At 42.8% G+C, this 121,896-nt stretch overlaps 4 protein-coding genes across 4 annotated transcripts; 2 read left to right on the forward strand and 2 right to left on the reverse strand.

Moving 5' to 3' along the window:
• The first annotated feature begins 10,186 nt into the window (after positions 1-10,186).
• LOC306960865 (aspartate aminotransferase, cytoplasmic-like) lies at positions 10,187-16,939 on the forward strand. The gene is made up of 9 exons (XM_079553463.1): positions 10,187-10,448; positions 12,531-12,712; positions 14,053-14,176; positions 14,256-14,368; positions 14,739-14,843; positions 15,065-15,215; positions 15,407-15,572; positions 16,418-16,560; positions 16,709-16,939. The coding sequence occupies exons 1-9, from the start codon at positions 10,340-10,342 to the stop codon at positions 16,846-16,848; spliced, it is 1,233 nt and encodes a 410-aa protein (XP_079409589.1). The 5' UTR covers positions 10,187-10,339; the 3' UTR covers positions 16,849-16,939.
• Positions 16,940-20,571: 3,632 nt separating this feature from the next.
• Positions 20,572-28,693, reverse strand: arhgap19 (Rho GTPase activating protein 19). The gene is made up of 12 exons (XM_079553417.1): positions 28,628-28,693; positions 27,400-27,665; positions 26,671-26,751; positions 26,214-26,423; positions 25,915-26,141; positions 24,630-24,716; positions 24,471-24,536; positions 24,147-24,353; positions 23,296-23,394; positions 23,076-23,189; positions 21,254-21,343; positions 20,572-20,777 (listed from the first exon to the last, which is right to left on the reverse strand). Exons 1-12 carry the CDS (start codon positions 28,675-28,677, stop codon positions 20,724-20,726), a joined length of 1,551 nt encoding a protein of 516 aa, XP_079409543.1. The 5' UTR covers positions 28,678-28,693; the 3' UTR covers positions 20,572-20,723.
• A 1,605-nt stretch (positions 28,694-30,298) lies between these two features.
• Positions 30,299-40,765, reverse strand: LOC306960230 (metal transporter CNNM1-like). Its single transcript, XM_079552598.1, has 10 exons — positions 39,173-40,765; positions 38,116-38,259; positions 37,769-37,906; positions 36,646-36,815; positions 36,487-36,577; positions 34,912-35,057; positions 34,070-34,445; positions 32,892-32,996; positions 32,546-32,653; positions 30,299-31,610 (listed from the first exon to the last, which is right to left on the reverse strand). The coding sequence occupies exons 1-10, from the start codon at positions 40,530-40,532 to the stop codon at positions 31,531-31,533; spliced, it is 2,718 nt and encodes a 905-aa protein (XP_079408724.1). The 5' UTR covers positions 40,533-40,765; the 3' UTR covers positions 30,299-31,530.
• Positions 40,766-43,200: 2,435 nt separating this feature from the next.
• LOC306960751 (slit homolog 1 protein-like) lies at positions 43,201-121,571 on the forward strand. Its single transcript, XM_079553247.1, has 38 exons — positions 43,201-43,756; positions 65,902-65,973; positions 69,895-69,966; positions 70,047-70,118; positions 78,187-78,258; positions 78,366-78,437; positions 78,519-78,590; positions 78,665-78,828; positions 79,614-79,761; positions 79,849-79,920; positions 80,007-80,078; positions 80,250-80,321; positions 80,447-80,590; positions 81,847-82,010; positions 82,531-82,554; positions 82,629-82,773; positions 83,582-83,656; positions 83,737-83,880; positions 84,872-85,015; positions 85,175-85,341; positions 86,799-86,934; positions 87,045-87,113; positions 88,168-88,239; positions 89,288-89,359; positions 89,907-89,978; positions 95,641-95,804; positions 103,042-103,166; positions 103,938-104,032; positions 106,812-106,951; positions 110,416-110,509; positions 112,173-112,310; positions 112,458-112,686; positions 114,432-114,562; positions 114,703-114,857; positions 116,182-116,393; positions 116,488-116,612; positions 117,965-118,173; positions 121,048-121,571. The coding sequence occupies exons 1-38, from the start codon at positions 43,566-43,568 to the stop codon at positions 121,311-121,313; spliced, it is 4,662 nt and encodes a 1,553-aa protein (XP_079409373.1). The 5' UTR covers positions 43,201-43,565; the 3' UTR covers positions 121,314-121,571.
• Positions 121,572-121,896: the final 325 nt, after the last annotated feature.

The following is a 121,896-nucleotide window of genomic DNA, read 5'->3' on the forward strand; positions in this document are numbered from 1 at the left end:
TGTCCACCTGGCTATTAGGGCCGCACAGTTTTAGAAAAAATAAAAGTATTGTACACCTCAAACGTGTCTGAGAGCATAAGTATTTGAGACTGAAATATGAACTGCAAAACGAATACAAGGATCGCGTTTGTAGAGGTTTAAACAATAGTCTAGGCCACTGTGGTCAGCCAGGCTAATCTTTGCAAAGACGTGTTGTCTGGGACCCTTGGTGAGTTGTGATTGACATGGTTGACATTCAAACAGTCCGTCCAACGAGACATGAAAAATAACGAATAAAAGTTACAGCAACGGCTTAAAGTTAGTGAAAAATTAAACTCTGCTAATTAGAGAAGTTAAAAAGCTTGCTCTGAATGATACAGGACTCGAGAGAGTTTTCTGCATTTCAGTGATGTGTTACAAACTTGCATCTGTGATGGGACAGATACATTTTATTGTTTTGAGATTGGCTATGGGCATTTTCCCAGGAGTGGCTGGTACTAAACAAACGGGTTAGCATAAAAATCATTATGGATACAAATTTCTTGAAGTCAATAATTGCAGTCTTCATGATCACCAAATGCAACCACTAAATTTGTGATTTTGTCTTAAATGTGATTAATTGAGCTATCATACTGGCTACCTCACCAATTTAGAAATAAATCCCATATCTTCTGGTGCTCACTAAATATAAAAAGGACACTGCTAAAGCCATTAATGTTTCCTCAAGGAACCAGTTTAACAGGAGACATGCTACAATGGGATTTTTCTGATATAATAAATGATCTTGGCATGTCATGTTCTGTATAGGCTAACAAGGCTACATAATGTTTTGCAGCACTTTTACTTTAATCATTGAGGACAAGCGTATGTTGGGAAAACAAACGCGAGTTAAAGGCACAGTGCGGAACATCCAGGTTATAATGTTGCTACGTTAACAAAGAAGCTGTAGTAAAACAGCAAAGACGCTACAATCCCAAGCTTGAAGGTCATTAAACACTGAAATAAGAATAGAGTAAGTGAAAGTGTTTGGATATTTTCTGGTTTCATGTGGACCTTTTACATTATTGTTTACATCATATCCATTCTTTAGGTTCGTAGAAGGGCTACAACGTACAGGTGAATAAACAGCCTACAAAATATTTTAAAAAAAGACTTCAGTGAGGTGCTCTGAGGTGAAATAACATTATACCAAGGTAAACAGCTCCATTAAGTCCAAGTGATCTTTGGTGGTGTGTGCGGCCCGTATCTTCCGCTGTCCCTGAAGTCTTCAAACATGAGGCCTCTGCTCTTCCTGTCCCTCTCAGACCGAACCATCAACAGTGTAGGATTTCAAAGGCTAATGCTAACCTCGCTAACAGAGCTGCTGGGGGGCGAGTGAGGCAATTTGTCGACATGATGGACATTTAGTGGCCCCTGAGCAGACACCGCCACACGCTTTCACTGAGCTTTTAGGGCAGAGACGAGAATGAGAGGTGAGAGCCATGGCCCTGTGCAAAGGAACAAGCCCGAACGTAGCCAAAAGTTTATTGATGGGTCTAATATGTGAAGGTGATGAGGGGTTCATGGCCAAACCTTTGAAATCAACTCTAAGATTGAGACTTGCATTGGGACTTGTAATTACCTTTTGAACTCTGTACAGTATATGCCATAGATCTATTATGCATATAATACTATGTGCCACAATTAAAAAACAAAACAGGCCATAACAGCTTTTTTAAATAATGCTTTGTGTAAAAAGCACTGTTATGTGGTTCTTGCGTGTGTTATGCTACATCTGCAAACACTAAACCAAACAGTGAGAAAAGATGTGTCTCTTTTCACAGATGTGATCCAGTTTTCATATGAAATAGCTATACAAAAGAGCTGATTCATTCAGATCACTGCCTGAAGGAGTAATGTGAGTATCAAAATTCAAGGCCTGTCGCAGGATATTTCTGCTTGTCATTGTGACTCCGTTACTCTATTTTCTGAACCCACACTGCCATCTAGAGTCTAAACATTTAATTTCAGCATTTTTGCACTGGTATGACAATGCACTTTGATGATGCTTTACACTACAATGGACAAGTGAAGCAAGCAAGAATTTCACAAGTTACACGGATGTCGGTTACTTACACTCTTCCCCAAAACATACATACATACATACATACATACATACATACATACATACATACATACATACATACATACATACATACATTTTCTTCCGTTTTATCCGGGGCCGGGTCGTGGGGGCAGCAGTCTCAGCAGAGATGCCCAGACTTCCCGATCCACGCACACCTCCTCCAGCTGTTCTGGGGGGACCCTGAGGCGACACCAGGCCAGCTCGGAGACATAGTCCCACCACCGTGTCCTGGGTCTTCCACGAGGCCTTGTCCCACTAGGACATGCCTGGAACACCTCCCACGGGAGGCGACCAGGAGGCATCCGGAACAGATGCCCCAGCCACCTCAGCTGGCTCCTTTCGACATGAAGGAACAGCAACTCTACTCTGAGCTCCTCCAGGGTAACTGAGCACCTCACCCGATCTCGAAGGGTGCGCCCAGCCACCCTGTGAAGGAAACTCGTTTTGGCCACTTGTATCCACGATCTTCTCCTTTCAGTCATTACCCAAATCTCATGACCATAGGTGAGGGTGGGAACGTAAATTGAGAGCTTTTCCCCGACTCAGCTCCCTCTTCACCACAACAGTCCGATACTGCAAACGCATCACTGCTGACTCCGCACCGATCCGTCTGTCGATCTCATGCTCCATCTGTCCCTTTTTATCTATAAGCAGATAAAAAGGGGTACTATATTGTGAGGCGTAATGATACGAGGAGCAAAACGTCCGCGCAGTAACTCCTAAAGACTTCCCCCGCTCACTTCTGTCAATAACCTTTAGGAGTTACTGCGCGGACGTTGTGCTACTCGTATCATTACGCCTCACAATCTGTTTTATCTGCTTATAAAATCGACATGTTACATTTCTGTGTAAATATACTTTGCATGAAAACACTTCACGTAACTTTATTTAAATGGGGAACACGTGGAAGAGCTTGGTAGCTTCTATCGTGAGCTTTTTTGGAGCTATATGACACGCGGGAGAGGCTGCGTATGTGCTCCGTTTGCGTGACAGAGCGCACGGACAAAGACCAGACGGGGATATATATTAACTCGTCTAAGGTTAGGTAAGAACATATCTCAGTATGTAAAAACGGTGGCCTATTCCTTTAAGTCTTTGGGATATTATTTTTAACTGGTAGCCCTTTTGAAGTAGTCCTCTACTCTAAAAAGGTTGAAGATCCCTGGCCAGGGTTGGACTGGCAGAAAAAATTGGCCCGGGACTTTTGATCACATGAGTGTGATGTCCGAGAGGCCCATTGCTCATTATAGGAGATTAACTGGCAACAATAACTCAAGAAAGCGCCACCAGCAGGGTATAAAATGCCTCACATCCCTCTATTGGAGGAATTGTGTAATTGCATCCATGTAATAATAGAGATTCTAATGGCTTTTCCCTCTTATTGTGGGCCGGTGTAAAGTATTACGGGCCTTATCTCGATCTGACTGGCCCAACCGGCCCAAAAGTAGCCTTCGTCGGCCCACCGGGAAAACTCCCGATTCTCCCAATGGCCAGTGCAGCCCTGCCCCTCGCCCTGACCCATGTTAGAAATATTTTTATTGAATCAGTCTCGTGTTATTGTGACCCTGCCGGGCTCGAACCCGTGACCTTGAAGTCGGCGTGTTTCCTAAAAATCTTTAACCACAAGGGGTATTCGAAGCAGAGACCCTCTTCCCCCCAAGGGAACACCGGTTCGTGTGAGCGCGCACCCGAAACCGGAGTGCCGGCTTCCCTTGAAGTATGCAGGGCTCCACCCGGGCGGACGGTTCGCATGTGGTGTCGGAGCGCGCTCTCCGCTTGGCCTCGCCCTGCCGAGAGAATCTAGGACCACGAGTCCTTTTATCATTAACGCATCAAAACACTACGGTGCCCATGGAAACCTCAGAGTTCTAAGTGATGACGTGATTGTGATTATTTAAATGATCACACAATATTCAACACATTATACTCAGTGGTGTAGTCTTCAATTTTCTAGTGGGTATACTGTATTTTTTAGCAGGCGTGGGGGATAGCCAATTATATGCACTGAAAAAAATAGCCCGTCACATACTATTACTAATATTAAATGTATCAGAGAATTAAATAGATTATAAACCAAACTGTGAATATAAATGTTATTGAAATAACAAGCAATAGACCTATAGGAATGTTCTAGAAATTCAAAGGCTGTAGCTAGACTATAAGGCTGTGGGACTGAAGCCAAAATGAAAACTTCAATGAATAAATCCCAGTCTGCTTTCACCAACCCCTCCACCAGTCAACCACCGGGCTCTCGCACCTGCAAACTCCCCCACACACAAAACCATGCGCGCTGCTTCTGGAGAACAACTCTTTTAGGACATTTTTTTTATGAACAGTGTAACAATATGTAATATTGTATGTTGATGCATGTTACACCCGCCACTAGGGGGCGAACAAGGGCTACTCTGGGTAGTGAGCCACAGAGCAAGGCAATGACCTGACGTTGAGCAGTTCAATAAATGCCGACCCCGTTGGGCCAGGCAAAGAATATGAACTCCTGTTTTATATGAAAACCCACACTTTAACATGGTGGCAGCGGCAACGGATTTTTGCCCAAGTTTTGTGAGTCGTTGCGGAGGCGCCGGAGTCCGAAGACGGTAAAGTGCTAAGTGTAGCGTGGATTAGCATCGAAGTGAACAAGCTAACGCTAACGGCATGGACGGACTTAGACCTCCACAGACGTTGTGTCTGGACTCCAGTAACCTGTCGAAAACGTGGAAGTCTTGGAGGGACGAGTTTGAACTGTACATTGGATTAACTGTTGCCGAGGATGACGAGAAGAAAAAGGTCAGGCTCTTCAGTTATCTGGTCGGTGAGAGCGGCAGAGAGCTACTGGATACGTTAATGGGAGACACAGCGAAATCGGACTGGAAGATAAAAGACATTTTTGAAAAGTTCGATAACTACTGCAGTCCGACTGTGAACGAGACAGTGGAGCGGTACAAATTCTTCACCAGAAATCAGGGTGCCAGTGAATCCATAGATGGCTATGCTACTGAACTGAAGTTGCTCGCAAAAACATGCAACTTTGGGACGTTGAGAGACTCGCTCATTCGTGACAGGGTCGTATGTGGGATTAACAGCAGTAACATGCGAGAGAGACTGCTACGGGAGAAGGCCATGTCTTTGGACACTTGCATTCAACTTTGCAGAGCTGCTGAGTTATCGCGGGAAAACTGCAGGGCCATAGCGGGGCACGCAGTGGAAGAAGTTCACGCAGTGCAAGGAGCTTCGCGCTTCCAGCAGAAGGAAAGCACCGTGGATTGCAAGTTTTGCGGCAGGACGCATGAGAGAAGCAAACAGAAATGTCCAGCATTTGGAAAGACATGCAAAAAGTGTGGTAAGGAAAACCACTTTGCGGCTAAGTGTAGAGCCCGCATTGACCCAAGGAAGAAGAAATCTGTGCACAATGTTACTGAATGTGAAAGTGAATATGAGGACATACTGTGTGTTAGAGATGTAGCAGACAGTGAAAATGTAAACGCTGTTGACTCTAACAAAGGTAAAGACACCCAGTTGTTTGCAGGCATGCTCCTAGGGAAAGATATTGTAAAATTTCAGATTGATTGTGGAGCTACATGTAATGTTTTGCCTATCAACATGCTCAACACAGATGCTAAGCTTGAAGATACAAAGTCTGTGTTAGTGATGTACAATGGCAGCAAAGTGAAGCCACTGGGTAAATGTAAAGTGAAATTAAGAAACCCTAGAAACCAAAAACTGTACCAGCTAGAGTTTCAGGTTGTTGACAAAGGTTGTACGGTACCACTGATTGGTAAGAGAGCCAGTGAGGCTATGAAACTCATAAAAGTACACTATGAAAACATTATGGCTATTGACAGTATTGTGACAACGGAGAGAGACACAAAAGGACAATGGACACTGGAACAAATAAAGACAGACTTTACAGATGTGTTCACAGGAGACGGTTGTCTGGAAGGAGAATACAAAATGGAGGTGGATGAGAGTGTGAAACCTGTGCAACTCCCAAAGCGACGTGTTCCGGTCGCCATGATGAAGCCACTGAAAGAGGAGCTTCAGGACCTTGAGCACAGAGGTATTATCACGCCAGTGGATTGTAGCACTGACTGGATCAGTAGCATGGTGGTTGTGCAAAAGCAAAACGGTAAACCAAGAGTGTGCATTGATCCAAAGCCCCTCAACAAGGCACTCAAGCGCAGTCACTTTCCACTACAAACCATTGAGGACGTACTCCCAGATATGTCTAAAGCTAAAGTGTTCACAGTGTGTGACGTCAAAAGCGGGTTTTGGCATGTCAAGCTAGAAGAGAATTCCAGCTATCTGACTACGTTCTCCACTCCATTTGGTCGCTTCAGATGGCTAAGGATGCCCATGGGAATAAGTCCGGCACCGGAAGTTTTCCAGCGGAAACTGACCCAAGCACTGGACGGGTTACCTGGTCTGTACATTATTGCGGATGATGTGCTCATTACAGGTCAGGGTGAGACTCAGGAAGCGGCAGAACGAGACCATGATGTGAAGTTGAAACTGTTCCTGGAGCGGTGCAGACAAAAGAACATTAAACTGAACCCAGACAAGTTCAAACTGCGGAAGAGTGAGTGTACATACATCGGGCACCGACTAACAGCAAACGGACTAAAAGTGGATCCGGACAAGGTTCGTGCTATTGAACACATGCCGAGACCCACAGATGTGAAGGCGGTACAGAGACTGTTAGGTATGGTAAACTACTTGGCTAAGTTTTGCCCGCACCTTTCAGACCAATGTGAAGTTTTGCGACAGTTGACACATAAGGACACAGACTGGGACTGGACGGAGCAGCATGAGAATGCTTTTGTGAAACTAAAAATGACTATTGCAGATGCTCCTGTTCTGAAGTACTACTGCCCAGAGGAGGACCTGGTAGTACAATGTGATGCATCGGACACAGGTTTGGGAGCTGCACTCATGCAAAAGGGTAAGCCCATCGCTTATGCAAGCAGAGCACTCACACAAACTGAGCGGGGTTATGCCCAGATTGAGAAAGAGTTTCTAGCTATGGTGTTCAGTGTTGAGAAGTTTCACCAGTACACGTATGGTCGCAAAGTTACTGTACAGTCTGACCATAAGCCATTAGAGACCATAGTTAGGAAACCTCTTTTGAGTGCACCCAAGAGACTTCAAAGAATGATGCTACGCATTCAGAAATACGACCTGACTGTAGTGTATGTTCCTGGCAAAGACATGTTACTAGCTGACACTTTAAGCAGAGCATATCTCTCAGAATGCCCATCTTTAAGCTCTGTAGAAGCTGAAATAGAGACTGTTAATATGGTGCAACACCTACCCATTTCAGGTGACAGTCTAAGCCAAATCAGAACAGCTACAAAAGATGACAAAACTTTACAAACGTTAATCAGACTGATGAAGCAGGGATGGCCATCAGACAAAAGGGCCATACCACTGGAAATCAAACCCTACTTCTCATTCCAGGAAGAATTGAGTCATCAGGATGGCATTGTGTTTCGAGGTGAACGTGCGGTTATTCCATCATCACTGCAGAAGGACATCACCCGCCGCCTGCACTCCTCACATATCGGTGCAGAAGGATGTCTTCGACGAGCCAGAGAATGCGTCTACTGGATTGGCATGAACGACCACATAAAGACACACATAGCTCACTGTGGTATCTGCAGGACAGTGGACGACAAACAGCACAGAGAAACGCTTAACCCACATGATGTGCCAAGCAGGCCATGGGCCAAAGTAGGCGTTGACCTATTTCACTTCGACAACAAGAACTACCATGTAACAGTTGACTACTATTCCAACTTTTGGGAAATAGACTTTTTGCCAGACACAAAATCTACTACAGTGATAAAGAAGCTAAAGTCACATTTTGCTAGATACGGCATTCCCAACACAGTAGTCTCAGACAATGGACCTCAATATTCATCTCAAGAGTTCCAAAGATTCAGCCAACTGTGGGAGTTTGACCACAAAACCTCATCGCCAGGTTACCCACAGAGTAACGGCAAGGCAGAGTCTGCCGTTAAAACTGTAAAGAGACTGTTGCACAAAGCCAAAGATTCTGGGCAAGACCCCTATCTCGCACTCTTGGACCATCGCAACACACCTTCACAAGGACTGGAGAGCAGCCCAGCTCAAAGACTGCTGAGCCGTCGTACAAGGACTCTGCTACCTGCGAGAAGCAGCCTTCTCCAGCCTAAAGTGGTTCAAGCTGAACAGGCACTATTGGACAACCAACAGCGTCAATGTGCATACTACAACCGATCAGCCAGGGATCTAGACGCCTTACGACCAGGTGACACTGTAAGGGTACAGCCTTTTGAGCCTCACACCAAATGGAAGCTGGGCAAGGTGAAAATACCGGTTGACGCTAGATCCTATGAGATTGAAATGGATTCGGGTGCAGTTCTCAGGAGGAACCGTAGACACCTCAGACGCGCTCATGTTGTTCCTCAAACAGAGGCTGTTGACATAGAGACTGTTCACACCCCAGATACCCAAACAGACACTGTAATAGTCCAGCTGAACCCTCAAACTCAGAGCGAGATGCCAAAGACAACCAGATGTGGTAGAGTTGTTCGTCAGCCGCAGCGCTACAAGGACTTTACTAATTAAATGGGCGTTTCGGGGTTTAAAAAAAAAAAAAAAAAAAAAAAAAGACAGTGTTTTGAGAAGTTGAAGCCATTGTTTTATTTTGGTAATGTTTAAGAGAAATGTGTTGCTGAAAGACAGAAAGAAAAAAGGAACTTTCTAAAAGAGAAAGGATGTAACAATATGTAATATTGTATGTTGATGCATGTTACACCCGCCACTAGGGGGCGAACAAGGGCTACTCTGGGTAGTGAGCCACAGAGCAAGGCAATGACCTGACGTTGAGCAGTTCAATAAATGCCGACCCCGTTGGGCCAGGCAAAGAATATGAACTCCTGTTTTATATGAAAACCCACACTTTAACAAACAGGAGCGCGCGTGGCTCGGTCAGCGCTGTGGGCGGGGCACATCCACTTTTCAGTCTCTGTCAAGGGACAGCTTCAGTGTCTGAGAGTAAAACGCACACTTCGAACAGTCTACGCGGTCTTTCCCGTGGACTTCAGCGCTTTGTAATACAGATTGTTACCCGCCTGCACCAGTCACTGCCTTTGCCCAAAACCGCTCTCACGCGCTGCTACAGGGGAGAGAGAGAAGCGTTCGGCATTGTGGACTCCCAGAGCGGGGATGAACAGGGAAAGTGTCTATTAGCTGAGACGTACGCGACTCCTCCAGCCTCTATCATTATGAGCTATTCTTTTGTGCTCATGTACACCGGAGCTGTGCGCAATTGCGCACGAGCACAGCTGAGAGGGAACAGTCGGTCTGTCGGTAGGGACAGAGAAAAAGAGAGAGAGGGATGAGTCTGTTATCTCTTGTTTTCAGGGGAGAAAATAGTTTTTGGTGGAGTTTGTGCTGGTCTCCAAACGGACAGAAAACGCAAAAATAACGCTGCGCAAATGAGTGATACGTATCTTTTCCCACTTTGTAGTGGTACTACGGGAATTCTGCAGGCCTTCTAGTGGTTATACGGCGTATACCTGCGTATCACGTAGACTACACCACTGAATTATACTACCAACTTTTCACTGAAAATAATGAAGGATGATGTTTAGTCCCAGGTTTAATAACAGAACGGGTGACAAAGGGCAGCCCTGGCGAAGACCAACACGCACTGGGAACAGGTCTTCCCCAAAACATGCAGGGGAAAAAACGGCATTACATGTCAGTATTGATGGCTAACCAACACCCATTTCGATCAGGACACACGTGTACGGTAGGCTATTTAAAAGAACATTAAAGCCATTTGTGTAAATGTAAAAGGTTAATTGCCATTTTTGATGATAGGCATTACACAAAATATATTAGAAAGAAAGTCTTATGTTTAGCAGCCATTCAAACACAATGAGAAGACACTGAGGAAAGAGTTGCATGCCATCGGATATTTCATAGAACTTGTGTAGCCAAATCACTCCCATACGTTTACTTGCGATTACCACATCCTGATTGGCTCCTCGTCAGCTACGTCTGCTGTACGTGCTCTCCTATTGGCTCCCTGCGTCACGCCCGCTTGTGTCTGTCCTGCACCGGCTGAAGGTTGAACTCGGGCCCCCGCGTCTCTGCTCTCTCCTCCGGCCACTGCACTCAACCCTACCTCGGTGACTTCTCAACTCCATCCAAGTTTCTCTTTTACCGTGAGCCTTCTCCTGCAGAGCCATGTCGACGTTCACAGACGTGCCCCAAGCCCCGCCGGTGGCTGTCTTCAAACTCACGGCCGATTTCAGAGACGATCAGCATCCACAGAAGGTGAACCTCGGAGTTGGAGGTAAGGGATGCTAATGCTAAGCTAAAGGGAGCTCAATAAAGTCTAGGCATTTCGTCCGAGTGGGTTTTGTATATGTTGATTTGTCAATAAACCCAGCTTTATATTGAGTTAAAGTGATGATACGTCATTGATTTAGAGTTTCACTCATAGTAAGCGAGACAATATTGTATAGAGTAGGGGTAAAAATATAGATTACCTCATTCCCCAGTTTATACAGAATTTGGCAATAACAACACTATCCCAAACGTTCTTTAACACCAAAGTAAACGAGCAATATTCTAAGCTATTGATCTAAAACTTAATATGCGATATTTTAGTTATCGTTTTTAATTGTTTCATGTCAACAACAGTGCAAAATAAGAGGGATATTAAAGCCCTGCGTGCCGAGCGAAACGCCTTTTACGTTTATTGAGCTCCACAGCGAATGCTAGGCTAATGCTAAGTAGCCGTCACTGTGAGAATGAATGGACGAACTGCTTCCCACGTCTTTGCATTTGGATCTCAATTATTATGTCAACGTACTCTATTCACATAAACTTGTAATAATGGCTGTACGCATGTTTACGAACAGGAGAAATAGTTTGACCTTCGCAACATGCTAACATTGAAGCTAGCAACAAATTAGCTCACAGCTGCTGAATTGTTGATGTTGTGAATGGGATTTGAAAAAGCGTGACCTCGCCTTGTGACTGCTCAGATCAGTGGTTGGACCTTTTACAAGCTCTATTTTAAACCTTGTCGCTTAAAAGCCAAAGCTAAAACACCTGATTATTTATGTTACAACAATGAATGATGAGGCAACTCAAATTTGCCTCAGAATCCACTCACCTTTTATGAAGATTTTTTGTTATCAGCTTTGTAATTATGTTTGTATGCGCTCTAAAGTCATTTGTATCTGATACTGTATTCAGTGAGCAGATGTTTGGTTCTAGTACAACTCTTTATACATTACTATGTGCTTTTTGTTACTGTTCGTTTACATTTTATATTTACTTTCGTTCCTCCTGTAATACATTGAATATTTAATAATACGCCTATTACTACTTAGCCCCAATTTAGACTTAGTTTAGTTCCTGGTTAATTCAGATTTAGTCCTGGTTTGTTGTCATGAAACGTATCTTTCCAATTTGGTGCAGTCGTAGTCTGACCTTGTGATGCCCCTCGTCCCTGACGTAGCAGACTTCAAAGTGTGATACGTGATACAGGCTTCATGGAGTTCTTAGGGAGTCAAATGAGGAGCTGTGCTTAAACACAAACCCACTGTGGTGAGGTTATGTAACACTGAAGCAAAGTAAAACTGCATAAGAGATCTCTATTGCGTAGCGGCTGTTACAAATCGGAAGTGTTTCTGTTTAATGTATGCATCATGGTATCCATAATAATAAATAATGATTTGTTATTTGCACTCGTAGCTAGCTTAAGCATCCATTTAATTTTTATTTTGTCGCTAAAAGGTGCTGTGTCTCTTGGCAGCAATCGCTCCGACTTGCAGCAACACGACACAGAGCTCAATAATTAAAATGCGGAATGGATCAGTGGGTCGTGAAGAAGCTTACGACCTCATTGAGTTAACCCCAGAGAGATTTCTGTGTCAAAGTTTAATACTCGCCTTTGTGTGTTGCCTTATACTTATCCACATGCAAGCTTATACAGGCTTAATAATGCATGCTTACCACTCGTACACAAGGACAGCATGCACGCTCTCCACTCAGAGACCTCCTTACTGAGATGCAGGAGACAAGTAACTTTAAAGTGCCTTTTCTGTTATTTAAAAAAAAAACATCACTTGGGTATAAGGCTGCATGGTTATGAAAAAAAAAAATCTAGCAATATTATTTAGACATTTATTAAACTATTTCAATATTGTCAAATACTACAAACTACAAAAATACACAAAAACAAGTCAAAAATAGAACTGATTCAGGAAAACTATGACCACAACTGAACTTTTAGAGATTCAATTTACCATGCAACTGCTATGCTGGGGTAAAAACGTGTAAATACTGTAAAGCCACTTGTATTCCTGTTTCTATTCCCATATAAATACAAAGATGAACTTTTTGCGCTGTTTGCCACTTGCAGCGTACCGTACGGATGACTGCCTTCCCTGGGTGTTGCCGGTGGTGAAGAAAGTGGAGCGTCTGATCGTGGAGGACGAGAGCTTGAACCACGAGTACCTGCCCATCCTGGGACTGCCCGAGTTCAGGTCCGCCGCGTCTAAAGTAGCTCTTGGAGACGACAGCCCCGCCATCAAAGACAACCGGGTGAGGAGGAGGAGGGAACACTAAATCAGTTCTGCAAAATTAATTCAAAAAAGATTACTGCAGTACTTTGGGTAGGGCTGCATAATTCAAGTTTTTGCTGAAAGGTTTATCTAGTTTTCAGCAAAATCATCACGTTTTTTGTGATGCTTCTTGTTTCACTTCCTCATTGGACATCGCATATAAAACCTGTTGTGTACCCCTCTACCTCAACTGCCTGGATTAGTTTAGTGTCTCTCAAATGTCATTGCCCCAGGATGTGCCTCTCTCCCAAGTATTATGGATGTACATTTTAGGATGTAAGATTTGAAAGGTCGAGGAGGCAGAAAATCAGACAAATAACAATATGGCTGTGGAAATTTCAATGACCAACAAATGATAATCTGGTGAATATCTGTGTAACAAATAACATCTGAATAAAAAGGTTTGTCAGAAAAAAAAGCAACTAAACCTAAACTAAAAGCCTCAAGAAGTGATTCTGACCCAGAATAACCTCTTGAAGTCTGAGTTTTGCGATCAACATAAAGTATATGCTCCGATTCTAAAAGAGCAAAGATGTTATGAAACAAAACACGCAGAGAGAAAGATGAGGGAAGGTTAAATAAGGGTGCAGCGGGCACTTTTCATGGGTTTCAGTCACATATCTTTGTATTTTGCAATTACAGCCCTAATTTGATAACTTGAGATTGTTCTGACAAGTATTTGCAATAAGGGTGACCTTTTGGTTGTCCTGCTTAGCCATTTAGATGTTTGGGCCATCTGCATTTGTAGACAATGTTCAACTATTTGCCCAGGCGATGGGCAGCTAAAATGTAGATTTTCTTAATTTGTTGAAATACTAACACTTAATTACTTTTATAAATTAAACGGACTCTGACACTGTCTTTTTATGTGAATGATTGAATGAATGAAAATGACTAAAACTAGACTAAACCTAAAGTTTTGAGATTCCTTTGATTAAAATCTAAATCACATTTAGAAATGACTAAAATGTGACCAAGACTAAAACACATTTTTTCCAAAAGACTAGAGAGTAAAACTATGAGGGCTGCCGAAAACTGAGACATAAACATTTTTGAGAGACTGAAATACCAACTTCTCTTCTCATAGAAAAATCACATGTTTCTCAGAACATGTTTGCAGAGCCCTAAACTACAGCCTTAACAGGTTCTCATAGAGTTCGGTTAGTTGGTTATTTTGTGTCGCCTAAATAATTGTAGCCTTTGTTGTTTGTTAACAGCGACCATTGGATTGTGATTAATTGTACTCAAATACTTGCGACTCTGGGGATTTTAAAGCAAAGCTTTACATCTTATTACATGTGCACTAATGTCTGACTGCAGGTGGGCGCGGTGCAGTGCCTGGGCGGGACTGGAGCGCTGAGGATTGGGGCAGACTTCCTCCGGCGCTGGTACAACGGCACCAACAACACGTCCACCCCAATCTACGTCTCTGCGCCCACATGGGGTCAGTAACGCAAAAACTTAACGGTCGATTTACAGTGTTTCATCTGTTTTTAATAAGTGAATGTCCCTTTCACTCCCAGAGAACCACAACGGTGTCTTCGCTGATGCCGGCTTCAAAGACATCCGTCCATATCACTATTGGGACGGCAACAAACGGGGACTGGACCTGGATGGACTCGTTGATGATTTGGAGGTGAATCTTTTTAAATGCACATTGGACAGTAATATATTTCCCATCACAACAAAAAGGTCATCTTTGAGTTTCATCATTAAAGGCGCTAGATGCAAGTTGGCCATTTTATACTCAATACTGCCACCTCAGGTCATACGTGTAACTGCACCTTCTATATTAAGCTCGTGCATGACGCCAATTCGGACCCGAAGTAGCAAGGTTTTGATTGACTGTGCAGGATTTTAGAGGCAGTTGTGGTGAACAGGTCTGGGCTCATTCTACACCTCAGGACATGGCTGGAACATGTAGGGGGAAGAAAATGCATACTTTTAACATTTTTACTCTGTATAGTCCCTTTAATGAAAATGTTTATTGTTTATGCCTGTGACAGAAAGCTCCAGAGAAATCCGTCTTTGTGCTTCACGCCTGCGCTCACAACCCGACGGGCACCGACCCCACGCAGGACGAGTGGATGAAGATCGCAGAAATCATGAAGGTATAAGAATTGAAAACTGTTTGATTAAAGGTACTGGCTGTAGAGTGAGCGGTTGGTGGTTTAACAAAGGCACTACAGCTGAACTTAGGTTGCCTTTACTTGGGAATCCAGTGGGAAAAACATGGACCAGATGAATGAAACACCTACATGGCACAATATAGTCTATTTAATATAATCTTTCATTAGCGCTGTATTAATGTCATCTTCCTTTTTTCTTTCAGAGGAGGAACCTGTTTGTGTATTTTGACTCCGCCTACCAGGGTTTTGCGTCCGGGAGTCTGGAGAAAGATGCCTGGGCCATTCGTTACTTTGTGTCTCAGGGATTTGAACTGTTTGTGGCTCAGTCCTTCTCCAAGAACTTTGGCCTTTACAGTGAGTCCGCTGAACAGTGCATTACAAAATCACTAAAGTCTGACTGAGATCTGACTTATATTTACACATATAACACACGGCAGCTTAAAAATGTGGGGAAAATTACTTTGTCTCTTCTTGCAGCCCTAAAACAACCCTCTTCTTGTTCTAATTAGTAGATCTGTATTGATTGTGTTGCTGTTGTGCTGCAGATGAGAGGGTGGGTAACCTCACGGTGGTGGCCCGGGACAGTGATAACCTGACGAGGATCCTGTCCCAGATGGAGAAGATCGTGAGGACGACTTGGTCCAACCCTCCGTCTCAGGGCGCACGCATCGTCAGCAAAACCCTCAACTGTCCAGAGCTCTTCGCCGAATGGTAAAACCACACAGTGAAATTAACATTGTCAATGTATTCAATTACCTGGGGGTTCAGAGTAGCTAAACACAAAAATATGATCACTCATATAAAGCCAGTGTTTTGGGGGGTGTAAAGGATCATTTTTAAAACTAGGTCCCAGAGTGGAAAGATTTAAAGGTGCATTATGCAACTTTTTATCCTGAAAACAAAGATGTTGGTGCATATTTGACCTTTCAGTGACCCAGTGGCTGCATGAGTGCTTAGCATAGCACCTTTATTCTCCATCAGTGTCCTCTATAAGGCTCCAGAATCAATTACTTTTAGGTTTCTGGTTGGTTTTCTGTATGCGTCACCATGGAAACGGTTCCATCAGCAGAGAAAACCTACCAACAACCCTAAAAACAATTGATCCTAAGGCATCCAGGTTGAAAAGTATTGGTGCCATACTTGTCACTGAAGCCTACTTTTTTTTCTCTTTTTTTTTATACTAATAAAGCTACATAATGCACCTTTAAAATGTTGTTTACATGGATAATTTTTTGGCCTTTATGTGCATTTACTATTTCCTACATACATACAAAAATCCTACATACTTTTAAAGATAAAACTAAACTAATGGCTGAACTCCTCCTAGGTCCATTTAATGTATTTCCTGCTTGTGGTGGACGCCATTGAAAAGTTAAAAACACACACTTACCTTATTCTCAACGTGAAACTAGGCATTGCTATATGATGTGATACTGCAAACGTCTCTGACATTATGAAGTTTAGTTAGTCCTTCCTTCATTTGTGTTTTATTAGCATATAGTCGCATATGATAATGTTAGTGTATTAAACTGAACTGTATTTATTCTCCTCCGTAGGCAGGGTAATGTGAAGACGATGGCGGACCGCGTGTTGCTGATGCGGGACCAGCTCAGGTCTAAGCTCATAGCTCTCGGTACTCCCGGGACCTGGGATCACATCACCGCACAGATCGGCATGTTCAGCTTCACCGGACTCAACCGTGAGTTGCACTAAAGATTAAACCGTTTTATCCCAAGTTTGTGCCCAAGGGCTCCTCATGAGGATTTTGTCTTTGAAGTTCTTTGGTCCTAGGATATTGAAGTAATCAAATCCAAGCCTCACTCTCGTTTTCCTCCTTGTGTCCGCAGCTAAACAGGTGGAGTACATGATAAAGGAGAGGCACGTGTATCTCATGGCCAGCGGTCGCATCAACATGTGCGGCCTCACCTCCAAGAACATCGACCACGTAGCTCAGTCCATCCACGAAGCCGTCACTAAAGTCCAATAATGAACAACGCTCCTCCGCTTCCCGTCTCCCGTGCTCTCATTGGCTGTAGCTTTAACCAACCAGAGAGTTAGAATCTGTGAAGGAACAATGACAAATTAGAAAAAGCACCTTTCTTGTCCTAGCCTTTCACTCGAGGCTCGTACAGACCAGTTTTAATGAATGGCATGGATAGATAAAACCATGTCAAAATACTGTATCTTACTTTTAAGTGTAATATGGAACAAACCTTGAACCGTGTAAATAAATACATCCACATATACAGTATATTATTGATCCTAAAGTGCAAATGTTACTGTTGATACTGTGCAATGATAGCAATTTCACTTTTTGCCCATAAAGACGTGTAATGAAGATCTAAACCAGTAAACAACAGTCTCACCATTGGTTCTCGACTTTGTTTTTGTGTCAAGCCCTTTTCTGCTGAGGGGCTGAACGAACCGAGGCGCCGACACGTTTATCAATCGCAGTAAGCAACGCCTCAGTCGAGCTGTGACCCATAAAGAAAGGTCACGTGACAATTTCATCGTGATCAGTGACTTCATTCTGAGACCGCTTTCTGTAGGCTGTCATTCATTAGTTTCTATTCTCATTATTTAGTACAGTTAGCCTCTTACACTCTGACCAGATTTTCCACATTTAAAACTGGGACACAAGGGGAATTAATGGGGAGAAGCCAAATTGTGAGGGTTATTTCCCCCCATGTTAAAACATTTCCTATGACATTGGTCCATTTAATTGATTAGACCAGTGGTTTCCTTTGAAATGGAAAAATACATTTATTTTCTAAATTTTTAACCCACAATTTAGCCTACAGTTATTAATAGATGTTGCTTTTTATGTAACGTCGGGAGTTTTAGGTTTGTTGTCCCACATGCAACTCTCAAACATACTCAACCTTTTTTTTAGCGGTACCTGGGACAGCGCTGGGACAAATCAATGGTTTTGGAGGAACACACGAGGACATGGAACAGAGGGTTCAAAACTGGGACTGTCCTGGTCACTTAAGTTTATTCTCATCCAGAAATGTGAACCAAACGAGCTGAGGCAATAATTTGAGACACTTTTTCACCCCAGGAGAGCAGGTGTAGTGCACTTTTCAAGCCAGAAGATGCCACCACAGCAGGAAAAGGCCCCTAAAGAATGAATCAAAATGTACTTGGAGGGCAATTGTGGGTCTGAGGCACCAAAGTCATGAAGTTATTGAACATCTAAAACAGTCATCAGGGCTTGTCAACCAGATGCTGTGCGAGCTGTATGTTACAATCAGAGGAAAACTGATGCACACAAGTTGACTTTATCTGCCCATCTGAAACTCTACCCTTTACGCACTGCTAATGTGTGGCTATTCTCGTTCTGTTCATGCTCCTTCAGACCGGACTAGAACTTTTCTAGGAGCAGGACGTCACCAGCTCATTTTCATAGAGATGTTGCTGCTTTGCTCTGACTACAGGCAGAAAAACATAAGCCTCAAAGCAGCTTCTCAAAGGCGCCTTCGAGATCACAAAAGCTAAAAAACGAAACAATAAAGCAGGCGGAGGCAGCGCCAAACAGGTTTAAATTGTCTGTTATTTCAACCAAATACAAAAATAAAGCATTTGGACCAGATACAACACGAGTTCATACATGTAATTGTAAACACAGGACCACAGAAAGGGATTGTACTTGAAGCCACACTGCGTAACGTTCACTCATTCAATGAAATAAAACGAGCAGGACATCACGTCTCCATGAAGATGTTTCTCCTTTGCTTATAGCCAAAAGGTAAAGAAACATATGATCCTTTTCCAAATGCATTTATGAATAAATACATAAGACTCTCACTGATCATTTGGAGCACGTTTGTTATTGCTGGCATGTAACATAACACTCTTCACAGTGTGGCTTTAAACACTGGATAATGCCACAAAAAGAAAAACAAAAAAAAGTCTACTTTGTTTCTATGTACAGACAGTAGCTCTATTATAATTAAGAAATAAATATTTACAGAATTCACTATTCACAAAATTATTTCAAACCCATTTTGCAAAACCATCATAAAAACTTCCATCACACCTTCAAACCAGGTCACACCACCAAAATGTATCAACTTATTTACAAACGAAGACATTTGGGAACCATTTGAACACACAATTCATACACACAACATCTGGAATGTAAGTGCTCATTTTAAAAAGGTATTTCAGAACCTTGACTCATCCGTGTCCCAGATATGAAGTAAACATGTTCAAATCAAATATGTCTTTCCTGTAATGTTTTACAAGTGATGCTGACGCTCTTCACATGATGCAAAAGTTGTTTACATTTTGATTTTGGTTCTTGAGCCGATTGTCCAATCTGAAAGCAGAATGAGCCTCACACTTTGAGCTGCCACATTACGCCGCAAAACAGATTCAAATAATTCTAAAAACTCTCTTGGGTCGAAATATTTGCAACAAAAATCCCAATCAAGTCCCAATTAGTGCTAGTGCCTCCATTAGAGAATCGGAATCAAAATAGTTAGTTGAGGTTGGGCGACTGATTTATGAAAGTTCAGGGCTTTAAACTTGTGTCCTCAATATGTTTATGACAACAATACAGTATAAACAGGTTCACGTGTAAAATATAAATAATGTAATTGATTAAAAGGAAGAAATCCCAATGAAGGAAACAATTGAACTCACTATGGGTTAGAGATTAAAGTTTTACACATTGCATTTTGGGCAGGAAACCGGAAGACCAAAAATAAACAAAAACAACTGGTGTCCGTTCACGTTCAGCCTTCAGACCATCATCTGGGGTTAAAATGACGTGAATATGTCAACCTTTCAGATGATTAATCTTCAGTTTTGACAAGTCATTCATCATGTACAGTACTTTAAACAGATATACATGAAGGCCTGTCAGAAATACTGAAACAACTCACTGAACAAGGCTTCAAAGTAAACACATTTTCAAACAAAACTTGTCGAAAGCTTAAGTCAGAGTTTGAACTCTAGCTACTGTAGATGCGCAACATTTAGTAACACCATAAAAGCTCCCAATACAGACCCAAAGGTTAAGACCATTTCAAAGTGCTCATTCCCTCCAAAACAACATCCCACATCCTTCTCCCAACTTTCTGTAACCAACAATTCACAGCCTTGTCCTTAAAACCTTTTAAAAGCGTAAAGTGCATATGACAGGTTTGGGACGATGTCGTTGGTAAAGCATTAATCATGGTTTTAAACCAGTGAAGTGGAAATTTCATGAAGAGGTTGGGGGAAAGAGGAAGATTTCCATCCATAAAGACAAAGCTACGACTCTAGTGTATAAGCAAAGATACTATCATAAGAAATGTCAAACCAGGGAAGACGAAATCTTCAATAAAAATAGGCAGCGTAACCTGTCATATGCACTTCAAGTAACATTTCACATTGAAGGTCAAAAATAGACTCATTCATGTAACATAAAAAACATTTTTAAAAAAACATGTCGTACCAAAACCAACGGGAGAAAAAAAAAATAGAATTCATATTAAAGAGACGTATTCTGTACAATATAGTGGTTATAAATGAATATACAGCAGCTAAACGACACAAGTAAACAAAGTAATTATGACCCAGAGAAACAAAACCACAGCCATTTCTTTGAGCAAATGATAATATTGTTTACTCACCGTACATGCATCCAAATGACACCATTTTATCGATAAATGTGATACAGGAGTAAAGGAAATCAGTTGTGATGTTAATAGCTATGAAAAAAATTAAAAATATAAATTAATCAAATTAAAATGAGTTCTTGAGCTGTGGTTTGGTTTCTCTGTTCCAGGGCGTAGTGTTTAGTCACAGTTAACAGTCTAAAAAACAGAAAGACGAAGATATAAAACAAACGACAGTCCAGAGGAGAGAGGAGGCTCAGAGAGAGACGTCCTGTGGAGAGAAGCACGACTGCGGCATCAACGGAGACGCCTGAAACACAAACAAGAAGTTATTAATGCAAGTTTGTCTATTCACAGCTGCAAAACATTCTTTTTCATTTTCGGAAGCAAGTCTGTGATGATCGCTAAGCATCATGGGATTAGCAGCAATAATAAACTAATCGAGATTTTGAAAGGTAAAAAAAATGCTGGAGTTATTGTTCACATTAAAACACTTGGACACCACAGTGAGTTAGATGTATTTACCAGTCGTGACTCAACAGCTAACGGAATTGTTCCATGGCCTTTTTCTCCACTTTTTATACTGTCTTTCGCTTATGAAAGTCTATGGAAAACAAATGCTAACAGCCACAAACATGGCGGATCTCCATGGTGACGGGATTTTCTCTATTCATCGTAGTTGAAGAGAACTCACCAGTGGAGGACATGCAAACTCCACACAGAAAGTCCTCATTTGCTTGGGAATAGTGAGCCTGAGTCCTCACATTACTGTTAGAGCCGACTTACCCTTGAAGTCTTGACAATTTTCTCCTTAAACTCTGGGTTTTTCACTATGAGTCCAGGTTTCCCCCAAACCGGGCCGTGTGGACTGTCCATCTGTGAACAACATAAAAACTGTTCATTTCAGGGCAGGCGTGTTAATATATAATATAAAACCAGATCAAACTGTTGGCCTGAGCAGCAACCAATGCATTTCAGAGTCCCAAGACAGTCTTTTGGCATGTAGTTCAATAATACTTTTTTAAATCTATCCTTTATTTTTACCATGAGATTAAAAAGTCTTTTTCAAGAGTGTCCTGGCCAAGAGGTAAGTTACGTCAACATAAACAAACTCCTTAAAATTTAGTAAGCCAAATACTGTGGCACTGTTTCCAGTAAGCTCCGCAATGTCACGATATATATTTCCTTTCCTGAGAGTTAATGGTGAACTCTCTGATCAGTGCACTGTTTCGACAGGCTCACCCCAAGGTTCTGTTCTCTCTCCCCTGTTGTTTATATTGTACACTAGCATGTGCCAGAGTGACCATGAAAACAGAATCATCTTAAAATACGCAGATGACTCAGTTATTGTAAGTCTACTTCACAAAAATGAAAGTCAGCATGGCCCAGTTGTTGAGGATTTTGTCAAATGGTGTGATGAGTCTTATCTTCTCTTGAATGTTGCAAAAACAAAAGATATGATCATCGACTTTAGGAAGAGCACTCTCCCACATGTTGTAACATATATAAAGGGACAATCAGTGGAGTGTGTGGAGTCCTACAAGTATCTTGGAACAATTATTGATTGCAAACTGAATTTTAATGAAAACTGTGCTGCTGTTTGTAAAAAGGGCCACCAACGACTGTATTGTCTTCGGAAACTGTCCTTCTTTCATGTAGATAAAACTGTGATGACACTGTTTTATCGGGCATTCATCGAAGCGACCCTAGCTTTCTGCCTGGTCGCCTGGTACGGGAGCTCCTCTGTTAGAAACAGAAACGCCTTGAATCAGCTCGTCAAGTGGTCAAGTAAAGTCATTGGCCAGCCTCAGACCAGTTTGGACTTTCTGCATGATAGACAGTTAGAGAGGATGGCACGAAGCATCGCAAAAGACTCCGAGCATCCTTTGCACTCAGAGTTTCGATTGCTTCCGTCTGGGCGTCGTTTTTTGATGCCAATGAGCCACACGAACCGTTTTAAGAAAAGCTTTGTTCCCGCTGCCCTTTCCTTTATGAACAAGTCGGGATCAAATTGCCCCTGACGCGGTTTTTTTATCTTTGTTACTGTCAAGTGGCTTAAACTTCAGTTGTTTTTTTGTACCAAAGGCACATCCTGTTAGTATGTGGAGCACTTACAAGTTTTGTATTTTATATGTGTGATGTTTTATCTTTGTAAAATGTGTTTTAATGTGTCGACTAGTTCTCAGAATTGCAAAACGAATTTACCCACGGGTACAAATAAATTAACCTAACCTAACCTAACCTAACCTTCCAGTGTCACATTAATTTTCACCGAGATCTTGTACTGACAATGGCGTCCAGTGAACACTACATCCCATAGATTCTCAATGGGGTTAAACTCCTGACTCTGTGTTGGTCAATCCAATGGACAATGACATCCCTGAACCCACAATTCAATCCTGACGTTGACATATTGGAATATAACCAATGCAATCAGGGAAGAAGAACTCCATTGATGGTTTAACCCGGTCATTCAGGATGTTCAGGTCGTCGACTAACCTCTTTCTTTAAGCACATTATGTTGCTGTAATTCTCCAATAACAATATTTTATCATTTGCAGTAAAATACAAACCAATAACATAGAAATTACATTTTACTGTCACTCACCGCCAGAAGTAACACATTTTCTTTGCCCGCTTTTCTCCCCGCTCTCACTGCTGCCTCTGGGGAAATGTGTCGAAGCCTCCTCTCTGCTGTCAGCTGGTCATTGCGATTTTTACGCTAAAATGCATTAAAAGTATATAGTTTATGTATGTTTTCAAACAGACAAAGGGCATCGGCAAAGTGCACCTCCACATGAAAACACAGACACATCGGCAGAATGTACCTTGATGAGTCCCCCAAAGGAGCGCGATCGCGGGTGCTTCTTTGGACCCGCAGGAGCCTGAGGACAGTTGGAGGTCGGGGTCCCAGTCTGTTTCACAAACTGCAAACACCACACAAACCATTTACTTTAATGCTTTTTGCTTATAATCTCAAACACATCTTTATCACCATCTTACACTTCGTTAGAAAATGCAATATTGATCTAATAATCCTACAGTTTCAATTCCTGAACTCTCCATAGGCGCCTCCCAGCCCTCTCTTGCTTCCCTTTGCTGTGCAGCTGTTTTAATAAATAGAAAAAATAAATACAAATAGACCGTTTGGAGCGAGCTTCTTGACTGGAGCGTACACCCTATAGGCCAATATAACGCCTCATTTGAAAGCAAAGACCTACAAAACTGAGCTAAGATTTTTCCTTGCGTTGTCATGGTGTTTGTCGTAATTTTGGCTCTTCTTTTTTTTAAAGCTTTTTTTGTTGTGTTTTTATAACTTTTTTTTTTTTTACTTTTTTGATGCATTTTTCTTGCTTTTTCATTACTCTTTTGTTGCATTTATTCAACTTTTTTGTTGCTTTTTTTCCCATAACATGTTTCTTGCTTATTTGTTGAATTTTAATCCCGGTTTTCCTCTGGTTTTCATCGCTAATTTGACCTTTTTCTACAAGAAGCTTTTAGATTTGGGTAATGCCAAACTGGAGGAAATGTGCTCGGTTAATGTGGGGGTTAAGACATTTAAGGCCTTCATTTTTGGCATTATGAATGTCATGAATCATAATGCTTTCAGATTCCCAGAGGAAACCCTGAAGGAGCACATTAAAGTCAAACCAATTCCAGAGTGGAATCTTTCACTGACCTGGCGCACGAGTTTCTTCTTCTTGGCAGAGTCGGGCATGTTGTTGTTGACGTGTTTGAACAGATCTTTCAGAGCGTCCTCCGTGTACTGGGAGGCGGGAGAGGAGCAGTGGTCTGTCGATAAAGGCCCAGCCGCCGCCGTCCTCTTCAGGGGCCCAGCTCTCCTCTGCCCTGGCGAGGCGTTCAGGGACAGCAGAGCCAGGTCGTCCTGAGAGAGCGAGACGACACAGTTACAGGCGAGACACAAGCAATTGTATGATAACAGTTTAGGTTAATTTATTGAGGAGCAATCTTTTTTTATTAAATTACACACACAAAACGTTACCTTGCTTTGCAGCGCGTTGCTCCCGCTGAAATGCTGCTTGGCGTAATCCCGAAGGTAACCAGGAGCCTGATCAGAAGAATAATAAAGGATGGTATAACATTAACATAAACTGGGTAATTAAAAACATAATAATGGATTCATTTAAAACCGAGGACTGACCCTGAACAGTTTCTGCGAGTGTTTGATGAGGAAGGCCATGCTGCTGTTCAGGTTCTTCAGATTGTCTTTCAGATCATTCGCGTTCATCTGCAACAAAACCATTTACCTTTAGAACGAGTAAAAGTACCGTAATCTCCTTTGTCAGTGATCGGGTCAGAGATATTTATCTTATTGCCTGAAGATCTTCTATCTCACAACAATCAAGCCTTAAATAAACATTGTGGAGGATAAGAATACAATGATTAAAGTTAGTTTTTTTTGGTGCAAGATCTCAGTTGTACAGGAAATTTCCATTAAACAAAATAACTGAAACCCTCATCTGAACTTGTTAGTTTAAGGGTGGGGGTTTTCTTCCAAAAATCCTGACTTTTTGTCAGTTTTATGTCACTAAACTACTATAGTAGCCACAGCTGCCCTGGGGTGGGCTAACAGAATCCAGTAGGGCTGAACGATATTGAAGTAGCTTGCGATATACGATACAGCTGAGCGATACTGCGATATTATTACGATATTTCACAAACACCATTTCAACACGATATGTTCCACTGTAATTAAACACAAATCTTAAGTAACTAGTTAGACTTAAAGATGCACTATGTAACTTTTTATGTGGAAAAAAATAACTTGATATTTCTGTGTTATTGGACCATTTAGTGACTCAGTGGCTTTATGGCTGCAGCTTGGCACCTTTGCTTTCCCTCTCAGTGGCCTCTATGATTTTCCGGAATCGATTGTTTTTGGGTTTCTGGTACGAACCCCTAAAAACAATTGATCCTGGAATGTCTTAAAGTGTGAGGGAAAGCAAAGGTGCCAAGCTGTGCCCATAAAGCCAAATACGCACAAATATTAAGATTTTTTTTTTCACCTAATAGTTGCACAGTGCACCTTTAATAAACACACTACATCACGGCCAAAACAAGACTAAGATTGAACGAAGTTAGTAAACTGAACAAAAAAAATGAACTTTTACACATTCATAAGTTCAATGCATTGTTTGTTTTCGGCTGAGTTTGTAAAAAAATGTGTCGTTCTTTGTTGCGATATATTCTTGTGATACGGATATTACATCACCTAATATCGCGATACAATATTTTTTCCGATATACTGTGCAGCCCGAGAATCCAGGCCGCCAACAAACATCAGCCCCTCGTCTCACACACACCACATTCATAAATAGGCAGGTGGGTGAAGTGTCGTGCTCAAAGGCGCGACAGTCTAAAGGGAGCTGGGATTCATTTAACCTCATTTTTATCAGCAGTGTTTGTAGTGGTATTAGCAGTCTCACGTGTTTGGGCCAGAGCACATGAGGGGCGAACATTAGCGCCAGGTTGAAGGTGGACATCTTGTTCTTGTCCTGCAGTTTGGCCGTGTGGTAGAGCAGGTCCAGCAGCAGCTTCAGCAGCGAGCGGTTGGTCGGGGGCAGCAGCAGAAACAGCAGCTGCAGAGACTCGATCTGACGCTCCTTATTCGGCACCGACGTCTTGTTCCCGTGTTCGTCGAAAAGGGTCATATCTGAGGGAAAGGAAGAGACGTAAAAATGCATTCTTTCGGGAGTTTTCTCATGATGCTGGATGATGCTTGTACCTGCGATCTTGAGGTGTGCGTGGAAATGTCTGTGTGTGAGCAGAGGCTCGGGCAGTTCTCCCAGAAGACTCTTGAGCAGTGACGCCACGTCGTTCGGCCGGAAATCCCCAGAGCTCCAGTCCACAGCGGTCCCAGAGCTGAGCTGCTCCCGTAGGGCCTGCTGCCGCACACTGTTCCCCGGGACTCTGAACAGGCCCTCCACATGCAGGTCTGAGGGGAAACAACAGAAGCCCTTTAACAAACAGTGAACACGGTTGGTCTGTCTAATGGAAATTCTTCTGCTCCGTGTAGTCAACGATAATGATAAACAGAGCGTAATGCCTAATGTACTTAATGTCCACATACAACAAGATAGTGAGTTTCTCTGTGCAGCTGACATCGTGTTTGGCGGCATCTTAAATAAAGTATAGTCCCACTTTAATTCCATATTGGTGAGTGTGAGTAAAACAACACTTACTCTTGCTGAGGTACTCGATGAGCTGGTAGATCTGTGCGATAGAAGTTTCATTCAACTGAGTCCCAAAAATAACACTTTTATCTGAAATACACAAGGCATAATGAATAAGTAACAACCACTGTAAAATAACATACATTTGTTTTTAATATAGCCAATGTAATTTCTATTTATTGTTTTTATTAGTCTTAACTGATGTTTATTGGTTTGGATTTAATGCCTTATATTAACGATAGTTTGTGCCATGTTCAGCACACGAAGGTTATCGAGTCATTGTTTGTACTTAGTCCACCTGTGGTCATTAGATGCTACAAATATGTATGGAAAGTTAGGAATGAGTTTGGTGCACATTCCGTTTTTGTGGCTTCCTCTTTCAGAGTTTGTTATAAAAAAAACCTGTATAGGGCCTCTAATTTGCATGTACACTAAATGCTACAATAAGCAGTAATTGCAACAAAAAAAACTGGGGAAAAAAAAATGTCTTGAAAAATCTTCATTTCAGTAATGACTACATTAATTGTTTATAATTTTTACAAGACTCCAGCAGCCATTTATGGTTGTGCAATGTGCATAGATCAATAAGCTGTATATTCTGATATTTAACTGACGTGTGGATTATGGCTTTTGGATACGTCATACAACATATGCTTAATACAGGAATCCCGACTCCTTCCCTGTCAGAGAGGGACATGAACTGAAAATAACCAACAAAATCATGAAATACCCCCCGACCTTTTCGCCGGAGGAAGTTGAAGGATCTGAAGAAGCCTCCGTTGGTGCCGGTGGGGGTCTTGGGGCTGTCGTCTCCCAGCAGCTGTGAGAATTCTGTGCCGGGCAGGTCGATGAGGCGCGTGATGTTACTCAGCACCACTTCCAGAAACACGTCTGGACTTTCGTGACGAAGCTTCTCCACATAAAAATCCGGGTTAAAGACGAGTGGCGGGCGGGCGGCAGAGGGGGAGCCTTCACAGGGCATCACCGCTGTGTTCACTGCACCTCTGAAAAAAGACACACGTGGCTTTAATGACAACACTTTAACATACTCAAAGAAGTCTGTGCATATGACAGGTGTTTATGTCTTTCAAACGATTAGCTCCTTGATGCCGTTATGAAGCAATAATCAAGTTGGGACTCGCTCAGGGCCCTTATGCACATTATAGCTGCACAGTGTTGCAGTAAAGCCGTCAAATGCACTTTGATAAAAAACATATTAACGGGAGCCAAAGTAGGCTCTTTAAATGCACAATGTTTAAAACAAAAAAATCTTCTCAAATTCAAGACATTAATGACCTTTCACATTACAAAGTGTTTGTTTCAACTAATCTTAGTTACTATTTGGTTCAGCATCAGAAATACTAGGTTGGCTATCACTTTGTAAACAGCCCAAATCATACTTCTTTCATTAAAAACAAAACAAAAACAAACATTTTTTTAACAGTTCCAGGTCAATATCTTGCAAAACAATCTTATAAATAGAAATAAATAAGTGTGTAAAGATAGAAGAGCTTATGATAAAAAGAAAAAAAGCGTGAGATTGTTATTGACAACTGACTTCATACATGTTCACTTCCTTCCTTGACAACCTTATGCGCCACTTCCAACAATGTGACAGTTTGATCATGCAAACACCAAAGCCTAAAAAATACCCCCAAACAATTACAATTACAATTAAGAGACATCCTTGATGCCTGCGTGAAATCTATATAAGAACAAGAAAAGAGTCAAATCATTAAAAAATTATCTTACTGTGGCTTTCATTCCTCTTTTGTTTTTGCAACTGGAATTCGCGTTAAATGGCTAAACAAGGGGCGGGCTGTACGCGTGTCATTACGGGTCCTACTTTAACGCCGATTTTCACTCATTTATAAGCCAAACCCAGCATCACATTTTAGCGCAGCGAGAGCTTACTTATAACTGTACATTTCGGCTGTTTTGTACGAAACATTGTGCTTAATCCTACCTTTTAATCAGCGTGTTTTCGTTGACATCTTTGCCCGCTGCCATGTTCATTTCGAATGCTCCGCTGTTGTGCTGCAGGCCCCGCCCACCGCAAACGCTCATTGGTAATTTGTCAAAAGAGGGCGGTAACTTCCGTAAATGCAGTGCTGTGATTGGTTTGTTTGAATCCGGTAGTTTCACAAAGAGGAAACCGTCTCTAAAATATGCAAGAATAAAAAGAGCTTTGTGTCTTTTTTTCAATTACATAAATTATCGCCTCATTTGCCCGAAGAGGATGCAGTCTATGGTATCAGCATTTAAGTAAGGTGCAGTTAAGTAAGGTCTTTTTCTGGTTTTGACAATTTATACTCAGGTTTGGCACAATTTACTCCAAAATTGCTCTATTTTAGACCTGGTTAAGTTCTGATATGGTCTTGATTTACCTCTGGTGGTACTGGTGTGGTTAGTTTGAGAACCACAAAGCCAATAACATAGGGGTCACCTACCAACCCTATGCCTGTAGGCACCTGGATGTTCTTTGGGGCTTCCTCAGTAACACCTGGAATTTCCTCTACACTTTACGTTATCTGCTTTTCTGAAAATCTATGGAAAATACAGATGCTCCTGCTGTTTTTATGGACTTTCTATTTGTTTAAAAGCATGGAATTAGTGCAGGATATGGTTCACATCCTAAAGTTATTGTAATTTTAAAGGTGCATTGTGCAACTTCATATGTGGGTGGAAAAAATTGATATTAGTGCGTATTTGACCTTAGTGACCCAGCAGCTGTATGAGTGGTCTGCATGACACCTTTACTTTCCATCACAGCGGTCTCCACAATGCTCCAGGACCAATTGTTTTGTAGGTGTTCTGGTGAGAGGGTCCGTCAGCAGAGAAAACCTTCCAAAAAATTGATCCCGGAGCGTCCTAGAGACCACTATGATAGAAAGTAAAGTCGCCATGCCAACCATTTATACAGTCACTACAAGGTCAAATACGCACAAATATCAACTTCATTTTTCACATAAGAAGTTAAATAATGCACCTTTAAGCTTTTCTGGTATTTACTAGAACTGGCCGCCCTTGAAGAAATTGATGCTCTTGAAGTACCCTCAGGGAGGTGACCCCTGCTATAGCATTATGAGACTGTAAATTATGTTTAGCTGTGTTTCCCTGTGATGAGTCCGGACAGATCAAGTTGGACATTTTAAGGATCAAGTTTTCCATATTAAGATGGATGAACAAATACAGAGGCGGGGAAATGAGCTTCTGGGGAACAGGATGCTTTTAGAGCAGGGGTGTCCAAATGCGGCCCTCAGTCCAATTTATGGTGGCCCTCGGCCTCTTGCTGTATCAGTACACATCACCAGAGATGGGCCTTTTTATCTGAAATGTAATAATTCTATACAATTCTAACCAAACAACTAACATTTTACTGTGAGACTGAGCTGGCATGAAGGTTTTAAGCTTAAATAGAGGTATGGGGCACAATTTAAACCTCTGCTAGTCGAAGGTTTTGCGGCACTAACTACCGATCTACGGCCCTTCACCCCGTGTACGCTTCAATATGCGGCCCCCCATGAAAAAAGTTTGGACACCCCTGTTTTAGAGGATGCCCAAAGAGCAGATATATGGATATTGTGAAAGAGGACAAGAAGTTGTGTGTTATTGACAACAGACACAATCAGGGAGAATATATTTTTAATACGTTTTTATATAAAATTACTTACTGATAGTCTGTAAATCTCTTACATTCATGGTCATTCCTACATTCAGGCATCAAAAGTGGAAGAGTAGATGCATATTTTAGATAAACCCCCAAACCAGCGACAGTACAGTCAGTTCAGCCATTTATGCAGAAGGAATTAGTCAAGTCTTAGCCAGTTCAGGTTACATTTTTAGTCAAAGACACATAGAGGCGCGTCCCAAGCACCACCCTTGCCTTCTCAAAGTCTCACGTCTTCAGTTGCCAAAGGGGCACTACAGCAGGAGTCTAAGGAAGCCAAGCATGTTTCGGCCTGTTAGTATCAGGATGGGAGACCCTGTGGGAATCCCAGTTGCTTGGAGTGACAATGGCTCAGTGTTTAGCGCGGTCGCCCACGGATCCAAAAGATTGGCCGTTCAAATCAAGCTCAGACTGCTGCATACTGTCACTGTGTCCTTGGGTATAGACCTCATGAATGTTCACTTGATTCCCCAGCCAAGTCAATGTGAATTTGGAAGAGCCAATTTCAATTTATGCCTCTCCCTCAACTGCTTCAACCACCACAGATTACTAACCTGCACACTACATTTACACAGACAAAAGCGAAGTTTCTTGCCCAAGGACATAACGACAGCATGCCAAGAGTTTTAACTGAATGGCCAACCTTCTTATGCTGCCATGCAGAAACCGTTGCTTAGTCGTGGTTGAGTCCAAGTTAAATTCTGGTCTTGGCATGTTCAGTCCGTTTGTCTTCCCTGGTTTAGTCCTGATTTAGCATGCATAGTTATTGCACTAAGAAAGCCAACCATTTAAATCTTATTTAGAGATAGAAAAAACACCTAGTAGAGGAGAACATTTTTGAAATTAAAAACATATATTTGTGAAGAAAATTGGACGTACTATTAAGACTATTCTAAAAAGAGAAAATTGCAGATGATAGAGCAAAGTTTTGTAGTTTGGCATTTCCTTTTTTTTATTATTATTATTAAATTTAGCAGTTCTCACTTTTAAATGTGCAAAATTGTCTTTATATATCTGCGACATTGCACCTAAAAATATAATATCCTTTTTTTAATGATTTTAAAATCACCCAAAGTTGGTAACATGAGATGGCCTGGTTCCAGTGTCCATACTGTATACTTTGTTAACAGTTCAGATAAAACTCTGAAAGTATCTGTACATCTGTCTAAAACAGCAGGAGTCCGTTCCCTTGGAGTTTGCTAAGTCTCGACAAGCGGCTGCTCTGAGATGTCCTCTGGAGTCCTCTCTCCTTCGCGAGATCTTTTCCTCTTTTTGTGACCTAAAGAAAACATGACAGGTTGATCAATAGCACTGAACAACTGTTAAACAATTTTCTTGTTTTTCTGTGGTTGTCGCTCTTCTAAATGTGTTAACTTTTGCCCGGAAAATGTAGGAACACAAATGTGAGTAAACATGTCTTTGTAGCCAACTGCCATGGGCTCATTTCAATCACTTTTTTCCCTTGTCATTCATCAAACATATTTATGAATACACAATTCATACAATAAGAAAAGCTCCTTCCCTCAATCTAAGATCATTAGTTGGTTTCTTTAAAGGAACAGGCCACGTTTTTTCCAAACTGAGATATGTTCTTACCTGAGCTTAGACGAGTTTATACGTACCTGTCTGGTCTTTGTGTGTGCCCGTGGAAGGACGTGGTAGCTTCCAAATTCACCCTCGTTTGGAGCTATAGGAATATGCTGGGAGAGGCCAAATGCTAAAAACATCTTTGATCGTTTTGCGTGACTGAGGGCACACACAAAGACCAGAGAGGTACGTATCAACTCATCTAAGCTCAGGTAAGAACATATCTCAGTATGGAAAAACTGTGGCCTGTTCCTTTAACCGCAGATATTTCATGTAGATTCAGAATCTGTTTAAGAGGGGAGTTCTGGTTCGAGAGGGGGACCTATAGTACATGATTTGACCCCAGAAGAAACCAATGCAGACATGTGGGGAACATGCAAACTCCACAAAACTGCCCCAGCTGGCATGGCACCGTCTTGCTGTGAGACGAGAGTAAACTGCTGCGCCTCACAGCTGCTCACTGAATTCAACAATCTGAGAACAATCAATTATTGAGACCCTTAAGCATGAAAGTTCATTGGAAAAGGCAATTGAAACTGTTCCAATGCTCAGGAAGTCTTTGTTTATGGCTGGTGCAGTGAGGCTGCTGCGTGCATGAGAATGAGGAGCGAAGAAAGAGCCACTCACTGAGCTTGAGCAGCAGTTTCTTGCCCAGAGTGTCCTCTGAGCTGCTCATCGAAAGGCCACTGCTGCTCAGGAACGGAGACGTGTCCGAGTCCACGGCTGAGGCCAGGTCTGTGGAGAGAAGGACAGAGAGGGAGAAATGATGAGGAAGATAGAGAGACAGAGAGGGACTGAGTGTGCTGGACCAGGATTGAACAATGACAAAACCAAAAGTTTCAGACTGCACAAGCCAGCCACTCTTTTCACCCTCAAATTTGGCTTAATTTGGCACGTATGTGATTAACACCATTTTCTCTTAAATTTCCACCAAACTAGGATAGAGGAGCAAACTCTAAAAATTGTCTTGTACCCGGGTTGGTGTCGGTCTCAGTGCGGTCTTCACGGATGTACGGGATCTCGTCCATCCTCAGAAACACAGAATCACTGGGACTCTTCTGACCGTCAGATTTACTACCTGAAAAACACAATGTCAAATAAGGTCAAAACTCTAATTAAGGTTAAAGAAATAGACCTAAATTATGCCTAAAATTGGTGTGAACCACTTCTAATCCAGAAAAACGGCACCCTTAGATTAATTACAATAGCATACATGAGGTTATCTGTAACTATGATGAATAAAGTACCACCTGGAGATGGTCCAAGTATGGAAGTTTAAATTTTACAGCAAACTCAAATCATCTCTTTGGTCTGTTCCACAGTGAATCCCCTGCTTCTTCTTATAATCTAACTCCGTCTGTTAGAGAATAAAATTAAAGTGCCATTTATCATATTGGATCATGCTGTGTAGTCGTACTATCAAACTTTACAGCACGACCCATTTTATTCTCTAACACCGTCCTCTACATCCTCTTCTCCCACACCAACTAACTTTAAGCTACGCCCTCTTTCACGACTTTTGTCTCATCTGCTCTTTCTCTCCTGTTTCCATGGCAGCTGTAACGTCAGCATCCATCTGCCCTTACGTATATTCACTATCCCTCTGAACATGACCAGGCCATTTCAATCTGGAAACTTTATATCGAACATCTAGCATGACTCATTCTCTATTTTTGTATCAGTATGTCCCCTGATGACCACAGTGGGTGGAAACCAGTGCACAGCTCCACAAACATGCACACACTGGGCCACTAGTTCGTACTGTTTTCAGCTTTCGAGGAGAACACGGCCTGAGCATCAAGATTAGTCAAATGTGAATAAGACAACACATCTCCAGGTCAAATCTTTAGGTGAAAATGACATAATAACACGGTCTTTAAAGGAACAGGCCACCATTTTTACATACTGAGATATGTTCTTGCCTGAGCTTATGCGTACCTCTCTGGCTTTTGTGTGTGCCCTCAGTCACGCAATACGACCATAGATGATGTTAGCATTTGGCCTTTCCCAATCTATAGCTCCAAACGGGGGTGAAGTTGGAAGTTCCACGCTCTTCCACGGGCACGCACAAAGACCAGACAGGTACTTATCGACTTGTCTAAGCTAACATATCTCAGTATGGAAGAACGGTGGCCTGTTCCTTTAACTTACGAACGATGCGGTTCTTCTCGTTGAGCAGAGACGTGCAGTGAGTGGCGCTGGCCTGGACTGAGCGCGTGCGAGCCGAGGCTGGGCGGCCCGGCTCCCGAGACCGGGACATGAGGGAGGAGCCGGGGGCGAGATGGGCGTGGTCAGGGGGTAGGAGCCTGGTCATGTGATCCGGCGGAGTGTGGTCTGGGGGGTGGAGTCTGGTCATGTGATCTGTAGAGGAGTGCTCCGGGGGAAAAAGCCTGATCATGTGGTCGCTGGGCGGGGCCTCCGGAGTCGGGCTGGTCCCGTCGGGGGGGCGCGCCTCTGGGTCTGGACTCTGGGGGGAGCTATCCATGCGAGAAGCTGCGACTGCGTTCTGGTAGTTGCTGCGGCTGATCTGAAAAGAGAGCAGAAGAACTTAACCGTCTGCTACGCACAATGATCGTCTTTGGCTTGCTCGTATGCAGTACATCATCAATAGAAAAAGAGAACAAGGGGCGTAGACTGAGGGACATTGAGGTTCTGGCGGGGAACGTCCTGACTCGGCCGTACTTTCCCTTCACCACGTTGATCTATTGCTTATCTGTACTAAGGACAAACTTTATCTATTCACGATTATTCATTAGTCAGAATTACATATCAAAGCCTTTTGCTCATTTATACTAGGCTTGTCTGAGAACAGAAAGAGGTTATTGTAGAATGGTTCCGTATAACTTCTGTCTGTGACCTTCATCTTCACAGTGACGGCATCGGAGGAAACTCTTACAGCAGGAACACATGCCCGATTATAACAACAGTGTACGTTATAGTCTATTTACACCACTGTTTACACATAAAAGTGATTTGAAAATGGCCGGGCCCACCTTGATGACCTGGAGGTGTGTGAGTTGTCTGACGGAGTAGTCGGGTAAGTACAGGTTAGATCCTCCGTTAAGCTGAGCCATACTCCCTCCATAGAGCATGGAGTCGGAGCGGTCCAAACCACTGCTGCGGGACGGGGACCTGTGGACTGTACCATCAACACGACGCACTCGTTACACCGGTGCAAACATATCACTTTTACAACAGCCATTTTTCAGTTTAGGTGGGCAGCAGTGGCACACGTTAAACATTCGCCTGAACTGCAGGGTCTCTGGGTCACATTTGGCATGAGCACAGCATTCTTCCACTCACTCATTCTCTCACACACATGTACTCCTGACGTACATGTTTTTAGAGGACCTTCTGACGTTAACCACCCAAACCCAGACCAAAAACCGCCAGACTACTGTTTGTCTGACTTACTCAATGCATTATACACACCGCCTGACCAAAATAAAACTCAATTTGGTTGGACCGCCTTTAGCTTTGATCACAGCTTGCACTCACATTAACTAATCATCCGAATCTTGTATTGATGATGGGAGAGTGTGACCCTACACATAACCTTCTCCAGCACATCCCAAAGATTCTCAATGGGGTTATGATCTGGACTTTGGATCGTGATTGTCATCTTGGAATATGCCCATGCCATCAGGGAAGAAGAAATCCATGGATCCATCATTCAGGATGTTCAGCTCATTCTTTGGGCACATGTTGCTGAACCTAGGCCTGACCAACTGCAGCGACCCCAGATCAGAGTTAAATAGAGGTGGCGACTATTGTTTTTGTCAGTAAGTATTAGAAAGAGTATCATCTTTTTTGGCTTTGCTATCAGATTTGGAGGTAATCTACAGCTATCACTACTTACTGAGAAGCTGGTCACATTTTGTATCACCTTTCTCTGATTGGTTCAGTCTTTGCTTTGGTCCCGCCTTAATTTCTGCCAAGCTCGTTCTTCAAAGAGGGGGTATTATGCTTTTTTCAATCACATAGCACGAGTCTATAGCACACTACAATGATGACGAAACCTTCTGTTGGTCTGTAAATGCAGTAAATTAGAATAACTGCCTTGTATAAAATTGCTCTCTCAAAATGGCTGTAGCGAATGTCTTGAAATAGGCCTCTGTCTCTTTAAGAACCTCTGACCCTTTCCGACACGCACCCCCCACACGCTGTCTGTGGCATCAGTGGGGAGGGGGTTCTGCTGAGGAGCAGTGGTTGGTTACTGGGCTGGTGACGAAAGGTCAGAGGCGTCTCCAGGAGGTGGGGGCGTTCCTAGGAGGACTCAGGCAAAGCTGTCCCTAAAATGGCTGCCATCAGAATTTTTACAGATTACTCAAAAATACGTGATTGTGCCAAGGCAACACTTCAGGCATGTTTTTAATGAGGGAATGACATAATAACATGATGTAAAGCTTGAAAAAGTCGATTTTGCATAATACCCCCTCTTTAAATATGTGGAGTAAATCCCAATTGTTTTGCTGTTCAATCAGTGTTAAATATGTTTGTAGAGCTCGTATGAACTTCGAGAATTAAAACTGTAAATCCATGACGGCCATGAAAACGATAATTGTTACCCGTTGGCATGATGGCAGGAACGCCAAAATGTGAGAAAGCTCCGTTCTCAAATTTCAAGGCCTCTTTTCCAAACTCCACCTCCACTCGACCCTGAAACACAATGTATCATGTTTCTTTATTCTTTTCAACAGTGATTTTGTTGCTTGTGTATGTGTCACCTGCAGGACGAGGATGAAGTGGTCGACCGGTTTGTTTCTCTGGAACAGGAAGTGCTGTGGCCCTCGTTTGTTTTTGTCGTCGAACTTCAGCTCCTGCACCACACTCGGGTGTTTTATCAGACGCAGCAAGATCTTCTCCGACAAATGAGTAGGTTTGAACGGCTCCACCTCTGACCAAAAAAAATGTCATTGGATAGAGAAAAGTCACGATTTGGGCATAAGGATTACACAACGTCCATAGCCTTAAAGGTTGTAATGTACATTTGATCATCCCTGTGTACTCTGTATTTGACCCATCTTTTAATGTGCCCAGGAACCCATCTCCAGATCTGCAGACAGGCTCATTGTAGGTAAGGCTGGGTACCGGTACTTTAACAATACTTTTTTCAAAACCTATACTAAAATATTTGTCGTTTAGAACCAGAAAAGAGAACAATAATGTTGATTTATTCCATAAATTACTTTTTTGTTTTTTTCACCCAGATTTGGCCTTTCTGCAAAGTCTTCTGGAGTTTGCATGTTCTCCCCGTGTCTGCGTTGGTTTCCCCCACCACTAAAACATGTACAATAGGTTCCCCTCTGGGACCAGGACTCCCCTGAAAAATATTGTCTTAATCTCAGTGGGACTTTCCCAGTTAAATAAAGGTTAAAATATATATATATATATATCGCACATTATTTATAAAGTACACATATTTATATAGCACACCTACATTAGACATTTGATGTTGTATGTGTGACTTGATTGTGCAGCTGATAAACTGAATTTCCTTCGGGATTAATAAAGTATATCGTATCGTATCGTATCGTAGACACTCAAAGTGCTTTACACCAAGGAACCACTCACTCATTCACAGGCTCATTCATATAATGTACACAGAGTCTGGAGGCAAAGTGGGTGAAAGGTCTTGCCCAAGGACACAAGACGACCTGCTCTACTATCTGTCGCCCCAAAAGTACCAGCAGGATTTGCCTCTATAAGCATGTTTTTGGGTTCATGGGGAGCACCTTAATAAAACCCACCCAGACACACAGAGAACACGCAAAGAGCCCCACATTGTCCAGGAATTGAACCTGGGACCGTCCCGCAGTGTTTAATTGTATTCAATAGTTGTTGAAGTACCTGTGGAGAGGAAGCGATGCGTGGCCAGGAGCAGCTGAGGAGAGATGTTGACCATCTCGTTTTCATTGAGTTTGAAAATGGAGAAATCCTGCTGCTTCCTCTCATGGTGCGAAACGCGCCTCTTTGTACGATTATCCGCTGAAAACAAACAAACACATAGTTGTGAACACCGTGCTTTGATGGATGTGGGGAGTTAAAGATATGTCAGGATCATGGCTAAATAATTCCATCCACAGTGGACACTTTACACATCAACATTTGGGAGAACACTGTTTTGCTGTTCTTCTAATTATTTGCAAATGACCAGGTTAAATACATTTGCTCTAGCGCGATGTCCGTGTATTTACTGTAAAGGTCGGTCTCGTCCAGAATCTCAGACTTGATGATTTCTTCGATGACGTCCTCCAGAGTCACGATCCCCATCACTTCGTAGAACGGGTCGCCTTCTCCTTCATTGTTAACGCGCTGCACTATGGCCAAGTGCGACTTCCCTGCGACAACACACACAAGAACAAACTGTGCTAATGTGTTACTGTGATTTCTAAACTCTTCAAAGGACAAAGGAGTCCCCTGAAAAAAGAAATTCAGAGGGGCTTTCCTGGTTATAACGTGTAGTGTCAGTCTAGCAGAGTTTTATACTGTAGGAGAAAAATCCCCCAAAACATGTATTTCCTCTGCCTTAATGTGAGTGCAGTAGGATTATAGAGACAAACGATGCTCAAGAATAATTTCTAAATGCATCAATTTATGATAAATGCAGATTATGCAGTATAATCCCCGGATTATCCCACGGACTGAGCATCACATCAGTTTATCAGGCACATACTGTCGGAGGCTAACACAGACAAAATGTGCACCAATGTTACATCACTGGTCGTAAATAAAGGTGTAAAACAAATAGACTTCTGAGCAAAAGTACATGTTGTCTCATCTCAAGCACTAACACCAGGGAAAGCAGCACAGAAAGCGCTGACTGAGCAGATGAGCTGTGATTGGTCAAAGAAGACACGCCCACTGCAGCATCCGGTCTGTTTACATCTGAGTCAGTGCGCTGCAATAACCAGATGGAGCACTCTCGATGAAACAGTGTGGGACCTTTTAGCCTGATCATGAGGGAGACTTTCAAAAGGGATAAAATACAATATCAATCTTAGCAAAGGCCTGTAAAGCACTGAAAGTAATTCAATACTCACTTGGAGGCTGAATGATCAGGAAGGGCAGGTGCTTAAGCTTAATTTATTCACCATTTGAAGAGACCAGTGAGACCTATTTCTGCTCTATTGTTTTTATCTCACTGTGCCAATCTGTATAACAAACACCAGTTCCTATTTGCAAAATTTCCTATTAATGCGACCTTAACAATGTGCTACAAACGCAGCACATTGTTAACCTCTGACCCCTCACCTTTCTTGAACTCCTCCAGCATGGCGTCCAGCTTGGTGTCATTGAACACGCAGTGCAGCGGGTGCTTATAGAACTGGGTGATGGTTTTGAGGGGAGTGCAGTCATCAGGGTCCACGAAGGCCAGGTCTTTCACAAAGAGGATGTCCAAAATGTTGGAGCGCGTGTTCTCGTACACGGGGATGCGCGTGTATCCGCTCTGCATAATCTCGGACATGGTCCCAAAGTCCAGGAGCGCATCGGCGCTCAGCATGAAGCAGTCCTGTATCGGGGTCAGCACGTCCTCCACGGTCTTCGTGCGCAGCTCCAGCGCGCCCTGGATGATGTTCAGCTCCTCTTTCACGAGATCGTGGTATGGGTCCGTCACGCGCAGCATCTCTAATAGTTTCTCGCGCGTATAAAAGTTTGAGATTTCTTGGTTGAGCACGAGGTCCAGAAGTTTGCTGATGGGATATGACACCGGGAAAGACAGCACCATGAGCAGGCGCGTGACCCAGATGGTTTTGGAGGCGATCGCGAGGCCGTGGCGCGAGGCCACGGATTGTGGCAAGATTTCCCCCACGAAGAAGATGGCAAAAGCGCAGAGCAGTGTGGACATCCAAGTCATGCCCAGAATTTGGCACGTGCACACGGCCAGCGCCGCGTTAATGACTGCGTTGCCTAGCAATAACGTGCACAGCACGTAGTTACCGTGGCGACGCACGGACTCGATTTGCCGCGCATAGTTCTGCTCTGCGCTCGTGCCGCTGTTCTGCAGCACCTGCAGCTCCACGGGGTCGAGCGCGAGGAGGCTCAAGTTGAGGCCACTGAACAGCGCCGACAGCGCGAGCAGCAGCGCGCTCACCAGAAGCTGCAGCCACAGCCCCGGGGTCGCCGAGCCCTCGCGGACAGCCACCCAAAAGTCCCGCGTCCGGTAGTGCTCCCATCGCGCACCGTCAAAGGCGCACGTGGAGTAGTACTTGATGTGCTCACCGCGCCGCAGCTCTTTGGCCCACAGCTCCACGAGCACAGAGTTGTGGCTGGACGCAGAGCGGAACGAGCCCAGGACCTCGATATCTGATGTTCTCGCCGCGCGGTCCACGCACAGGTTCCTCTTCGGATGCGCCTGCCGCTCCCGCCCGGGGCCTGGTTCCTCCACGAAGGCGATCCAGGGCGCGGCGCTGCGGTTCCGCGCGGCAGCTCCGGGCGGCGGCAGAGAGAAGTACACGCGCAGCAAGAAGCGACTCCCCTCCTCCGCCACGAGCACGCCATCCTCCACCGAGAGCTCTGCCCCTGTGGCCTCCGGCCGAAAGCCCAGGAGAGCGCGCGCCGGGGGCAGCAGGCAGCACACGGACAAACAGAGCAGCAGTGCACGGGGCTTCATGATGCTCCTCCAGGGTCACGTGCCAGCGGTCCGGTCCATGTCTCCAGATGCGTCTGAGGCTAGTCCTGCGCACGAGAGATGGCCCTAATCTGATGTCACCTTCTAAATATAACCGAGCCGCTGCTTCAGCGCGAGGCTGTGTCCAGCCTCAAATCAGTGAGCTCTCGTGTGAGCGTGGGCACTGGGCACAGGTCTGACAGCGCCCTCTGTTGCACAAACAAGGTCAGCACAATATCCATTGGTCACTGCAGAAAAAACATTCACAATTCAATAAAGATACAAAGTGAGAACACAAGAACAGAGACTGGGTTCAGGTCAAGAGCAATTCCATAATGGTTCATTTTGGTCTTCCATATTAGCCTGACTGTTAAAAGAAAACGTCAATGTTTTTTAGTTTTTTTTAAGAGTACCTGCACACGCTCCTCTGCAGATTCTAGCTAATAAACTCACAAAACGGTGGAGAAGTGCTCTGCTCTATTTATCCACCAGAGGTCACCAGAGTAAAGTAGCCTACTGCATTTTTTGTGTTTTTTTGCGACTCTTCAAACCCTCTGATGCAGTTTTATTTATTTATCTATTTTTTAATCTTTGATGGGAAAAGTAAACCCATGATTATGTAGGCCTACAGCATTATGTAAGCATATGTCATGAATGCATGTTAAAATGTCGCACAAGCTGCACATGTTAATGTAAAAAAATGGTGTAAAAATATTGTACATTGAACTCGGAATAAACAATCAATCAAATCAAGTGATAAGCCGCTGTCGTGTTCAGACACATTTGCAATGAGGTCTGTGCCAACTGATTTGTTGTGTTTGTTTAAAATGAATAATTAGCCTATTCCCTAGGATTTCTTTTGTCAAGTGTTTTAATCTAGGGCAAAGATATCAGATTTGTATTTGTGGCGTTGATTATTTTTACTCTCATTTGCGTATTATTTGCATGTAGCCCCACGTTACTCCGCCAGAGGGCGCGCAATCACAGCAGCAGTATGCTCTCAACTGAACTGACCTTTTCAATGGCCAAAAGGAGTAGCACATTGAAGGCGAGTAGTTCTTTGTATTTAATTCTTGCAATGTTAATGCTTTGCTATTTTATTTTATTGTATCGTTCTCACTTATGTTTTATTTATATTTAATTATTGCGCCAATGTTTGAATGTGCTAACCGCGAGCCATGTGGCATTTTACTGCTAAATGTTGTGGACTGGTGCAGGATGGGCACTGGATTTGACTGGACTGCATTTGGTTCAAACATAGTTTAATTCCTCATCACACATCAGCTGTAAAGTAGTAGAGTTTTTTATTTATTTATTTATTTATTATATTAAAGGGACTAGATGCAAGTTGGTTATTGTTATACTCGTTACTGCCACCTCCAGTCTTATGCGTAACTGCAGGCACTTCGGACCCGAAATAACATCTTTTTGAGTGACGGTGCAGGATTTTAGAGGCCGTTGTGGTGAACAGGTCTGAGCTCATTCAACACATTAGGACATTACTGGAACATGAAGGGGGAGGAAAATACTTAATTTTAACATTTTTAACTCAGTATAGTCCCTTTAAGAAGACACTACATTATGTCAAGTCAAAAAGATATCAGTGGTCGCTAACAAAGTAACATTTTGTCATATCGCCTTACCCCAGATGCCCTTTATGAGCTCTCCATTCATCCTGGCTTGGGACTGACACAAAGATGTTGGTTCCTATGAGTAAGGTTTGGTTTTATTATTTCTTTTCCCATGTGGCAACTTTATCCTTTGCTCGAGGTGGCATCCTATTAATGTTTTCGAATGCAAAGCAGGGTTTTTGCAGGGCAGCAAAATGTTGCGTAACATTTTGCATTATACTGTTGCCATCTACAAAAATCACAGAATGATTTTGGATGAGGACCTAACCTATTGAAATCTCATATGTGCCTTTAGTCGACATCTCCATGGAGACGAGCTGCAGGCGTCCCGCTCCCAGTAAAGTTACAGTCAGGTCTGAGGAGAGCCGAGTCGTTCACAGCAAAGACACAGGTTTGCTTATTCTTTATTTCTTAGACATATTTCATTTTTACTTTGGAGATAAAATGTTACGCAGTGTTGCTTTAAATGCCATTAAAACGATTAAATTGGATTCCAACTGGCATTAAATATAAATATCTCGGGAAAATAATGATATTGCTTCACACATTTGTGTGTTCATCGAAAGTACAAACATTATGATCTCAAACAGTGGTTCCCAACTTTTTCCCTTGAGCCCCCAAGTGACCCCCACAAATGTATCAACAGATCAAAATCATTGACAAGAAGCCTTTATTTCAAACAATCTGAAATGTTTTCTGCTCCGGCTCCTTCCTCAGTTACATTTGATGATTCATTAACATGTAATTTCCTCAAATATGATCTCTGTGTCATTAAAAATATAGCATTTTTGTATGGCATTAACATTGCCTATGGTGCTCATTACATAAACCATGTAGAGTGACTATTGAAGGTGCAACAAAAATACCTCAAGTTTTTGAATGTACATTTCAAGCGATACTTTTCATGAGAAGCTGCGAGTATAACAAAAGCTATTTCATCTTAATGTGCAATACTATCACTGCACATCCCCACAGAGGAACTCGAGCGTGTGTGTGTGTGTGTGCAGTGGGCGGAGTCTGCGGCGCTGTATTATTTGCTTTTGAAGGCAGTGGACCACTCTTTTCTATTATGTGTGCGTCTATAGAGAGAGACCACCCCCCCCTCCCCTTTCCCTGTCCCCGTATTACTACCAGCTCTGCTCGCTCTCCTCTGCACAACGCTCCAATGAGACCACGGGACGAGCTCTCCACGCTGCCACTGCTACTATCGCACTCAAAAACAGGCGGCGGACTGGGCAAAGCGGGATCTATAGCCTAATAAAGTTGCAGTGGTTGAGCAAAAGCCGTTGCGTGAACTTCAGTGACCTATTCAGACCTTTTTTCAAGCCCGGGTTTTGAACTTGGACAAGCTTTTTGGAAGATTTTGTGATTCCTCAGGTTTTTTTTTTTTTGGAGACCGGTGAGGATGAGGTGGACCGGCGGTGGGGGATTCTGGGTGATGGTCTTGGGGGCTCTTGCCGTGGCGGTGCTGGGACAGGGGAGATCGGCGGCGAAGGCATGCCCGGCTCACTGCACCTGCCTGGGGACGCTAGTGGACTGTCACGGCCTCGGCATCAAAGCGGTGCCCAAGAACATCCCCAAAGGAACCGAGAGACTGTGAGTAAATTGGAGCAAATGCATTTATTCCCTGAAGGATTAGGGAGACACGCTTTGAGGGAAATGTCCTAAGTGACACTTAAGTGATTTTTTCTTGCAAGCAGTGCTATAGATTTTCCGTTTTTGTCTATGACTCTTTAGTTCAACATAAGAGAGAATAGTGAAATACTGTATGAACTGCTGAGGGGTAGCAGGTTTGTTGAGGTCTAAACTCCAGGGATCGCAGGTTTGTTGGCTCATAAGACCTCACAAAGTCAGAATAGTTGAAATGATATTGCCTGATTAAAACTGCAGCCATGAAACTTGCAATTTCAATTGGATTGCGGTTAATTGCTCTGCCCAAATTCTATTAATTCACACAAGTAGAGACTCTAGTAGGCATCCTGTAGTCCATTCCCCAAATTAGTATTACAGACAAGCACTGCATAGTTACAGGTCATAGTTAATTTATCACCAAGACCTTGTATTGAGTGTGGGAGTGTGTGACTACTTTTGCAATGTGAGCCCCATGAATCCTGGTATTTTCATCTTGGAATCAGGGAAGAAGTAATGCATTGATGGAATAACCCGGTCATTCAGGATGTTCAGGTCGTCAGCTGATCTCATTCTTGTGGCTGAACCTAGACCTGACCAACTGCAGCAACAGTTTGTTAGATATAGTATGTGGTGGTAAAAAAATTTGGTAAGGCAGTGTAGGACAACCAGCTCTACCATCTGAGCCACTGTCGTCTTGTGGTGCAGTTTATTAGGTCCTGGTTTTGTCACGATTTGTCTCTAGTTTTGAACATTGCATCATTGATATAGTTCTGACATCTTCATAACGTGATTTGTTGCAGGGTTTCATTAAGTCAGTCATCAAGTGAGTCATTAAGTTCTTTCAAGATATTGATACGTGTTCAACTGGCATTAAGTTGAAATTTCTTGGAAAATAATGACATTGCTCAGTTCATAGATACGGGGGGGAAAAATGGTCTGAAACAAAATTCAACTACAGTTTTGAAAATTTGAAAATGTTTGCAAATCTATATATTAAAGATATAGTATTCAGGCAGTAAAATGACAATTAAAAGTTCTAAATTTGACTTGCTGCTATCTGTATAGGCCCTATATTGCGACATATCATACTTTAAACATGCATTTCAACCTTATTTTTAGGTGCTCTTGTATTGTATGTTAAAAAATGATAATAATATTTAGGGGAAATGTAAAGACTTGAGACTGAACCCCGTCTAAACCCGTAGTAGCTGCTGGGACAGGCTCCTGCCACCTGTGAACGATTGAGTATTTCACTGTAATATCACATCATATTACAAAGTGTATAAAATGTACAAGTTCACTCTATTTCCTTAATCATATCTGTTCACAAAAGTCATTTTTCAACAGCGGGAGGTCATAGCATCCCATTAAATAACAATAAACTCTTCATAAATGCCCCCCGTGTACAACCGGCGGTGGATTTCAGACGTGTCCGAGGCGTGTGTTCTCCACAGAGCTGTTTGTTGACTCCAGTCGATGCTTGTTGTTATTTGTACCCGGCTTCTGGAGCGACTCCGTTTGAATTATTAATGATTTCTTTTCCAGAAACCTCATCAGCATCAAATCGAGTTCCCGTAGCGCGTAAACTCCCTCTCCCTCCCTCCCTCGTTTCTCTCTCTCGCTCTCTCTCTCTCCTTTCTCTCTCACTCTCTCCTCTCTTTCTCCCTCCTTCTCTCTCTCCCTCACTCCCTCCTTTCTCTCTCTCCCCCTTTCTCCCTCCCTCCTTTCTCTCTCTCACTCCCTTCTCTCACTCCTTTCTCCCTCCCTCCTTCTCTCTCTCCCTCACTCCCTCCTTTCTCTCTCTCCCTCCTTTCTCTCTCCCTCCTTTCTCTCTCACTCTCTCCTCTCATTTCCCTCCTTCTCTCTCTCCCTCACTCCCTCCTTTCTTTCTCTCCCTTCTCTCTCCCTCCCTCCTTTCTCTCTCTCTCCCTACTTCTCACTCTCCCTCCTTTGTCCCTCCCCCCTTCGCTCTCTCCCTCCCCCTCCTTCTCTCTCTCACCCTCCTTCTCTCTCTCACTCCCTTCTCTCTCCCTGTCTCCCTCCTTTCTCTCTCTCTCCCTCCTCTCTCTCTCTCCCTCCCTCCCTCCCTCCCTCTCTCTTTCCATCATACTATACCCCTCTTTCTCACCGTCTGTCTGTCCGCCTATCTATCTATTTATCTATCTATCTATCTTTTATCCATCTCTCTCTCCCTGGGCCTTGTCCTGAAAGCGGTGCTGATAGGACGAGGACCCGCGTGCCTCTTTCTTGATGGACCGGGGCAATATCTCGGTTCATAAAGCAGCGGAGGCTTGAATGCAGCGTGTTGTAGTTGATTTGACGACCGTTACTTTGACGTTTGGAGTAACTGAGCCCGAGCCGTGACCCAGAACAACAGTGTAGAAGAGGAACGAGAGAAATGCAATGATACAGATGAGCACCGCTGTTACTGTGTGGATACTGTGTATAACGTTTATATCATAGTACAGGGAAGGTATTTAGGCAGCACAGTATTCTTGGCAAACAACAAAACTTCCAGACCTATACTCGGGATTCCGTTGTCAAAACTATTGTTATTTCCAGGATTCCTTGTGCATTACACAATAATAAAGTTAAGGTATTTTATAAGTTAAAGTACTGGAGATCACATAAAACCATGTGGACTGCAGTGTGTTAGATAAGTAAGTAAACTTCAACGCTTTTCACAGGCACAATGTCACAAAGTGCTTTACAGTAGTAAAACAGCGTGGATGTGTTAACCCCAGGCCAGACTTTGCATTTTCTGACTGTGTCTGACCCATAGGAGCACACGTAGGTTTCCTCCAGTTTCCCAAACCACTGAAAACATGTAGTGACATCAATGATGTCTGTGAGTGTGTACTAATGGTGGCAAGTGTCGTTGGGATTATTGTACTCCATAAAAGTAATCCAACTACTGATTACTGAAATTACTGAAAAGTAATCTAGTTACTCTTTGACTACTTTATTTCTGAAGTAATCTGATTAATCGTAGTTACTTAATAGTAGGATCAAGCCAGGCTGTTTACGTCTGCCCAACTTAGTTTTTCTACAGTTTCAGTTTCATCTTGTTTTCCACAGAACCGACAATGGAGACAATATTCTTAGATTCTTTACTGTCTCATGTGGGAAATTTGTTTCCACAGACTATCATGTCAACACAAAAGGGTGCACAAACAACAAAAATAACATTACACAAGGTGTGTAAAACAGTTACGTGTCCAAAATGTACAAGCCAAATGCCATGCTGTTACTGGAAAGCAAAGGAGTGCAGAATAAACATGCCTCTAAAAACAAGTAATGAAAGTATTACGATACTTGATAAAGCATCGATACTTGGTACTGCAGCAAAAAGTATGCGATCCAATATTTAGTTTCAGCCCCAGTATCTGCGTCCAGAGTGGAGAAGCTGGAAGATGCTATGGAGAGAATTCTCAGTGTCCGAAACTATTGATTTGGCGAGGCGTGCTATTCGTAGAGTTCTGAGATTTTGGGTGTGGGGGAGCAGATGTTTTTGGATGCAGTGTGTGAGTGATTTTGAGAAGTTTGTTTTTATTGGAGACTGACAGCATGGTGTGAAAACAGGGGGAGCAGTGCAGCAGATTGAACTGAATGATGCTCTTGTACAGCAGCAGCAAAAGATGAGGGGAGACATGGAGAGCAAGTAAAGTTATTATCCAAGGTGAGTCCGAGATACTCGAACGTTGTCACTTGCTCAATTGTGTTGCCGTTGATGGAAATATGGTTCAGACTGGAAGTGTGTGAGTTTGTTTTATCAGAGTTGATGTTAAGATGATATTATGTGCACCATTGTATGAAGTGGATGCCTGAGCTCTGATAAGCAGTAATAAAGTGCTGATTGTTACAGAGAGCCAGAACTGCAGTGTCGGCAGAGTAGTTGTGAGTAGTAGTAATAGTTTGTAGTTGTGATGTTGTGATATCTATAACGCTCATAAGTGTAGACAGAGGAAGGGACTGAGAACACAGCCCTGAGGGGCTCCGGTGTTGGTGGTTGTGGTGTCCAATGTGTCATGACAACACTGGCTGTGGCTGTGTACATGCTTAACGCCAATGAATAAAAATCCCTTGTGTGAAGCGACTTGTGTCATGTGAAAAACTTTACAAATAAGATTTCATTCCATGCTTTTACCAGAAGAGTTGTTCCATGACTCTTTCCTCTACTTTTCATATTGTTTGAGATATCATCTGCTGGTGGTTCCTGAACATTCATTTTATACTGTTACAAACTCTGTGATGTTTGTAACTCTGTCTGTTCTGTTGTTTAGACCTCAACAAACATGCTCCCAAATGCATGTAGTTCTTGTACTAGCAGTTTACATTTCATTTCTTTCTCAAATGTTATATGATCTGCGAATATCTGCAGAAATTAAGACATTTTCAAACTTGGGGTGTTCAATAATCAGATAGCGTTTTGTCTTGAGTTTATCATTTTACTTCATTATTTCTATAAAAAAGCTCTGGTTAATATAAAATGCATTACATTCTTATAATTGTTGCCATATTTCCCCAAAATGCGGCAGCCCTCCTCTCCTCTGCATTCTCCTCCCAGAGATTAAACAGTCTGTGTCGCTCTATTTACTCTTTCCGCCTGTGCAAATGTCACAAATGTCACTACTGCCTCCAGAGGTCAAACCAGAAATAATTTGAAGTGGAGCGTTTAGACCCCCGTTGACCTTACGACCCCCGTCATATTTGCACAGAGGGATGCTGGGTAATTAGTATGTAAAGTGACCCGGGTATGTGTGCGGTATATGAGTCTTCCCAGGGACAAAGTAGCTATAACTCTCCCATTTGTCAAGTCGACTGCGGCAGCGCTCAAATGAATAAAATGGAGGGAAAAAACTACATTGTCATGGCGACGTGTAAAAAATGGTTGGCCGTCGGCGACGGAGGAGGTGATATTTGAGCAGCGGAGAGGAGCAGACGGGGGCAGCCTCTTAAATGACCAAATCGCGAGAGCCTGGGGTTATAATGAAGTAATACAAAGTTATCAGCCAGGGCTGCTTCTGTTCAGTTTCTTTCATCGATTTATTGGTCGGCGATTGATTTATGGCTGTATTTTGTTGTACAGTACACTTCATATAAACAAGAGCTTCTTTTTTATATCACATTCAAACAAGTAGAATGAGACAAATTACAATACATTTTATGTGTATTTGCCCTTGATTCTGTTAGATCTCATATGGTATCTTTTTCACAGCTAATTGAAAAAGTTGTTACTTTATAATGAATTAACCTGTGTGCAGCTCTTGGATTCGGACAGAAACTGTGCTGAAAAACAGACTGTCAGATTGCGTTGAACGTTTGTGTGTGAAGATGGTGTTTTGCTCCGTGAGGGCGGTGGGACTGGACGCTCTTCAATTGAAGCTAATTGAGTGTGAGAGAGAGAAGTGCTGCTTTAAACACGGTCAATAAGGAAACGGTGATGCGTTCTGACAGGAGAACAAAAGCATCATCCGCTTTTTAAACCCGGCGACTTATTTTCTCGTTGTTGAGTAAATTTCACATTGTACTTTGTAAACACAGCGCCTTTTACACACTAACACATTTGTAGAGCCTTAGAGCAGAGATCTGTTGTTGGATTGTGGATTTTGGAAATATGGAGGACAGTTCTTAACCCAGGAAGTGCTGTATATGCTTTTGACAAGGGAACAGCGCAATAACATGGCTTAAAGTGTGTTTGTGTAAGCTCTCAGTCATACAGGTGTCGTCCATCGTAGACAAAGGTTCTAGGGTCATCATCGGGACTGTTGAAGTGTTTGACATTTTGCCTGTCATCCAAAAAGCTTCATTAGAAACGGACTTAAGAAAGACCACTGGGAGGGGTTGTCTTGTCCTGAGGGCTATACTACGAAGCTAGTTGAACTTAACCTAGATTTGTTCCTGCAACCCGGGTCGACAGACCCAGACATGGAGCCTCTGCATAAGTGACACTACAAAGCGTGTTTTCAGCTGATCCCATTAACCCTGAGTTTCTCTGAGGATTTTGTGAGTGCGTTCATGTGGAACAGGAGGAGACAGCGCCAAGCGGCCAATCACAGAAGAGAAACTGACACAGTTCATCTAAATATCAAAATCTATCTCTAAACTCATGACGAATATATTGTACATGGCCATGAACGGCACGAGTCTGAAACAAGCACAACTTAAGTGAACAGTAAACAAGCCCTAATAAGTAAAATAAGTAGGAAAAGTTACAACATGATGCTGTTACTTTATTAAATCCGTGCACGCTTTCAAATAAAGGATTTCTATCGCCGCTGCTCAAGGTGCTTCTTCCTCTTCCCTCTCTTCTCCTCGCTCCCTCTGCAAACCACAACGTTTGGGAGCCTCTCAAAGAGCCGTCTTCTTAGCTGGAGACTAAACCTGGTCCACAGCAGGTTTTGCGCTAAAAGGCATTCATTTCCATGGAGATCTACCCTGCTAGAAAGTTATCCAGCTTTGTAGTACCGCTAAACTTACCGCACTAACCTCTAATCCAGCTTCATAGTATACCCCTCTAGTCCCATCGCTCTCACCTAGAAAGTAAAACCTTCATTGAGTTTCAGTCTCAACAGCCTTACTCTCACCTGATAACCACTCAGCACCTGTCAATTGATCTGCCCTTGTCTTTGTCTCAGTGTCATTAACCTTACAGTGTCGTCCAATAGACAGTGTTCAGGTGTTAAGAGCTCTTTGTTGCTGATGAAGCTGCTTAGGATGAGAGGCAAAATGTCCAACAATTCAACTACACAGTACAGTCTTATTTTTAAATAAGAATAAGAATCTGTAGCATTTAGTAACTAAGCTGAGTGTCTGCAGTAGCACTAATTGATAGGGAACAGGTGCTGGGATTGTGGAAGCGAGAGAGTTCATTTTCAAACTGTAACTTTTTGTAATCTTGTGAATAAATTGATATTACATTTGTACACCGCCCAAAAAAGTTGCCATAAAAAAAAAAGCTCATATTTTTTGATGGTTCGCCTTTAGCTTTGAATGCAGCTGTCATTCACTGTGGCATTGTTTCAATAAACCTCTGCAATATCAAAAGATCCAGTGTTGGATTTTAGTTTTGTATTGACGATGGGAGAGTGTAACTAATGCACAAAGCCTTCTCCAGCACATCCCAAGGATTCTCAATGGGGTAAAGATTTGTGGTGGTCAATCCATGTGTGAAAATAATTTCATTCTTTCACAATGTGAGCTCGATGAATCCTGGCATTGTCATCTTGGAATGTGCCTGTGTCATCAGGGAAGAAGAAATCCTCTGATGGAATAACTTGGTCATTCAGGAGTTTCAGGTCGTCAACTACTCTCATTATTTGGGCACAAAGTGTTGCTGAACCTAGACCAGACCAACCTGAGATCATAACTGTTAGTTAAATCCAGGTGGTGACCTCAGGCAGTATAGGTCATGTTTATAAAATGTGAAAAGTATTACAGTTGCCCTTTTCCCACCTTTTATCCTCCACAATAAATAGAGAAGAGAGACGTCACAGACTATGAAGAGTGTTCGACCCCCCATAGCTGCCGGTGCTAATATTAGTCGGTTCATTCTCCTCGGGGCCGCGGTCGAGGCTCAGTGGACTCAGAGCAAATAAAAGAGAGCGGGAGGATACTGTCATGGGACGAGCCGAGGAGCCGAGAGCAGACTGTGGCTTTATATAGAGACAATAGACTGGAAAAGCATTGTGATGTTCAGACCCACTACTGTATACATTTTTAAGACAATATATCACTTCAGAAGATGCTGTAGTGATGAATCATATTGAAGAATGTTTCGGGCCTCTAATACAATGTGACAATTCGCAGTGTGCCTTTTTCTAAATCAAGTTTTGTTTTCTTGTCTTTCTAAAAGTGTATAACAATTGACTTTTATGATCTTTAAACCATGTTATTACACATTCTCCTTGTCAAAACTTGACATATGACTTCCTGGGTCATATTGCGTTAAGGGTAATACACAAAACTGTCATTGATTCAGTTGTGAGCGTTTCTGAACTAAAAGAGCTCATCACGGTAGCATGGTGTTGTTAACCACGCAGTTTCGTGAAACTGAAAGCTTGTTTTTACTAAGTCATTCTGGTTAACAACTCCTGACCAGCCCAGGCTCATTGTGTTTCAGAGCCTTAGAATTTATTTCAAATTATAAAATGTCCAATATAATCGCTGAGGAAACTTGAATAAAGTTCACATACAGTATCAAGCCTCAGTTATGTTTGATATGTCAACTTTAAGGTGTTAGAGCCACATGTGCCTCTTTCTCCCTGATGTGGTGAAAGGTGGTCAGGTTAAGTCCTGGTTTGGATTTATCTGGATGGGTGAATTCGATACTAGAAAGCTGGATAACTTTATCAGGGTAGATCTCCATGGAAACATGCCCTTAGCTCAAAACCTGCTCTGGACCAGGTTTAGTTCCCAGCTTAGATAAGAAGACGGCTCTTTGACCAATCAGACGAGAGAACCCTCGGCTTTCTCAGCCTGAACTCAGCGGTTTGCGGTTGGGTGCTTGGAGCAGAGAGGGAAAAGGAGGAAGCATCTTGAGTAGAGGCTGATTCAGATTTTAGATGACATCATGAAAACGGCTTATTTCTCGTTCACATAATACTACGAGTATTGCATTTTAATTGTAGCTAATGTGAACATACTCCTTATGGCGCTGTATAATATAATCGTCATGAGTTTAGTGATAGATTATGATATTCAGATGAACTGTCTCTGTGTCTCGTCCGTGATTGTACGCTGAGTGCTGACTCCTCCTATTTCACATGAACACTCCCACAAATCCTCAGAGAAACCCAGGGTTAACTTAACCGACTGATGACGCACTAGTACCACTTATCCAGAAGCTCCATGTCTGGGTTTGACTACCCAGGTTAGAGGAACTAATCCTGGACAAGTTCAACCAGTTTCGTAGTATACTGTATCCCTCTGGTTTAGCTCTAGTTTAGTGCTCACATAAAACTTTTCATCCATCCATCCATCCATTTTCTTCCACTTGTCCGTTGGTTTGGGCAGCTGTTGGAGCTGCCCAAAGCACATTGCACCAGCCCCTATGGCTCCTCCTGCAGGTGGTGGGTCCACAGAAGGACGGCCGCACGGTTCTAACCGGGCCTGTTGGTCTCTCATAAGAGGCTTCTGAACCGCTCTTTGTCTGACCCGTCACCTAGGACCTGTTTGCCATGGGAGACCCTACCAGGGGCTCAAAGCCCCCGACAACAGAGCTCCAGGATCATTCGGGTGCTCATACCCCTCCACCATGTTAAGGTGGCAGTTCCAGGAGGGGCACATAAAACTTTTACCGATGAAATTGGCCTTGACTATTTAGACACAAAAACATAACAAAAGCAATTTGGTTTTTTTGAGAAGGTTCTTTCGCAGAGGTCGCTAGTCACCCAAATCACTGCATTATTTAAAACTAAATTGTGTTTTCTGTTCATCTGCCATTAACAGGACGTCTTCTACTCCTTTAGATTAAACTTGAACACATTCTTAATTCATTAGCTGACATTTCTCTGCCTCCGTGGCTAAAGCGCATCCTCCTCTCTTCGTCTGTCCCGGAGTCTTGTGCGGCGGAGACGAGGCGTGGATAATTGGTTTAGTGCCGTGTGGAGGGGGTCAGGGGTCGTCCCGCGCTCGAGTGGTGACTCTTTCAAACAACAGCTCATTAAAACCACAGGATCCTTCAAAACACGGCGCTCTCAACGGGCTGCAGAGAGAGGCCACTGAAGGAGGGGAGCAGGAGGGAGTGATGAGGGAGTAAAGAAAGAGAGAGGGGTGAGGGGGACCAATGACCTCAGAAGCACTCGAACTTGGTATTGACCTTGAATTTCGCAAATGGCGCTGAAAACGTCTCATTATTAAGCCTTAAGAGAAGCTAAATACTTATTGGACCTATACCTTCGCAGTGCACCATTTTCTGACAGTAAACATTACAAAACATCATCTTCTTGGAAAGTGTTGAATCATATGTATTTTTCTGCTCAACAGTTAGCAGTCTCTTTCCTCAAGAACGTTTTATCCATGGTCCAGGTGGAGTTTGCATGTTCCCCTCATGTTTGGTTCCCCCATTTACATTAGTCAAATAAATAATTTGAATAACCTTTTACGTTAGATTGCACCAGCTCTTGGTTGGTGAAAATTGGTTATGTTGACACTTAATTTTCATGTAAAAGCATTTCAAGAGAGGATGTGATTGTATTTTCCTGGAGACTATTTCCTGGAGACTCATGTTAAAAGCCACCGAGTGCTTTGCAAACATGTATGAGTCCTGTTTGATCTTTTTGCATGGAAATTCTTGGAAGTACTGTACCAGCTACTGAGTTTGTTGACCACGGCATCAACTTCGTTCATACGTGAACAAACAGGAAGTGGAGTAAACCAGTCAACAAAGGGCGGACGTGTGTCGTTGTTGCGGTGTTATTAGCGGTTCCGTATGAATATTCAAACAGGATTAAATCACAAAACTCATGCATTGTTGATGTGTTTTTGGTAGGGATGGCCGATATATCGGCGCCGCCGATATTATCGGCCGATATTTGTCTTTTTTTCACATATCGGTATCGGTCCGATATGGGAAAATATCGGCCGATATTTTTTTTTCCTTTGAATTATTTACTACACCGTAATGTCATAGCGCACCTGAATGCAGCAGCAGTGTAGACGGGGCAACAATTTATTCAAATTATCTCAAATAAACAGTGGCTCTTAAAAATAAAGAACCTCCAGCATAAATTCACACGTCTCCAAAAGAAAGTATGTTTTTACTAAGTTTAAACAAAGTGGAGCGGACACTTGGACACCACAGAGATACAGAGCCACAAGTTACTGCTGCAACAAAGTGGACTAAAACTGCCTCATGGACATTATTCTGAGTCAGGATTAACAGGAATCATTTTCTGATGGATTATTTGTCGCTACATCTGAGGTGAGTGTTGCGAAAGTTTCTCCGTCTTGACGCCAGATTTATAACTTTGTTTGTTAGCGCTAGCATAGCTGCTAACAGGCTAAAGGCTACAACACGTAAACATGACCTTTCTGTGATCATATAGGTCTAACTACAGTGATGATAATGTCTGTATTCACGTTTACTCTGCCCACCTTTGTCATGTTAATGACCCGTGAAAACGAGGCATTATGTCATATCGCATTTTCGCGCATATTTAATTAGACGCTTTTGCGATCGTTCGCGCATTTATCATTGAAAACGGTGCAGTTCAAAGCTCATGCTAATCTTGTAAATCTACTGTTTGCTTTTTGCCAGCTCTAAACCAACTCTAAATCTTCAGTCTGGCCTCATAAGTTCATATAAGGTGCTGTTAAAGTGACATGATATTTCCAATTCCAAAGCTTCATACAGAGCAGTGTGTCCTTTATCAGATTTGTTTAAAGTTAAAACATGTAGCTTAAACAACATGGTAGGCTACATATTTTAATAGAAAATACAATAAATAGTAGCCTAGCATATTCCCAGTGTCAGTGTTTACCATTAATAGAGGACATGGGTGAAAGTATAATAATAAGTAGGTCTGAGTAAATATTTAGCCAAAAACAAAATGACATTTCACTCCAACATTGCATTTGGTCTTTTTAATATTTTTCTAATAAAAAGGATTGTTTCATCCTGGTGTGAGATGTGTCCCAGGCATAAGACATTCCAATAATGGAACAATTTACAAACTTTACCACATTTGAGTAAGCCTTTCTATTGATTTTTAACGTTGAAATAAATATCGGCAAATATCGGATATCGGCCACACCAGTGAGGCAAATATCGGATATCGGTATCGGCAGAAAATTTTCATATCGGACCATCCCTAGTTTTTGGTTATTTAACACCGATTGGAAAAAGGAAACTCTCTGCTCTCCAGTGCACCATCCGTGTTTTGTGACTGAGGGGACTTCCACATCCCAAGAGTGATAACAGTAAATAACACGTGACGGCAAAGGGACTAGATGCAAGTTGGTTATTTTATACTCACTACTGCCACTTTAGGTCTTGCGCGTAACTTCAGCTTCTATATTAAGCTTGTGCATGACGGCACTGCGGACCGGAATTAACACCTTTTTGAATGACAGCGCAGGATTTTAGAGGCAGTTGTGGTGAACAGGTCATTCTACACATTAGGACAATGCTGCAACATGTAGGGGGAGGAAAATACATAATATCAACATTTTTAAACTCGGTATAGTCCCTTTAACTAATCTGATCGCACGGGACTGTTTGAGTGTTCTCGAACAATCAACGAAGGTGTGGGGGCCATCGGCTACAGAGTTAATATAGTCAGTTTCTATGGGAACTGAAAAAATTACAGCCTTTACAATTTGCTAACTGGCCACACCGCCTTTGCTCTGCCCAATCCCGTCAGACCTTGGAAGCTAAGCGGGGAAGGGCCTAGCAGGACTTGGATGGGAGACCGTTTGGGAACACCAGGAAGCCTCGCGAATGTAATGCGTGAGTGAGTGAGTGGTGGTCAGAGGGGCTGATGGCGCAGACTGGTTGCCTCGCCTCCGTCAGTCTACCCCAGGGCAGCTGTGGCTACAATAGTAGCTTACCACCACCGAGTATGGAGTGAACGAATAGTGCAATGTACAGCGTCTTTGAGTGTCCAGAAAAGCGCTATATAAAACCAATGCATTAGTTTATTTTATTTATTTATTTGAACAGGGACAGTGTACAATATACATTAACTTCAAAAGGGAGAGATGCATTGTACCAGGTTGTAGCACCTGTAGTCCCTGGGCAGACTGATGTCAACAGACATTATTATTCCTAACTGTGCTCAAAGTAGAGCTGAAAGATGTATCATTATCGTATCGATATCGAGATATGAACATTCAACATATTATTATCAGAAAAGCAAGCTATAAACAATATAGATTTTCATCAATAAAATTGCACTCTTTTGTATTATGATGTTTTTATTTTTCTGAAAAATGCTTGGTTTTCAACCAAGTAATATCATATCGATATCGAGATATCTGGCATAAATATCAAGATATGTGCAATTTTTATTAGATTATCATTAATTGTGCAGCTTGTTGTGTGAAATTACCTTTGCAGATATTTCCAAACGATCATCAATTCTGTCCACTGTTCTCTGAGTAAATAAAAAAATATATATATACTGGGTTTAGGGCCTATAAAACACCTGGTATCTCTCAAAATATCCACATTTTATAAAGTTATCTTAATGTGACTAACACAGGTGGTCTCTCTTTACTATGGTCATGACTCCCGCCCATCTATAACATTAGCTTTCGCCGCCCGAGGAGAAACTTCTGGTGGTTTTGTCCCCATTAGACACCAACAAATTACTTTCCCTTTCTTCTTTCTCCTGACTTTTTCAAAATCTGTGCACAAAGACAACAATGGTGTCTGCAGATGCGCGCCTTTCTCCTGTTCGCTCGCACACACAGGCCCAAACCACAGCGCTCTGAGCCTATTCTTCAGCAGAGGACACGGAAGGTCAGACAGATCCGCCCTGTACAGTATCTGAAACGTGAGACGCTCAGCCCGGGTTTGTGCATCTCTCCGTGAGGACAGCTCTGAAGGAATGTCGCAGTTTGAATTTGTTCAAGCCCGGGCCACACAGCACAATACACAGTTGAAGAATATGTACAAGTTTATTTTTAAAAGTCTTCTAGGGATAAAAACCGTTCATAAAAATTGTTCTTATAAAAACGTTGGTAAAAAGTGGGGTCCAAGATCGTCCGGGGCAATGACAATTAGGGGATGCGAGTCACCAGTGATGAGACCAGTCAAGAGGTACTAGCCGTCCGAGTCCAGTGAAAACAGCAGCGCCAAGTCGCCGGTCCCGCTTCTCAGCTGTGTTGATGCTCCGTCAGCTACAACAACAAAGTGCAATAATTGGTATGGGGCAGATTGAAGGGCAAATACGCAGGCAGTCGATAACTCAGGGTGCGTCCCTTTACTCCTCTGGTTCCAGGCATATCATGCGAGTTCGCCTCCGCAAACGTCCCGCGACTCTTCCCCAGGTCTGCAACACCCCTCCGTGCAGTAGTAGGACAGTGCAGCTGTAAATGGTAACAGTGGCCGTCAGTAGACTACTCGCCCAAACCCTCAGCCCACACGCACACACAAGCGGCAATCATGGGTTCGTCCCTTCACTTAGCTGGTAATGGCGTGTCACATGCTGCTGCTGCGGCCCACTGTCCACGGTCCTGCTGCGTTGTCCACGGTCCTGCTGCGTTGTCCGGTTGTCCTCCTGCGTTGATGTGCCGGTCTGTTGAGCTGTCCCTCGGTCCCCACGTCCACCGGTGACTGCCCTCCTCCGGTCTCACTTCCTTGTGTTTAAGAACGGAGTTCGCTGATTACTGCGTTCAGATGTCAGTCTCTGATTGGCTGGGCAATTTGGGTCAAACCATTGTGGCAGGGGTGCACTTAAACACTTCAAATCAAATATGAAAATAAAAACATGCAACCAAAACAAGCAAAGTATAATTAAAGTTAAGCAACCCTGCCCAATGCGTCCTCTCCTGACATCTCCCCCCAGTTTTTAGATAGTCGTCCCGACTACTACAGCGACTGCACTCTGTACCGTAATGGTGGATTGCCCAAATTCTGACGTTGGGAGCGTCTTACGGGTGGCTGCTCGTGAGGGGGCCCTGGTGCTGGCAATTGTACATTTCCTTCTGGCTCGGGTGCCGGACAAGTCTCTGCAACAGGTAACATAACAGGTAGAAAAAGTGGCATAGAATTTGGTGGCACAGAGCGTATCGATTGGGCAGGCTCAGTAACCAACTGCTCCCCGGGTTCTACTGGGCATGGTCTGAGGTTATTGCGATGCATAGTCTTTATAGGCCCCATATGTCCTTCAGGCCGAATTTCATATGCAGGCGAATCAGGGTGGAGTTGGGACACAACAACGTAGGGTGACCGTTGCCAACGGGGAGCCAACTTGCCCTGGTCATGGCGACGGAAGTTTCTGAGCAGTACCCTTTCTCCTGGGAGTAGAGGTACATTCTGAGCTCTCCTGTCATACCTGTCCTTATCCTTTTGTTGTTGTGCTTTTGTTCGCGCAATAACATGTTTATAAGCTTTAGTCAGTGTCCGGTGATGATTAGCAATCCAGTCATGCATGTTGTAGGCTTGGGACTCTGTTGGAGCTCCTGTGGCCATCTCTACCGGAAGCCGGGCGTGGCGTCCTGTCAAAACAAAATGAGGGGTGAGGCCAGTGCTACTGTGTGCGGTGTTGTTATATGTGAAGAGCAAAGCAGGTAGGCTGTCTGTCCATCTCACTTTCTCCTCATCACTCAAGGAGGCCAACAGGGTTAACAGAGTCTGATTAAAACGTTCGCAGGCACCATTACCCTGCGGATGGTAGGGCGTAGTTCGTACCTTCTTGCAGCCGTAAAGATTGCAAAGTTGCTGGAGTACAGTGGATTCAAATGCTGATCCTCTATCAGACAGGATTCTTTCGGGACAGCCCCATATTTGGATCACATGTCGCCAAAGGGCTTGGGCTGTGGTGACTGCAGTTTGATCCTTTGTTGGCACGGCCCACCCAAATCTTGAGAATAGATCAGTCATCACCAAGACATACGGATAGGGGCTTTGGGGGTTTCCTAAGGACAGAAAGTCAATGGCCACCGTTTCCATGGGGTAAGAGGACTGTATGGGCTGGAGGGGTGCTCTTACCTCTGGCCCGGCTTTGTGTTCACAGCAGGCGGTACACTGCATTGTCCACTTGCGTACATCCTCCCCCATATGTGGCCAAAAGAACGATCTTCTCAATGATGCCTCAATCCGATTAGCTCCCATGTGTCCACAGGAGGAATGATAGCGTTCCCACAGTAGATGCCGGCATACCGGGGGAACGACTATTTGATGGAAAATTTCACCTGTTAGAGGATCTTTTATAGCACGCCGAAGAAGACCTTGGTTCAATTGGAGCTTGTCCCAGTGTCTAAGAAGGCTTCTGGCCAATTGTGGCGCTGCAAGTCTCACCTCTTTGAGGGGTCTCATGTCCTGCTGGAGCCATGCACAAACCAGCCTGAGTGCTTCATCCTTCTGCTGGTTTTCACGCCATTCAGTCACTTCGTCAAGCTTTGCAGTCACAGGATTAGAGTCAACACTTGTGCCGGGTCTACAGTTCTGTGGAAGCCTGGACAAAATGTCAGCATTCTTGTTTGCCACCCCAGGTCTGTACTTAATTATAAATTGGTAATTTGAGAGCTTTGCCGCCCACCTTTGCTCAACTGCACCCAACTGAGCGGTATCTAAATGGACTAATGGGTTATTGTCAGTGAAAGCTGTAAAAGTGGCCCCTAGCAAATAGTCCTTAAACTTATCCGTCACGGCCCACTTTAGTGCCAAAAGTTCCAGTTTAAAAGAACTGTAGTTTTGGTCATTCTTTTCAGTGGGGTGCAGACTCCTGCTGGCATATGCAATGACCCTTTCACGTCCCTCCTGAACCTGGGATAAGACTGCACCTAGTCCCTCCAGACTCGCATCTGTGTAGAGATGGAAAGGTTTAGAAAAATCAGCATAAGCGAGTACGGGTGTACTTAGTAAGGAGAGTTTAAGTTTTTCAAACGCTGTTTGGCACTCGGGTGACCAAGTAACCTTTTGTTCCTTTTTGCTCACAGCCGCAGATCCTCTCAAAAGGGCATGCAGCGGGGCAGCGATCTTGGCAAAGGCCGGAATGAAGCGCCTGTAGTAACCCACAAAACCCAAAAATGATCTAACTTCTTTTACAGTGCACGGGGGCTTCCACTGTTGGACCACTGCAGTCTTGTCGGGGTCTGTTGATACCCCTTCCTGGCTGACAACATGGCCCAAGTATTTGACTTTGCGTTGAAAAAAATGGCATTTATGTGGTTGAAGTTTAAGGCCATGTTTCGACAAACGCTGGAAAACCTGATCCAAATGAGACAAATGAGAGTCAAAATCGGGTGAGAATACAATGACATCGTCTAGATAGATCAGGAGGGAGTCATGTACCATACCACCTAAACATCGGTGCATTAACCGTTGAAAAGTGGCCGGTGCATTACAGAGGCCAAATGGCATTCTGTCAAATTCATATAAGCCCAGTGGAGTGGTGAAAGCGGTTTTCTCCCTATCCTTTGGGTCCATTTCTACCTGCCAATAGCCGCTGGCGAGGTCAAGGGTGGAGTACCAACACGCTTGTTTGAGGCAAGTGAGGGATTCCTCAATCCTGGGCAAGGGGAAGGCGTCCTTATGGGTAAGCGCATTCAATTTTCTGTAATCCACACAGAAACGCCATGACCCATCCTTCTTTTTCACAAGGACGATAGGGGCTGCCCAAGGACTAGAGCTTTCTCTAACAACCCCTTGGTCCAGCATGTTTTGTAGGAGGCTACGCAAGTCGGAATACAGAGATGGAGGAACAGGGCGGTACCTTTCTCTGCTTGGTGGTGCGGTTCCTGTGGGAATTTGATGCAACACTGCGCTGGTACGCCCAAAATCATCCTCATCGGCTGCAAAGACTGAGCTCCAATGCCGCAGAAGGTTATCCATCTTATGTTGTTGTTCTGGGCTGAGGTTTTCACCACGTAGAGTGCACACCGGGTTGTCTGATGGTGGAGAGGCGAGGGTTGTTCTCACGTCCACTTCCACCGTGCCTGGATCAGTTGCAGTCAACACCAGGTCCTGTTCATTACAGATCTGTTCAGATGACAGCAGAAAAACAGAAGCAAGTGCCTGCCTTGGAGGAATGGTGACAGGGTAAGGGTTAAGATTTTGAACTCTCACAGGTATCTTACCCCCCTTGAAGCTGCAGAGCGTCCGTGCCACTTGCCACTCCGTCCCCCCAGTTGTCCCTTCCACCAGGACCTCACCGTGAGGGAGCTGTGCTGTCCCCAAGACATTTGCCCACACCACCATCTCACTTTGTGGTGGGACCTCAATAGTGGTGTTTTTGGTCAGACGAGCAACACCAATCTTCCCATCAGTCAACTGGTGTTGAGCCACACTGTTACAAACTACGAAGGCTCTCTCCCAGTGGTTGTAAGCTGATGGGGTTACAGTCACTCTGAAGGCTGTAGTCCCAGGGTGGTTTCCTTGAAACAAAGACTCCCAGCAGCTAAATATGACATTCATCCCGAGAATAGCCTTGTCAGCTCCAAGGCATGAGTCCTTTACTATAATGGCGCCCTTGTCCCGCACTTCCACTCCAGCCACTTCAAAGTCTAAGACTACATAGCCTACATATGGAATTTGTAGTCCATTAGCAGCCTTAAGGGTCAGCCATTTCAGTTCTCCCGTGCTCCGAAGGGGAACATTATTAAACCATTTATGGAAAAATGTCTCTGAAAACAATGTCACTTGGGAGCCAGTGTCCAGAACACAAGGAATTTTTACACCTGAAGCCATTATCTCTACCCCTGGGCATGAGCCAACCATCTTATCCTTTAAAATTTCCGGTGACTTTTCCCCAGCTACCTGCCCTACGGCGGCTGGGGGTTCTAGTTTAAAGTAGGTGGTGACTGTTTTTTATTGGGACAGTATCTTACAATATGACCCACTTGTTTACACAGTTTGCATATAGGTCTCCCCTGATCGTCCCACTGGAATTCAGTTGTATGGCTCAGAGCTGCAGGCTGTCTCCGCCTAAATGAGTTATTAGGATGAGCGTAGGCTTGACTCGGTAGTAGTTGTTGTTTAAGCTCGTCAACAAGAGTTTTGCTTAGGATTGACAGTTGTTCCTGCATTTCCTGGCGTATTTCAGCTTTAAATTTTTCCTTCCAATCATACGTGGCATTAGGTGTGTGGGTAGATGTGATAGGCGTTTGTACCCTTGATGTCCAAGCCTGTTCTGAGCCAGCATGGTCGTCCTCTAACGCGCGGGCTTCATCACAGACCCTGGTGAAGGTAAGGTCGGGGTCACGCCGCACCAGCCTCTGGAGCTCCTGTTGGATGGGGCCTGCCCTCAGACCCAGGATCAGTTGGTCACGAGCAGTGATTTCATCCTGTGCACTGCCACCTGGCTCCTCTGTTCTCCACCTACTAAAAAGTTCACGGAGACGTAAAATGAATGCCCCAACGCTTTCTCCCTCCTGCTGCTGGCATTTAAAAAATTGGACACGTAATTGTGCTAAAGAAGTCCGTTTCCCATATAAACCTTTTAAATGGGATAAAATTTGTGCAGCAGTAGTTCTGAGGTTGGGATCAAGTAGTACAATTTCTCTGCGTGCACTGCCCTCTAGTGCCCCAATGACAAAGTCTGCTTTTTGTTGGTCACTGAGACCTTGGGCTCTCAACATGGCCTCAATTTGCCAAACCCATTCTCCAAATTTCACCTGATCACACTCCCCTGAAAATTTTGGCACCCAGGGCACCCCCATAAACCAAGGCATAACCATCGTGTTAACCATAGCTTGGTTGCCTGCCGGTGCAGCCTGAATGTCCACAGGTGCATTATTTGCTTCAGGCATGTTTGTGCCGTGTGGTAAGGGCTACTGCCAACAACGCCAAAATGTCGCAGTTTGAATTTGTTCAAGCCCGGGCCACACAGCACAATACACAGTTGAAGAATATGTACAAGTTTATTTTTAAAAGTCTTCTAGGGATAAAAACCGTTCATAAAAATTGTTCTTATAAAAACGTTGGTAAAAAGTGGGGTCCAAGATCGTCCGGGGCAATGACAATTAGGGGATGCGAGTCACCAGTGATGAGACCAGTCAAGAGGTACTAGCCGTCCGAGTCCAGTGAAAACAGCAGCGCCAAGTCGCCGGTCCCGCTTCTCAGCTGTGTTGATGCTCCGTCAGCTACAACAACAAAGTGCAATAATTGGTATGGGGCAGATTGAAGGGCAAATACGCAGGCAGTCGATAACTCAGGGTGCGTCCCTTTACTCCTCTGGTTCCAGGCATATCATGCGAGTTCGCCTCCGCAAACGTCCCGCGACTCTTCCCCAGGTCTGCAACACCCCTCCGTGCAGTAGTAGGACAGTGCAGCTGTAAATGGTAACAGTGGCCGTCAGTAGACTACTCGCCCAAACCCTCAGCCCACACGCACACACAAGCGGCAATCATGGGTTCGTCCCTTCACTTAGCTGGTAATGGCGTGTCACATGCTGCTGCTGCGGCCCACTGTCCACGGTCCTGCTGCGTTGTCCACGGTCCTGCTGCGTTGTCCGGTTGTCCTCCTGCGTTGATGTGCCGGTCTGTTGAGCTGTCCCTCGGTCCCCACGTCCACCGGTGACTGCCCTCCTCCGGTCTCACTTCCTTGTGTTTAAGAACGGAGTTCGCTGATTACTGCGTTCAGATGTCAGTCTCTGATTGGCTGGGCAATTTGGGTCAAACCATTGTGGCAGGGGTGCACTTAAACACTTCAAATCAAATATGAAAATAAAAACATGCAACCAAAACAAGCAAAGTATAATTAAAGTTAAGCAACCCTGCCCAATGCGTCCTCTCCTGACAGGAACAAATAGAAAAATCAATTGTTTATTTTTAGTTCTGTCTTAAAGTCTCTAGGGTTAATAATAAATCCTTTGGCCGCTTTGTTCTAAAACCACCAGGCCTAGATCAAGATCAAATCAGCACTAAACCAGGTCTGAAATAGATCTAAATTGGACTACACTGTGTCTAAACTGTGTGTAAACCAGAAATATATCAAACTTAATTCAAATTAAATTCAGATTTCATTTATTCAGACATTTTCCATTTAAAGAGAGGGAAAAACAATACATAAAGTGTGAAATGGAATAGGCAGTAGGACCTTATTGTGAATAGGTGCATCTCTAATCATCTCTAATCAAAATGAATAAAGTCTGAAAGTGCTATAACCCTGAGCACCACCTGAAGTAAAAACAAAATCAAGAATTCTTAAAGCAGTACTAAGTAACTTGTTCACCTTACTAAATCCTTTTCGTAGTCCCTCTGGGGGTAATACAAGTGTTAATGGGACGATTGGGGGGTCTTTCATCTCCCCTCGGTGTCTCTGGCCAGAAAACCACTATTGCAACTTCCCTGCACCGGCTCTGAGCCACCAATACACACTAATGGAATCATGAAGAAGAAGCTAACAGGCTAACGGGCAAAGCTAACTGTGGGCTAGCGCCACTTAAACAGTATTTACAGCCAGAAGAAAATGATCTCCATTGTGTAATTGGATGTACAATATCCCTCTCGCGTTGTCTGTTCTGTCCGCGTAGTATTTACTCTCACGGACAATTAATGAGTAAAAAACCATAACATGCTACCACACTTGCAGTGCCGCTTATGGCCTCTAGGGACATGAGTTACTTAGCACTGCTTTAATAAAGAAATAATATAAAACATGTGCCGCCTCTACAGACTTCCACAAACACTACCTGAAATGCAGCTTATAGTTCAGTCTTCAAGTAAGTGGTAATGTTTCTGAAAACGTAAAAAAAAACAGTAATACGTGTAAAATAAAGCATCCAAATTAGTCACAATACTCTCGAGTGTTTGGTTCGTCATGGGAAAGTTTGTTGAGGGAAAGACGGACGGTGAGTAGCACAGGTGTCGGTTTACGCCGTGGGAGCCTCGTGGGAACAATGACATCATCCCCTCACCCCTGTCAATCAAAACCACACAATACGGTCACTGGGTTAAAGTGTGTCACAGGTTAAATGTTGATCTACCTTTTCCCCTAGTTTGACCATTTATGCGATGTTTATGTCGTTGCACTTCACAATTGGAAATGGACACAGGGAGGGACATTCGGAATAATACAATTTCCATAACTGTTCCAGCTTCACTGTGTCAATGGGCATCAAGTTCATGTTTTATCCATGGAATACTAGAATGTACTCCCTCCTCTTATGTCAATAATGTTGACTTGAAGGGAAGAGGGAATCATATTTGGAAAGAGACACAAGCCACCCAAAGCGATTCACAAGGGACAGTCACCACAGCTGCGCCAAAGAACATCTATATTCATACACACATTACTTAATCACTTCCTCTGGGCTGAGACTTGGTGACAGAATCTCCCACCATGTGTTGAAGTGGACAGAGATACACATGAGTGCACATTTGCTGAAACAAGTTTGTTCAGCTGTCTTGATTTGACCTGATTTTGTTCTTGCACAAACTTCTCTCTCCTAAGTTTTCACACATGCTTGACCAATGTTTGTTCTGTCGTTGTTTTTCAGAGATCTGAACGGGAACAACCTCACGCTCATCACCAAGTTCGACTTTTCTGGACTCAAACATCTCAGAGTGCTGTAAGTCTCTTCATTTGTGTTGAGTTTTTGTCTTTCAACATTCATTTCCAGATTTCTCTTCAATCAAACTGGTACCTGGTAGAGAGTTGGGATGAATAAAAAGTACTTTACACTTTGTACATCATACCGGACAAATGTCTAGGTGAGGTATGTCCAAAGCATGGCCCGTCGTGGATCAAATTTGGCCCTCAGGCTCCTTGTTGCAATAGTCCACATTGAGATACGTTTTCTGCCGTTTTAATGCGTTGTTGTGCTTCAGCAGAGGCCGGAACTTGCGGTTTAGGACTTGATAGTGAGCAGGAGCTGGGATTTTAAATCATGTTACTTGTTTTAGCTGTAAAATCTGGCAACCCTAAGTGTAGGTCTTATTCTGCTTCATCAGTGGCCAATCAGTTTGAGAACTATTGATCATCCATCTTCAAGTTTTGGATTTGAAAATATGGGACATTTTCTGGCACCTGCTGTGAGCCGTCCCACCAGCCCAACCAAGCTCCAAGACAAGTCAAAATACGGTAGTTTCCAGCCAAAACGGGAGACTAGACAGCTACGCACCCTCGGGACAACTGCCACTTAGGCTTCTGCCGGCCAGCTATGCATCTTCTTCTGATTTTCTGTTGCCAGGTTGTAAAGTGCAACAATGAAAGATCCCAAAACTGCTGATCTTTTCATCGCTCAGGTCACTCAAATGCGAAAGACTCTCAAATGGCTATATCATTCAAAACAAACTTTGTACTTTCTCTCACCTGTAATCAGAAGAGCTCAATAGTTTTCCGGTCGAGAAGATGGCACGTTTTGTTGTTATGTTTTTGAGCTGCCTTCCTGTCAATAACGGCCATGAAAACAGAATTCAAGACTACACGTGTTTGTAAAGAACAAGTGTGTAGTCAGCCAGTGCCAGTCCAGGCAGTCTCTCAGCAAGAACCTGTTTTGGAGAAAGAAGTCACGGACAAAATGCTCTTACCCTTCCACCACGGTTCGAGGAGGGGGCTTATGAACTAAAATTCTAACTTTTTAAGGCATTTTCTACCTCCACTGGGCAGTGAAACCATATCACAGAACCACTCCCTCATCCACACACACACTTACGCTCTATCGCACACAGACTCTTGGGGCACATGATGACCCAACAACAGTGCACGCTGACGAGAGCTGGGATTGATCCACAGATTTTTGGATCAGCGGGTACTGATACTATTATGGTTCTTAAAGGAATAGGCCACCGTTTTTACATACTGAGATATGTTCTTACCTTAGCTTTGACGAGTTTTTTAGGACCTGTCTGGTCTTCCCCCGTGCCTTCAGTCACGTAAACACAGCGCAGACGGCGTTAGCATTTAGCAAAACAGGTCAAGATAGAAGCTACCAAGCTCTTCCACGTTTTCCCTATTTAAACATGGTTACGTGAAGTGTTACACTAAAGTATAATTACACAAAATTAAACAATGTGGATTTTCTAAGCGGATAAAAGGGGGAACTATATTGTATTGAGTAATTTGGCATCCGCACAGTAAAGTGAAGATTACTGCGCAGTAAAGTGAAGATTACTGTGCGGATTTCGAACTACTCCTGGTATTATTACGCCTTACAATATAGTTCTCCCTTTTATCCGCTTAGAAAATCCACATTGTTAATTTTTGTGTAATTATACTTTGTAGTGTAACACTTCACGTAACCATATTTAAATAGGGAAAACGTGGAAGAGCTTGGTAGTTTCTATCTTGACCTGTTTTGGAGCTATAGTGGAGAGGGGGAGAGGCTAAATGCTAACGCCGTCTGCGCTGTGTTTACGTGATTGAAGGCATGGGGGAAGATCAGACAGGTCCTAAAGAACTCGTCAAAGCTAAGGTAAGAACATATCTCAGTATGTAAAAACAGTGGCCTATTCCTTTAAATAAGCCCAGCTAATACAAAAATGTAATCCTTTCCACTCCAGTGCCTTTTAGCACAAGATAAATCATTGATTTTATTCCTCAAAAGCATAAATCGGGTGTTGTTTCTGCCATAGACCTTTTACAGATTTAATCATGATTCGATTATGGATTGATTAAACAAACATATTATCAGGAAAGACCTAAACACTCTCCGACTCTTGCTTCTTCTCCATCACTTAGTTCAGCCCCAGTGTCCCTTCAGGTATAGAACATGTGGGACACGATTTAACCGAGACCTTTTGACCGGGATACACAAGCTAATCACATCTGGCGGGCGGGATTAGCGCTAGCCGGCGTCAGCCTGCAGCCTCCGCGGAGTGTGTCATTCTCCTCTGGGCCTTTGTGTCTCTAATTGGATTAATGCAGTTTAATTAGGGGCGAGGGACGCGGCATCGTGTCTGGGTTAGTCGCGCTTCATTGTGGAGGTAATTTTTTTCGCATCACGGCAGCTGTCACGGATCAGGCGCCGCTAATGTACGGCTTCCAGCTACTTACTGTCTGACAAGCATTTCATTTAGAGCAGAAAATGGGCTTCATAATGACGGCCACTGGAGACTTGAAGTTAGGGCTGCACCATATATCACCAAAGTGTCATTTTTTGCAGTATTAGGTGATGTCATATCCATACAGCATGAATCACAGTAAATTGTAAAGAGTTTTATTCAGAATTTTTGTAATTTAGCTCAATTTCAGCCTTCTTTACTATTTTTCAGTCTTGGTTTGACACTATTTGACAAAAAGACACATTGCTAATTACTTTGGCTTAGCCTTAACCTCTGCAAGAAATGTAAAACTCCTGTACAACCAAATGATCGAGTAATAAAGTTGTTGAATTCAACCATACAGGCAAACAAGAGAAGAGCAAACTTCTCTGGGGATTCTGGTTTACACATGGTACGAGTGTAAATAATGGTTTACACTTTACAAGCCTCTGTGACAATTGTCATTTATTCATCCCATACTCAGTGGCATAGGCGCTGATCCTGTGGGTGCTGTGGGGCTTGAGCGTCCACTCAAATCTTTGGGGGGGAATCTTCCCTTGTCACAAATGATTCAATAGATAAAACTTGTGCATGAGGCTGGGCAATATTGGAAAAAAAATATTTCCCCATATTTATCGATCGATCGATTTTTTTTTTTTTGCATTAGATACATCTTTCATTCAAACCTCAGCTTAAACAAAAAATGCTTTCCTCCAGTTTCATTTAACGGACAAAAGTCTTCCATTGTCTCGACCAAGCTCCCAAATTGGCTTTAAAACTGTCGATTATAAAGCCCTATGACGATTATTGAGAGGCTAGGCTCGTTTCACACTATGGATAAAGCGCCTGGCTCATAACCAAGAGTTTGCTAGATCGACCTTGTCTTTTTTTGTCCTGACTGGGCACTGGGAAAAACAAAAATTGCTATTGCTATTGCTATGCTCAGTGTCTGTGCCGTTTGCCCCTCCACCACCAACAACCATTCACTCACACATCACAGTAACACATGCGGTGGGTTAAAAAAATTCTGGTATTTTATCTTATATGTAACACAGTGGTATCCAAACCTTCTTCATAGACGGCTCACTGAAGCGTACACGGGGTCAAGGGCCACAGATCGACAGCCAGTGCAGTGAAACCTTTAGCAGAGGTTTAGACTGTGCTCCATACATTTATTTAGGCTTAAAACCTTATAGTGCCAGCTCTGTATTGCAGTAAAATGTTGGCTGAGATTGTGTAGAATGATTAAACTTGTCATAAAAAGGACCATCTCTGGTGATGCGAGCAACTAAAAACTAAAAACTGGTCCACTACAAAGTCAAGTAGCTCACTGCCATTTTTATTTTGGTATAAAAAAGCACCCAGGTAAAAAGGTTGGAGACAGCTGCTAACAAAAGGCAAGACACGTAGATTTTTGTGTTTTGATTACTTACCCGCATAACAATAATGAATAAATGAATTTTGCCTCAATGCTCCTTTCGTAATGCTTCATGATTTGTGCGTTTTAGACACTTGATGGAGAACCAGATCACCAATGTGGAGAGAGGGGCGTTCGACGATCTCAAGGAGCTGGAGAGACTGTGAGAGAGAATTGCTTAATGATAATGTTTGTTTGCACTTGTACCATTTTAAGAGCCAACTTTACCGTCTCTTTCCCCAGTCGAATAAACAAGAACCGCCTCACTCAAATCCCGGAGCTGCTGTTTCAGAAGAACGAAGCCTTATCCAGACTGTGAGTAACGTTTACTGGCTAGGATTAAGAATGAGCACCGTGTGAGCTCAGTTTAGTCGTTTTTGAGGTGACGTTTCCTGATTCTAATGGTTTGGACATGTACAGAGGAGGAATAGTGAATATATGGATAGACGGAAGCTGAGGTTAGAGCTTCAAGAAAACAGGAGACCAAAGAGGAGCTCTATGGTGCGTCACTGTTATTAGCATGTATGTACTAGTATGATGATTTATAATGCTGCATAATGTGGGGCTGGGCTGTATGACCTCATCAAAAGATCACATTTCTTCCCATCAAGTATCGATTGATCTCTCCCTTTCTTTTTTAGATGTTAGCAAAAGTCCATTACTGACAGTATTTCTGCTTTAGTCCCGTAAGTTTGAAGAATAGTCTGTATATCATAAATCCATTTAGAAGTTTCATATTTACCAGCACAGTTTTGTTTATAATTCCGAACCTTTACAGCTCACTATCTACAGTCTTGTATATTTACTTTCATCGCACCAGAGCGCCTCACACTGGCCTGGCAGATGAATCGCAATGTTTTCACTGGTGTGAGTCAATCAATGAGGACCCACACATTTACTGAGCTGGCTCCGTATTTACAGAGAAAGTTTCTGAAATTAAAAAAAGTGTTGTCTTCGTGTGGATATAGTTTCCAATCTCTTGCTAAGCTTAATCCTTTCATTGCAAGGTAAAAACCCTCGCCATAGCTTCACTACAGCCACACGAGCCGTATTTTATTTTTCATGCGTTATTGAAGCAGCTACACAGCAAAGGGGAGCAAGAAGAAGGTGGGTGGGGAATCAGGAAGACAAACCCCTGGATGTTTTGTTTTGTTTCAACTGTTTTTGATCAATATTGCAATTTCTAACCAACAAAGTTTAAAGCTACACCGCGTAGAATTTAACCCATCCATCCATCCATTTTCTTCCGCTTTATTCGGGGCCGGGTCGCGGGGGCCAGAATTTAACCCAATAAATAAAATTGAAATGCAAGCATTTATTTTATGACAGATATTTTCATCATTGAAAAATACCTGTGAAAGCTCGTCTCCATGGAGATGTCGACTACAGTCAGCAGAATTTGAGATTTAAACCAAATCCATTCTTTGATTACCCACTGTAGTAATGTGTCGAGCTGGTCATTAGAAGCAAGTTTTTTTTTTTTACTGATGGCAACAGTTTAGTCCCAAATGTTTCGCAGTGTCCCTTTAACATAGTGGAAAAGCTGTTTTTTAGATTATTACCAAATACCTTCATAAAACTTAATACCCCCTGTTTTCTCACCACCTTAGAAAGCTTTTGTGTCAAGGAGCTGAAAATGTTGCTGTCAATGTTTTGTTGTATTTTAAAGTATATGGAGAAGGAGGTGCACAGCTAGGAGGCAATAGTTTCGAGAGTTTGAACCAGATGCCCTTCTTGTTGCAATCGCCCTGTGACTGAAGTGGCCATGAGGGTGCATTGTCTGACACAATGACACTACAGTGGACGAGGTTTCAACTGTCTGTTTTGCGGTTGACACTTGAGGCCTGCAGTATATTCCATTGTTGGATTATTGTGCGTAGAAGCCAGTGTGTCTTTTTGTGGCTGTAATCATCTTAGTGTGTGTGTGTGTGTGTGTGTGTGTTGCTGGAAGCTGCAGGTGAGTAGCGTGTTTTTGCCGGGAGGAGGGCAGACGGTGGAGGCAGAGCTGGTCCCACTGGCTCGCGGCGCTTTGAGGGAGTCCCAGCGGAGCCTTTATTTCTCTCAGAAAAGAGCTTTTGTTCGGAGACAGCAGCACAGAGCGGAGAGGGACTTTGAACGTGTCATTGAGACTGCTCGCTGCAGTTTAGATAGAAGCCACTCCTGAGTCTTATCAAGAACTGAACCAGGCCATACTTTAAGACTAAACCAGGACCATATAAGACTATTTGAAGTGCTGCAGGGAATATTGGAACTGTTTAATGCCACTGTCGCTACAACTTCAAAACATCACAGTGAACCTTTTTTATATGTACGTAACCTTGAATTGTGTGAGTTGGAACCACAGACACTGCCCTCCAGAGGCCAAGATCGTTGTCTGCAACTCACTAATTCACAGCACTCTTGAATATTAGCTGAGCGACGGGTAGCACGCTTTGTGACATCCAACGATAGTCCAAAGAGGTCTGAGAACCGGCTTCAACTCCCCAAAACCAGGATCAAAAGAGGTGACCAGCCATTTTCAGTGTTGGGCCCCAAACTTTGGAACACTCTTCCTCCTCACATTAGAACAGCGCCCTCTGTTGATGCTTTTAAGACTAGTTTAAACACACATGTTTACTCACTGGTGTTTGACCCAGCATAGTGATTGTGTGGTCCTCTTGACTGTCTTACATGATTTTTTATGTTTACTGTATTTTATTTGTTAATTAGCTCTTTATTATTTGATAGTTACATTTGCTTGCATTATTATTTTTTGTAATTAGTGTATGTTATTTGTTCTCTGTGCAGTAGTTTGGAGACTTTGTTGGTAAAATGTGCTAAAGAAATAAAGGTGGAAGGAAGGAAAGAGCAGTGTAACAGCTGCTCCACAATCCTGGAACATACAGTATATACCAGGGGTTTTCATCGGGGGGCCGCATACTGAAGCGTACACAAGATGAAGGGCCATAGGTCAGTGGTTAGTGCCGCAAAGCCTTTGACTAGCAGAGGTTTAAATTGTGCCCCACACCTTTATTTATGCTCAAAACCTTCATGCCAGCTCTGTCTCACAGTAAAAGGTTAGTTGTTTGGTTAGAATTGTGTAGAATTATTACATTTCAAATAAAAAGGACTATCTCTGATGATGTGTCCCGATTCAGCAAGAAGGCAGAGGGCCACCAAAAATTGGTCTGAGGGCCGCATTTGGCCCCCGGGCCGCACTTTGGACACCCCTGATATATACAATTACTGACCACAGAACTAGATGTAATCACCAATTTGAGTACTGTACTATAAAACCCAATATGACCTACCAGGTGACGTGGTTTTAAGCTCAAGTCTGGACAACAGGGGTGTAGCAATGCACCGTGCCACGATGAACCACGGTGCTAAAATCTGACTATTCATTGTACTAAAGTGACAAATTTTAGTCTATGTTTTAGTTTATAAGCTCCTCGCCGTGTCATGTCACTAACTGCTAAACCGAAGGCTGCAGACACTCGAGATCCTCCAAAACACATGAAATCTGTGTGGCTTCGTAATGGGTTCTCCTGCAGATGACCAGGCGCATTGTCAGAGGCGCAAACAAATGTGTAAGATCCAGTCTTGGTTATAATCCAACCTCAAAAGCTTTGGTTCCACAAAAGTACGAGCATAACGTTGTCCTGGAACAGCCCAAACACGAGCCTCTAATCAAATGCGCTGCTCAGTGTGTGACAGTGCGCTGCGTTTGTGTTTAGTCAAAGCTGCTTATTTTTTAAATCACTTTGCAGCATTGGCCATTTACAACAACCCAGCTCAAGTAATAAGCGACATTTTGACATTTGACGTATGAATGTGAATTGTTTCAGCTTTATCGGGGAAAGTAGTGACTATTGCCACTGCAGCATTTGATTTACCGTTTCATATTGTTTTTGAAGCAGTGGGCAGTTTTGGAAATGGTTTAGAGAGAAAAAAGAGAAAGAGACCAGTCGATGCATTGGCTGAATTTGCGACTCATTTTGTGTTTGCGTCCCAGTGGAGTCTGCGCTCTCTGCGGGAGACGCACAAATGACTTCCACCAAACATGAGAAATGAAATGATGCGGCAGGACGTGAGAATAGCTCTGAGACCGAGGGGCCGTTTGTGTGAAGAGCGTTACGAGAGAGAGAGAGAGAGAGAATGAAGGAAAGAGGAGTGCCAAATCTCTCCGTGTGGTTTCCCTGTGGGACACCAGAGCGGAAAGTGAAAAAACTGGACGGTTTCACATTTACAGACAGTATCCTCCAAGTCCCTGCTGAGATGAGGCCAATTATTGCGGCAGAAACAACACAAAAACACCATCAACGCCAATACCCGGTGTGTCCCAAAGATGTGCACTGTCTGCTAATATAAAAAGACATATGTGGTTGATTTTATTCAAACTTTTCAGAAGATACAGTCGGTCTTATATGAGTATCTTCGTCAAACAACAGGCACTGCATTTCATCTTGTGACGGCATTTACTTATATCATTGATTAAAGCCAACTTATTAGCGGACCTCATGAGCTTTTATGTGTATTATTAATGATGAGCAACGTGGAGCTAACAGGGCGCTAACGAGGGCTGTTTAGAGGCTTGTCCTGAGTGTGACCCCAATACGTTTAGCCGACACACACATGCTAATATAGAGGTAATGAGTTGAGGAGTGTGTGCTCAAGTGTTGCCAACAGCCTTTGTTTGTGGTTTGGTTTTATTTACAAATGTGTCAATGGAATCTTGAAGCTGCGGTTCTCAAAATGTGGTCCCTGTGTTTGAGGGAGTTGGGAGTTATTAGGGGTGTGACAAATTCTCTATATTTGGTTGGTTTTGTGAGATTTTTTTTGCATTATACAACAGTTGAATTGATATGAACCAGCAAATGACATTTCAAATATTTATGTTCACAAAACATTCTGGCTGCACGGTCAGAATAAAAGTCATGATTTTACTTGTTTTAAGGATTGTGTCGTTAAACCAGTACGATTTCTGGGATTCCCATATTAAGGAGATTTGTAGATAGTTTGACTCACATAAAAACATGTGAACACAACAGTTTGTTTGATGTATTCATCAGTAGTGGCAGCTCCCGGGTCATATACTTTTTGTTATGTGCAGCATAGGAGGTTATTTCACCCCTAATAAAAAAAATTAAAATCAAAAGGTTTGATTTTTAAGTTCACTCAATTCAATCTCCCAGAGCAAAGAGGCTGTAAAACCTGGAGGTTTGTTAATCTCCAGAAATACTCAGAGACAAAAGTTTCCTGAGCCTATTCAAGAAGTAAACCAGAATTAAGTAAATCTGATGGAATAATACTGTTGTACTGTCAAAAACAAGTAAATGCACAAGCTCTGTGGCTCTTTGCTCTACTTTTCTACACTGCCGTTGTGTCTTTGGGCAAAGCACCTTGCACACCTTGCCTCCAGTGTCTGTGTACATTGGTTTATGAATGAGAGAGTGAATGGGTGACTGGTTCCATACTGTAAAACGCTTTGGGCCTAATGAAGGTAGAAAAGCACTGTATAAGATAACATTTACCATTTTACTATTAAAGCTAATGGCTGTGTGTAGATATTGTTGTTTATATGATAAAGAATTCATAACAATCAGACTATTTTAAGCACAAGTAACTTAATAATGACGTAACAAAAGGATAAAAACGCCTGTGTCTTCAAAAAGTAGCGATGTTCAAAAGTTTACCCTTCTAATTATCGCGTTTAATTCTTAATCTACACTATAAAACTGGTTTATAGAGACTTTTCCTGTATTATGGATAATAAAAGGAATTTACCACAGAACGAACCACCCATAAATATTGAAAAAAAAGCAAAAACTAGTGAATACTTTTACGGTGTTTTTCATTTAATTAAATGGGGTGAAATAGTGTTGAATATTTAGCAACAAATTACACTTACAGTCATTTTCTTTTTAAAAGTTGTATCCATTTCTTCTTAGTGCTCTACAACTCAACGTAAATCTGCTCTTTTCAATCGTCTCTTTCTCTATTTTCTTGTTGATTTTTGTCAGACACTGTCCACTTAAACCCCTCTCAATCAGTCTGCATTCGCTGTCCATAGTCTCCATGGACACTTTTCATTTCCATTTGACACGTAAGTGTCCCTAAAGTTTGTCCCTTTTGTGCAAACGGATAAACTGTTGGGAAAAAAAGACATTGAAAATACTGGGAAGGTTTGCTTTTCTCACCGCAGAACCCAGAACGGACAAGTCCAGCAATAAGACATAGGTGCAGCTGTGACCAATCCCAGGCCTCCGTCCACAAAAACCTCTCATGTCTCCCATGGCGACCAGAAACATGGCGACCGAAGACGAGCCAAGGCATTTTTAATTTCTGAGAGACAGCAGATGAGAGGAGATTGTGTTTGGATTTGGGAAAAGTTGAAATTCAATGAGTGACTCAGGCTTTTGGAAATACACGGCCAAAAAAAAAGGTCACACGCTCTAATACTTCGATGGACTGTCTTTAGCTTTGATTACCTGACCAACGGCAGCAAAACAGATCATAACAGTTAGTTAAAGGTCCAAACATCAGGCAGCCATTTGCAGATGTGGTCAAGTCTTTTTGTTGAGAACATTCTGTATTACTTTTATTCCACTACATTTGAAAAATAAGTGTAATGCCTCCCACTCCACAATATATCTGTAAAGACCAATAGACCCTAGGCTAGCTCTCAGAAAGACTGACTTTGGTTCCAGGACATGGGAAATACTTTTGATTTTCATTAAGGAACATAATCAAACTTCTTCCACAAAAGGTTCCACAAGCGGACTCCCTGCAGTTATTGAGGAATCATTGTCTAAATTTGGGAAAGTTGTAATTGTATTATTATTTTGACAATTATCTCAGAAAGTAATATGGCCAAAGACTTCACAGACTTCACTAATAAAGACAATACCAAAAATATTCAAGGAGGTATTTAAGCAGGTGGATAGGAGCACTAGTGAATAAATCTTATATCAAAAAGGCATATTTTCAAAAAAGTGTCCTATAGAAACAAGCACATAAGACAGACTAGATTTCATGAACATAAATAACAAATTGCTCCAGATATGTTTCAAATATTCTTTTAGATTCAGTGATTTTGGTGAAGCAAATAAGTGTATCTTGGCATATGGACAAAAGCTCAAGTTCAGTCTTGCCTGACACATCTTACAATTTATCCGATGGACCTTCTATCTCGCCATCCCTCAGGGCACCATCCGAAGAGGCTTTGCTTCTGTAAATTATTTTTTTTGAAGAAATGAAACTTTCTCTAATCACAAGTGTCTCTAATCTGTCTAATATCTGAATGTGAATTTTACCCTTTTCATTTTCAACAAAAGTCAAGCACCACAGGGAAAATTCTACATACATGCTAGTTTCTTTACTTTTGATTACACATTTTAAGTTACAAGTGTGTGTGTAGTGTGTTCCCTGATGAGTTTGGAGCGTAACTAAAAGGTTAAAGATTGGGAAGCGAACGGATAAATGCAAAAAGGGCAGCAAACACTTGTCAACAAGACACCAACAGTTATATGGAGTGTGTTTGGGTCTTGCGGGTTGGAGTTGGAAGCCGCTGGTGGTGGCGATGGCTGAAAGAGTGTCCAGATGAGCGTCTGAGGGCAGCACCTCTGCGGACCTGTTCCTGTAGAATAAGTTCCATAAATAAATATTTATTTTGAGCTTTACCACAGCATCATTCTTGTCAAAGCAAGAAAATGCTAACTCAGTAGAGCTTGCCTGTTAAAAGTTGTATTTTTTTTTTATTACTTACAGATCCATATGAGACTAACTTAAACTCTGAATCTTAGGTCACTGTTTATTTGTGAATCGTCCCGGTGGATTTGAAGGAAGGAAACGGCACATTTGGATCTAGAGGAAACACTTGGATAAGTTAGAGTTAATGATGTACATGAACCCTCTGGAGATGTGCCCTCTCATTACTGTCTGGGCCTGCAGAATTTATAGCGGCAAATGGGAGCTGTAAGAAGAGAAAAGGTTGTAATGGATGCTCCAATCTGTACAGTTTTGTCAAAGAAGATTCAGGATCTTGACCGCTGCAAACCTTAGGGAAATTTAGATGCAATTTCAGCGGTTTCTAGAAACTAAGCTGCGGTTTGTTTGGGACATTCATTCTCCTAATTTGTACTGCTGAATTGCTGTGATGTGTTTATTGAAGAGATTGTGCCAAGTCAGGGTTTTACTCAATCTGATGAAAAAAACAATTTATCTTTATAAATGAAATGGAGCTTGCTGTTTTGTAATGGTTTGGTAAATAAAACTCAGGACAGTTATCACAAGTATATCTTTATTCTTGTTTCATGCAGCTGTAATGTGTCTGTGGATGTCCTGGCAGAACCTTTACAAACCAGTGAATTCTTCTTGACCTTGTGTGATATGTGTCTTCCAGGGACCTGAGTGAAAATGTGATCCAGGCCATTCCCCGGAGAGCTTTCAGAGGAGCCACTGACCTCAAAAACCTGTGAGTGCAGCCTCTAAGTGTTCACCCCTCAGCACACACTCTTGACAGAGACAATCTGTAGCCCGTTCTACTGAAACAAAAAAAAATCATTAAACCTCTCTCTGTAGTCAGCTGGACAAGAACCACATCAGCTGCATCGAAGAGGGCGCCTTCAGAGCCCTGCGCTCTCTCGAAGTGCTGTGAGTTTATGCACCTACTGATTGTTTAAGACACATTTTTCTTTAACAAACTTTTAATATTCTTTGCCTTTTCACCCCCAGGACTCTGAACAACAACAACATCACCACCATCCCCGTGTCCAGCTTCAATCACATGCCCAAACTGCGCACCTTGTAAGTTTCAGAAACACCACTGCTGTTACTGGTCTCACGGCTCATGTTAAACTCTCTCTGCCGTCTCTTCCCAGCCGCCTCCACTCGAACTCCCTGCGCTGCGACTGCCACATGAGCTGGCTCTCTCCGTGGCTGCGGCAGAGACCGGCCCTGGGGCTGTTCACTCAGTGCAGTTCTCCTCCCACCCTCCGGGGGCTCAACCTGGCCGAGCTGCGCAAGAGCGACTTTGCCTGCTCAGGTTTGATTCTCCTACTACTACTACTTGGACACGGAGACCAAAGCACTTCAAGCCGAGACTCCTGACATTACTATTCAAGTGATTGACCTTTCGCAAAACCCCGCCCCCAAATCAGTCATTGTCCAATCATACCTCATAGCAACGGTTGCTACCCGGCATTCTCCGACTCTCTTAAGTCAAAGTAAAACTAACTTACCATCCGCCTAGTTATTTTCCTAGAGAAGCACGCTCTGTCGTTGCTGGACATTGTCACAAAATTCTGCTGAAATACCTGGCATGTTTACTTTTTAAGTGATACGGGAAGCGTTTTGTTGCTCTGAGCATAGCCTTGATTTCTCAGCCATTGCTTTGACACATGGGGCATCGCGGCTGGAGAATCATGACTTTTATGTTGCGGGGGAGACAAAGCCAGTGCAGCCTCTCTCTCCTCCACAGCCAGGAACTGGAGCAGACTGAAGACTGGCCATGTTTTAAGCAATACTGAACATGAAAAGAGAACTTACCTGATACTGCAAGAGCATTACTAGTCCACACAGGTTTGTGGCTAGATTAAAGGCACAAAGTCACAAAACTGACATGAGAAATGGGATTAGAGTCTAATCATTAGTAATAATGAGACATTTCCTGAGAGGTTTGTCCTGGGTTGGACTGCTGTATCTCAAAGTATGTTGCTCTTCCTACAGCTACTCTACCCAAATACAACATGCATTACCGGTATTTACTACTTAGATGGTGCTGACCTCCTATGGGCAGGATGGCTTATGTTTTGTTTTTGTATATTTCAGGCCAGGGCGTGAGTGCATTTGTTCAGCCCTGCAGTCTGGCCTCAGGGTCCTGCCCCCCCATGTGCACCTGCTCCAACAACATCGTGGACTGTCGAGGCAGAGGTCTGACCGCCATCCCTGCTCATCTACCCGAGGCTATGACCGAGATGTGAGTCTGAGTGAAGTTTTGTGATGTGATGTTCAATGACTGAGTTTTAACTTTTTTTTTTTTTACTTTGTTTATCTGTGTCTCAAGTCGTCTGGAGCAGAACGGCATCAAGTCCATTCCTCCCGGAGCCTTCACCTCCTACAAGAAACTGCGCAGGATGTAAGAAACCTGTCAAAGATGGAATACACTCATAAATGTACACTAAAGACCTGCTGAATGTAACAATGTCCTGTCCTTTTGTCTAGAGACCTCAGCAATAACCAGATTAATGAGATTGCTCCCGATGCTTTCCATGGACTAAAGGCTCTCAACTCACTGTGAGTTACCGCACTTCTATGTAGCTGTGGTAATCACTAAACTTCATTCCTCCTGCTCAAATATTACTCCAACATGAGAAAAAGTAGCTTTGTCAAATTCTTGCTGAAGTTGAAATACTGAACTTTGCTGTAAAAATGAACACTGACGCTGATTCTCTCCCCTTCCCTCAGTGTGTTGTATGGAAATAAGATCACTGAGCTGCCTGAAGGAGTGTTTGATGGACTGGCGTCTCTGGAGCTGCTGTGAGTGACCTACATCGTAAAAGATCTTTTCACAGCGTATATATACACAGCGTTATTATAAGTGGAGGAAATGCCTTGTGTGTGAGTTTGCATTTGAAATCCAGAGAGTGTTTCTAATTTCGCAGGTTGCTGAACGCCAATAAGATCCACTGTGTTCGGGCCACGGCCTTCAAAGACCTGGAGAACCTGGCTCTGCTCTCCCTCTACGATAACAAGATCCAGAGTCTGGCCAAAGGGACCTTCAACTCTCTGCACAGTATCCAGACTCTGTGAGTACAGCAAGAGTGTGGGGTTACTGATGTTTTAGACTAATGCTGCATTTCAGGCAACTAGTATCCGGGGATTTTTCCTACCTGAAAATTACGACTGCAGAGTGTTCAAAAAACCTGTATGTAAACAAAACAGCTGATGCTATAGTTAGCTAATAAGATGCTAACGTTGTACAAATGTTTCTTCACAGCAGACATAATTCAAAACATGATAAGTAGTGTTTTATTGAAGGCTGTGACCAAAGTGACTTTCACATCTCTGGTGCAGTTACAGCTTTATCATCAGGGTCTTCCTCATATCTGAAGTCGGACCACACTGATCATCTCTGAGTTTGTAATTATCAGTTTGAGCGGCGTTCCAATTAGAGGTGGGATATATACATCGTCTACGTAAGAGATAATGTACTTCGAAGTGTCCATTATCCGAAATAACTGGACGACATGGAGGTGGAGGACGGTTGGGTCCCGCGAACTGAAACTGTTAATTGGGGCCTGTTTGCTTATTTTTTTAAGTCCTGAGCAGGAGTTGTCTCACTTTTAAATCAGTTTTACTTGAAACTAGTTCCAGCTCAATTGTTTATTGTTGCTATGGAAACAGCTGCAGTGGAGTGATATAGAAGGTGATTTAACTGTTGCCGGACAAGGTGTACATCATCATTTTTTAACAGACACCCTCCAGCCAATCAGAATCGAGTATTCACCCAGACCGTGGTATAAAAGATAATATGAAAATGCCGGTTTGGAAGATACACAAATTTACAATTACGACTATATCTCCAATGTAGAGAAACCAACAAAAGAGTAGCAAAAACTGATTAAATATACTTTGTTGTTTTTCTGCACTATTGTAGTTTGTTCAAGACAAATATCTTTTTAATCAACAATTTTGCAAAGCTCTGATGGTTTGCAAAGATATCGCTTCATCATGTTATCAACAAAGTTTCCAAAAACATTGAGATATTCATGTGCTATTTTGTCAATATCGCCCACTCCTAGTTCCAAGGCATTTTCCTATTACTTACTGTATCATGATCTGAATGTTAGGTAACGCGACATCCATATCACAAGATGCCACAACATATCACCAAATCACAGATGTCTTTTACTGAAATGTTCACATTTTTGCAAACACAGCCTCGAAGACAAAAGATTTTTGTCACAATTCCTAAGCTTGTTCCATTTAAGTTTTTGTTTTGAAAAAGCAAATTCCACTCTGGTTTAGATCATCACTATAATCATGTTGTTGTTTTCCTCAGTCACCTGGCTCAGAACCCGTTCGTCTGTGACTGTCACGTCAAATGGCTGTCTGACTTCCTCAGAGCCAACCCCATCGAGACGAGCGGCGCCCGCTGTGCCAGCCCCCGGAGGCTCACCAACAAACGCATCGCCCAGATCAAGAGCAACAAGTTCAGGTGCTCCGGTAAGTTAGGGCTGCACTAATTTAGGCACTATCTTCAAAAATAACTAAATATCCCAGTCTCTATCTGGTCTTATTATGCTTAAAATCTGCTAAAGACAGTGTTTTAAATCTGCTCTGTGAACTAGGGCTGCACAATACACCGACAAATCATCGTTATCGCATTATTAGGTCGCAAAGAAGCCTTAATATTTTACAAAATGTGCACAATTTTTCTCACACAGCCTAAAAAAACACATTATTTTTGACACTGCACTGATTTGGACCTGGTTTAGACCTGATTTTGTGAATAATGTTGTTTTTACTGGACGAAAACTTTAGATAAAGCTTATCGAGAACAGAGCGCAAAGTGTGACTGCATGTCATTAGACCAACAGTGCCCTCTGCTGCTGAAAGGTAGAACGACAGTCAGATGTGAAGTGAAACCATTCATAAGCCTTAGTAGAAATAATTAAGTTAACATTGTGTTTCTAATCAATTCATGCAAGCTCTTGGGCTAATTGTGGTGTTTTTCTTTTCACAGCCAAGGAGCAGTATTATGTCCCAGGTAAAGCTTTCAAACTTAATCATGTCTGACATTGGAAAGCCCATGTGAAATATGAATGTGTGTGTTGACTTCAGGAGCGGAGGACAAGCGCCTGAGTTACGAGTGCAACAGTAAACCCGTGTGTCCGTCCAAATGTCGCTGTGAAGCCAACGTCGTGGACTGCTCCAACCTCAGACTCACCAAGTTCCCCGAGCACCTGCCTCCAGCCGCAGAGGAGCTGTGAGGATTCTGACGAGTTTTTATTTATATCATCAAATGCACATGGTTTTAGATACTATCTCTTGAGGCTGATTTACAGTTTACAGATTAGGATTATAATTTAGGAGAGTTTGCATGTTCAGGTTTTCCCCACCACTAAAATGTCTGCAGTAGGGTCCCTTTGGAGCCCGGAGGAATGTCGAAGCACTTTGAATTTTACTAGACCGTGGTTATAATCTGGCGTATGCTCGATAAACAAAGTTGAGTAGAGAGTTAAGTTGTGATTGTAAATGTAAATGGATAAAAATTAACCCATGGCGACAATCCAGTGTAGTGTGTTTACATGTATGAGTTCTATCAGTGTTCATTAACATGCACTGTCCCGACTCGAACTCTTTGGTATAATCCTGGGTTAGTTAAGGGTGTATTGTCCACATAGGGAAATTTGTCCTTCGTTGCTGCCAGTGCGACCCGTAAGGAGCACTGTGCATGTTTTGAGTTCATGAGAGAAACCCATCCAGAAACAGGGAGTGCATGCGCTTACCCCTAGAAAGGCCCACGCGGTCCGGGAATTTAACTATTATCCTTATTGCTGTGAGGCAAGAGTGCTAACCACTCAGCCACCGCCTGGTAAAGATCTGGTTTAGTGTTGGTTCAGCCCTGGGTTAAAAAAAAAGTTTTGGTCCTGTTTAGATTCAATTTAGTTTTGAAATAAATGGCAAATCTCACTTTTTTCATGTTTTTTATAGATCTGTCTTTAGATGATGTTAAAGAATTGTAACTTGATTGATCTTTTGTCCAAAGATTTTATTTATTTTTCATTCCCCAGGCGTCTGAACAACAACGACCTCTCGGTGTTGGAAGCAACTGGTGCATTCAAGGGCCTCAAGCAGCTCAAGAAAATGTCTGTGATTTCAAATAAATCAATTTCAGTCGTGGTGGAGAAAACAGTTTATGTTAAAGGAAAGTTGTCATTTTCTACAGAAACCTGAGCAACAATAAGATCTCAGAGATAGAGGACGGTGCGTTCGAAGGCGCCTCGGCCGTGGTGGAGCTGCACCTCACAGCGAACCACCTGGAGTCAGTGAGAGGAGCCATGTTCAGAGGCATGGACGGACTGCGCATGTTGTAAGCCACATTCACTGTGATCAAAAACCAGGGTGCAGAGGGACGTGCTGCAGCACCCCCTGGTGGATGGTTTACACATTACAAGCAATATGAATTGAGTTGCCTTGTGTACGACATACATAAAGTTGCCTTGCCTTGAATTAACAGGAAATAAGCACCAAAAATACGCTTTCGGGACAGTCTTGTCTTGGCTCTGACTTTGATTTGAACTCATAAAATTGAAATGAAATAATAATGAAGTATTAACTCCAGTTTAACACTGTTTTAATTTTGGCTTTGTTTTAGTTTTATTCTATTTTAACAGTCTTAGCTTTTCTGGTTTAAAATATACAGTACATTAGGGTAGTAAATTTAGGTAAAAAAGCTACTCTGCAGAACATTCCAGGTAATGTGTTGCTATATCTCGTAAAACCTTGATACATAAACAACCCAGCTATACCAAACTAGCTTAAAAGACGGTGCTGCCCACCAATAATGCATTTTCCATTTGCATTTTTTTTCAATAGGTTTATACACTGCCTGGCCAAATGCCACAAATGAAAAGGTCACACACTAATATTTGGTTGGACCGCCTTTAGCTTTGATGACATTCGCTGTGGTATTGTTGCAATAAGCTTCTGCAATATCAAAAGATCCAGTGTTGGATTCATTTTTCTCCAAGATTTGGCCAATACATGTGTGAAAATGACATCTCAGGCTCCATGACCCACTCTTTCACAATGTGATTCCAATGTATATTGCCATTGTCATCTTGGATTATGCCCGTGCCGTCTGAAAGAAACAATCCATTGATGGAATAACCAGGTTATTCAGGATGTTCTTTGGGCACATAGTGTTGCTGAACCGAGACCTGACCAACGGCAGCAACGGCAGATTATAGCAGTTAGTCAGTTACATCAAGGTGGCGACTTCATTATTGGTTAGGCAGTGTACACATTGTGACCATTATTATAAAACTGAATGTTGTATTTGTGCATGCATGTTTTTTCAGGATGCTGAGGAACAATAAAATCAGCTGTATCCATAACGGCAGCTTCACGGGTCTCCCTCACGTTCGGCTTCTTTCGCTGTACGACAACCAGCTCAGCTCCATCCTCCCGGGAGCCTTCGACACGCTGCCCAACCTCTCCACGCTGTAAGGAAGTTCTCTCTCTTTCACTTGGACGGTATTTGTGTGTCATCTTTAGAACCTCAAATATAGTAAGCTCTGAAGGATGGGGCTAAAGCAAGAGGACATGAGGACAATAATACTTTTTAACCAGTATGTGCTCTACCTTGCTTTCTGTCGCTGCAGAAACCTTTTGGCGAACCCGTTTAAGTGCGACTGCCGCCTGTCGTGGTTCGGGGCGTGGCTGCGCAGTCGGAGGATCGTCACGGGAAACCCACGCTGCCAGAGCCCCACCTTCCTCCGGGAGATCCCTCTGCAGGACGTGGCCACTCCCGACTTCAGATGTGAAGATGGTACGGACTAGACAAAAGAATGACGTCTGAATATATTATTTAACTTTCGCTATTAGACCCCGGCAGGTTGCAATGTCAGGGATCGTTGTGTGGGGGGCAAACTCTGGTTTCAGCAAACAAGCAGGATCTCAGATACAACCGAAGTTAACAGGTTCATCCGGTCATTTTTAAGTAAACTGAGAACAGAATTGAACACTCATACAGCCCTAGTTTGGATAAAGGATCTCGACAGTGGACAATATGAGAAAAAAATCATCAATTATCTTCTAAACTCAGACAGGGTTAGTAAAGAAGTATATTTACTTAAGTACTGTACTTTTTTGAGCATATGTGCTTTACTTGAATAGCATTTTTGTTGAGAACTTTCTTGTTTTTGGCTCCACTACATTTGAAAGATAGATATAATACTTTCTACTCCGCTACATTTCTATAAAGGCTCCAAAGTAAAAAGTCAATTTGGCCATTGTTTTGTTCATATTAAAAGCCTAATATTGCACACTCCAGAGCAGTAGGGGGCGCTGTGCGGATGTTCTGTCAATTCCACTGGCACACCACAAGGAAGGAGGTTTGTCCCCGTGGTGTTAATGACATTTTTGTGTTTTTGAAGCCATTAACCTCTTAACCCCCACCTGAACCAAACTCTTTTCTCCCCTTCGGCATTACCCAAATCTAAAAGCTTCTTGAAAAGACCATCAAAAACAGTAAAAAAAAATCGCGGCCATAAAGCACGACAACGTGGCAACAACGCAAGGAAAAATCTTAGATCCGATTTGTAGGTCTTAGCTTTCAATTCAGCCGTTACACTGGCCTGTCGGGGCTTAAGTTGGTTTTCAAACACTTATTTAAAGTGCTTTGAACTGTCTACTTTGAATACTTTCTACAACAAATACTTAATTGTTTTAACTTAAAGGGACTAGATGAAATGGGCCATTTTATACTCACTACTGCCACCTCAGGCCATACGTGTAACTGCACCTTCTATATTAAGCTGCATGACGGCACTTCGGACCCGAATTAACACCTTTTTGAGTGACAGTGCAGGATTTTAGAGGCAGTTGTGGTGAACAGGTCTGGGCTCATTCTACACATTAGGACATTACTGGAACATGTAGGGGAAGGAAAATACTTAGTTTGAACATTTTTAAACTCTGTACTGGTATTGGAGTAATTTTTGAATAGTAGTCTCTGTACTTATACCCAAGTAATGAAATCAAGAAGTTTAACCACCACTGTCTAAATCCAGATGTCCAGCTGCATCAATTTAGTCAGAGTTAAAACTGTGAGGGACATGACTGAGATCTTCACCCTTCACATTTCCTTCTACATTTCCTTCATTTCGACATCAGTACCTTGTCTTCAATAAACTCATCTTTGCACCTCAGCCGTTCACCTGTGTGTTTTGTCTCTGTCCATAATCCGTGCCTGATCTCCTCTTTCCTTTGTGTTGCTGTTTTCAGGCTGGGTGGATGAGAGCCTGTGTGGCCCCGGGCCCATGTGCCCCTCTCAGTGCACCTGTGTGGACACCGTGGTCCGCTGCAGCAACAAGCACCTGCAGAGCCTGCCTCGCGGACTGCCACGCAACCTCACCGAGCTGTGAGTCCAGCCAACAGCTTTATCACATGCATTTTCAGACTTTCTCTGTGAACGGGAGGTGTATTTCAAAGTTAAGATGAGTGTTGTAGTAATATTCTTTCTGGTCGCAGGTATCTGGATGGAAACCAGTTCACGATTGTCCCCAAAGAACTGGCGTCATTCAAGTATCTGCAGCTTGTGTGAGTCGAGACACATTTTATCTCTCTCTATTTATATGAATTGTTTAATGTTAATTAACCTCTTAAACCCCACCTGAACCGAGCACATTTTCTCCAGTTTGGCTTTACCCAAAGCTAAAAGCTTCTTGAAAGAAACGGCAGATGGCAACAAAAACAAGACAAAAATGAGATGACAATGTGGATCAAAAGAGGGACAAAAACGCGACAAAACAGGCAACAATAATGTGATGAAAAAGCAACAAAAACGAGACGTAAATGCGGATGAAGTCAGCAAAAAAATTGAGCATCAAAAGACAATAAAATGCTACTAAAAATGGGCAAAAAAGTGCAGAAAAAGCATCAAATACAACAATAAAAAACTGACAGCAACAACGGGAGGATAAATATTAGATCCGCTTTCAATAGCTTTCAATAGCTTTCAAATGAGGCTGTAAGCTCTAGTCGAGAAGCTATTAGATTTGGGTAAAGCTGGAGAAAATATGCTTTGTTATGGTGGGGGTTAAGCAGTTAAGAGAAGACAGTCATTTTCCTACAAATGGAGACACCACATTGCAACAGTCTTTATTAAAGTTGGAAAAAGGACAATGGTAAACAAGTCAAAATCGTGAATGTGAAATACATTTTCAACTAAATAAACCTCCTGTTCTAATAAATATAACAGTTGATGTAATCTATAGAATAAGAGTAAATAATATTGACATCTCCACACACTTATGTATCTCTTTTTCATCTCTGATTCTTACAAAAGGTTAGATTTCCGTGTTCAGCCAGTTTTGGCACGTGCAGTTCTGCGTTTCTCCAGCAGAGGGCGCAGTGGACCGTGCATTTCACAGTAAAAAAGGCTCATCATAACTCTCACAGAAACGTGTTGAGAATTTAAAACTCATAAATTAATCACGGTTATAATAATGTGCTGTTTTTCTTTGCTTTAATTTAATTGCCTAACGATTGTTCATGTTTTACTTATTCCGTTTGCCTTTTAAGTTCCATGTGCCTTTAAGCACATAGAATTGTTGTGCTCTACAAATAAACTCGCCTTTTTCTTTTCGATCAGAGATTTGAGCAACAATAAGATCGGCTCTCTGTCGGACGACTCCTTCTCGAACATGAGCCAACTCACCACACTGTGAGTATCGACCACTGCAACTTTCACAATACACTTTCCTGAAAAGTTATGATATATTGTATTGTTTTTACAGCGTGTGTATAAAATCAACACAATCACAACTAAATCAGGCTGCGCCGCTGGTACATTATCCATTTTGACCAATATTAATTGAATGTATAAATGTTTAGTTACAACTTAATTTAGATCGATTATGAAATAGAGTAGATTACTAAGATTTTATATGTCTAATGTCTATATCGCGTTAGTGGACAGCCATGAACAAAACTCTCATCAAATATGAGTCAGCTTTCAGGAAGTGCTGTATCACCACAATCTCACATGCATTAAAAAGAAAAGAAATGCAGTGTGAAGAAATGTATACTAAGAATCGCTATGAAGTAGATGGATAGATAAACACTTTATCGTCAGATGCGAGGATCTGAAATTTGTTTTACAGTTCAGCTGCTCCGTATCAACACAAAATACAGACAAAACACAAGACGATTCACAAAGACATTATAAACAATTGTGCACTCGCCATAACACACTTTGATTTATGACTTAAGCTCCTCATTTAGTTTCAGGATGGACTGATGAACAGCGCATGAAGTGATGCAATAAAGACTGTATAAAAAAATATACATACATAACATTGCAGTAGAAGTGTTTTTTTTTTGTTTTTTTAAGACTGCTTCCATAAAAGTTATGATGTTTTTTTTTTCCGTCACTTAAATTGTATTGTTTTTCATCACTAATTACAAAAACAAGAACAAAAACAGAAACATGCAGTGTTTGTATTAAAGCAACATCAACACAATCACAGCAAAATCAGCTGGTACATTAGCCATTTTGACCAATATTCAATTTAGAGCAAGAAAGTCAGTAACTAAGTAAGTAGGTACGTGGGTGTTTAGGTAGGTAAATATAAGCAATTAAAAACACGGCAGCCATGAACAAAACTCTCTTCAAATATGCGTCAGATTTGAGGAAGTACTGTATATAAAGACTGCTTCCAGGACCTTATATACTTATTTCATACTTTTAAATGTCTGACTGTGTATTCCAGGATCCTGAGTTATAACTCGCTGCGGTGCATCCCTCCCCAGGCTCTGGCAGGACTGCGCTCCCTCAGACTCCTGTAAGACACTTTGTATCAACCGTCACAGTGAAGGTTCCCATATTTGACTCATTTCTCAGCAGTCTTTTCCTGCTGCGTAACCAGTGAAAGCCATAATATGTTAGTGAAGGCTCTTCGTCCATTCACTGCAATGAAAACTGAATAACGAATGAGAGCCTGCACAAAAATATCATTGTATCAGGTTTTAACTTGAACTATTTTGATGAAAGATATTATTTTGACCAGGGCTGCATCATTTCCTACAAAAGCCTGTTTAACAACGTCAATTCTCAGTCATCCAGGTTGTAAGATAAAATGCTGTAAGATAAAAATAACTGGACTTGGATTTTTTTTAGCTTAAAAAAAAGCCCAGTCGTTTTGTTGTAACCTTGTTGTCTTATTGTGTTTTTAATTGGATTTGCGGTTTACCCAGCCTTTCTATTTTTGTAGCATAAATGTATCCTATCTATACATGTTTTCAAAATGCACATTTACTTCCTCTTTGTATAGTAAACGTTCAGTGTCATTTCAAGTCTTCCCTGTGAGTAAAGTGCTTGTCCCTCGTCAGGTCTCTCCACGGGAACGAGATCTCGGAGCTGCAGAAGGGCATCTTCAGCGACGTGGCATCTCTCTCCCATCTGTGAGTGTTTACCCGGATCCAGCACGTCCATAATCTGCTGTAACAATTACACCTGTACTTTTACAATAACAATATACTAGACAAAAAAACAACCGACGCATCGGTCTATTTGGAGCTGGCCCTCTGTTATTGCAGAGGCGGGTAGAGCAGTAGAGTAACGTTACTTACAAATAATTTTATTCAAGTACAGTCAAGTAAAAAGAAAAGTTGTGGCCCACATAATTACTCAAGCAGAGCAAAAAAGTACTTGAGTACAGTGAGTCACTGTATGAGCGTAAAAGTCAGATTTATTTTTCAGTGACATAAATGATGATAAACAAAACACGAAATAAAAATTGTAACATTTGCAAAGAAAATATAACAGAATCATTGTGAAGAATGAATGAAACAAGAAATACGTATTCGGAAGGATTTGACTTGATTAAAGCTGTACAGAGTAAGTGCACTGTTATGTGAAAAAATTTTAAAAACCCTTTAATGGAAAAAAATGGACAGCCTATGCTTTCGACACGGCGTGTCTTCGTCAGGGCAATACATATTTTTTTACGTGTCAAAATGAAGATTTGTCACTTAAAGATTTTGCATAGTGGTATGAGTTACGATTTTTTAACATAAGTAAAAGTACACAAACTTCATTTTAATATTACTCAAGTAAGTAGAAGTAAAACGTACAGTATGAAAAAACTGCATGCAAAAAGTTACTTCAGTATTTGGACTTGAGTACTACCTGCCTCTGGTCATTGTCCGTCTGTCCGTCCTTTGATCCGATCCTTTATGGGGTTAAGATCTGTCTGGACTCTGTGGTGGCCAATCCATGCGTGAAAGTAGACCTCATGGTCATTCATCATTGCACAAAATACATATATTGTACTCGGAATTTCTAAAAGCTGGCACTAAAAATAAATACCGTATTTTCCGGACTATAAGTCACTGCTATAAGATGCACTAGCCAGAAAATGGCTAATGAATATGAAAACAACACGCTGAATAAGCGTACTGTATGCTTGCGTAAAGCCCATTGATGGTTCGCTACATGAAGCATAAACAACAAACTAAATAGGTGTCTGGTTTGTTAACGTCACATAAACAGTTAAGATAACTATAGCATAAAGAACTAACCAAGCTCTCCATCTCACTCCAAATCACTAAATCCATTGAAATCTTGATCCTCTGTCACTTCTGAACAATCGCTTTGGCGTCGACCTGGGGACAGAGGCGTAACTGCACCATTGACAAGTCTCTTCCGGCAGCGCGTTTTTAAAGCTCTCATTTGCAAACTCGTTCCTCCAGCTGTGGCCATCGAGCTTTTTGAATTTTAAAAAAGGGAAAGAAATCACATATTAGTCGCTCTGGAGCATAAGACCCCTGCCAAACTATGAACTATGACTACTACTTATAGTCCGGAAAATACAGAAGGTAAAATGCAAAAAAGTAATTTACTTGAATAGCCAACCATTCAGTCATTCAGCAATCTAATCGCCATAGAAAAAAACCCATTATAATATCTTGTGGTCCTGCTTCTTTCCTGAAGGCAGCACAGAGAAAAGTGCATGATTTGGATGTAATGCTCTTTGCTCGGGATACAACACTTTTTGCCGGTGTCTTGGACGAGAGAGAGGTCCCGATGATTTTCTCTGCCTGTCCTTACTGCTCTCCTCACACATAACATCTCGCGCTGCTCTGACCCACTCTTTCACAATATGAGCCAGATGAATCCTGGCATTGTCATCTTTGAATACGCTCATGCCATCAGGGAAGAAGAAATCCATCGATTCAAGTCGTTCTGTGTATTCAGACAGTCAGCTGACCTCACGCTTTGGGCACAGGAAGTGTATCTCATTTATCTCCTTCTCTCTCACTCCTGATTAGATTTACAGTAGAGCTATGGTTTAAACAGGGTCCTATTGATCTGAACTGATAGACTCAGGAGGAAGTGCATCTGCAACTTGCACTGAACGATGGTGACAACGAGAGTTCGCTAATGAAATCCCAAAATATGTATAGATTCGGACGGTATTGCAATTAGAGTAAGAGCATTGAAACCATGGAAAGCTTAAACATGCGGGTTTATTCATTTAAAGTCCTATGTTTCTCTACTAATAGCTTAATATTGTTACTGAAATCTATGTAAAATATATTGGCTGGAATAGCTCTTTTATTTTTTTGTTTATGTTTTATTTGCTGCAACAACGCAAGGGTTATTTAAACGTCCGTCGATGAGCACGTGGATGTTTTTCTCTGTAAAACCCTCCACCTGAGCAGACACAGGGATGACATCACCCTGGTTTATTTACGTACAGTAGTGTCTGCGCCCTGCATTTCCACCTGATATTTGGAACCGGATCGGCGTCGATGCTGAAATCTCAGTGTAAAATGATCCAGACGCCCGTGAGCTGCGTTTCCTTTTCCTCCTACAGAAACAACGAGGTCATGTGACGCAGAACGAACCCACTGACCCCTTCCTCCTCCTCCTCCTCCCGTCTCCCATCGATACAACCTGGACCAGTGAGCCGCTATTGGCCCCACGTCCATGGAGACTCTGCCCAATATTTAGCAATAGCAACATTTCTAAAAAAAAAAACATTCTATACTTAACAATACAACAAGAATAGTTTAATTATGATGTATTTCTAATTACTTATGCTGTGAATAATCAATCAAGTGCGATGTTATGAATCAATCATTTCTTTTCCAGCCATATTAAAGTATCAATCAATTTGCCTGATCAGGGTTTCTGCGGGGCATTATAAGTCATTAAATTAAGACCTTGGAAAACAATGACTTTGACTCAACTATTTTTCATACGTTTGTCAGAAATACAAAAATGCAAAAAGTTTTTGACTGAAATTATACACTATATTTTCCTACTTTCTTCCCCGTTATGTCCAATTTGCTTCTGGATAACATTTCCCCTCATTCCTCTGTTAGATGGAATGTTTGTAAACCTTTCAAAAGGCCACCGTTTTTACATACTGAGATATGTTCTTACCTAACCTTAGACGTGTTAATATATACCCGTCTGGTCTTTGTCCGTGCGCTCTGTCACGCAAACGGAGCACATACGCAGCCTCTCCCACATGTCATATAGCTCCAAAAAAGCTCACGATAGAAGCTACCAAGCTCTTCCACGTGTTCCCTATTTAAATAAAGTTACGTGAAGTGTTTTCATGCGAAGTATATTTACACAGAAATGTAGCATGTCGATTTTATAAGCAGATAAAAAGGGGCACTATATTGTGAGGCGTAATGATACGAGGAGCAAAGCGTCCGCGCAGTAACTCCTAAAGACTTCCCCGCTCACTTCCGTCAATAGAAGCTGCGTGACTTGTAGAGAGCCTTTTACAACAAGCGCTCTCGCATTCCTACCTCATGGTGGTGGTCCTGAGTCCTGTGTCGTCGTCCGGGGTGAGTTGGAAATCTGTGAAACATTACTACACTATATACTTTCTGCTTGTTATCACAGCCCGGCACGATGCACGTAAAAGGCATTGTTCACAAGTTATCGACGCTTCTTCAACTGTTCTCTGCTAGCTCTCTACAAGTCACACAGCTTCTATTGACGGAAATGAGCGGGAAAGTCTTTAGGAGTTACTGCGCGGACGTTTTGCTCCTCGTATCATTACGCCTCACAATATAGTCCCCCTTTTTATCTGCTTATAAAATCGACAAGCTACATTTCTGTGTAAATATACTTCGCATGAAAACACTTCACGTAACTTTATTTAAATAGGGAACACGTGGAAGAGCTTGGTAGTTTCTATCGTGAGCTTTTTTGGAGCTATATGACATGTGGGAGAGGCTGCGTATGTGCTCCGTTTGCGTGACAGAGCGCACGGACAAAGACCAGACGGGGATATATTAACTGGGCTACGGTTAGGTAAGAACATATCTCAGTATTTAAAAAACGGTGGCCTATTCCTTTAAATATGATTTCCTGCTACCTGTATAAACCCTGATGTTTTCTAAAGGTTGAATGATGTAAGCAGTGTGTAAAACTGATTCAGATTCAGACGACTTTGTTTATGCCACACGGAACAGCTTCAAGGAAAAAAAAGAAAAGCAACATAAAAAAAACAGCCACACAACAACATCAAACAAACAAGTGGAGCTCACGCATAGATAACAATGTACAAAGGCTGAGCAGCAGCAAAATACAGCCTCGAATTGCAGGAAGTTCAGGAATCATCTTTATTTACTTGGATTATAATGTGTTTATGTTACAGGCTGATTTTTGTGTAAATATGCCTCTTTTTTTTTTTTTACGAGGTCTATATCACATATTTGAGGAGAGTGACTTCTATTACATTTCACTATTAACAGTGATATAATGATGCTGGGAAGTAGCATGGATTCTGCAGAAATATCATCAAACTGAATAGGGAAACTTTCTGAATTTAGAGATATCAATTTGAAACTTTTGCTGTATAGATTACTGGCGTTCATATGAGAAACAAATGTGTTGCAAGTTTTCTGTCATTTTCTGTTTTCATATAAATATTGCCTTTTATGCCAAAAAATGCCCCAAATTTCCCATATTTTCCAGCAACAAAATCTGAATAATGGATCAAGCCAGGTTTTAATGTTTTTTTTGTGATTTTTTTTAAATATTAGTTACAAACACTTTTCAGGGGGGATTTTGAATCTTGTTAAGTTTTAAAAAAAAACAACAACAACAAAAAAAACTGTGTATTAGTGGAAAAATGTGGGAAAAAATAAATTACTTGAAAATATTGTTCTGAAAGTCTGGAGTCTGTAGGTGCTGCTAAAGTTCAGATACTGTCGCATCAATGTGAGAAAAATGCATTTTGATAAAATTGCCACTGAAATTATAATTTTCAGAAACGTTGTTATTGTGAAGATATGGTATTTTTTGTTGTTGTTTCCATGTGAAAGTTTATATGATAAGAGACCAATTTGGCCCAAAACCTACAAATTCAAAACAAAAAAAGAGTTTGCCTGTAGTGTCTGCCCTTAAACAACCACGGTTTACGTAGGATCCAGTCATTGTCCCATCCATAGTCAGGACCCTTAAGTGTGTTGTAGGACCATTTTTAGTGAGTCATGAGCCAAAAGTGAGACCTGATGAATGATTTTGCTTTTGATTGTCAGCTTTATATTTAATGCTTTGATCTTACTAGAGCACGGTCACACTGCAGAATGTTTAGTTTTGTTAGTTTGAGAATCACAAAATCTAAAATCACTATCTCTGTATAAGCACATGTTCTAATGTCTTTGGCTTATTTTATTCAGTTGAATTCTGAATATTTGCTGAAACTACACACTGAGTTTGTCACAACATCTCATAATCATTTCACATTGGCTTAAGAGAAAAAATGTACATTTCTATTCAAAATATTGATTTGACGTGATAAGATTATTATTCCAGCGACATTCTGTTAGGAAATGTTCCCATCACATTCAGAGCTGTCACTTTAAACACACCAGAACGAAATGGCAAACTAAAAACAATCCACCAGCTGTATATGAGATAAGGTTTCCACACTAAGATGGTTGAAACTTCGAGAGAAGGAATAGGGAATTTGGGGTAGAATTTGGGCACAGAGGCTGGAGCTGCCACAAAGTGTAGGCCAAGTGGATGTTAAAAAAAGAAAAAAAGCTATAAATTCCAACAATAATGAAAGGTTGTTTTACTTTTTGCCAGTGCGATCGGGGCCAACCCTCTGTACTGCGACTGCCGGCTGCTGTGGCTGTCTGACTGGGTGAAGAGCGGGTACAAGGAGCCTGGCATCGCGCGCTGTGCCGGACCCAAAGGCATGGAGGGCAAACTGCTGCTCACGACGCCCGCGGACAAGTTCACCTGCAACGGTAAGACCACAAACACTCAAATATTAACCAGCGGCATTTTATACACATCCCCATGTAACTGTGAGGTTGTTTGGTGGAATTTCAATTGGATTTGAATAATTCTGATTGTGAATAAGCGTTAATGCGCATTTTGGAGGATGGAAACAGATTTATCGCATAAAGTTTCACGTAGCGATAAAAGTAGTTAATACATCAGTCGCAGGTCGTCTCTAGTCCGAAAAATCTATCCCCGATGTGCAGGCGCGCTAACATGGCTGCGCTGTCTTTGCAACTGCGTTCATGCATTTCAACCGAGATAGAGTCAAACAGACAAAAGCAGAGATTAGGAAGATTTATTGACATGTATATTAGTTTTTCGCGATCAGTCCCCGGTGGTAGACATCGATGTATGAAAGTCAGTATGGATGAACAGCTTGGAGTTAGGGATTTCTTCCCCGGAGCCTGGACACTGTTGGTGGTATGGTAGACCCGTGAAGATGCAGCAGGGAGAAGCCGTGGACGGAAGAGGCGGAGATGGGGTGGAGGTGGGTCGCAGCACAACTGGGAAGCAAACGAACCATGATTGCTGGGTCTTAAAAGCGGGGCCGAGGGCGATGATTGGCTGCTACGGTGGTGCGGCTCTTACGCTGAAGGCTGAGGTGGGGATGTGGTCCTCTCGGAAGCGATCATCAGCTGGAGGTCGGAGATGCTGAAATTAGTCTACCAGGTTAGATTAACGGCTAGGCTTCATTACAGCTAATGGACAGTTAACTGACCGATAACTTGCCCAGTAATGCAGACGCATGCCCGATCTTCTGGAAAACGTAGAAAACACACTCTGGGAAAAAAGTAAGAAAATATAGTGTATCATTTCAGTCAAAAACTTCAGCATTTTTGTGTTTCTGACAAACATATGCAGGAAAAATAGTTGAGTCATTGTTTTTTCCAAGTTTAATTTAGGGCCTTAATTTGGGTACTATTCATTTAATGATACTTTTACTTAGCTTTAGCATGTAGGTCGCCCAAATGAACATTTATTCATTGCATTACAAGTAACTAATTCCAACAAGAGAATTTAATAATAATCAACAATATTAAGAACAGAGTCAAATCAGACAGTGCGCCCCCTGCTGGGCAAATGTGCCATTCAGCGCTGTAACCAGGTAACCACCGCCCATCATTCGCAAAAACTCATTGATGGAAACACATGTATATTTTATTTTGTATGCGCATATATTAGGCTAATTTTTAGACAGATGCACATTTTCTTTGATGGAAAGACAACTAATGAGCAGTGAATGAATTATGTACTTAATTGTAAAAAAAACAAAGTTTGGAACCGCCTTTCTATGTATCGTTTGTTTACTTTTTACTTCTACTTGAGTAAATGAAGTAGCTGTACTCTTGAGTAAAAAGAATAAGTAACGTGTGCCACTGTGAGTAAATCTTTAAGTGAAAAATGTTCATCTAAATAGACTTATTTTGTGTTTTGTATTTAGTGTGTTCACTTCATAACGATTTCTTTTATATGTTTTCATGGTATTTTTCTTTGAAAATATTACAATTTTCAGATTATTTCATATTTTGATTCTCATAATATATAACATAAATCAAGCTTTTAGGCTCAAACAGTTACTCATACTACATTTTCTCCGAGTACTTGTTTACTCTTACTTGAGTAAATATTTTGGCTACTTGACCCACCTCTGCAATAGTCTAAAATAGTGATTATTACCAATACCTGCAAAAAAGTACAATACCCACTTATTATTTAAGAGGTCTATGGTGTTTATGTCCATGAGTCATATTTAGAAGCTCTATTAGTATATTTTTAAAATGAAATCAGAATTAAAATCTTTTTAAATCAAGATACATAAGCTGTACTATTGTCTGAAACCTTGCCTCATCTCACCAACTTCTGATTAGCGTAATTGATCTGCGAATTAACAGTTCAGAGAGATGCATTGTCCATCATTTATGTTAAAACAAACATGGCGGCCTATTCGAGTAAAGATGAAGAATGAAGATGAAGAATAAAAATCTCACAGAGAACTTGGAAACAGCGCTCAACATCATCGGGCGATGCACTAAGATCTTGATCTTCTGCGAGACGTTACATTTTGCAATTTTTCTCTCCTCTGCCTCACACTCCCCTCCTCGCCGCCCGACCTCTCTCCTTCTCCACTCTGGAAATGTTTAATAAAAGCACTTTCTTTGTTCAGCGCACTAGCCTCGCTCTCCTCCCACACACCTGTCGCACGTCTTTGGCGCCCTCTCCATCTCGTAGACATTTTCAGACTTTTACCGAACATGGATCTCAGCTAGAACGAGGCCAAGGTCCATCCAGGGGTCACTATAGGACACTATATAGGGTGCTGCGCACAGCGGGCGGTGAATAAGACACGGATAGAGGCTGTAGGTGGAGCATAGTGTGTGAGTTAAAGGGTTTTCAGGAATGGAAATGTAGTGAGTGGAATAGCTGCATGTGGGAACTGTAGGTACAGCTACGTCTTGGTCATGGTCAGGGGTGAGAAAGAAATGAAATGTGTTTGTGTCTTTTTATCAATGTGGATGTCTGACAATGGGAGTGAGGCACAAGCGACATGCGACCTTGACGTGAACTGTCAGACAGAGACTGGTCTTACTCTCCCATTATGTTCCTTTGAGGGTTCAGCAAAGTTTTTTTCATTTTTGTCAACTTTACTTACTCTTTTTTACTCTTTTACTCGAAAGTATTAATACACCTTGAACTTTTGCACATTTTGTCATGTTTACAACCATAAATATAAAGATTTTATTTTGATTTTTTTACTGAACGTTCACACACAAGTAACAGATAACTGTGAAGTGAAAGCAAAATGATACATGATTCTGCTATTTTTCAAAAAATAGAAAAATGGGGCGTGCATAAGTATTCATACAGCATTTTTCTGAGTGCATTAAATTGCCTTTATAACATTCCTAATGACGGCAGAATGTTCACATCTTGCCCTAACGGTTAAATAGAGGCCACCTGTGTGTAATCTACTCTCAGTAAAATTTCAGCTGTTCTTTTAGGCCCTCAGAGCTGTGGTCGGAGTGTATTGGTCACTAAACAACATCATGAAGGTCAAGGAGCACCAGAGAGGTCAGGGATAAAGCTGTGGAGAAGTTTAAAGCAGCATTAAGTTATATTATATTATATATTAAGTTATATTTCCCAAGATTTAAAAATCTCCCGGAGCAACTGTTCAATCCATCATTCAGAAATGGGAAGAGCATAGCACCACTGCTGCCAACTTACAAAGACACGGCCGTCCACCTAAACTAACAGACCGAACAAGGAGAGCACTGGTAAGAATTGCAACCAAGTGTCCCAAGATAACTCTGGAGGAGCTGTGAAGTCCTGCCGCTGAGCTGGGGGAATCTGGACATGGGACAGCTATAAGTCGTATCTACACAAATCTGGCCTTCATGGACGAGTGGAAGAAGAAAGCCATTATTGAAAGGAGGCCATAAGAAATCCCGTTTGAAGTTTGCTAGAAGTCATATGGAGGACACAGCTCCATGTGGAAGAAGGAGCTTTGGTCAGATGAGACAAAAATTTAACTTTTTGTCCCAAATGCAAAACGTTGTGTATGGAGCAAACCTAACACTGCTCATCGTGTCAAATATGGGGGGGGGGGAGCATCATGCTGTGGGGCTGCTTTTCCTTAGCGGGGACTGGGGCGGTGTAAGATTAGTTGGGAATATGGATGGAGGCAAATACGCGACATTTTGGAGGAAAAGGGAACTGAGGCTGGGGCGGAGATTCACCTTCAGCAGGACAATGACCCTAAACACAAAGCTAAATCTACAATAGAATTGTTTAAAAAAAATAAAAATTAGAATGGCCCAGTCAAAGTCCTGACCTAAATCCTATTGAAAATCTGTGGAAAGATCTGAAAACTGTTCACAAATGCTCTCCTTCTAATGTGACTGGGCTAAAATGTCAGTGTCGAGATGTGCAAATCTTGTAGAGTCAAACCCCAGAAGACTTGCTGTTGTTATTGCAGCAAAAGGGGGTTCACAAAGTATTCATTCATCTGTATGAATACTTATGCACGCCCCACTTTTCGGTTTTCTATTTTTTGAAAAATAAAAGAATCATGCATCATTTTGCTTTCACTTCACAGTTGTTGGTTACTTGTGTGTGAACGTTCAGTAAAAAAAATCCAAATAAAATCTTTATGTTTATGGTTGTAAACATGACAAAATGTGCAAAAGTTCAAGGTGTATTAATACTTTCGAGTAAAAGAGTAAAAAAGAGTATGTAAAGTTGACAAAAATGAAAAAAACTAAATTACGAATCGATTTATTTTTGCGTGAGACAACCCTCAAAGGAACATAATGGGAGAGTAAAACCAGTCTCTGTCTGACAGTTCACGTCGAGGTCACATGTCGCTTGTGCCTCACTCCCATTGTCAGACATCCACATTGATAAAAAAACACAAACACATTTCATTTCTTTCTCACCCCTGACCATGACCAAGACGTAGCTGTACCTACAGTTCCCACATGCAGCTATTCCACTCACTACATTTCCATTCCTGAAAACCCTTTCACTCACACACTATGCTACACCTACAGCCTCTATCCGTGCAAAAGTTCAAGGTGTATTAATGCTTTCGAGAGGCACTGTATGTCAAGCCTTTGTTTCTTATAGTTTTGATGATTGTGGCAAACAGTCCATTTTCAAAATATTCAAATTTTATGAGATTTTACATTTTTTACATGCTGAGCCATAATAATCAAAATTATAACAAATAAAGGCTACATATCTCACTTTGCATGTAATGAGTCTATATCATATATTAGTTTCACAGTTTAAGTTGAATAACAGACCTGTATCTTTACATGTTTGCACAATAAAAGCTCTACAAAAATAGGAAAAAAATAGAAAGAAAAATAGAATAGTAAAAAAGAAACAGAGGTTCTCATTTATCCACTGTTATATTTATATTTCTGTTCAGATATTTTCGTCCTCTCATAAAAACTATGAAGATGAAAAGAAGGAACTGATGCCATCAAATGTTCCCATGACATTTTTAGAACAAGTCTGGTCCTTTTCACATGTGATTATATTGATTAAATAACTTGGACGTAAAGTTGCCTTAGATTCAGTCGCCTAAATTTGGACTAAAACCGGAAAGAATCGGTTTATTGAATGTGACGTATGGCAGCTGATCTCCATGGTAACGCGGGACAGCTTGCGACATGCTGGGGGATAACAATCAGCTTTCCATGGACTCAAAGGAAGAATCTGATCGATATCTATTTGAAGTTACACGATTAAACCAAATTACCTTTTTGTCCTGCAGCACTTCCTTACGCACTGGAAGCTTTAAGCATTTACGTGGCATCTTTCAGTCGCCAGAAGACTTTTCATGTAGCAAGATATCGCTTCGTTTTGTGCAGTAGGTTGTAGTATTTCCTAGTATTTCTCTGTGACAGTGAATAGAAATATGATCAAATATGGAGTTAGGTGGAGTTTTTGTCACATGACTCACAAAAAACAAGTGTCTAAGTCAATGTTTATAGAACCGCCCGGCAGCTACAAACTCACTTTGCTGTTTTGCCGTCTCCTTATGATAATGCGTAAAAAAGACGTCCAGTAACCCAGAGTTCCCACCACTATTTTGCCTTGAACAGATCAGAATCTTGTTTTAATTGCACGCACTTGATAGTTTGACAGATAAAACAAATGAATTGTTATTTTTTAAACATTATATCATTACATTGCTAAAGAGACCTAACCTTAACCTTGATTGTCTCCCTGTTTCTTAACTTAAGCGTTTTCCAACTCCTGACCTTCACTAGTTAGAATTTGTCCATATCAAACACATGCTGTAAAATAGCCGGGAACCGTCTAACGCAGGGGTGTCCAAACCTTTTTCATGGGGGTGAAGGACCATAGATCGGTGTTTAGTGCCGCAAAACCTTCGATCAGCAGAGGTTTAAATTGTGCCCCATACCTTTATTTATGCTTAAAAACCTTCACGCCCGCTCTGTCGCACAATATCATGTTAGTTCTTTTTAGAATTGTGTAGAATTAATACATTTCAAATAAAAAGGATCTTCTCTGCTGATGTGTACCGATCCTGCAAGAAGGCCGAGGGCCGCCAAAAATTGGTCTGAGGGCCGCATTTGACCCCCGGGCCGTACTTTGGACACCCCTGGTCTAACGGCATCGTAGACACTTCAAAAAACTATAGTAAAAAATGTTGCTTGCGACTAAATGAAATGATTTCCCCGTGCTGGTGTGGAACTTCATTTTCAGTTGTTCCTTGATGTAAAACGGCATCAATCTATATAAAGTACCTCCTAATTAAGACGTGCATCTGTGCGCAGCTAATTGCACTCACAGACCTGCAAATGAACAGTTGCGCTGCCCCCTGGAGGTGAGCATCTCAACATATTGCCCAACAGTCAGGCGCAGCTCAAACCTTTATGCTCAAAACGACTGAGGCTAAAACATGTCAATCTTTCCTCCTCACACTCGGTTTGACTGTGAAAAAGTCATAGTTTCTTGGCAGTTTTATGAGCCTGCAGTGATCTGAGCCAGAGCAGGTGCTAGTTGACATATTTTAAAAAGCTAAAATAGCATTAATTCTTATGTGAAATCACCCGGGTCGACTAGTTTAAGGGAGTTTTAAGGTTCCCAGCGGTGTGCGTCACTTCTTTAGTGCCAAGACGAAAGTGAACACAGTGGGGGCTTAATCACGATGACGCTGAGAGGAAAGGCACTGCAGTAATGAAGTCTGTATTTCCTGCCCCCCGTGCACGTACCTACGATCAAACACCTGCTCCCTTTGCCTCTCATCTTATCACCTCTAAAAATGCAACGGGGGCGGCGGTGGCTCAGTGGTTTCAGCAATCATGGCGTGAAAAAGTCAGGGGGTTGATCCCAGCTGCAACTGGATCACTGCAACCACTCAACTTCTTTTGGATTGATCTAAAGTGAAGTTATTTTTAGAGCATAGTTCAACTTAAAGTGCTTTAGAAACACAGTTATTAAAAAATACAAAAGTAAGTAGACTTCAATTGGTGCAAACGGTGGCAGCACGTCTTATTTCAAACATCTCCAAGCACTCGCACATCACTCATTAAATAACTACCACAAAGTGAGGAGAGTGAATGAGTAATGGCCCAAGACAAAAATCGGGCAGTGATTGATTATAAGGTTGTTAGGCCGTCTTTTGACCTGTGTTATTGTATGTTTGTGTGTGTATTTGGGCAGGCCCGGTAGAGGAGTGGGTGCAGGTGAAGTGCAGCCCCTGTGTCTCCTCTCCATGTCTGAACCAGGGCCAGTGTCGGGACGATGGCACCCAGGAGTACAGCTGCTCCTGCCCCACCGGATTCACGGTAACAACTTACTTCAACGAACAACACAAAGAAGATACGCATGAGACTCATCACACACTGAAGGTTTCTGTGCTTGAGAAGGACCCTATTCAACCCTATTTTAAGACTCCTATCTCCCCTCCCCTTGCATACTTCCAGTAAAGTGGTGAACTCATACTTATACGCTGTATAAAAACACACATCTATTCTCTCCAACCGATTTCATCAATACTGACATCTTTTTATGTAGATGCACAACAAGTGCCGTATTAGTAATAGTGACACTTCAAGGCTTTCCGGGCAAATGTCTTGCCTAAAAGATGTGTAGCTTCAGAGCTGCTTCATTCTGTTTGAACACTGACCTCTTGTGGATGAACCATAGATTTAATAATTAAAGATAGCCGTTTTTCTATTCAGCCCCATTCATTGTAATGGTCCCGAGTGGTCTGTGAAACTTACATGGCCGCCACTTTTTGGACTGCTGTACAAAAACTAGCGTGGTTGAAAAGAATTCACCTACCCCAGCCCTGTCACGTGGGTCATAGTGATGTTTTCGTCCATGACTAGTAATAGCCATCCTGATAATTTGATGTCGTTGCCAGCGGAGGGCAACGATGGCTTGATTTAGACATCGTGGATTATGAAACAGGTTTTCCCATACAGTACGTACACATTATTTGCTGTTAATTCTTTAGTAAAGTTACTTTGCTTACTTAAACACTTAAAACTTAAACATGTAGCATTTAATATTGTGTGATTTTGCGTGGGTTTGATCTGAAATGTTTTCTCCAGGGAAAGCACTGCGAGACTCCGGTGGACCCCTGCGTGAGTGAGCCCTGCACAAACGGAGGCACCTGCATCAGCGACGAACAGACCGGAGGATTCAGGTGATGCTCTTATCACTCTTCAACAGTGTTTAAAGTCAACCTGTGTAGCACTTCATTCATTTTTTCAGTCCCCAACATTTCAGTTTTACACATTAGACATCAGACTTAAATAGGGTTAGAAGCGTTGATGCATCTGTGCATTATTATATTGAATCGTGAGATGTCATACTTTTCCCAAGCCCAGATTTGAGAGCATATTTTTAGAAAGCCGCTTGCATAGGAGCGCCTCTGTGCTGTAAGGTCTGGATGGCGTGTTGTGTCACATGCATTTACAATCAGGGCAGAGCTCCTGATATTTCACGCTTCATGCTTCATTTCTTAATTTGGGACAAACTGCAGTTGAACCAGAAGCCGCACACTGTCCCTGATTCAAATACAGTAAAATGTACAGTAGAATAAAACATTCAGACCCAGAGCCTGCGGTCTTCTCTGAACTGCACGGATCACTGCGCGGTCACTGAACAGCGGGGATTTAAGGAGGAAGTTTCAATCAAAATTGTTTTTCTGTGGCCGAAGAACAATTTTCTGCGCTGCCAAAACTCATAAAATGCTAAAGTATCGAGGCTGTTGATTGACAGCCTTGTTAATAAGCCTTGTAATAAATACAAATCACCAAAAGTGGACTATATTGCCAGTTTAGGAAGTTAGTCTTTGTAGGATTTTTGTCGTCTAAAAAGGCACTATAAGGCACTACAAGACTATCTGTGTAGCTTTCCTCCGGGTACTTCAGTCTCCCCTACCACTAATAACATGTACAAAAGGCCAGGATGAATGAGAGTGCGAGTGTGGGACAACGGATGCCAAATTAATCTGTTGTGGTTCTTTCATTAACATGCACTGTCACAACCAAATAAACCAATAAAAACAAATAATAAAATCAACATCCGAATCTATATCAGATTAGGGGCCCGATCTTGTGTTTCTAAACGCAGACGGTAGCGTAGCTTTTTGTGCTCAGTAGGAGTGCCCTGTGAGATCTTGCAGCTCCGAGATCTGGCACATTAAGTGGGCAGGACAGACTCCCATGGCCAGTGGCGATGTTATGTAGAAAAACCTTTTTCCTCCAACCAGACTCCACAAGGGGAAGGGTGAAGGGTGGTGGGGGAGTGGGGGCTGAAAATGTGCTTTGTATGGGTCGCGTTGACGCAATTACGGCCGAGTGAGTGCCAAACCGCGCCACAGCGGGACCGGCTGTACAGCGGACACAAGCAGAGTTTAAGTCAAGTACTTAGTTTGACCTAATAGAGCTCATAAAACCCCGTAAAGCTCAAAGAAGAGCACGAAGCATGTAAATAAGGGAAATAATGTGAGGCTGCTATAGGAGAGCACGCCTCAGTCGATCCCTTTATATATATATACTTTATATATATATATATACACATAGTACACAGCACATAACTGCAGGGTGTAAGATGCTGGCAGGGAAAGCTTACATGGAGCGCCATAACCAAGTGGCTGGTATAGGGTACAGGATAATCTGTGCAGAGTATGGGCTGGAAACCCCAAGGTCAAAGTGGGAAACACCTCCAAAGGTGGTCGAGAATGACCGAGCCAAGATCCTGTGGGACTTCCAGATACAGACGGACAAAATGGTAATGGCGAACCAACCGGACATCGTGGTGGTGGACAAAGAGCAGAGGAAAGCCGTTGTGGTCGACATAGCAATACCAAGCGACTTCAACATCAAGAAAAAGGAACATGAGAAACTAGAGAAATTCCAGGGGCTCAGAGAAGAGCTGGAGAAAACCTGGAGGGTGAAGGCATCAGTGGTGCCCGTGGTCGTTGGGGCACTTGGGGCGGTGACCCCCAAACTGGAGGAGTGGCTCCAGCAGATCCCAGGAAATACATCAGACATCTCGGTCCAGAAATGTGCAGTCGTAGGAACTGCAAAGATACTGCGCAGAACCCTCAAGCTCCCAGGCCTCTGGTAGAGGACCCGAGCAGGAGGAGAAAGAGACCACCCGCGGAGGGTGAGGAAGAGTTTATTTTTATTTTTATATATATATATATATATATATATATATATATATATATATATATATATATATATATACAAATACATATACAGGTGCTCGTCATATAATTAGAATATCATGGAAAAAGTGCATTTACTTCTGTTATTCAACTTCAAGTGTGAAACTAATATATGATATAGACTCATTACATGCAAAGTAACACATGTCAAGCCTTTGTTTGTTATAATTTTGATGACTATTGCTTAAAGTCAATTTTTTAAAATATTCAGATTTTCTCGTTTCTTTTTTTATTTGGGTTTTTTACAATCTGAGCCATAATAATCAAAATGATAACAAATAAATGCTACATATCTCATGTAATGAGTCTATATCATATATTAATTTCACAGTTTAAGTTGCATAACAGAAGTACATACACTTTTTCATGATATTCTAGTTATATGATGAGCACCTGTGTATATATAGCCTAAGCGTCGCCCTCTCATCTGTGCCGCAGTCACAGGCAACAGCCTGTGTAACGATGCGTTTGGAGCAGGGCTGTCCCCGTGCCAGGCACAAGATCTGGCCCTAGGTCTTTACCTCCTGAGAAATAAATATGTCATGTCATGTTTATTTAATATTCACAAAAATCGTACTTCTTTAAATTGTCCACATTTAAATATTTTTGTTGCTCGGTCAATTGAAGTGAAACATTTCAGCAAAATTACAGTTTTTTGCACTGACTAATTTCAATGATCTGTGCATGCTTTACATGTGGTAGAATTAACAATAAAGCTAAACTGAACTTATCTTATCTTCCTCAGCTGTGCGTGTGCCTTCGGCTTCCACGGAGCGTTCTGCGAAGTGAACTTTGATGACTGTGAAGACCACGGCTGTGAGAACGGCGCCACCTGCGTGGACGGAGTGGGCAACTACACCTGCCTCTGCCCGCCCAACTACACAGGTTAAAAGAATAACAATACAAAAACAGACTGTGGTTTCAGAGCACGTCCAATAGATTATTTAAAAACATTTTAAATTATGTCTTGTTGAAGTGTCTCTTTAGTAAGACTAAAATGTATACAAACTGTGAAATCACACTTTATTAGTTAAAATAATGCAGACTGAACAGCGGAGAATCCAAGTTATGAAAGATCCAAACGCAGTATCAATCATATCAGCATAATGTTCACCAATATCGGCCAAAACATGTCCACTCGGGTTCTTAACTTAATGGTACAGCTGTATTTATCTATTATATCCATCCATCCATCCATTTTCTTCCGCTTTATCCGGGGCCGGGTCGCCGGGAATACCTCCCGCGGGAGGCGACCAGGAGGCATCCGGAACAGATGCCCGAGCCACCTCAGCTGCTCCTTTCGACGTGAAGGAGCAGCGACTCTACTCCGAGCTCCTCCCGGGTAACTGAGCTCCTCACCCGATCTCGAAGGGTGCGCCCAGCCACCCTGCGAAGGAAACTCATTTCGGCCGCTTGTATTCGCGATCTTGTCCTTTCGGTCATGACCCAAATCTCATGACCATAGGTGAGGGTGGGAACGTAGATCGATCGGTAAATCGAGAGCTTGGCCCCCGGACTCAGCTCCCTCTTCACCACGACAGATCGATACAGCGACCTCACTGCTGACGCCGCACCGATCCGTCTATCGATCTCACGCTCCATCCGTCCCTCACTCGTGAACAAGACCCCGAGATACTTGAACTCCTCCACTTGAGGTAAGGACTCCCCACCGACCTGTAGAGGGGAAGCCACCTTTTTCTGGTGGAGAACCATGGCCTCAGATTTTGGAGGTGCTGATCCTCATCCCGGCCGCTACACACTCGGCTGCAAACCGCCCCAGAGCAGCTGAAGGTCCTGGTTCGTTGAAGCCAACAGAACAACATGATCCGCAAACAGCAGAGATGAGATCCTGAGGCTCCCAAACCGGACACCCTCCGGCCCCTGGCTGCGCCTAGAAATTCTGTCCATAAAAGTAATGAACAGAACCTGTGACAAAGGACAGCCCTGGCGGAAACCAACACGCACCGGGAACAGGTCTGACTTACTGCCGGCAATGCGAACCAAGCTCCTGCTGCGGTCATACAGGGAACGGACAGCCCTTAGCAGAGGGCCCCGGACCCCATACTCCCAAACCCCCCCCCCCACAGGGCACCACGAGGGACGCGGTCGAACGCTTTCTCCAGATCCACAAAACACATGTGGACTGGTTGGGCGAACTCCCACGAACCCTCGAGCATCCGATGAAGGGTATAGAGCTGGTCCAGTGTGCCACGACCAGGACGAAAACCGCATTGTTCCTCCTGGATCCAAGGTTCAACTATCGGCCGGATCCTCCTCTCCAGCACCCTGGAGTAGACCTTACCGGGGAGGCTGAGGAGGGTGATTCCTCTGTAATTGGAACACACCCTCCGATCCCTCTTTTTAAAGAGAGGGACCACCACCCCGGTCTGCCAATCCAGGGGCGCTGTCCCCGACCGCCACGCGATGTTGCAGAGACGTGTCAGCCAAGACAGTCCTACAACATCCAGAGACTTAAGGTACTCAGGACGAATCTCATCCACCCCCGGAGCCTTGCCACCGAGGAGCTTTCTCACCACCTCGGTGACTTCAGCTTGGGTGATGGACGAGCCCACCTCCAAGTCCCCAGCTTCTGCTTCCTCATTGGAAAACATGACGACGGGATTGAGGAGGTCCTCGAAGTACTCCTTCCACCGCCCGATGACATCCCCAGTCGAGGTCAGCAGCTCCCCACCCGCACTGTAAACAGTGTTGGTGAAGCACCGCTTCCCCCTCCTGAGGCGCCGGATGGTTTGCCAGATTCTCTTCGAGGCCGACCGATAGTCTTCCTCCATGGCTTCTCCGAACTCCTCCCAGACCCGAGTTTTAGCTTCCGCGACCGCCACAGCTGCAGCACGTTTTGCCTGCCGGTACCTCTCAGCTGCCTCAGGAGTCCCACAAGCCAACAAGGCCAGGTAGGACTCCTTCTTCAGCTTGACGGCATCCCTTACTTCCAGCCGCCACCACCGGGTTCGGGGATTGCCACCAGAGACCTTACGGCCACAACTACGAGCAGCCGCATCGACAATGGAGGAGGAGAACAGGGTCCACTTGGACTCCATGTCCCCAGCCTCCCTCGGAATCTGGGTGAAGCTCTTCCGGAGGTGGGAGTTGAAGACCCCACTGACAGAGGGATCTGCCAGACGTTCCCAGCAGACCCTCACAACACGCTTGGGCCTGCCAGGTCTGACCGGCCTCCTCCCCTGCCAGCGGATCCAGCTCACCACCAGGTGGTGATCGGTTGACAGCTCCGCCCCTTTCTTTACCCGAGTGTCCGAGACACGCGGCCGGAGATCTGACGACACAACTACAAAGTCGATCATCGACCTCCTGCCTAGGGTGTCCTGGTGCCACGTGCACTTATGGACACCCTTGTGCTCGAACATGGTGTTCGTTATGGACAAACTGCGACTAGCACAGAAGTCCAATAACAGAACACCACTCGGGTTCAGATCGGGGAGGTCGTTCTTCCCAATCACTCCCACCCAGGTCTCACTGTCGTTACCCACGTGGGCGTTGAAGTCCCCCAGCAGAACAATGGAGTCCCCGGGTGGAGCACTATCTAGTACCCCTCCCAGGGACTCCAAGAAGGCCGGGTACTCTGCACCGATGTTGGGCCCGTAGGCCGAGACAACGGTGAGAGACCTGTCCCCGACCCGGAGGCGTAGGGACGCGACCTTCTCGTCCACCGGGATGAACTCCAACACGTGACGGCTGAGCTGGGGGGATATGAGCAAACCCACCCCAGCCCGCCGCCTCTCCCCGTGGGCAACTCCAGAAAAATGGAGAGTCCAGCCTCTCTCCAGGAGTTGGGATCCGGAACCCAAGCTGTGCGTGGAGGTGAGCCCGACTATATCTAGCCGGTATCTCTCAACCTCCCGCACAAGCTCAGGCTCCTTCCCCCCCAGCGAAGTGACGTTCCATGTCCCGAACGCCAGAAGCTGTGCATGTGGACCAGGTCGTCGAGGCACCCGCCTCTGACTGCCACCCAGTCCTCTTAGCACCAGACCCCTATGGATCCCTCTGCGGGTGGTGGGTCCACAGGAGGGCGGGCCCACGTTGTCCCTTCGGGCTGTGCCCGGCCGGGCCCCGTGGGCAGAGGCCCGGCCACCAGACGCTCGCGTTCGGGCCCCAACCCCAGGTCTGGCTCCAGGGTGGGGTCTTTTGAACTGCTCTTCGTCTGACCCGTCACCTCGGACCTGTTTGCCATGGGAGACCCTACCAGGGGCATAAAGCCCCAGACAACATAGCTCCTCGGATCATTCCGGCACTCAAACAACCCCACCACGTTAAGGTAGCAGTTCACGGGGTTGTCTCTATTATAATTCCCCATTTTTGTTTCTCTTGGTCAGGCCTGTTGTGTGAAGAGGAGGAGGATGTTTGTGCTCCGGGCAGAAACCCATGTCTGCACCAGTCCACCTGCCTCAGTGCCCCCACTGGACCAAGGTACAACACTCACCAACAAGTGAACAAAAGATTATTAAAAGCATCTCTTCTTACAACTATTTCACATATAAACTAGATACATAGGCTATCTATTGAAAGCGTCTGGTTCTCAAGCCTTTCATACCAAGTAAAATAAAATAGTCGACCTTTCAAGTACCACCAGGCTTCCATCAAAATTAAACTAGAAAAACACCAAACTTAAATCCATTACTAAAGCATAAATGAAATGATCTGAAACTAATGAAGTGTAAAATTGGGGAAGACCTTGATTGTGACCTGGAGAGGCCAAGTACCACCAGTGGTCCCACGTACCACAGCTTGAGAACCACTGTTGTATGCTACAATTACAGTTTCTTTTTACTTTCTTTCTGAGCAGTACATTAGTTTGTCGGGGTGGGAACCTCTGGGTACCTCACGGTTCGATATGATACACAATATATGGCTCACAATAATGATAACCTTGCGATATGTCGAGACTGAGATAATCGATATATTGCACTGAAATAATAACCTACGATAACGATTTGTTTTCATGTGCATTGTTCCTTTTTTGCTTAAATAGACAAGAGAATAAATGATCCTGGATTTACACTCTGACAAAGGGCCTGTCAACCACTGTCCTGTTTTAAAAGGAATAAATCAACCACAATTTGATCTTATTATAATCATCAATAAAGTTTTTCTATTCTATTCTATTCTATAAACACTATCATAAGTAGTAGTAGTAATGTAATCAGTAATATATTTGTGTGACAGTGTTTAGTTGAAGAGCTCTGAATTGTTGTGCTGCCCTCTACAGTTCTGACTGAAATCTTAATCAGTACTAGCCTCTATTGTCTAAAAGCAGTCGAGCACTGCAGCCTCATTAATATGCGTGACGTTGGTCATTAATATGCACAATGTCATCAAAAGCATCAATATCGGAATAAAAAGTACCAGTATCGTATCGCCTCGCAACATACCGTGATTTATCGTAAATCTATATATTGTCACACCCTATTACTGTATCATGTTTTTACACTTTTGAAGTCAGTTTGAATGTCTAATTTGTTAAAAAAAAAAAGTTTATTTGTGATCTAAACTGTGGGTTTCCAAAGTGGGGGTCGGAACCACCCGGGGCAGGAGTGTAGTTTTTATTGTAAAACCCCATATAATTCATGAAATCGGGTCATATAGCAAAACAAACATGTTCTAAACTGATTGTAAAGGTTTTAAATATGGGAACCCTAAGTAACCATATAGTTTTATGCGTCACACACTGCTCAAATCTATTGTTTGCCTGTTAAAGCAACATCATGCTGCTTTTTAGAGAATCAATGAGTCCAACTATAAAGAAGAGAGTTGTATAGAGAAGACGGATGTCAAGCACAAGAAGTTTATTTACCAGTGTGGCCTCGAATAGCGAGCTAAGATTTCCAGTAAGGCTTGCATTGATCAACCTGGCCGGGGCACGATGATAAGTGCGCAGCATAGGCCGAGGAAAGTGGGTGAGTGTTTTTGAACGCCGTCAATCCAGAAGGAATGTTATCTGTGGGAGGCGATGTCCTTGGATGTCTGTGCAGGGGCAAGGAAATTCTCAAGCACGGCTGAATAGTGCATTGTAGGTGTGTTTGTACCCGGTTGGCCTTGTATTAGCCTCGTATACTGTATTATTGCATTGCAGGTGCGTGTGTCTGCCTGGCTGGGTGGGTCCGGACTGTGGCATTGATTTTGATGAGTGTCTGAATCATCGCTGTCAAAACGGAGCCCAGTGCATCGACAAACTGGACGGGTACAGCTGCCTCTGTCCGAAAGGATACAGGTGCTTCTTCATAATAATCGTGACTGACATTTACAATTGTGACAACATTGAAAGTCTAAATATTACAAAGTAAAATGTGATAGTCATGCAAGCATCAAGAGCTTCTTTACTGTTCTTTTTTCCCCTCTATCTCACCCTCTTTCACAGTGGAGATAGGTGTGAAGTGCGGCCCTCCGTCCCCTCCCCGTGTGGGACCGTCCTGTGTCAGAATGGGGCGGAGTGCGTGCAGCTCAGTGGCGCCCCCCAGTGCCAGTGTCCCGCCGGGTTTGAGGGTGCCAGCTGTGAGAGGCTGGTCAGTGTGAACTTCATCGATCGGGACTCGTACGTCCAGCTGCCCGAGGTGACCAACTGGAGCCAGGCCAACATCACTCTGCAGGTCAGACTCGCTCATTACTCATGCTTCATGACGAGGAGGTCCCAGGTTCAGTTCTCAGGGTGTTTTACGCATCAACTAGAGCTGGGCAAACCCTGCAACTTTCTGGCAACTTTCTACGTCTCTTGAATATATTTTAGGAGAGCGCTGTGTAGTTTGCCTCCATCAAATTCAGCACATGTTTGGCTTTTTATGGCTTAAAGTGATTTTAGTTGAGTTTAATTGTTATCACATTTAATAGATTTTGTATAATTGGCTACATAGGCCTGCAATTTGACGCAATATCAGCAATGTTAAAGGGACTAGATGCACGTTAGCCATTTTATACTCACGACTGCCACCTCAGGTCATATGTGTAACTGCACCTTCTATATTAAGCTCGGTCATGACGGCACTTCGGACCCGAATTAACACCTTTTTGAGTGACAGTGCAGGATTTTAGGGGCAGTTGTGGTGAACAGGTCTGGGCTCATTCTACTCATTAGGACATTGTTGAAACATATAGGGAGAGGAAACCACTTAATTTTAAATCATTACATTTTTCTAAAATACCTCCCTTTGCTCATCTCAGCAACTAACTAGAATCCCCTGTGCCAATCAGTTTGACCAATGAGACACAAACTGGGGTCAATCATGTGCACAGTGAACATGGAGGGGCTTTCAGGTCCAACAAGTAGAGGAGAAGGCTGAGTGCTTCTTTGACATTTCTGTCCCTTTCCCTCCTCGTTTTGCAAACTTATAGGTGCTATACCTGATTTTACTTCTAGAAATGCAATGCAAATTATTTTATCCTCCTTTAATATATTGCAAAAATGTTTGTGGGGAAAACAGTGCACATCAAATTATAAAACATTTGTATCAATTTCATGAACTTTCAGGCTATTTTTCTTGCATTTTTGGGAACGTGACCCTGAAAAGTGACCCTGCCAGATGTGAAATTTGCCTATAAACTACATATAAATATATAAATGCTACAAAGATCTTAGGAAAGTTACGAATGAGTTTGGAACACAACTAACTTTTCATTTAGTGGCATTCCCTTTCATTGTTGGCAATCAAAAAATCAGATATAGGGCCTTTAAGGGCCTGCCTCATCGGCGCAGTCAGTCGTGGCAGTCTCCGCAGCGTCTCTGCAACTCAGCTTGATTGTTTGCATACAAAAGGCCCGTCTCACCAGCCTGGAGACTAGTTGGATGCTTGAGTTGCCGCTGGTCACGGTGATGTCTCCGAGACGTCCCCTTGAGATGAGGCGAGTCTCCAGGTAGTCTTGGTGAAAATGAACACATTTCATCTGAGGCTCCGCATGGTCTCCCAGAGGTCTCAAGCAGTTGTGGCAACGTTGCGAACACTATTTGTTGTCCTCAAGCTGTGAGACATTTCTGTGACGTCCCTGCAATGTCTCAGAGACCTGTTGAATACCCAAAGAGACGTATGGAGTCTCTTTAAGATCTCCTTGGTATAATAATGACTTTAAAAAGTGTACATTTTATTTTTGGCCACCAACCTAAAACATGCCAATCCTCCCCGTGGTCTTTCGTCAGACCTGGACATCGGTTAAATGCCATAATCCTAAACAGTCATCCATTTTGTTGTTTAATTTATTTTGGGAACTGTGTACAACTTATGTAATATTCCATAATCTTATATATCTTTCTGTTTCTGCCTTTCTATTAAATAATCAAAAAGCAAATGGAAAACATTATATTGCGTACATTGCTGTCTCCTGATTGCAAACTGTCCTGGTGCAGGTTTCCACAGCAGAAGATAACGGCATATTACTGTATAACGGAGATGAGGAACCGATCGCTGTGGAGCTTCATCAGGGCCGCGTCCGAGTGACCTATGACCCCGGCAACCAGCCCGCCAGCGCCATCTACAGGTGACTTTACACTCGCTCATCTCCTCAGCTCTAGAAAGGTAGCCTCATCGCAGTTGTTCCAAACCTGTTCATATCTGTGCACTTCAGTCTAATTTACCTACGGCTACCGACAAAGACAGGTAACGTTTGTGTTTGTGCAGCGCAGAGACGGTGAACGACGGCCGCTTCCACACGGTCGAGCTGCTGACCTTTAACCACATGTTGAACCTGTCTGTGGACGGAGGAGAGCCCCAGAGTCTGGACAGTCAGGGCCGCGCTCAGAGCACCGGGGCCGAGGCGCCGCTATATGTGGGAGGTGAGGTCAGGAACAGAGGGTGGACCGTGTTGGAATGTGCAGAGAAAGAAAACAGTGTGAAACAGATCTGCCGAGTGGCTATTTCCAAGGTCTTTGTTCACTCCTACATAATGCTGGCGAGTCACATTTAGGATTTGTTTTCTTTGTATTTTGAATTGAATGCAAACATTTAGGGAAAACGTTCATATAGTTACACAAATGTCTTTGATGAACAAGTTTCTCTCTGCCATTTTGTTTTGTTAAAGTTACTCACAGAATAAGAAAGGTTGGAGACTTCTGGAATAAACACCGATACCTGAACGATACCTATACTAAAATCCTTGTCATCTAGAACCAAAAAACAGAACAACAATGTTTATCTATTCTATAAAAAGACCATTTCTTCTACATTTGTATCATTTGCATTTGCAGATGGAAATTAGCATATTCGCTATAATCTGGCATATTTACACTTACAGATGTTCATTAATATGCACTGTTCCTATTCAATAAATAAACACATTTATTTGAGGTGAAACAACCAAGTAACTTTCTTTAATGCTGTCCCTGGACCAACAGCACTGAAACTCGGCCTCTAAAGTTGTATATTTTAATCCGGCCCCTGCTCTGTAGAGCATAAATTCCAGAGTATGTCCAAAAAAAAAGTCTCTCGCCCATTCCTGTGCGGAGTTATGATTTTTTAAAGAATAACCAGAATGCTCATTCTAGCCATTCTAGCTCAGGATATGAACAACACATTATGTAGCCACGTGGTAAATGGACAGTCTGCCCCAGGGCGACTATGGCTTCAATAACAGCTTACCTCAACACTCCACCACTGAGTGTGGAGTGAATGAATAATGACTACTATGTAGCACTTTAAGGAACTTGTGACACAGGCTTGTAAAGTGCAATACAAGTGTAAGCTGTTGTTATTAATGAAGCTAAAGTTAAGTTGGGGCTTTGACCAAATCACAGCTTATTATTATTCATTTATTGGAAAAATTGTCTCTATTAAATGCGGCCCGCGACCTGCCGTGGGAGCTGAATTCCGGCCCACGACCCAAAATGAGTTTGACACCCCTGGTTTTACAGTACTCAGCCCCATTTGCAATACTTATTGTTTTGTATTATTTTATATAACTGTCCCTTGAGCCTGATCTAGATCTAGGATTAACTGCAACCACGTGCGATATTTTAAGACCAGAAGTTGATATCTTCAGTTTTGAAAAGTGCATTGTGAGATTTGTTGCGGTATCGCTCTGTTGCAACTGTATTGTTATGAAAATGTCAGTATTACTAAATTCGTTACCCAAATGCTCACCCTCTGTGTCTCATATCGAAGGGATGCCTGAGGAGGTGGTGCCGCCGTCCCTGTCTCTCTCCATCGTCCCCCTGAACACCTCCAGTTTCCACGGCTGCATCAGGAACCTTTACATAAACCACGAGCTGCAGGACTTCGCCCAGACCCCCAGGAAGGCGGGGGTCGTCCCGGGCTGCGAGGCCTGTGCCAAAGTGCCCTGCATTAACGGAGTCTGCCAGCCCAACTCTGCTCAGGTAAAAAAATAATGAAATGGAGAATAAAAGCAGTAGAAAAAAATGTCATTTGAACAGTTGAATCTATCTATAAATTGTTCCTGTTTCCCCCCAGGGCCCTGAGTGCATGTGTCACCAGGGTTGGAGCGGCGAGCAATGTGATCGGCCAATCACAGCGAGCCTCATAGGAAGTGATGTCGTCACCAGGGCAACAGAGCCCAACCCATGTGAAAACAGCAAGTGAGTGCAATTACTGATTTGGAAAATGTATGTTTTCTATGGGCGTGGTGTACATTTGTTTGGCAGGACAATCCACTCGTCCTGGAGAGAATGTGGAAGTGTGGCTTTGTGTCACCTCTCGTGTCTGGCTTGGTTTTTACGGGTGCTCCGGTTGCCCCGTCAACCCAAAACATGCCAGAAAGAGTAAAAATCTATAAGCTAGTCCTTAACAAGCCTGGCTTAAGATCTGAAGATGGGTCCTGGGAGGTTGACACCGTAGCATTGAAGTGTACCTTAAAGCTAAAAAGATAAATGAAAAATGAAATGAAAGCTGTGGTAATACATTTAATTTAGTTTCCTTGAGTTTATTTGAGCAACTACATTTACCTTATTTACACATTAAACAGTAATATATGCTCAAGAGGAGTAGGCTGAATTTATTTTGTTGTTGTGAGTAAGTTTCTCTTGCCACCATAGAGCTACATTGTAAACGTAGCATTTGAAAGAAGAAAAACAAACTGCGTGATGGCAGTCTCCTCTAACAGAGCATATGTGCAGCCGGAGCAACAACAAGCCTCCTCAGTGCTCCAGGGCCTGTCAATCAAATCCAAAACCCACACGGTTTCATGAACTCTCACCTATCCCAGAGTTATCGAAGGGGGAATATCTAGCTATATACACTCTAACATTCTTTTAAACAAGGCTTCAAAGTTGTTTCTGACATGTGTAAAGTCCTCATTGGTTTCCACATTGCACTGACTTTTTTTAAATGCACGCATAGCCACTAGGTGGTGGTATTGCAGCGGTTTGTGCTAGACCAGGGGGGTCAAACACGTTTGGGTCAGGACGACATTCAGCTTCCACGGTGGGTCACGGGCCGCATATATTGTAAAAGACTGTGGCCTCATAAATAACAACTTACACTAATTGTGCTTCATCAGCCTGTGTCACATGTTTCTCAAAGTGCTACATGAAGTCATTATTCATTCACTCCACATTCGATGGCAGTAAGTTACTATTGTAGCCACAGCTGTCCTGGGTCAGACTGACCATTTACAACATGGATATAATATGCTGTTTATATCCTAGTATCTTATTATGCCAGTGCCCTCTGCTGGACATGTGTGGAATTCGTTCCTTTTTTTAATTTAAGGTGCCCCCTCGTGGCTGGAGTGAGCAAAATGGTTATTTCATTAAAAATCAATAACTCTGCACAAGAATGGGCTCGAGACTTTTTTCTTTGACATGCTCAGGAATTTATGCTCATCAAAGGGCCACATTAAATCATCTCACGAGTGTGAGTGCAGTAGCTTAGAGATTTTAATCAACCTCCGACTTTCACAATTTTAACATTTTTATTTCCTTGACCACAGGTGCATGAGGGGGCGCTGTGTGGCGCTGGACTCTCAGATGTACCGCTGCGAGTGCGAGGGGGGCTTTCATGGCGTACTGTGTAACCAGAAGGGGGCACCGGCTCCCCTGTGCCAGGGCCTGCCGTGTGTAAATGGAGTGTGCGAGCAGACGGAGCGCGGTGAGAGCTGCACCTGCGCCCAGGGCTTCACCGGACAGAGCTGCGACATTGGTGAGAACAGAGCCCCCCACAGGCTGTCCTCCAGGAGTACAGCACCCACAGCAGCATTATTATACAGACTTTATACTTGCGTTAATGTGGCTTTAATGTGGATGTACGAATATACCCTGTAGCGTTTGTGTGTGTCTGTGAACGGTTCCTTAATATAAATGCTGTGAGATAGAAACATACCTCATAGATTTTTCAGCAATAAGTTTATTGTTTTAAGGGAAATTATGCAAAATGACTCATATGAGCTTTTAATGATGTTCCCTGGACAAAAACATATTGGAAGTAGCACTTACTCAATTCAAGCAGTTTGGCGTAATCTTGTTCACTTCAGTTATTTCTTCTTCTATGGCTGAAGCGCTCAGATCTGCATTTTTATTGGTGCCATCAATTTGCTAGCATGATGTTAGCTGCAAGTTTGTGTCACTATGTCATTCCCATTATTCCCTGCAGAGGACACTCTTTTACCAGCCTTTTCAGCAAAACACAATAGTTTTACTTTAAAACAGACTTGAACACATTATTCTGGGGGATCTCAGCATTGATACCATACAATTATAATTTGAAATAATGTCTCTGTAAGAATAATTACACAAAAACAATTAAAGGATCTGTATCATGCTATTTTAGCCATTCCAAAGTTAAGTATAGGCATGTATATGATGTATTGTACCTCTAAACATCCATCAGAGACAGTCACAGAAAAACACCATTTTGGTGATTGTCGCCGAATCCCGGAGAAAAAAACAACATCTGACGGGAGTGGCCTCTTCTTTAGGAAGGTTGAATCATAGACTGTATATACTCCTGTCCACGTAGCCAAACGCGCTTCTTTTTCTCCGTGACATTATCGTAGGTAAGAATAAAGAACAGGTGTCCAGAGTAGGTAACGAGCTCCATCTTCACAGCTGCAGCGCAAACATGACTGATCTGTTCAGACGCTCAGGGGATGTGTTTGTTTTGGCCACAGCTGACCTGGAAGCACCTCGGGCACATCCTTTTTTTTTTTTTCTTTTTTTTTTTCCTTTTCATTTATTTATTTATTTCTTACAACAGAAATAATGAAAAGGGTGGTTCACAAATTAAAATCCGTCCGTAAGCATAGAATTAAGACATTACATTACAGACGTCGAGCACTTCCGTTCCGCTGTTACGACACAACTGAACACTCAGTCGTTCAGGAGGAGAGGGAGGAGCAGCTGCTCAGAGAGCAGGATTCAGTAGGATTACTGAGAGCTGCGTGAATGAAGCCACAAACCACTCTGGGGTGTTTTTGATGAGGAAATAGCATAACAACATGGCTAAAAGCTCCAAAAAGTCGATTTTGCATGATATAGGACAGGGGTGCCCAAAGTGGGGCCCGCGGGCCAAATTTGGCCCGCCAACACAATTGTGTTGGCCCGCCAGAGAGTGACCTACCTTTGCGCTGTGTGTGGTTAATACTAGCTCTCTTTCATTCATTCTCAATGGTAAATATGGATACAGTACACTTTTTGACCACCAGCGTCAAATTGGGGGCGCTGTTTCACTCCTTTCACAAAGTTAAGGAAACATTGTTGTGGTGTCTTGGTGTTTATCAATTACAGAGCGTTGTAGCATCAACTTTCACAGTTTTCCAACTTGTATTGCAAAGGTTGTTACATCAACATCAGTATATGTTAAAAACTGACTTATATAAGAATTGATGCTGAACTGACACTTTCAAAATAATCTAATGTGGCATTTTCTTTGAGTGAACAAATTAGGTAAAGTTACTGTAGGTGCTGTAGATACAGGTGTTTTTTTTTTTTGGCACTAAATTGCTACAGTTTGTTTTAACTCCCACCTGAACCAAGCACATTTTCTCCAGTTTGGCTTTGCCCCAGTCCAAAACCTTCTGGAAAAAAACTGAAAATAGCAACAAAACTGAGATGAAAATAATGATGGAAATGTGACAAAAAAGTGAGAAAACATTGATGAAAAAGTAGCAAAAATGTCACAAAAATTTCACAAGAAATAGACAAAAATTTGACGAAAAAATTTGACAAAAAATTTCGAAAATGTGACAAAAAAATTACAAAATTCTATAAAAAAAAATTGATGCCAAAATGACAAAAAAATGACAAAAAATACAACAATGTGACAAAAAATGACAATAATGTGATAAAAAAATGGATGAATAAAATCACAAAAATGTGACAAAATGTGACAAAAAAATGACAAAAATGTGATAAAAAATTGACAAAAGCATGTTTTTTTGCATAGATAGAATCAAATGCAAATGTAGGCTATTGAAAAAATAAAAGGTAAATAAAATAAAGTAACATTACAATTTGCAGTATGTGTTTTTCGTGCTTGACATTGTCATGTTTGGCCCGCGACTCATAGGCACTTTTTCATTTGGCCCTCGGAGACGAAAAGTTTGGGCACCCCTGATTTACAGTATAGTTAGCCTGCTTCAGCTCGGTGAGATGAACACAGTTTATGCACAGAATGGCTCAGAATCGATCCAGTTTTGGCTTATTGGGCTTTAAAAATGTGGAGGATTTTTTACCCAGGAAGTACAGGTTGAAGCGTTGAAACTGTTGAAGAAGGTAGAGACAAATTAAACAGAATTACCTGAGGATTACTCAAAACTGTGTGAATGTAGTGAAATACTAGGTTAATGCTCAAAAAGTCTCAATTATTCATGATATGCACTTTAGTCCCGCTCTTTAAATCGTTTATTCCCTTGCAATAAATGGATATGAACAGACATCACCAAGACTTTGTTTTCGAATGTGTGCCAAGCATATTTGCCCTGATCAGTGAGACTTTGCACCGACACAAGCTGGTATTTTCTGTTGCCGAGCGCACAGTGGAGTTACGGGCTGTTTTTGAAATGCGTTTTGTGTCCAGAGTCTCCGTGTCGGGGTGAACCGGTGCGGGACTTCCACAGACTGCAGAGGGGAGGCCTGCGCTGCCAGACCACCAAGCCCTTCTCGTGGGTGGACTGTAGGGGGCGCTGTCAGGCCGGGGCGGAGCTGAGCCTCAACAACACATCGTTCTGCTGCTCGCCGCTCAGGGTCCGCAGACGGAAGCTCACGTTCGAGTGCGAGGACGGGACGACGGTGACTCAGGACGTGGAGAAACCGGTGGAGTGCGGCTGCAGAGAGTGTCTGTAGAGTCCTGAACAAAGTCTCCTAAACCTGGGGGCGATAGTGTGGGTTGAGGAGGGCCAGACACAAGTGGCTAACGCTAACTGTTCTCATGTACATGGCATTAAAGGGGCAGTGTGTTGATTTTAGCCGTAACTTTTTACAGTCTGTGGGTAGACATGAACAGACAGAAATAGGTTGTTCTCAGCTCATTTGGAAACAGTATTCTCCATCATATAAGAAAGGCAAGCCACAGTCGTCGTCATAGTAATAATTAGGATGTTTCTAAAACAAAGTGGACATGGCTTTTGGGAACTCTGGCCTTCATGTACCTTTAAAACATTTGTATGGAAAGCATTTGTACAGAAAGTAGTTTGTGAATTATCGGAAATTTCAGACTTTATTATTGCCAATGGAGCAAGAATGATTTATCTTTATCTATCTAAGCGAATTAATGGTTGTTCCATTGGCAGACTTATTTCACGACAGTCCGAACCTACTCTAAATCAGCATTAAAGTGACAGTCTGTTTGTTTCCAAAGTGAGGAGACAAATGTTTTAAAGCTATATGAAGGCGAAAGTTGTGTTTTTAAGAGAGGTGAGAGCCAAAA

The sequence above is a fragment of the Gobius niger genome, assembly GCF_951799975.1.
Source record: "Gobius niger genome assembly, chromosome: 3".
NCBI classification, from domain to species: domain Eukaryota; kingdom Metazoa; phylum Chordata; class Actinopteri; order Gobiiformes; family Gobiidae; genus Gobius; species Gobius niger.

What these genes read in the sequence shown, in the direction of transcription:
- LOC306960751 (XM_079553247.1), top strand. Translation starts at nt 43,566, where the DNA reads ATGAGGTGGACCGGCGGTGGGGGATTCTGGGTGATGGTCTTGGGGGCT. An exon ending in CGACTTCAGATGTGAAGATG is followed by an intron (nt 85,342 to 86,798) that starts GTACGGACTAGA and finishes TGCTGTTTTCAG; the next exon opens with GCTGGGTGGATGAGAGCCTG. An exon ending in CTGCCCGCCCAACTACACAG is followed by an intron (nt 106,952 to 110,415) that starts GTTAAAAGAATA and finishes TCTCTTGGTCAG; the next exon opens with GCCTGTTGTGTGAAGAGGAG.
- LOC306960230 (XM_079552598.1), bottom strand. Translation starts at nt 40,532, where the DNA reads ATGAAGCCCCGTGCACTGCTGCTCTGTTTGTCCGTGTGCTGCCTGCTG. An exon ending in GGACGAGACCGACCTTTACA is followed by an intron (nt 37,907 to 38,115) that starts GTAAATACACGG and finishes GTTTGTTTTCAG; the next exon opens with CGGATAATCGTACAAAGAGG. An exon ending in CACACCTCCAGGTCATCAAG is followed by an intron (nt 34,446 to 34,911) that starts GTGGGCCCGGCC and finishes CTCTCTTTTCAG; the next exon opens with ATCAGCCGCAGCAACTACCA.
- LOC306960865 (XM_079553463.1), top strand. Translation starts at nt 10,340, where the DNA reads ATGTCGACGTTCACAGACGTGCCCCAAGCCCCGCCGGTGGCTGTCTTC. An exon ending in CAAGAACTTTGGCCTTTACA is followed by an intron (nt 15,216 to 15,406) that starts GTGAGTCCGCTG and finishes GTTGTGCTGCAG; the next exon opens with ATGAGAGGGTGGGTAACCTC. An exon ending in CAGCTTCACCGGACTCAACC is followed by an intron (nt 16,561 to 16,708) that starts GTGAGTTGCACT and finishes TTGTGTCCGCAG; the next exon opens with CTAAACAGGTGGAGTACATG.
- arhgap19 (XM_079553417.1), bottom strand. Translation starts at nt 28,677, where the DNA reads ATGAACATGGCAGCGGGCAAAGATGTCAACGAAAACACGCTGATTAAA. An exon ending in CGCACACCTCAAGATCGCAG is followed by an intron (nt 26,142 to 26,213) that starts GTACAAGCATCA and finishes CCTTTCCCTCAG; the next exon opens with ATATGACCCTTTTCGACGAA. An exon ending in GCAACGCGCTGCAAAGCAAG is followed by an intron (nt 24,354 to 24,470) that starts GTAACGTTTTGT and finishes TCGCTCTCTCAG; the next exon opens with GACGACCTGGCTCTGCTGTC.